Here is a 144,179-nt window from a genome sequence, read left to right on the forward strand (position 1 = left end):
GAATTTTACAATTTTCAATTGTATGCCCTTAAACCAAAGAGTTATATCACAAAAAAATAGTTAATAAATAACATTTCTTACATGTCTACTTTACACCAGCATCATTTTTTAAACATAACTTTTTTTTGTTAAGAAGTTAGAAGGGTTAAAAGTTAATCAGCAATTTCTCAATTTTCCAACAAAATTTACAAAACCAATTTTTGTAGGCATCACATCACATTTGAAGTGACTTTGAGAGGCCTATATGACAGAAAATACCTAAAAGTGACACCATTCAAAAAACTGCACCCCTCAAAGTGCTCAAAACCATATTCAATAAGTTTATTAACCCTTCAGATGCATCACTGAATTATAGCAAACTAGAAGGAAAAAATGAATATTTAACTTTTTCCCACAAAAATGTTTTAGCCCCAAATTTAGCATTTTCTTAATGATAACAGGAGTGCCAGAACATCAGAAGCCCCCATAAGTGACCCTATTTTACACACTACACCTCTATCTAAGGGTGAAATGATCATATTGACACCACAAATGTGTCATAGAATTTTATACCATTGAGCAGTGAAGAAAAAATAATTACATTTTTACCACAAAAAACAAAACAACCGCACGAGAGCCCTGGGAACATGATTACTGGCACCTCTGGAACGCCGCCGGCATGGGGGGTGAGTATAAGCTTTTTTACTTTATCAGGGCCAAGCATGGGGTATGAGAAGGGGTTGTGCAAGTAGTGGAAAACTTCTTTAAATAGTACCTTTCAAGACCACTGACTGTTCCCAATTTTTGTTATAGCAGCACATACAACAATTCCTTTATTCTAATAAGATGTTTCATGTTCCATATTGTTAAAAGAAAAAAAAAGTTTTGGTACCATGTTAGCGAGTTGAAAAAACATTGATTGTTGATTGTGGGAAAAACAAAATAAAATTATAGTTATGATATTTTTTAATGGCTTACAAAAACAAAATAAGTGATGTTACAAAGCAAGCTTTCGATACTTCTTAGGCCTTACTGCCTGCGATCTTTGGGAGGCAGAATGAACAAATCAACAACAGGTCAAGAATTTTTTTTATTTGTTTTTTACAACATTTCTCGTGCAGTATAAGTGATTAGACAACTTTATTCTTCGGGTCAGTGTGATTACAGTGATACCAGATTTATATAGTTATTTTATGTTTGGCTGCTGTCACACATTAAAAGACGATTTCTTTTTGGAAAAGAACCGCTCCTGGCAGTGACAGCAAATGCTCAACTTTCATTTAATCTGAGCTCCCGGTGGCAATCCTGCGGGCACTGCTCCTGAACCCGCATGATCACCATGATGTAAATTTGTCATTTTGTAGGAACACCTTTGTGACCATTACGTCAAATGTCGGGAAGAGGTTAAAGCAGCCTTAAAAATATGTTATATATTATACTAGTGGTCTTTGTAGCCAGTGGGAAAATGCCAAGACTTCTAATTTTATTTAAAATAAAGATTGTGATATGGAAAAAATTGCCAAAATGAGAAGAAAAATACAATTATTGCCAAAACACAATAGCGCAACATCAGCCATGGTGTCGCATGTCAGGTCGGACTTGAAGTGGAATATGTGAGAAATGCACAGATTGATTTAAACTTTGATAAAGGATTATACAATCATTAGGGATTTTCAAAGTAAATACAGCTTCCTCATCTAAGTCTTACTTGAGCCCCATAAAGATTTTCAACACTCGCACAACACAGTGGATTTTCAACATTCGAATTAGCCTTTGACCCCTATGGGACTCAAAATCTTTATTCTGCATCCCAGACAGATTAATTTAAAAAAAAACGAACTTTTCAGTTTGTTTCACACTAACCCCTTAAAAATATGTTAACATATGTGTTACACGCACACCGCTAGGTTCAGATAGGGGCGAGACAGGTTACATGAATTCTTTGGAAACCTGGGGGAACCATTCCTCAGGGCAACCATAGACCATGTGCTGCAGCTTCTCTCAGGCACACAGGGGTATTGATCCTCAGGCACAGACACGTAGGTTGTTTCACTTGCTGACCTGACACACTTGACAAGAGTCCTCATAAACAGTAGAACAGTAGCATTTAAGTCTTATGAGCAACAGGCTCCAGTGACAAACAGTAGAGTTCCCTTAGCAGCAGAGCAGTTCACAGTCTTCCCAGTAGTACAGGACAGCACAGTTCTAATGCAAATGCACATTAATGAACACAGCATTCTTTACAGCACAGTGAGATGGAGGAGGGGAGGAAGGTTTGCTGAGGTTGATGATCCCTGTGACACCTTTTCTTCCAGTCCTTATCTTTCTGCCTGGCAATACTCTGCACTGCTAGTTCAGGAACTCTACCTGACCTATGCTTAGCTTCACTCCTGGCTTGAATCCTTTTTACTTGCAGGGGCGCTTCTGTGAGATACAGAACACACACACAACCTTTCTCTTCGGCACCAGCCAGATAGTAAGCAACTTCCCCACAATCCCCCTGGGGCTCTGCTAAAATACTCCCCTTCTCCTGTGACTATGTTAACCCCTCTAGTTGCTGGATGCTTCTGGAGCACAACACTTCTTTTCTCCTGTTCTTGTGTTACTTCTAATAGTTGCTGAATGCTTTTAACCCCTTTAAAACCTGGGGCATATTAGTACGCCCCAGGCCATCACCCCTGGTTCAGTGAGGGCTCCGGTGCTGAGCCCGCACTGGATCGGGCACATGTCAGCTGATTCTTACTCACGATCCACCTGCTGCTGTTAACCAGTTAAATGCCGCTGTCAATCTCTGACAGCGGCATTTAACATCGCCGCACCGGAAGCGTGGCATTAACCCCGCCCATCGGTGACCCCGTCACATGATCACGGGTCACAGATGCATGAGCATGACAACCCGGGGTCTGCAGCAGACCCCTGTGGTTGTCATGTAAGGATTGGTATGAGCACCACCTAGTGGTCGGCGCTCATTGCAATTGAGCATTTCTGCTACACAGAGGCGATCTGCTCATCGCCTCTATGTAGCAGAGGCAATCAGACTGCTGCTGCTTCTAGTCTCCTATGATGACTATTGAAGCAAGCCAAAAGTGTAAAAGAAATGTTTTTAAAAATATTAAACAAATTTAAAAAATATAAAAGTTTAAATCACCCCCCTTTCGCCCCATTCAAAATAAAATGATAAAAAAAAAACACATACACATATTTTGTATCGCCACGTTCAGAATCGCCTGATCTATCAATATAAAAAAATAATTAATCCGATCGGTAAACGGCGCAACGAGAAAAAAATTCTAAACGCCAGAATTATGTTTTTTTGGTCACTGCAACAGTGCAATAAAATGCAATAACGGGCGATCAAAACATCGTATATACCCCAAAATGGTGTCAATAAAAACGTCAGCTCGACGCACAAAAAATAAGCCCTCACCCGGCCCCAGATCCCGAATAATAGAGACGCTACCTGTCTTGGAAAATGGCGCTATTTTTTTTTTAGCAAACTTTGGATTTTTTTTCACCACTTAGAAAAAAAGAACCTATACATGTTTGGTGTCTAAGAACTTGTAATGACCTGGAGAATAAGAGTGGCAGGTCAATTTTAGCATTCAGTGAACGTGGTAAAAAAAAAAACAACTGTGGTATTGTGCTTTTTTTGCAATTTCACCATATTTGAAATTTTTTTCCCATTTTCCCGTACACGATATGGTAAAACCAGTAATGTCATTCAAAAGTACAACTTGTCCCTCAAAAAATAAGCCCTCATATGGCCATATTGACCAAAAAATAAAAACACTATGGCTCTGGGAACAAGGGGAGCAAAAAATGAAAGCTCAAAAATGGAAAATCCCAAGGTCCTTAAGGGGATAAAGAGATTGAAAGGAGTTTTATACAAACTCCTGGAAGACCTCAGAGTGTTGTTATTCACATCTGTTGAGGATAATTGGAGTAACTGGTGGATTTATTTGCCACAAATCAAAGTTTTTGTAATATTCTAATCGACCAAACATAACCATATGTGACATGCAGAAGTAATGCTGTTCCTTTTATGCAAACATAGCCTTAATAAGCCTGGATGAGTTATCCTGGTTTGGCATGAAAGTCTGCAGTCTCAATCCTCACAAATTATTCACAACTGTTTTGTCACATACCACTATCTGTACAGTATATTCAGTGTTTATGGGATTTTTATCCCTCTTTCTATTGCAAAGATCAGAGTTGTAACATCCTGTTGCTAAAAGGATTTTTTCAAACATTTTTGGAGATGTGTTCAAATCAAATCTCAAATTTTTCAAAATTTGCTGTCTGCCAAATTTTCTAAAATGGAACAATAAATTAATTAAAGTCCAATGTATCATTTTCTGGGCACTGTTGTATGCATTAACCCTATACAGCAGAAAATCGAGTGACTGCATGTTCTTATAATGAATCCATTCGTAATCCAGTTTCCGCCGTGTGGATGTAGGATTCATCAGGTGGCTGCTTTTATAATATGGGACGTGGTCGTGGTACAGTTTATCAATTTATGCATTCTATCTTGCACACTATCACAGAATCTGTAAGAACAATTTCTGTGTCTCCATGTGAAATCAATTCTTTATGGAAGTTCGGTCTTGATCTATAGCCGGTAACGACCCCACCTTTTTTATTAAAATAATAGAAAAACAAGAAAAATGAAAGAGAATTAACACCTTCACACCAGGGCGATTTTCCATTTTTGTTTTTTGTTTTTTGCTCCCTTTCTTTCCAGAGCAATGACTTTTTTTATTTTTCCGTCAATATGGCTGTATAAAGGCTTGATTTTTGCAGGACGAGTTGTACTTTTGCATGACACCATTGATTTTATCATATAGTGTACGGGAAAATGGTAAAAAAAAAATTCCAAGTGCGGTGAAATTGCAAATTGACTATTGTTTTGGGGTTTTTTAATGTATCATGTTCACCAAATGCTAAAACTGACCTGCCAATATGATTTTCCAGGTAAGTATGAGTACGACGATAGCAAACATCTATGGGTTCTTTTTTATTGAAGTGGTGAAAAAAGTCCAAAATTTTGTAAGAAAAACAAAATCGACATTTTCCGTGACCCGTAGCGTCTCCATTATTGAGGATCTGGGGCTGGGTAAGGGCTGATTTTTTTTTTGTTTGCTGAGCTGACATTTTTGTTTATACCATTTTGGTGTAGATATGAAGTTTTGATCACCTGTTATTACATTTTATTGCAATGTTGTGGTGGCCCAAAAAAATGTAGATCTGGCATTTATATTTATTTCTCATTACGCCATTTGCCTATCGGATTACTTATTTTCATATTTTGATAGATCGGACATTTCTGAACATAGCGATATCAAATATGTGCATTTTTCTTTTAATTGTTTTGTTTTGAATGGGGCAAAAGGGGGGCATTGGAACTTATGTTTTATATATATATTTTTAACTTTTTACTGTCTGTGTAGCATAAATCATGATCTCCAATGAAATGGGCCAGCGTTCATAGGAAATTTACAATGACAGTCCCGGGGTCTTCTGCAGACACCTGGCTGTCCATGACAACCCATCGGCACCCGCAATCATGTGACAGGGTCACCGGGCATGTTTTAAATGTCACTTTCAGAGAATGACAGTGATATTTAAGTTAACAGCCACGGGTGGATCTCGAATCCACCCGCGGCTGTTAGATGCGTATGACAGCTGCAGGGAAAGATGCAGGCTCATCGTCGGAGCCTGCATCAATTGGAAGGACACGACCTATTATGTACTTATGCAACATTGGTTGTGAAGGGGTTAAAATGTTTGTAGATTAGCCATTATTTTATCAGTCCTTTTATTGTAAATATAGACCATTCAGGGAGAAATAGGTTAAATGGTTATTCGTGATCTAGACTATAAAATATCACTTTACAATAAAAATTTGGAATGGGTTCCAAAGTGTAATTGAGATGTACTGTACAACCTGATGGGTTGTGACGCAGCTTTACTCTTGATGTACTGCAAAATTGCAAACACGGACAAATTTGGACACATTTTCAGACTTTAAATGGTACTTGACAGTGTTATGTTTGACAAAGGGAAAGGCAACAGTTACAGTGATTTCCACATTGACGTCTTTAACAGCAGATAAAACACATTTAGCATCAAACATACAAGTCTATTTTTAATACGCAAATTTGTCAGCTCAGAGATTAGCCGCCGCAATACAGACATTTTAAAGTTTTATAAAATGTTGTTTTTATTAAGTAAAATGTAATAATACATAATAAATGCAAATCTTATCTGAATGCCAGGATCAGACAAGCATATGAAAATTCGTCTGATTTTCAGCCAGAAAACTCGATTTTCATTGGTGTTGTCATCCATTTGTCCATATTTTATGTTCATGTAAACTCCATGTGGAATCCATGTTTATACATTAACATTTTAAAATGCAGATGATCAAGTACAATGAATGGTTGGTGAATGAGGTTGTTTCATCGGTATTTTGCCCCTGTGCTGCCTCCACCTTTTATCATGGGGTCCTGTTGCATCATGCAGTGCATTAGTATTGTAACCTAATTGGTATATATAGCTGCTTTTTTCTGCTATTTTTTTATTTTATGTCCTTTTTTCAAAGAATTGAACTGAATTCCCAGCTAATTCAAGCATATCTGCCAAATTCAAATTTTGATAGATACACTTATCCTTACTCCTAAGGTGGCGTTCATATAGCGCTTTCTCCTACGGTCAGTAGCCCCGTCGCGGCTTATGTCCAACCCTTTTTCCCCTGCAAAATGGGATTCGAGTGTATGCACCGACATGGGCCATTGACTTTAATTATGTATACGGAATCACTGTGTGCGCTGTCATGCATTATTTTAAGCCGTACATGCCTATTGGAGTTGGACAGCAAGATTTAGTCTTCAACATATTGGTGCCCACCTCCAATATACACGTATAGCCAAAAATTATGCACGACAGTGCACACGGTGACTCCATCTGCATCATTATAGTCAATGGCCCCGTCAGCGCACATATTCTAATCCCCTTTTTTCAGGGGCAGTGGGTCGGCTATAAGCCCTGACCGGGTTACTGAATGTAGGAAAAATCGCTATGTGAACCCAGCCTTATTATTTTCTTTCTTTTCTCACTTCTCCTCTTTCCTCTTTACTTTTATTTATTTTTATTTTCTGTCTCTTTTCTTTCTCTTCCCATTTCATTATTTTCTGTCTTTTTATTGCCCTTATTTTATGTTTTCTTATCTGAGTCCTCTCCCCAGCCCCTTCCTGTTCTTCTCCTTCCTTTTCAATCCTTTCACTCCCTTTCTTCTCTCCTCTTTTATCTTCCATTCTTTATGCAGAAGTGACATCTGTAGCGTATTACAATGTAATTTTTCTGTAAAACCTTTAGTCACCATTATAGCGGTCAGCCTTAAACCCAGCAGAACAGATTTTCATCTAATATATGAATTAAAATAAATAACCTTACTTTACCCAATCACATATTTTCCGTTAATCACATTTTTTTTCCTTTTACCACTTCTGTCAACACAGTCTAACATGGATAAATACAAAACCATGTATTTACAGATAATCACTTCCATTCCTGAAAATTCTCTGCATTTAATAAATTGAAAAGCGGGCTACACTGTGGGGAAAATGAATTTTGTGTGCAGTCCATTTATCTTCCAGCCTTTCATGGCGATTTATGTGTGACTATACGCCCTGTGCAATAGCACTATATATCATAACCAAGCAGCAAGGAAATTAAAAGTAAAAACAACTTAAAGGGGAAATGTTTTATGCAAATCCGTTGCTTACTAATATGTTTCTAAATGTAATTATTGCTACTGTATTTCTGGAGAAACTATTTCCCAAATAATAACTATTTATATGTCCACTTCTATGAATAGTCTTAGAGACACAATAATTCATAATTACTAGTGATGACCGAGCACTAAAATGCTCGGGTACTCGTTGTTCGGGTCGAGCAAATTGGAATACTCGAGTGCTCGGTCCGAGTAACGAGCCCAATGTAAGTCTATGGGAAACTCAAGCATTTTTCTGGCGGCTCCCCCCAGCAGTCTGCCGAGGGCCTAAAAATTGCCCAAATCGATGGGAACAGTACTCAAATGACATGGGAACAGCATGGGGAAGACCCCTGGAAGCATTTCTGACTCCCAGGTCAATGCTGTCAACAATGTTGTCAGAGTATTACACCACTTTTATGGACTCACAATAAAATATACAAAAACGAAACCAAAATGGATTTTCCTGGGAAATATGTTAAGGAAAATCATTTCCAGGGTAATGACTTGTATATAAGGCAAAATAAATATACAAAATCAAAAATACTCCTCCACACCTTGGGCTATGTTCACACGTAGCGTTTTTGATGTGTTTGTGCACTTTTGCATAGCTTTCAACCGTCACAAATGCATTCACCGGGAAATGTCATTTTAACATTTTACAACCATATCTGGCCATGTGGTGTGTGACACCTTATTAGACTCATCCTGTTTCATTTATGATTGGGGGACTCTGAAAGTTACAAAGCCTATTTTAATAGGGCCATCAGGCAGCCCTTACTATTCTTAAAGGGGCAGCAGTCGACCCTCGCTATTGCTAGAGAGACATCAGCCGGCTATGCTTTGTTGTTCCCATTATTAATGAATGTGTCTCCTATAGAGTTATTGCATATGCAGTAACTGCAAGGGCTGCCAAATATTGGGACGCAACCTAATACCCCTTTGAAGAGACGTAGAGGAGGGTCTCAGTAAAAAAAATGTTCCCATTATAAAGGAGCGGGTCTCCTATTATGTCCATGCTGTGACTACAAGGGCTGCCAAAATTTGGGAAAAACCCCACTAACAATTTAAAGACACATACAGCTGGGCCACAGTAATGAGTACGACATGTTCCCATTAGAAAGGAGAGGGCCTTCTTTTCAGTTATAGGGTATGCAGTGAATCAAACGGCTGTCAACATTTAGGAAAAACCCTACTAGCAATTTAAAGATACATAGAGCAGGGCCACAGTAATGATATGTTACCATTAGAAAGGAGTGGGTCTGCTTTTCAGTTATAAGGTATGCAGTGAGTGCAACTGCTGTCAAAATGTAGGAAAAACCCTACTAACAATTTAAAGACACATACAGCTGGGCCACAGTAATGACACGTTCCCATTAGAAAGAAGAGGGTCTCCCATACTGCTGTCCTATGCAGGGACTGCAATGGCTGTCAAAAATTTGGAGTCACTCCAATGCCCCTTGCGAGAGACGTAGAGGTTGTAGGGCCTCCTGAAAACAATGTTCCCATTATTAGGAAGTGGGTCTCCCATGCAGTTTTCCAATGCAGTCAAGCAACGGCTGCCAAAAATTTGGAGCAACTCCAATGCCCCTTGCAAGAGATGTAGAGGTTGGAGGTCATCCTGAAAACAATGTTCCCATTATTAGGAAGTGGGACTCCCATACTGTTTGCCTATGCAGTTAAGCAACGGCTGCCAAAAATTTGGAGGAACTCCAATGCCCCTTGCAATAGACGTAGAAGTTGGAGGGCCTCCTGAAAGCAATGTTCTCATTATTAAGAAGTGGATTTTCCATACTGATTGCCTATGCAGTGAAGCAACGGCTGCCAAAAATGAGGAGGAACTCCAATATCCCTTGCAAGAAACGTAGATATGTTGATATGGTACATATGGTGGTGATATAGTGGTGGAGGATGAGGATGCGGAGAAGGAGGAGAACAAGAGCAAATAGACAAAATCAGGAAGCGTATACCCATGTCTAGGTATAAAGACAGAGGTGCATGGGAATAGAGTTAGACCTCCCAAAAAAAGGACACTGTATTTGAGTTTATGCTGCTCTGCTATCATTCGGTGGTGTTGAGAAGTCAGGCCCAATCAAGCCCTTGTTCATTTTTAGAAGAGTCAGGCTGTCAGCATTTTAACATTTTAACATTTTATTGGTTATAATTCCACCAGCGGCACTAAAAACCCGCTCTGACAAAACGCTAGCGACACGGCAGGCCAGGACCTCCAAGGCATAGAGCCAGTTCATGCCATGTGTCCAGCTTGGATACCCAATAATTATAAGGCACAGAGGAATCATGGAGGACGTTTCTTACGGTCAGCAAGGTACTCCCTCCACATTTTCAGGGCCTGTTAGATGGGAGGGTCTGAGAAAACTGTCCCAGAATTTTGACAGTGTTTCCCTGCCTCTGCTGGATTGCATTTGTGTCTCTTTCGCCTCTACTCCGTGGTAGTCCAACGAACTATGACCTCTGCCGCCAGCGTTTTCAGATTAGAATTTTTTTAATAATTCCGCAACAAGGGCCTTCTCGTACTGCCCCATTTTATTAGGCCTGTCCAGTATGGGAAACAGAGACAGAAAGTACTCCTTGTAGCGTGGGTCTAGAAGTGTCACCAACCAATGACTGTCACTCAAAATTTGGACAATGTGAGGGTCAGGGGAAAGGCAGCGCAACATAAACTCAGCCGTGTGTGTCAGACTGCAAAGAGGCAAGATTTCCGTGTCCCCACCAAGAGGACGACTAACCATACTCTCCTCCTCATTCTCCTCCTCTTCCTCCTCCTCCCTATCCTCAGGCCATCCATGCAGAACAGACGGTATGACAGTTGTGCAGGTATTATCGTCTATAGTCCAGGAAACTAGCTCCTGTTCTACCTCCTCCTCCTCCTCTTCCTCATTGTCACCCAATCCATGTTGGGATGAGATGAGTCTGGTGTTAGAACCCTCCTGTTTGTTTTTTCCATCTTGTGTTTTGCGGTCACGTGACCACCTGCCTTTATATTCCAGCTCCGCCCTTTTGGCTGTGCTGGACTTCAGTGTTGTTTGACTCTTTTGCTAGCCTGGTGCTTCAGTGCCTATCTCTGTCAGTTCGCTTGGTCCTTCTGGGACCTCTAGTACCTTTTTGTCAGTTTGTCTTTTTGTGTTCTGCAACAACTACTCTGTTTAGGAGGTGTCCCATTTTTGTTCCAGTCCTTAGTTCTTTTAGGGACACCTCTCCTTATGCTATAGGTCTTCATTCAGACTAGCCGAGGACTAAGGCGGGTCTGTTCGCTAGGAACAGGCAGCCCACTACATCATAGAGATTCAGCTTAGTCTTTCTGTAGGGATAGCTTTCCCCTTTCATTACTTAGTACATGTTGCAGATCATAACAATAAGTCCAGCCAAAAAAACTAAAAGGAAAGAAATTCAGGGATCAGTATGGTTTCCGTCCAGGATTTGGCTCAACGCGTGCAGGGATTGTCTCTGGAGGTGGCCGAGCTCCAGCAACACGTGCGTAGCTGTTCTGGAGCGCATGTTGTGGAACCCAAGGTAGGACTGCCTGATGTTTTTTATGGTAAACAGCAAGATTTTTTTTCCTTTAAAAATGTTTGTTTGTTATATTTTCGTTTGAGACCAAGGCCCTCTGGGAATGAATCACAGCACATTGGTTTTATTATTTCACTTTTGCGCAATGAACCCCCAGGGTTGGGCCTTTTCTCTCCAATCTAATGATTCATGCTTAAGGTCGGTAGAAGAATTTTTTTCTGCTATGGGGCTATTATATTAAGATCCTGATCGAATCTCATCTGCTGAGGCAGAACTCAGGCGTTTGAATCAGGGGTCAGGTGATGTTGAAAATTATTGCACACACTTCAGAAGATGGTCTTTAGAAGTCAAATGAAATGATGCTGCTCTGAAATGTTTATTTCTTGCTGGTCTGAGTGAAAGGGTTAAGGATTTGCTAATTGCATTCCCCGCACCTGAGACTCTGCAGGATGCCATGCAATTAGCTGTTCGTGTGGACAGGAGGCTGAGGTCCAGGCTGAATGAGGTAAAGACTCCAGTAATTTCAGGTCCTAGTCCCCAGAAAATCTGCTCAGAAGGCGGAAAACCGATGGAGGGTGGGGCGATGTCACTCCATTCTCAGGAAAGAGACTTGAGGTTCGCTGAGGGATTGTGCCTTTATTGTGGTAAAGCTGACCATTTGATTAACTATTGTGAGCTTCGTTTAAGTAAAGAAAAGAAAAAAGAGGTCAGGTACGCCCGTATTGCTTGTTTATGCTCTGTAGGAGTATTTCTTTCTGGGAGTACTGCTTTGCAGGAAGATTTGATTGAATTTCAGGTATTTGTGGATTGTGGTTCAACACTTAATGTGATTGATAAAGGGTTTTTGGAAAAACTTAAATTGAAATCCAAACTTTTGTCATCACCTATTTCTGTGATTGCAATTGATAACACTCCCTTGAAATGTGTTACTCACAAGGTTGCTGCATTTCCCCTCACAATCAATGGAGTTCACCAAGCGCCGCTGCCCACCAATACCATGGTATCCTGCCCCGGACCCCGGCTTTCTGCACCTCCTCGCTTCGGAGGCGATCCCGCTCAAGCCTGGGGCTTCATAAATCAGTGCACCCTGCACTTTGAACTCCTGTCCCACCAGTTTATCGCCGACAGGGCCAAAATAGCCTTCATTATGTCCCATCTCACGGGGGAGGCACTGGCTTGGCTAAATCCTCTATGGGAGAGAGGAGACCCCCTAGTGTCCGACCTGCCAGCCTTTCTCACGGCTTTCCGGAAAGTCTTCGACGAACCCAGACGGAAGACCTCATCCGCATCATCTCTGCTATGCCTCCATCAAGGAAATCTCACCGTGGGCCAATATGCCATACGGTTCCGTACCCTTGCTTCGGAGCTGGCCTGGGATAACGACGCCCTGGTGTCTGTCTTTTGGGAGGGTCTGTCCGGCCGTATTAAAGATGAACTCGCCGGTCGGGACATTCCTACCACTCTCGACGACTTAATAACACTTGCCACCCAGATTGACATCCGGTTCCTGGAGCGCGCCAAAGAAGTCACCTGTGAGAGGAGGTTTCCACGTCTAGCCCCTACCTTCCAGAAATCCGTCACTCCCTCCGTTACTCCCCAGGCACACTCACCTGAGCCTATGCAGGTCGACCAGACCAAGATGGTCAAAACCCGTCAAGAGTTACGTCGAGCCGAGGGGAGCTGCTTCTACTGTGGCAGTAAGGAGCACCGGATCCGTTCCTACCCGGAGAGGTCGGGAAACGCCTGTGTCTAGGATCGCTCAGAGAGGTCGTCCTAGACAAGAGTAAACCCTCTCCATCTCTGTTGCTGTCGGTCTCTATCATCTGCGGGGAGAACCGTTATTTTGAACTAGCCCAACTTGACTCTGGAGCTGCTGGAAATCTCATTTCTCAGTCTCTGGTAGAGAAGTTCCGCATTCCCACCAAACCTCTAGCTGTACCCTTATCTGTCGCTGCCGTGGATGGGGGCCTCTTACCACATCCCATCCAACTCATCACCGAATCCATAACCCTGCAGGTGGGAATGCTGCACTCTGAGAGCATCTTCTTTCATGTTCTGCCTGGACTCTCTCACGCCCTCTTACTAGGCCTACCTTGGCTTCAGAGACATGCACCCGTGCTTGATTGGCAGACCGGAGAAGTCCTTCGCTGGGGACAGGACTACCATAAGACTTGTTTAGTTCCCGTCCATCCTGTCCGTCCTTCTCCTACTCCAGCCAATCTACCTGGTCTTCCGGCTCCTTATTGGTCGTATGCGGACGTCTTTAATAAAAAGGAGGCAGAGACATTACCCCCTCATAGACCATACGACTGCCCAATCGACCTGATGCCCGGCGCTACTCCTCCCCGTGGGCGCATTTACCCTTTGTCCGCTGCTGAGACCCGATCCATGTCAGAATATATTGAGGAGAATCTGGCCCGGGGATTCATCCGGAAATCTACTTCCCCGGGGGGAGCAGGCTTCTTCTTCATCAAAAAGAAGGACGGCTCACTCCGTCCCTGTATAGACTATAGAGGCCTTAACCAGATCACGGTGAAGAATAAATACCCCCTTCCGCTCATTTCGGAATTATTTGACCGTCTGAGGGGGGCTAGAATCTTCACCAAGCTGGACCTCCGTGGGGCGTATAACCTGGTCCGTATCCGTCAGGGGGATGAATGGAAGACGGCATTCAACACCCGGGACGGCCACTATGAATACCTGGTAATGCCCTTCGGTCTCTGTAACGCTCCCGCCGTCTTTCAAGAGTTGGTCAATGACATCTTCAGGGACCTTCTCTACTCCTGCGTAGTGGTGTACCTGGACGACATCTTGGTCTTCTCTCCGGATCTCCCCACACACCGGAGGGATGTTCGTCAGGTTCTGCTCAGGCTCAGGCAGAACCACCTCTACGCTAAATACGAGAAGTGCCTCTTTGAGCAGACCTCGCTTCCGTTTTTGGGCTACATAATTTCTCAGACCGGCCTACGAATGGATCCTGAGAAACTGTCTGCCATCGAGAAGTGGCCTCGACCAGAGGGGTTGAAGGCTATTCAGCAGTTCCTGGGCTTCGCCAACTACTATCGCCTCTTCATAACGCATTTCTCTTCCCGGACTGCCCTAATCTCTGCGCTCTCCCGTAAGGGCACTAATCCCAGAGAATGGCCGCCCGAAGCAGAGGAAGCCTTTCTTTCCTTAAAACAGGCTTTCTCTTCCGCCCCGGTGCTGCATCGCCCGGACGGCAACTAGCAATTCTTCCTGGAAGTTGACGCCTCCTCCTCTGGAGCCGGAGCGGTACTTACCCAAAAATCGTCTTCCGGGAGAATGGTAACTTGCGGCTTCTTCTCCAAACTCTTCCCCTCTTCCGAGCGCAACTATTCTATAGGAGACCGAGAGTTATTGGCCATTAAGCTGGCATTGGAGGAGTGGCGCTACCTGCTCGAGGGGGCTCTTCACCAGGTAATAATTTACACGGACCACAAGAACTTGGCTTACCTCCAGAGTGCCCAGAGACTTAACCCGCGCCAAGCCTGGTGAACCTTGTTTTTTGCTCGCTTTGATTTTGTTCTTCATTTTCGCCCAGCTGACAAAAACATCAAAGCTGACGCCTTATCCCGATCCTTCCTGGTGTCTGATCTTGAGGAGGAACATAAACACATCATCGATCCCGCCAGAGTAATGCAGGTGGCCCCCGTGAGTCTAAATCGTCTCCCTCCCGGTAAGACAATCGTAACGGTACCTGATCGGGAGAAGATCCTACACTGGGGTCACTCGTCTAAGCTAGCTGGCCACGCCGGTCAGAAAAAGACGCTCCAGCTTATCACCCGGCACTACTGGTGGCCTACCCTGCACAAGCAAATAAATAGACTTTGTTTCCGCCTGTGTGTCCTGCGCACGCAACAAGGTTCCGAGACACCTGCCAGCCGGTCGCCTCCTTCCTCTTCCAGTACCTGCTGCCCCCTGGCAGCATATAGCTATGGACTTCATAACAGATCTCCCTGTCTCTGCCGGTTGTACGGTCATTTGGGTGGTCACTGACCGCTTTTCCAAAATGGCTCATTTCATTCCCCTGCGAGGCCTCCAGTCTGCACCCGAGCTGGCTAAAGACTTTATCCACCACATCTTCCGTCTCCATGGCCTGCCCCTCCACATCGTGTCGGATCGTGGGGTTCAGTTCACCTCACGCTTCTGGAGAGCCACATATAAGCTGCTAGACGTCACCCTGGACTTCTCCTCCGCTTACCACCCACAGTCCAATGGTCAAGTGGAGCGGATCAATCAGATCCTGACCAGTTACCTCCGGCACTTCGTTAATGCCCACTATTCGGACTGGGTGGATCTCCTACCATGGGCCGAGTTCTCTTACAATAATCACGAGAGCGAATCTTCCTCCAAATCCCCGTTTTTTGTAATCTTCGGTCAGCATCCTCGGATCCCATTTCCCGTCTCCACCTCGGTGGACAATCCGGCTGCGGAATCTCTCATTAGGGAATTCTCCTCCATTTGGGAGAGTACCCGATCCGCACTCCTTCAGTCGTCCGAGCGGATGAAAAAACACGCTGACAAAAAACGCCTGGATCCTCCACAATTCCGTCCTGGAGATAAAGTCTGGCTCTCGTCCAAGTATGTCCGGCTCAAGATTCCTTCCTACAAGTTAGGACCTCGGTTCATCGGCCCACTGGAAGTTATCAAACAAATCAACCCAGTGGCCTATAAATTGAAACTCCCGGCCAACTTGAGGATCCCTAACTCCTTCCATGTATTTCTCCTCAAACCCGTGGTACTTAACTCTTTTTCCAAGTCTACAGGTACGCCTCCTGCTCCGGTTTCCGCTGAAAACGAGTTTGAGGTAGAGAACATTCTGGCCACCAAAAGGGTAAGAGGAAAAACCTTTTTTCTAGTGGATTGGAAGGGGTTTGGTCCTGAGGAGAGAACTTGGGAGTAGAGATGAGCGTTGTTCTACTCGAACTGTTCGCCAATCTCAAATTCGAGCTGCTTTGGGCGGTGTTCGAGCCGTTCGGCGAACACGAACAATTTGAGAAAAATTCGGCTGTTCGAGGTTATGTTCGATAACTGTTCGTGCACCAAAATCATAACTGGATTTTTTCTCAGTAATGATGAAAATTAATGTTAATACGCAGTTTGAGTGTACAGCGGGGTGGGGGGAGGGGCAGGGGATGGATCTCTGCAGGAACAATGAAGATCTCCATTTTTTTTTCTCTTTCCCGCATTTGCAGTGGGGAGGTGCAATCTGTCAGCCTATCAGCAGCGCACACACGGAGCGAAGTGCTTTTTTTCACACAAGCAAGGGCATGTGTCATTGGCAGTGTATGTCACATGTCCTTGCCCTATAAGACCAAGCCATTTTCCCCGTCGCCACCATTTTCTCACTGCTGCAGCTGCGTGTTAGACGGCACCGCTGTTGCTGTGTGCGCTATACCTTGTTAATTTCAAGCCAATTTTCGCACAAATATACAGATAGCTTGGGAGTAGGGAATAGTTGTGATTGCAGTCCTTTTAAGGACTAGGTTACAGCATTTCCTACGACTTTTATCAGGGAGGTCTGTGCTCTTAAATAGATAGGTTGTGGGAGTAAAGACTAATTGTAATTCGAGTCCTTTTCAGGACTAGGTTACATGAGTTCCTATCAGTTTTTGCCAGGCAGGTCTGTGCCAGTGCTGTGCAAGTTTTTTTCACAGCATTTGGCTGAATCTAGCAAAGCTAATCCTTTTTGGCCTATTGCAGAGTGTGTTAGTCAGTGGAGTAGCCTATCTGTGTTGCAAGATATAACACCTGTGTATAGAATACCAATTTTTTTACTGCACCTAGTGAAGTAAAATCTTTTGGGCATAGCATCATTCTATTAGTCCATCTATACTGACCTCCATCAGGTTGCAAACTGAATATAATTTTTTTCTGCATCTAGCTCTGAAAAAATATTTGGGCTTCTAGCAGTGTGTGGGACTTGGTCTATTAGTCCATCTATACTGACCTCCATCAGGTTGCAAATTAAAAATAATTTTTTTCTTCATTTAGCTCTGAAAAAATATTTGGGCTTCTAGCAGTGTGTGGGACTTGTTCTATTAGTCCTTCTATACTGACCTCCAGCAGGTTGCAAATTGAATATAATTTTTTTCTGCATCTAGCTCTGAAAAAATAGTTGGGCTTCTAGCGGTGTGTGGGACTTGGTCTATTAGTCCATCTATACTGACCTCCATCAGGTTGCAAATTAAAAATAATATTTTTCTGCATCTAGCTCTGAAAAAATATTTGGGCTTCTAGCAGTGTGTGGGACTTGGTCTATTAGTCCATCTATACTGACCTCCATCAGGTTGCAAATTAAAAATAATTTTTTTCTGCATCTAGCTCTGAAAAAATATTTGGGCTTCTAGCAGTGTGTGGGACTTGGTCTATTAGTCCATCTATACTGACCTCCATCAGGTTGCAAATTAAAAATAATTTTTTTCTGCATCTAGCTCTGAAAAAATATTTGGGCTTCTAGCAGTGTGTGGGACTTGGTCTATTAGTCCATCTATACTGACCTCCATCAGGTTGCAAATTAAAAATAATTTTTTTCTTCATTTAGCTCTGAAAAAATATTTGGGCTTCTAGCAGTGTGTGGGACTTGTTCTATTAGTCCTTCTATACTGACCTCCAGCAGGTTGCAAATTGAATATAATTTTTTTCTGCATCTAGCTCTGAAAAAATAGTTTGGCTTCTAGCGGTGTGTGGGACTTGGTCTATTAGTCCATCTATACTGACCACCATCAGGTTGCAAATTAAAAATAATTTTTTTCTGCATCTAGCTCTGAAAAAATATTTGGGCTTCTAGCAGTGTGTGGGACTTGGTCTATTAGTCCATCTATACTGACCTCCATCAGGTTGCAAATTAAAAATAATTTTTTTCTGCATCTAGCTCTGAAAAAATATTTGGGCTTCTAGCGGTGTGTGGGACTTGGTCTATTAGTCCATCTATACTGACCTCCATCAGGTTGCAAATTAAAAATAATTTTTATCTGCATCTACAGTACCTCTGAAAAAATATTTGGGCTTCTAGCAGTGTGTGGGACTATTTGTATTAGTCCATCTATACTGACCTCCATCAGGTTGCAAATTCAAAATAATTTTTTTCTGCATCTAACCCAGCCAATAGTTTTGGCCTAATACCACAGTTTGGCCACTCAGCTCTGCTCGGTTACCATCCATTGTTTTTTTGTGCAAACAACTCCAGAGTTGTGAATTAGTTAACCACCAAAATGAGTGGAAAAAGGCCTGCTGCTGGTGGAAAGGGGAATAGGCGTGTTGGGAAGGGGAAAAAAGGTTGTGTCCGTGGGGTAGGTGTTAAAGCAACAGTAACATCTGCAGAAGAAAGACCATCTTCCAGCCAAACTAAAATGTCTACTTCTTTTAGCGGACAATGTGATAAGATCCCTTTCTTACGGCCACGCCAATCGCTACAAATTCCAGATGAGGCACAAAAACAGCAGGTGCTTCAACGGATATCAAGTGCTCCTTTAAGTGGGCTCTCCTCCACATCAACTTCAGCATCACAAATACTCCAGTCCTCAAAGGTGTCACCCAAATCGCACTTGCTTCCTCACAGCTCCCAAATCTCCAGCTGCCCGTCTGAGTATGAGGTAGAACAGATGGTTGAGTCTGCAGAGCTGTTTACTCATACTATAGCCTGGGAATCAGAGGTCAACTCCAGCGCTTCTGTGAATCCAGACGAGGAAATGATCTGCACTGATGCCCAGAATCTTTATGAGTCGGATCCAGGACCAGACGCAGAAGGTTCTGACCATAATGTAGACCCTCATTCCCAAACTGTAACTCCTGTTGGTGGAGACAATGAGGAAGACGATGATAAGACTCAAATACCTGATTGGAGCGACAACTTTAGTTTTTTTGTCAGGGCAGGAACAGGTTGGCTCTGAGGACGACGGGTGTGATAACGCACAGGGTGATGATGATGAGGTCGGAGATCCCACTTACTGTCAACCCACAGTCAGCCAAGAGATGAGGTCAGCAGAGGAGGTGGAGGAAGATGCTAGTGACGACGAGGTCAGGTTGCGCCTTCCTGGATAGAGACGTAGTACTGGAAGCACGTCAACAACTGCATCCTCAAACACAACTCTGCCTCTCATCACAAGTCGTGGTGGCTCTTCAGGTCGCATGGGTGCTAAGCCTTGCATAGCCTGGGCATTTTTTCAGATCGATAAAGATGACCCAACTCGTGTTATCTGTAACATTTGTCAGCAAAAGCTAAGTAGAGGCCAAAAAATACATAGTTTGAGTACTTCATGCATGAACCGGCACATGGACATGAAGCATAAGTTGCAGTGGGAAGCTCAGTGTGCTACAATGCGGCCTAGCCGGCCGGGCCAACCACCGTCTGCCATATCTTGTGCATCCGCGGCCTCTTCATCCTCTGTGACTGGGGGGACAGCAGTCACACCTGTTTTGGGGCGCAGACCTGCCACCTCTTTACCCGCAACAGCCAGCGTGATTGGCAGGTCATCATTTTCTTTGGAGGTGGTAACACCAGCTGGTGTTGAGCGCTGTCCGACATCGATAGCACCACCTTTGGATCAAGGCAACCTAACATGTCCGCCTGCATCTTCCTCACAGACCGGCAGTTTGCCGGGGACACCCTTATCAACCCCGTCTAAGCACAATAGCCAGCCCTCGGTCCCTCAGATGTGGACAAGTAAAAGACCATTTCCTCCTAGCCATGAGAAAGCTAAGAGGTTGAATTTCACCATCTGCAAGCTCTTGGCTACAGAAATGCTGCCTTTCCGCCTGGTGGACACAGAGGATTTTCGAGACCTTATGTCCGTCGCAGTGCCCCAGTACCAGATGCCCAGTCGGCACTACTTCTCAAAGAAAGGTGTGCCTGCGCTCAACCAGCATGTCGCACACAACATCACCGCTTCTTTGAGAAACTCTGTGTGTGACAGGGTGCATTTCACCACAGACACTTGGACGAGTAGGCATGGACAGGGGCGTTACATGTCGCTGACTGGGCACTGGGTAACTATGGTGACAGCAGGACAAGGGGCTGCTGTCCAAGTCTTGCCGTCCCCACGAGTTGTGCGTCAATCCTCTTTATGTCAAAGTTCCTCCACTGCTTCTGCCTCCTCAACCTCCTCTCGGTCTTCCACCTGCACCCAAAGCCTGTCTGGTCATGCCACAAGCTTTCTAATTGCGCAGAAGGGATCCTGCACACCTCCTTACTATGCTGGCAGAAGGGCTCAACGTCATCAGGCGGTTTTTACATTGAAATGTCTGGGAAATGTGAGTCACACAGCTGAGGAGTTGTGGTCAGCTCTGGAGAACCAATTTCATGAATGGTTGTCTCCACTGGATCTGAAACCAGGGAAGGCCGTGTGCGACAATGCTGCAAACCTTGGTGCGGCCCTTCGCCGGGGCAATGTCACACACGTGCCTTGTATGGCTCACGTGTTGAACCTGGTTGTCCAGCAATTTTTAGCCCACTATCCCAGACTAGATGGCCTTCTGCAGAGGGCACGGTCGCTGTGTGCTCACTTCCGCCGTTCGCATCCCGCAGCTCAGCGACTTACATCTCTACAGAAGTCGTTGGGCCTGCCACTTCACCGGCTAAAATGCGATGTGCCTACCCGGTGGAATTCAACTCTGCACATGTTGCAGCGACTGTGGCAGCACCGACAAGCCCTGGTGCAATACGTTCTGACGTATAGCCTGGGCCAACGAGATTCAGAGGTGGGGCAAATCACGCTGGAGGAGTGGTCTCAGATCAGGGACCTATGCACCCTTCTGCACAGTTTTGAAATGGCGACGAAGATGTTTAGTGCTAACGATGCCATTATCAGCATGACTATTCCGGTGATTTACATGCTGGAGCACATGTTAAACAGAATTCGGAGTCAGGTGGTGGCACAAGAGGAGGTGGAGGAAGTAGAGGAGGAGGAGTTGTATGCGGAAGGGCTAACATCTGCAAGGTCCAGACGGTCGGCAGCACCAAGGCGGCAGGCATGTGAGGGTGGGGGAGATGGTTTTACCAGGGCGCATGGTAGCAGCCAAACTAGTGAGGAAGGTGCAGGAGCCCAGGAAGAAGTGGAGGACGAACTGATGGAAGACTCATCAGATGAGGGAGACCTTGATCACATTTCTGTTGTGCGAGGTTGGGGGGAGAGGACAGAGGAAGGAAGCATGATTGTTACCTCGCCACCAACACAACAGGGACTTGGTGCTCCTGGATGCGCAACACACATGAGTGCCTTCTTGCTGCACTACCTGCAACATGACCCTCGAATTGTGAGAATTAGAAATAATCCTGACTACTGGGTTGCCACACTGTTAGATCCCCGGTACAAAAGTAAATTTGCAGAAATTATTCCTGCCATAGAAAGGGATGCACGCATGCAGGAGTATCAGCAGAGACTGTTGCAGAATCTTACATGTGCTTTTCCACAAAATACCAGTGGTGCACATAGTGAATCTCACAGTTCCAACTTGCCAACCGTGGGACCGTCAAGTGTTCAGCACTCAAACCGTAACAGAACCACAGTATCTGCTGGTAACATCAATTTTGCGGAATCATTTCACCACTTTTTTAGCCCATCCTTTGCAAGGCCACAGGAGACAAGAAGTCTGACACATAGTCAACGCCTAGAGACGATGGTACAGGAGTATCTCCAAGTAAACATTGAAGCCACGACTGTGTCACTGGACCCTTGCTCTTTTTGGGCTTCCAATCTGGATAAATGGCCGGAGCTAGCCACTTACGCCTTGGAGATCTTGTCATGCCCCGCAGCCAGCGTTCTGTCTGAACGTGTGTTCAGCGCTGCTGGTGGTGTGCTGACAGATAAGCGCACGCGGCTCTCCACTGATAATGTAGACAGACTCACGTTCATAAAGATGAACAAATCATGGATCCGAAACGACTTTTCTACCCCTGTGTCATCCTGGGGAGAGTAAAAGCTTGATGATTGGTTAAAATCACCCTACCAACCATTTTAAGCTTTCAAATTACTAATCATGTTTATCTGTATCTTGACTGGAAAATAATTTGGGCTTTGTAGCAGTGTGCAGCACTGATCCTATTAGGCCATCTATACTAAAGCTTCACCAGATTTAAAATTAAAAATAATTTTTAGCTGCATCTAGCCCGGAAAATAATTTTGGGGCTCCGAGATGCGCAAGGCACATAAGTGCCTTCTTGCTGCACTACCTGCAGCATGACCCTCATATTGTCAGAATTCGAAGTAATCATGACTACTGGGTTGCCACACTCTTAGATCCCCCAAACTTTTCGATCAACCTTTTCATTTTAATAAAGACCAAAAAAATGGTCATTTTTGAAATTATAAGCATTAGCAGGTTGTTAGAAACTGAAATCAAACAGTTTTCAACTCAAAACTTTATTCTAGGTGATGTTACATTTTCACATAGGACCCCTTGTTCGAAAGGAGCTTCTGAACTCTCTCGTCCATTGAATTTGTCAGGTTTTGGATGGTTTTTGCTTCAATTGTTTTGCATGAGGACAGAATACCCTCCCAGAGCTGTTGCTTAGATGTGAACTGCCTCCCGCCATCATAGACACTCCTTTTAATGATGCTCCAAAGGTTCTGAATGGGGTAGAGGTCAGGGGAGCATGGGGGTCACACCATAAGTTTGTCCCCTTTTATGCCCATATCAGCCAGAGATGCAGGTGTTTTATGTGCAGCATGAGATGGTGCATTATCATGCAGAAAAATGATCTTGCTGTGAAATACACGGTTCTTCTTCTTGAACCATGGCAGGAAGTGCTGTTTGAGAAAATCCACATACATTATGGAGTTCATCTTTAGCGCCTTCAGGGATCCTAAAGGGGCCGACAATCTCTCTCCCCATGATTCCAGCCCAAAACATTACTCCACCTCCTCCTTGTTGACGCTGTAGCCGTGTTTGCGTGGGGTGTCCATCAACCAGCCATCCTCCACTCCATCCATCTGGACCATCGAGCGCTGCACGGCACTCATCCGTGAACAAAACAGTTTTGAAATCAGTCTTCATGTAATGTTTGGCCCACTGGAGCTGTTTCTGCTTGTGTGAAGTGGATAGAGGAGGTCGACAGGATGGCGCATGCACAGCTGCAAACCTCTGAAGGACCCTGCATCTTGTTGTTCGGGGGACGTTGGAGGCACAAGCAGCTTCAAAAACTTGTCTGCTGCTATGACAAGGCTTTTTTGCCGCTGCTCTTTCAACCTGACGTAATTGCCTGTAGGAAAGAGTCCTCAATTTGCCCTTATCAGCACGCACACGTGTGTACTGTGAATCAGCTACATACTTCTTGATTGCCTTGACACTTCATCCTGATCATCGCACAATGTTGATTGTAGTCATGCCTTGACCTAAACACTCCACAATTTGTTGCTTCTCAGCAGCCGACACATCCTTTTTCTTTCCCATTTTGGCAGAAAATGTAGGCTGCTTAATAATGTGAGAGAGCCTTCTTAAGTAGTCTTGCCTTTCATTGGACACACCTGCCAAACTAATTAGCACAGGTGTCTGCAATTGCTTACAGTGATATAAAGAGCCCTGACACACATCACCATCAATGAGTTTAACTGACAAACAAACAAATTCTTCCCTTATCACTCCTAAACACTTTTTGTATAATAATTTGGAACGCAGTGTACATGTGCTTTTCCACAAAACACCAGTGGTTCACGTAGTGAATCTTACAGTTCTAACTTGCCAACCGTGGTCTGTATGGAGTTGTTCAATAAAGGGCCCAAAATTAAGATAACATAGATGGGAGAGGTCTCTATGAATAGGAATTCCTAAGTATTTGATACCCTGTGAGGGCCAGGCAAAGGGAAAGTTGGACTGGATGGAATCCTATATGGATTTGGGGAGGGAGACATCGAGGGCCTCAGACTTCGCTGCATTGATTTTAAAATTTTACCATGTAACAAAGTGATCTATTTCAGCCATAACAGCATGGATGGATGTATTTGATTGGGTGATATATACTAGGACATCATCAGCAAATAGAGAGCACTTGTACTCGGTGCCTCCCACCTCAATCCACCTAATATTGGGGTTATGGCGAATTGATGAGAGCAGGTGCTCCATCACTAGGATGTATAAGAGAGGGGACAGAGGACATCACTGCCTTGTCCCATTGGTGATTGTGAAAGGTGATGAAAATGTTCTGACGCACCCCCTGGGCCTTGGGACACCCGGAGCCGGACCCTTTTTGGTGGATGCTGGTGGTTGTAGTCTTCGTGGCGGCGACCCAGTTCCGTGGCTCAGGGCGGTCAAACCAGTGGCGGAACTATTTATGTGGTTTTCATGTTTAAATGTCCGACTATGCCACCCGTGGATTGCGGTCAGAGTGAACCGCCGCTACAGGGCAGACCACTGAGGCTGGTGTTGTGGGTGCAGCAGAGCGTAGCATAACTCCCCACGGGAGGAGTATAGCCTCAGGGCAGTGTATGCGGAGGATGGGGGTGATGGTGCAGGGCAGCAGCAGTAACGACACGGAGTCAGTGATGCAGTTCAGGGCCTTTACTCACAGTTCTTATTATCCAGACCACGTCTGCAGGTAACGGCTGCCCACGTCGTACTGTGCTCACCAGGTGAGGGGCTCAGACAACTCCCAGATAACTTTGGAGCACTTCACAGGACCCCCTTTGTGTGTCCTTTGTCTGGCCTTTCTTACCAACACTTCTGTCCGGCTGCCTCGGGCCTCCTCTTGGTAAACTTGGCGCCAGTTTCCCTGACCCTATGTGGTGCCTTCCTAGCGGGTGTAGCGAGGGGCTGCGCCACATAAAATGTCAGAGCCTCCGGTTTCTAGCTGAGGGTCGTTTCCTGCCTCCACTAGTTCGGGGACCGGTCTCCCCCTTTGGCCTGACCCCTCCACGCAGGTGGATTCGGGCGTGCGGTGGCGACTCGCCCATCCGCACCCCTGGGATCCCTTCATTCCTCGTTCCTGGAGCCTTCTCCGCTCCTCTTCCTTCCTTTTCCCTCTTCCAGGCCTGGGCCTCTGTTACTAGGCCCGCCTCCGGAGCAGAGCTCATGCAGAGCCCCTGCTCCCTGCCACTTCTGCTCAGACTTCTCTGCACTGAACTAAGATGGTGCCCACCTTTTATACTCCCTTCTCAATGCACCCAGGAACTGCTTCCTCCCTGCTCCTGCACTACAGGGTTCCCCTTCCTCACTGTTCCCTCCCCCCACTCCAGCCAGGGACAGGGACTGTCGTGCCCATCTCAGGGGCATATTGGTCGCCCTGCCCCACGGCAATGTGGTGTAATGCATGCAGGTGTCGGGTCTTGATCCACACTCCATCCTTACCTGAGAGTGAGATATCACACCTCTGGGTGAGGTGCAATACGTCTGTAGCAACCGAGCCCTCAGGGTGCTAGTGTTCCATTTATCTTCAGCCTAGGTGACGTATTGCGATACAGGGCCTTGATTTTGGCTATAAAAGGGTCCCCTAGACCCCTACCCCAAGCTTTTTAAGAGAATCATATATGGCGTGCCAGGAGACTCTATGGAATGCTTTCTCAGCATCCAACGAGAGTATTTAATTACAAATTTTTAACTGCATCTAGCCCAGGAAATACTTTGTGCCTAGTAGCAGTGTCTGCTAGTGAGCGGATTATCCCGGCTGTTAAGCAAGCTGCACCACCTGTAGTTTAGACACTTAATTTTTTCAAAGGAAATGCTTCGGGACCATGGGATACTTAGTGAAGAGCATCAGGAGGCACCCCAAGGCATAGGGGCTGGGACTGGCAGTAGGATGCCTTGCGGTGGACAGCCGAGTTTGATCCTTATAAAAGCTTTTTAACTGCAGCAGCTTTAGTGGACGCTACTGGAGCTGGAATTACCGCGGCTGCTGGCATGAGACTTGCCCTCCAATAGATCCTTGTAAATGGATTTAAAGTGTATTCATTCAAATTAGAGAGACAATTTAAATTAAAAAGCTTAGAGCTGCCTCCACCACAGGGGGGCTCGCTCGACCCACCAGCGGACAGGCACCAGTATTGGGAGAGGGGGGCTGGCCGTCAGGGTTCACCGCGGCTCTGGCACAAACCCGGCGACACGGAGGTGGCACGGGCAGGAGCGGACTGGCTGTGTCGGCTTCTCACTTTTTGGATTTTAGAAGGGCATGACATGCCTATATCTGTGTCTCCCCCTCCTTTTACTCCTCCACCTCTTTTATTTTCGCATGACTATATGTACTTGTCACTTTTCTATGCGTTAGTTATGTCTTCTGAGCAGTTTGTCAGCTTTTGGACACCTTTGAAGGTGTTTTCTATGTGTTTCTATGTGTTTTTGTTTGCCTGCCATTGGTTTTAACGGTGTTCGAAGGTGTTCGACGAACAGTTCGATGAACAGTTCGGCGAACACACGGGTGTTCGACGAACCGAACCGAACTCGAACACTACGGGGGTGGCTCAACACTACTTGGGAGCCCCGGGAGAACATCCATGCCCCTCTCATCCTTGATAAATTTCTGTCTGGCCTAAAAAAGGGGGGGCCTAAAGGGGGGGGTACTGTAGTGTCGGCGTCCCTGCCTCCTGCTAGGCAGGGACGCTGTTCCCCTCACCTCTCCGCTCCGTGCACGGCGTCCTCCTCCCGCTCTGCTGGCAGCGCGCGCTGCTTCCCGGCCACTGTGCTTAGGGCGTGTGCGCGCTCCCCCTCTCTCAAAGGGGCCGCGCGCGCCGTCCTAAGGAGTCCCCGGCCAATGGCCGGAGGACCCCACCATATATAAGGCACCTCCTCCAAAATGGAGGTGCCCGAGCAATGTTGTTGCAAAGCCTTCACTCTGCTTCAGCCCTCAGGTCCCGTTACCAGTTACCTGCCAGTCACCTGCCAGATTCCTGCTTGTTACCTGCCAGTCTCCTGCCAGATTCCTGCCTGTTTCCTGCCAGTCACCTGCCAGATTCCTGCTTGACCACCTGCCTGTTCAGAGACTCTTGCCCGCTCACCTGGGAGCGCTCACCTGCTACCTGCCTGCTAGCCTACCTGGAGGCTCTGCCGTCACTTGCCGTGACCACCTGCCCGTCCAGAGACCATTGCCCGCTCACCTGGGAGCGCTCACCTGCTACCTGCCTGCTAGCCTACCTGGAGGCTCTGCCGTCACTTGCCGTGACCACCTGCCCGTCCAGAGACTCTTGCCCGCTCACCTGGGAGCGTTCACCGGCTACCTGTCTGCTAGTCTACCCAGAGACTGTCCCTGTCACTTGCCGTGACTACCTGCCCTTCTACCCAGAGACTGTCCCTATCACTTGCCGTGACTACCTGCCCGTCTTCCCTGGGAGCCACCCGCTTCCTTACAAGGACCGCCCCCTTGTATAGTTGCTCAGAGGTTCCGCCTCCCAGACCCGTTACAACAGGTTGGGAGTCCATTTGTCATTTTCGTCTGGGTATCATCCTGAGTCTAATGGACAGACTGAAAGAAAGAACCAGGATGTAGAACAGTTTTTGCATTGTTTTGTGACGGACAATCAAGAGGTGTGGTCTGAGTTTCTGCCTCTCGCGGAATTTGCAATTAACAATCATACATCCTCCTCTGCTGGGTGTTCTCCTTTGTTTTGTTGTACTGGGAGACATCCCTCTTTTGGTTCGTTCTCCAAATTGGGGTCGGCGGTGCCAGAAGAGGAGAATTTTTCCGGTGATTTGGAGAGAGTTTGGACTAATGTACGTTGCAACCTTCAAGAGGCTAACAAGAAGTCCAAGAAGTATTTCGACATGAAACGTAAGGAGGTTTTGTTTTCTGTGGGTGACATGGTTTGGTTGTCCTCAAAGAACTTGCGGTTGAGGATTCCCTCTAAAAAACTGGGTCCTAAGTTTGTGGGTCCATTTAAAATGCTTCAGGTTGTTAACCCGTCTGCTGTTAGGTTGGATGTCCCTACTTCCTGGAAGATTAATCCTGTGTTTCATGTTTCCTTGTTGAAAAAGGCTGATGTATCAGATAGGGATGTCACTGTCACAGTTCCTCCTGTGGTGGAAGACGGCGAATTTGAAATTTCTCGTATCTTGAATTCTAGATGGCATAGAGGGAGATTACAGTATCTTGTCTCCTGGAAGAGTTTTGGTCCTGAAGATAACTCCTGGGTAAGGGCGGATAATGTCTCTGCTCCTAGGCTTGTTAGAGCTTTCCACAGAAGGTTTCCGGATAGGCCTGGGCCTGGAGGATCTGGAGGATCCTCATAAAAGAGAGGGTAATTTTAGAACCCTCCAGTTTGTTTTTTCCATCTTGTGTTTTGCGGTCACGTGACCACCTGCCTTTATATTCCAGCTCCACCCTTTTGGCTGTGCTGGACTTCAGTGTTGTTTGACTGTTTTGCTAGCCTGGTGCTTCGGTGCCTATCTCTGTCAGTTCGCTTGGTCCTTCTGGGACCTCTAGTACCTTTTTGTCAGTTTGTCTTTTTGTGTTCTGCAACAACTTCTCTGTTTAGGAGGTGTCCCATTTTTGTTCCAGTCCTTAGTTCTTTTAGGGACCCCTCCCCTTATGCTATAGATCTTCGTTCAGACTAGCTGAGGACTAAGGTGGGTCTGTTCGCTAGGGATTCAGCTTAGTCTTTCCGTAGGGATAGCTTTCCCCTTTCTTTCCTTAGTACATGTTGCAGATCATAACATCTGGGCTGTGTGTAATCTTCCTGTATGGTTCCTTGCACCATCTCATCGTGCTCCGCCTGCAATGCATCCTCTTTGATTGTGAGCAAAGAGCTTTTCAGAAGACAGAGAAGCGGGATGGTGACGCTAATTATGGCGTCATCAATGCTCACCATCTTGGTGGAGTTCTCAAAGTTTTGGAGGATGGTAGATATGTCTGACATGCATGTCCACTCCTGAGGGTTTATGTTTGAAGTCTGACCTGAATACCGATGGCCTTGTTGATGCTGGTAGTCAACAACTGCCCTCTTCTGCTCACAAATCCTTCCCAACATCTGCAATGTATAGTTCCAACATGTAGGGACATCGCAGATCAATTGGTGAGCTGGAAGCTGAAAACGCTGCTGAAGCATGGCAAGGGCGGCGTAAGCTGTAGCTGACTTTCTAAAATGGGCACACAGGCGGTATACTTTGACAAGCAGATCCGACAGATCCAGGTAGGTTTTGAGAAACCGCTGAACCACGAGGTTAAGCACATGGGCCATGGTAAACAAAAGCAGTTGGAGCGCCAATGGTGAAGAGCCTGAGGTTTGGGGGGGAAATGAAGGGGGAGGATGTTGTAACCACTCACCTGGTCCTGTTGTGCAAAGGAGCCCCGCACAACAAGGGAAAACACTTCCAGGTGGGAGTCTGTAAGATGACCGCAGCTTAGCAGGAACTGCTGTAGGGTGATTCTGTCTGCTTCAGCGGTCACATGACCGGGACCGTGTGACCGAAGTGGGCATTCCACAATGACATCACGGCAGGTCCTGTAGTAGGCTAGTTGTAAACAGAGCAGCTTCCACCGCTCTCCACAGGGGAGATTAGCAATCAAGAAAGAAGGTATTGTGCGGTGTTAGTGAAGCGCTAAAACAACTAGACAGGGGATTAGGTTATAACACACAAACCTTTTATTGTTTAGTACGCTCTCTAACGCCACGACGCATTTCAATAGCAGAAGCTATCTACCTCAGGAAGATAGCTTCTGCTATCGAAACGCGTCGTGGCGTTAGAGAGTGTACTAAACAATAAAAGGTTTGTGTGTTATAACCTAATCCCCTGTCTAGTTGTTCTAGCGCTTCACTAACACCGCACAATTCCTTCTTTCTTAAAGCACATGGGTCAGGCATAGTATGTGTGTGAGCTCGCCTCATCTGAGAGCCGACACCAGTTTCCGGCCATTGTCAAGCGCAACCATGCATGGCTATAGGGTCAGCGGTGTCAGCCACAGATCTACCTGCTCTTTCAGAGCTATCCACAACTCTTCAGCGTTGTGCGGTTTGTCACATAAGCATATTAGATTCAGCACAGCCTGTTGCCGCTTGGCCGAGGCAGTGCTGCAGTGCTTCCAGCTTGCGACTGATGTGGTCATTTCAGCTATGGAGGCTAAAGAGGAACTGTAGAATGTGGGGGCAATACTGACTGACCTAGGGCCCGCAATCCCCAGCGTCGGGAAGTCGTGTTCCGTCCCAATGTCTTACTCGGTCCCGGCTTCCACTATATTAAACCATTGTCCTGTCAGCGAGATGTACCGTGCCTGCCCACAAGCACTTATCCACGCATCCATAATTAGGTGGATTTTCCCAGTAACTGCATTGTTGAGGACACATCTAATGTTCTGGAACACGTGCTCATGTAATGCTGGGGCAGCACACCGGGGGAAATAGTGGCAGCTGGGGACCAAGTACCGAGGGACGGCTGTCGCCATCAGGTTGTGGAAAACTTCTGTCTCCACTAGCCGAAAACGGCAACATTTCAAGCGCAAGCATTTGAGAAATGTGTGAATTTAGTAGTGTGGCCTGTGGGGCGTTGGCTGCGTATTTGCGCTTGAGTTCCAAGGACTGCAGTAGAGACAAATGAATGCTGCTCTGGCACAAGGCCGTGGACGTGCTTGCTGATAATGCTAGTTGAGAGTGTTCAATGACAGGTGCAAGGTGGGAGGCATCTCGGCATGCGCCACGGACAGGTGATTGGCGTGCATGCACAACAGCAGAACAAGCAGTGGTGTCACCAGCAGACACTGTTGCTGAATCCTTTGGTTTGGCCCACTTAGCCGGGTGCTTTGCTGCCATGTGCCTGATCCTGCTGGTGGTGGTCAGACTGCTAGTTTTGCTACCCATGCTGATGCTGGCCTGGCAGAGAGCAAATGGCCTTTTTGGGGTTATCTGGAGAGTCATTAAAAAACAACTAGATTCAGGAATACCTAACAGTTGTACTGCCAACTTTCATCGTGTTGGTGTTATGAGGAACGCTTTCCCACCTTGAGTCTGCAGCCATCACACTGCTTCTTCCTGCCTGTTGTGGTGGTATGTCTCCCTCCTCCTGTGTGCTGCTGTCCTTGCTCTGTATGTCCCCCTGCCAGGTTGGATCAGTTACTATATCATCCACCACTTTGGCACCCTAGTCCTCCTCCTGACATTCTGGCAATTGTGTCTCATCATCATTATCATCCACCTCTTGCGACAGTAATTGCACTTTCCAACAGTTGCCTTCAAGTGACCGTGGCTGCTTCAATATTAGGGTATCGCTACATGCATTATCCTCTTGACTCGCTTGAAGCTGGCCCAGCGAGAGGCCCTAATCTACAAATGGAAAAGTGAACAGCTCTTCTGAGTGTCCAAGTGTGGGATCAGTTGTCTTCGGGCACTCGGCATGGTGGGAGGAAAGAGGATCCAGGTGAGGAATATGCGGTCCAGACTCATGGTTACTGAGACTTGACCGTGTGAAAGACAGGTTGGTGGTGGTGGTGGCAAAGTGATAGCATTATCTGCTATCAACCAACACGTTTTGACACTACTCTGTGTTCAATAGTGGTGTTCTGCGGTCCCTTAGTAATTGGGACAGGAAGGTCGATCGACAAGATGTGGGTGCTTGTTGTGGCACAATTTCAGCTTGCCCACGGCCACGTCCTCAGCCTCTGCATGCACCATCACCATCACGTCCACTTTCCCATCCCTTGCCACCATCTTGCCCATTTTTAATGGAGGACAATATTTTCCACGTTCAAGAGAAATGGCTGATTTTGGAAAGCAGTTATTTGTGATAGTCTGACAGAGAACCACAATTTTAAATAGCAGGCCTGTAATTTACTAATATTATTCTTCACAGACACCTAGTGTGAATAGCTTGACCGACACACTGCAATGGAATGAAAATGGAAGAAATGGCTGATTTTGGAACAGTCTTATAAGTGTTATGTCAGACAGAGAACCACGGTTTTAAATAGCAGGCCTGTAATTTACTAATACTATCCTTTGCTGACACCTAGTGTGAATAACTTGACCGACACACTGCTACGGAATGGAAATGGAACAAATGTCTAATTTTGGAACAGTCTTATCGGTGATATGTCTGACAGAGAACCGCGGTTTTTAATACCAGGCCTGTAATTTACTAATACTATTCTTCACAGACACCTAGTGTGAATAGCTTGACCGACACACTGCAATAGAATGGAAATGGAAGAAAAAATTTGCCCTGGCCCCTGATATCTGGGGCTATGTCTACAAATATCTGTAATTATTACAGCAGCAGTAGACAGGACGCTCAATGGACCCTCTTACGCTATATGCACTGCAGTCTGCCACTTACACTGCCTGCCTAGCACTGATTATATACAGCTGGATTAGTCCTCAGAAGGACTGTTAGTTCAGATGGATATACATATACAGTTCAGACCAAAAGTTTGGACACACCTTCTCATTTAAAGATTTTTCTGTATTTTCATGACTATGAAAATTGTACATTCACATTGAAGGCATCAAAACTATGAATTGACACATGTGGAATTATATACTTAACACAAAAGTGTGAAACAACTGAAAATATGTCTTATATTCTAGGCTCTTCAAAGTAGCCACCTTTTGCTTTGATGACTGCTTTGCACACTCTTGGCATTCTCTTGATGAGCTTCAAGAAGTAGTCACCGGAAATGGTTTTCACTTCACAGGTGTGCCATGTCAGGTTTAATAAGTGGGATTTCGTGCCTTATAAATGGGGTTGGAACCATCAGTTATGTTGTGCAGAAGTCAGGTGGATACACAGCTGATAGTCCTACTGAATAGACTGTTAGAATTTGTATTATGGCAAGAAAAAGCAGCTAAGTAAAAAAAAAACGAGTGGCGATCATTACTTTAAGAAATGAAGGTCAGTCAGTCCGAAAAATTGGGCAAACTTTGAATGTGTCCCCAAGTGCAGTTGCAAAAACCATCAAGTGCTACAAAGAAACTGGCTCACATGAGGACCGCCCCAGGAAAGGAAGACCAAGAGTCACCTCTGCTTCTGTGGATAAGTTAATCCAAGTCACCAGCCTCAGAAATCACAGGTTAACAGCAGCTCAGATTAGAGACCAGGTCAATGCCACACAGAGTTCTAGCAGCAGACACATCTCTACAACAACTTTTAAGAGGAGACTTTGTGCAGCAGGCCTACATGGTGAAATAGCTGCTAGGAAACCACTGCTAAGGACAAGCAACAAGCAGAAGAGACTTGTTTGGGCTAAAGAACACAAGGAATGGACATTAGACCAGTAGAAATCTGTGCTTTGGTCTGATGAGTCCAAATTTGGGATCTTTGGTTCCAACCACGTGTCTTTGTGCGACGCAGAAAAGGTGAACGGATGGACTCTATATGCCTGGTTCCCACCGTGAAGCATGGAGGAGGAGGTGTGATGGTGTGGTGGTGCTTTGCTGGTGACACTGTTGGGGATTTGTTCAAAATTGAAGGCATACTGAACCAGCATGGCTACCACAGCATCTTGCAGCGGCATGCTATTCCATCCGGTTTAAGTTTAGTTGGAAAATCATTTATTTTTCAACAGGACAATGACCCCAAGCACACCTCCAAATTATGCATGAACTATTTAGGGAAGAAGCCGGCAGCTGGCATTCTATCTGTAATGGAGTGGCCAGCGCAGTCACCAGATCTCAACTCCATTGAGCTGTTGTGGGAGCAGCTTGACCGTATGGTACGCAAAAAGTGCCCAGAGTGTGCAAAGTAGTCATCAAAGCAAAAGGTGGCTACTTTGAAGAACCTAAAATATAAGACATATTTTCAGTTGTTTCACACTTTTTTGTTAAGTATACAATTCCACATGTGTTAATTCATAGTTTTGATAGTTTTGATGCCTTCAGTGTGAATGTTCAATTTTCACAGTCATGAAAATACAGAAAAATCTTTAAATGAGAAGGTGTGTCCAAACTTTTGGTCTGTACTGTATGTATACATATATATATATATATATATACATATATATATATATATATATATATATATATACATATATATATATATATATATATATTTAGTATATACAGATGTAGCAAAACTAACTTGATGACTACGATGTTTTTCAGCAATAGCATAGTATGCTTTTGCTATTTCCATAGGCAGACACTCATTTATCACAACTATAATACAGCAACTGATAATTAGGCAGCTTCTACATCTGTATCATGATATCACTGTGTATTGAATTTCTGTACTGTAACATCACTTTGTTTATTATCCCTGTATTGTGACATCACCGTGTTGATTATACTTATACTTCATTAAGTTTGCTCTCCCTGTCCTGTGACATCACTGTGTGTATTATCCCTGTCCTGTGACATCACTGTGTTTGTTATCCCTGTCCTGTGACATCACTGGGTTTGTTATCCCTGTCCTGTGACATCACTGTGATTATTATCCCTGTCCTGTGACATCACTGTGTTTATTATCCCTGTCCTGTGACATCACTGTGTTTGTTATCCCTGTCCTGTGACATCACTGTGATTATTATCCCTTTCCGGTGGTGACATCACTGTGTTTGTTATCCCTGTCCTGTGACATCACTGAGTTTGTTATCCCTGTCCTGTGACATCACTGTGTTTGTTATCCCTGTCCTGTGACATCACTGTGTTTATTATCCCTGTTCTGTGAACATGTAGCAGGGAATAACTTGATGGCTGCTGTACATCGCATGCTGCTCCTTCAACTTCATTTTTCACTAGAGATCTTTAATGCAAGCACTGCCTAATTATTGGCCAAGTGCTCTCAATCACAACCTATCTGGATAAGGGTAAACGAGTGTCAACCAACAGCCTGTTTAATAACACACTACAGAAACAGACTTTTTAGGCTACTTAAATAATGGTCCAAAAATTATACTTATTTGGAGGCAGATGCCTGCCTTGCTGGTGTTTATACACAGGCGGTGCAAATAGAAGTTGAGTCTTTTTGATAAGGGGTAATACTAGGTAGGTTTATGTCCCAAAAACAATCACCTGCACCAGGCTGCTGTATTCAAATGGGTGTATATGGGTGTATTACAACAAGGAAGTGTATAAAAAATTAAATTACAAAATTATTTTATTTTACAACATGTACATATTGTGAGGTAGACAATTTAAATTTCTGGAATGTGGAATTTTTTCTTCTTTTTTAAAAATTCATATATAAAATATCTATGGCTACACCACAATCAAATTTAGTCTTTTTTGTAATGAGTTATGTGTTCTGACCTCCTATCACTAAGCTGCAAAATTGTAAAAGGGCCAATCATTATTTTTATAGTCCCCACTGATTGGTTTTGCTAGACCATGTGATGTAAGTGCTGAAAGGCATTATGGGAAAGCATGCGTGACCACATCTATTCTCATTATCTCACTTCTTGGCTTCTGCAATCTTCGGCACTGTGAAATGTTGGCGGGCAATTATTTTTGCGATGAAATTGTAAATTATTAGATTTTTCATGGAGCTGCGGAATTCCACTGGAAGTCAATTCACAGCAAGTTGATCTGTACAGATCATTATACTGTGACATTAGTTTATTATGCCGTCTAGGGGATATCATGAGTGCACAATCTATGTTATGTAACACAATGGTTTTCATGATTTCAAGTTTTTGGTTTGCAGTTGCATAAGAACATTAGTGTCTGAGATTCCTTTGCTATAATGCATATTTTATATGGACAAAAGTATTGGTCCCCACGTCTTAATCAATGTATTCAAATTTTTCATTCACTTCCATTGCCGTAGTTGTATAAAATCCAGCTTCTCGCCATGCAGCCTGCTTTTACTAACATTTGAGAAAGAATGGCTCGTTCTAAATAGTTTATTACTAGCAAAGTGGTCCTGTAATAGGAAGTCTCCTGTGTAGCAAGGCAAATTAAAATTTCTTCTTGCTAAATATTCCAAAAATTAACTTGGTGACTTGTTTTCTAGAAAAATGAGTTTAAGAACCACAGAAACTCAGCAATGGAGTGGAGACCTTATAACAGAGGCACATAATGCACAAAAGTCTCCAATACTCTGTAACTACAAAGCTCAAAACCTACCATTAACATAAGCACAAAAACTGCACTGAGAGCTTCATGAAATGGGTTACCACGTCAAGCAGCTACAAGCAAGCCTTACATCACCAAGCACATTGTCAAACATCAGATGGAGTGGTGTAAGGCCTCCGAACTCTGGAGCAGTAGAAAAGTCTTTTGTATATTTACAACTCTGATGGGTCAATCTGTGTTTGGTGACTCAAAAGTGAACATTACATATTTTTCTGCATTGTGCCAATGGTAACATTCAGTGGAAGAAGGGTAATGCTACAGTGGTGGCCAAAAGTATTGGCACCGCTGCAATTCTGTCAGACAATGCTCAGTTTCTTCCTGAAAATGATTGCAATCACAAATTCTTTGATATTATTATCTTCATTTAATTTGTCTTCAATGAAAAAACACAAAAAGAATTGTCCTAAAGCCAAATTGGATACAATTCCACACCAAACCTAAAAAAGGGGGTGGACAAAAATATTGCCTTGTTTGAAAAATCATGTGATGCTAATTCGTGTAATTAACAGCACCTGTAACTTACCTGTGGCACCTAACAGGTGTTGGCAATAACTAAATCACACTTGCAGCCAGTTAACATGGATTAAAGTTGACTCAACCTCTGTCCTGTGTCCTTGTGTGTACCACATTGAGCATGGAGAAAAGAAAGAAGACCAAAGAACTGTCTGAGGACTTGAGAAACCAAATTGTGAGGAAGCATGAGCAATCTCAAGGCTACAAGTCCATCTCCAAAGACCTGACTGTTCCTGTGTCTTCCGTGCGCAGTGTCATCAAGAAGTTTAAAGCCCATGGCACTGTGGCTAACCTCCCTACATGTGGACGGAAAATAAAAATTGACGAGAGATTTCAACGCAAGATTGTGCGGATGGTGGATAAAGAACCTCGACTAACATCCAAACAAGTTCAAGCTGCCCTGCAGTCCAAGGGTACATCAGTGTCAACCCGTACTATCCATCGGCGTCTGAATGAAAAGGGACTGTATGGTAGGATACCCAGGAAGACCCCACTTCTTACCCCGAGACATAAAAAAGCCAGGCTGGAGTTTGCCAAAACTTACCTGAGAAAGCCTAAAACGTTTTGGAAGAATGTTCTCTGGTCAGATGAGACAAAAGTAGAGCTTTTTGGCAAAAAGCATCAACATAGAGTGTACAGGAAAAAAAAAGAGGCATTCAAAGAAAAGAACACGGTCCCTACAGTCAAACATGGCAGAGGTTCCCTGATGTTTTGGGGTTGCTTTGCTGCCTCTGGCACTGGACTGCTTGACCGTGTGCATGGCATTATGAAGTCTGAAGACTACCAACAAATTTTTCAGCATAATGTAGGGCCCAGTGTGAGAAAGCTGGGTCTCCCTCAGAGGTCATGGGTCTTCCAGCAGGACAATGACCCAAAACACACTTCCAAAAGCACTATAAAATGGTTTGAGAGAAAGCACTGGAGACTTCTAAGGTGGCCAGCAATGAGTCCAGACCTGAATCCCATAGAACACCTGTGGAGAGATCTCAAAATGGCAGTTTGGAGAAGGCACCCTTCAAATATCAGGGACCTGGAGCAGTTTGCCAAAGAAGAATGGTCTACAATTCCAGCAGAGCATTGTAAGAAACTCATTGATGGTTACCGGAAGCGGTTGTTCGCAGTTATTTTGGCTAAAGGTTGTGCAACCAAGTATTAGGCTGAGGGTGCCAATACTTTTTGTCTGGCCCATTTTTGGAGTTTTGTGTGAAATGATCAATTATTTGATTTTTGCTTCATTCTCTTTTGTGTTTTTTCCTTGCAAGAAAATTAAATGAAGATAATAATACCAAAGAATTTGTGATTGCAAACATTTTCAGGAAGAAACTGAGTATTATCAGACAGAATTGCAGGGGTGCCAATACTTTTGGCCACCACTGTATGTTTTTTGTTCAAGAGTTGGCCCAGTCCCCTTACTGTCAATGAAGGGAAATCTTAAATAGTATCTTTCAGGACCGCTGACTGTTCCCAATTGTTGCTATAGCAGCACATACATCAATTCCTTTATTCTAATAGGATGCTTCATGTTTCACATTGTTAAAAGAAAAAAAAAGTTTTGGCACCGTGTTAGCCAGTTGAAAAATGATTGATGGTTCTCATTTAGAGAAACAAAATAATAATCTTGTAGTTTTGATACCTGTTAATGGCTAACAAAAATAAAATAAGTGATGTTACAAAGCAAGCTTTCCAGACTACTTGGGTCTCTTCATTAGGCATGGTTCAACAAAGTATACGAAGAAACACGAATATATATACACAAAGAGAAGAGACATGACATAATAAATGGATCTTTAAAAAAAAACTAAGAAACTGAGCTCAGAAAATGAATCCTTCATTTGCTTAGATAAGTAGTGTGAAAGTTTTATTGTCCCAGACCTGATGCCCTCACTGTCTCTGGAGCAGATTCCTCAGGTTTTGTAAGGGGTAACGTTTCTCCTTGTTGAGAGCGACTTACCGGCTCTGGCATGCCAAAGTAAGGAGGCTTATTCGCCCTGCAATGCTCCTCTGCGAAATTTAATATGCAAATTGCCTCTTCAGAGAGGAAGAGGACTTGAACTCTTTATCCTAAGTTATATTGCAAGACTTGTTAAAGGGTCGATTGTGACTTGTAGGACTGCTGCTTCCAACAGATGGCGCTATACAGTTTCGAAGAGGCAATTTCTATATCAGATTTTGTAGTAAGCCATAAATTCTTGTGATAGATTTAGTCCTGTGTGGGGGGTATCAAAGACTGTCATAAACATTTGTTCAGAGACTCTTCGGTGTTTTTGTGATGTGAAGTTGCCTTTTAAAATAACAACGTTCATATTGTTTATGTTGTATTAATGTTATGTTGTGTTACGTTGTGTGGGGAAGGCTTTTTTCTGTTCCTGTATTACTGTACACAAAGTGAGGACCACAAAGCAATGATTGGGTGAACCTTCTGTGAAAGAATTTGGCTGGCCACAAAGACCCCTTACCTCAGCCCTATCCAACACATTTAGAACAATCTTCTGGATGAATGGGTAAACATTCCCACAGTCATACTCCACACTCTTGTAGAAAGTCTTCCCAGAACAGAAGATATTATAGATATTAAGTGGAGGCACTGAATGCAAAAGAGAATCAGCAACACCTGCCACTGAGGCTAACACTGGAGCCTGTCCCTACTTGCAACAGAGAATAGTAGGGGACTATATTTTTTATGTGACAAAAACAAAAGGGGTCAAATATTATGGTAGATTTATTATTATTTCAGTCATCTCTCGAAAGTTAGACCAGTTTTCCACCAACCATCATTGTTCCCATAACAAGTACTCTGTTCCTTTAAAATAGAAGGTATTGGCGGAGCCTGAAAGTTACAAATATCTGAACTAGGAAATGGAAATAACACTTGTTCTTGTTGTGAAGTTCCATTATTGAACTAAAAATCAATAAGCAATGTGATCAATATTAACACATCTGTCTTCTTTTGTAGGTTTTCTTCGTATCCCTCTAATGCTATGCTGTAAACGATCCTGTACTTAGTTGAACTAGATCAATGTAACAAATGTTAATCCATATGTCTACTCTATGAGAGCTAAATAATTAGCTTCTAAATTTCATATGGTGAGAAGATTTTCCTACTGTGTTAATTTCCCAAAACTATCAAGTATCAAGTATTAAGTATCAAATTCAAATTCACCAGCTTATATGAATTCTCCATAAGAATTCAGCTGACAGTGAATAAATTTGCCACAAATCGCATTACTGAAAATACTCTAATTGCCTGTAAAATATATATATAACATTCTACTTGTGCATTAAACCTGTTTTTGGAAACCTTTGTTGAGCTGATTGGTATATATGTAGCTTACCACGGGCCTAGGTGGTCTGGAGTTGGGACCCGGTCCTATTTGTCTACCCTTTTATATGCATCACTTCAACTTTGATATACAGTAAGGTTTTTAATATAGGCAGTATAGGTACCGTCCCAATTTAGGGTCACCTTGCCGCTGGTGGGACGGCTTGTATACTTTTTTTGATCAAAAATAGTTCACTAAGTACCCTATATTTATTATGCAATTTTGCTTTACATTTATATATAATTATGGTAGGGTATGAGATATATTTTTGTCTTGCTTCTTTTTTGCTAGTGTGAACATGCCTCTGTTTCTTGTATGTCTGCCATCTTAGACCTCAGTTCACATTGTCTGTTTTTTTGACTTGTTTGCATTCTGTGCAATTTAAGGGTGTGGCATGCCCTTTGTTGAGCTGATTGGTATATATGTAGCTTACCACGGGCCTAGGTGGTCTGGAGTTGGGACCCGGTCCTATTTGTCTACCCTTTTATATGCATCACTTCAACTTTGATATACAGTAAGGTTTTTAATATAGGCAGTATAGGTACCGTCCCAATTTAGGGTCACCTTGCCGCTGGTGGGACGGCTTGTATACTTTTTTTGATCAAAAATAGTTCACTAAGTACCCTATATTTATTATGCAATTTTGCTTTACATTTATATATAATTATGGTAGGGTATGAGATATATTTTTGTCTTGCTTCTTTTTTGCTAGTGTGAACATGCCTCTGTTTCTTGTATGTCTGCCATCTTAGACCTCAGTTCACATTGTCTGGTTTTTTGACTTGTTTGCATTCTGTGCAATTTAAGGGTGTGGCATGCCCTTTGTTGAGCTGATTGGTATATATGTAGCTTACCACGGGCCTAGGTGGTCTGGAGTTGGGACCCGGTCCTATTTGTCTACCCTTTTATATGCATCACTTCAACTTTGATATACAGTAAGGTTTTTAATATAGGCAGTATAGGTACCGTCCCAATTTAGGGTCAACTTGCCGCTGGTAGGACGGCTTGTATACTTTTTTTGATCAAAAATAGTTCACTAAGTACCCTATATTTATTATGCAATTTTGCTTTACATTTATATATAATTATGGTAGTGTATGAGATATATTTTTGTCTTGCTTCTTTTTTGCTAGTGTGAACATGCCTCTGTTTCTTGTATGTCTGCCATCTTAGACCTCAGTTCACATTGTCTGTTTTTTTGACTTGTTTGCATTCTGTGCAATTTAAGGGTGTGGCATGCCCTTTGTTGAGCTGATTGGTATATATGTAGCTTACCACGGGCCTAGGTGGTCTGGAGTTGGGACCCGGTCCTATTTGTCTACCCTTTTATATGCATCACTTCAACTTTGATATACAGTAAGGTTTTTAATAAAGGCAGTATAGGTACCGTCCCAATTTAGGGTCACCTTGCCGCTGGTGGGACGGCTTGTATACTTTTTTTGATCAAAAATAGTTCACTAAGTACCCTATATTTATTATGCAATTTTGCTTTACATTTATATATAATTATGGTAGGGTATGAGATATATTTTTGTCTTGCTTCTTTTTTGCTAGTGTGAACATGCCTCTGTTTCTTGTATGTCTGCCATCTTAGACCTCAGTTCACATTGTCTGGTTTTTTGACTTGTTTGCATTCTGTGCAATTTAAGGGTGTGGCATGCCCTTTGTTGAGCTGATTGGTATATATGTAGCTTACCACGGGCCTAGGTGGTCTGGAGTTGGGACCCGGTCCTATTTGTCTACCCTTTTATATGCATCACTTCAACTTTGATATACAGTAAGGTTTTTAATATAGGCAGTATAGGTACCGTCCCAATTTAGGGTCACCTTGCCGCTGGTGGGACGGCTTGTATACTTTTTTTGATCAAAAATAGTTCACTAAGTACCCTATATTTATTATGCAATTTTGCTTTACATTTATATATAATTATGGTAGTGTATGAGATATATTTTTGTCTTGCTTCTTTTTTGCTAGTGTGAACATGCCTCTGTTTCTTGTATGTCTGCCATCTTAGACCTCAGTTCACATTGTCTGGTTTTTTGACTTGTTTGCATTCTGTGCAATTTAAGGGTGTGGCATGCCCTTTGTTGAGCTGATTGGTATATATGTAGCTTACCACGGGCCTAGGTGGTCTGGAGTTGGGACCCGGTCCTATTTGTCTACCCTTTTATATGCATCACTTCAACTTTGATATACAGTAAGGTTTTTAATATAGGCAGTATAGGTACCGTCCCAATTTAGGGTCACCTTGCCGCTGGTGGGACGGCTTGTATACTTTTTTTGATCAAAAATAGTTCACTAAGTACCCTAGATTTATTATGCAATTTTGCTTTACATTTATATATAATTATGGTAGTGTATGAGATATATTTTTGTCTTGCTTCTTTTTTGCTAGTGTGAACATGCCTCTGTTTCTTGTATGTCTGCCATCTTAGACCTCAGTTCACATTGTCTGGTTTTTTGACTTGTTTGCATTCTGTGCAATTTAAGGGTGTGGCATGCCCTTTGTTGAGCTGATTGGTATATATGTAGCTTACCACGGGCCTAGGTGGTCTGGAGTTGGGACCCGGTCCTATTTGTCTACCCTTTTATATGCATCACTTCAACTTTGATATACAGTAAGGTTTTTAATATAGGCAGTATAGGTACCGTCCCAATTTAGGGTCACCTTGCCGCTGGTGGGACGGCTTGTATACTTTTTTTGATCAAAAATAGTTCACTAAGTACCCTATATTTATTATGCAATTTTGCTTTACATTTATATATAATTATGGTAGGGTATGAGATATATTTTTGTCTTGCTTCTTTTTTTGATAGTGTGAACATGCCTCTGTTTCTTGTATGTCTGCCATCTTAGACCTCAGTTCACATTGTCTGGTTTTTTGACTTGTTTGCATTCTGTGCAATTTAAGGGTGTGGCATGCCCTTTGTTGAGCTGATTGGTATATATGTAGCTTACCACGGGCCTAGGTGGTCTGGAGTTGGGACCCGGTCATATTTGTCTACCCTTTTATATGCATCACTTCAACTTTGATATACAGTAAGGTTTTTAATATAGGCAGTATAGGTACCGTCCCAATTTAGGGTCACCTTGCCGCTGGTGGGACGGCTTGTATACTTTTTTTGATCAAAAATAGTTCACTAAGTACCCTATATTTAATATGCAATTTTGCTTTACATTTATATATAATTATGGTAGGGTATGAGATATATTTTTGTCTTGCTTCTTTTTTGCTAGTGTGAACATGCCTCTGTTTCTTGTATGTCTGCCATCTTAGACCTCAGTTCACATTGTCTGGTTTTTTGACTTGTTTGCATTCTGTGCAATTTAAGGGTGTGGCATGCGCTTTGTTGAGCTGATTGGTATATATGTAGCTTACCACGGGCCTAGGTGGTCTGGAGTTGGGACCCGGTCCTATTTGTCTACCCTTTTATATGCATCACTTCAACTTTGATATACAGTAAGGTTTTTAATATAGGCAGTATAGGTACCGTCCCAATTTAGGGTCACCTTGCCGCTGGTGGGACGGCTTGTATACTTTTTTTGATCAAAAATAGTTCACTAAGTACCCTATATTTAATATGCAATTTTGCTTTACATTTATATATAATTATGGTAGGGTATGAGATATATTTTTGTCTTGCTTCTTTTTTGCTAGTGTGAACATGCCTCTGTTTCTTGTATGTCTGCCATCTTAGACCTCAGTTCACATTGTCTGGTTTTTTGACTTGTTTGCATTCTGTGCAATTTAAGGGTGTGGCATGCCCTTTGTTGAGCTGATTGGTATATATGTAGCTTACCACGGGCCTAGGTGGTCTGGAGTTGGGACCCGGTCCTATTTGTCTACCCTTTTATATGCATCACTTCAACTTTGATATACAGTAAGGTTTTTAATATAGGCAGTATAGGTACCGTCCCAATTTAGGGTCACCTTGCCGCTGGTGGGACGGCTTGTATACTTTTTTTGATCAAAAATAGTTCACTAAGTACCCTATATTTATTATGTAATTTTGCTTTACATTTATATATAATTATGGTAGGGTATGAGATATATTTTTGTCTTGCTTCTTTTTTGCTAGTGTGAACATGCCTCTGTTTCTTGTATGTCTGCCATCTTAGACCTCAGTTCACATTGTCTGGTTTTTTGACTTGTTTGCATTCTGTGCAATTTAAGGGTGTGGCATGCCCTTTGTTGAGCTGATTGGTATATATGTAGCTTACCACGGGCCTAGGTGGTCTGGAGTTGGGACCCGGTCCTATTTGTCTACCCTTTTATATGCATCACTTCAACTTTGATATACAGTAAGGTTTTTAATATAGGCAGTATAGGTACCGTCCCAATTTAGGGTCACCTTGCCGCTGGTGGGACGGCTTGTATACTTTTTTTGATCAAAAATAGTTCACTAAGTACCCTATATTTATTATGTAATTTTGCTTTACATTTATATATAATTATGGTAGGGTATGAGATATATTTTTGTCTTGCTTCTTTTTTGCTAGTGTGAACATGCCTCTGTTTCTTGTATGTCTGCCATCTTAGACCTCAGTTCACATTGTCTGGTTTTTTGACTTGTTTGCATTCTGTGCAATTTAAGGGTGTGGCATGCCCTTTGTTGAGCTGATTGGTATATATGTAGCTTACCACGGGCCTAGGTGGTCTGGAGTTGGGACCCGGTCCTATTTGTCTACCCTTTTATATGCATCACTTCAACTTTGATATACAGTAAGGTTTTTAATATAGGCAGTATAGGTACCGTCCCAATTTAGGGTCACCTTGCCGCTGGTGGGACGGCTTGTATACTTTTTTTGATCAAAAATAGTTCACTAAGTACCCTATATTTATTATGCAATTTTGCTTTACATTTATATATAATTATGGTAGGGTATGAGATATATTTTTGTCTTGCTTCTTTTTTGCTGTTTTTGGATATGTAGCGCAACCACTGCCTTACTGATATCCAAGTGACCTCAACCTATGACTACGTGGAAACTGATAGTAACAAATGGTAATTAGGAGTCTATTTAGCTACGCACTGCAGTTTCAAACTTTGCAAACTAGTTAAATTGTGGAAATGCTCCAAAAATTATCACGTTTTTGGGGCAGATGCCTGACTTGCTGGTGTTTAGAAACAAATGATGCAAATAGAAGTAGCCATGGCTTTTTCACACCAGAAGTGCAAAAGTTATTCCTGTTTGGGAAGTATCAATATTTTTGTTCTTTCCTAAATAAAGTAGAAATAGCTTTTTCCTAAGCCATCTAATAATTCCCTTTATTTAGGGAGACAAAACAGGTGTATTATTTTGAACATGAAGACTTAATAGTTTCTTCTAGGAATGAAAAAGTCTTCATTTTTTGGCATCCAGAACTGGTTTGCAATTCAAAAAATGCTTGCAAAAGCTTTTTATCAAGCCATCCAAAAAATGATCCCTTATTTTAGGGAGCAAGAGAAAATAATCGGTTTTCAATGTGGAGAAACAATGGGTGTTGTCTCTAAGCCTTTACAAAAATTAGCCCTGTTTTATTAGCTGTTTCATGTTTGTGTACTCTTAGAGTACGTTTCTTGTGAGCAGTTTAATCTATCACTATGAAACTCAGTGAGAAAGCAGCCAGGAGATGTGTGGCTTTGCAGTGGCATTGGCAGCGGCAAAAGCTACATGGTAGAGAGTCAGGATGTGGCAGGCAATAAGAAATTTGACACTGTAGTTCCAGGATGGCAGCCCTGGCAGCAGCAGTAGAATCAGAGAATGTTAGAGTTGGAAGGGACCTCGAGGGTCATCGTGTCCCCTGCTCAATGCAGGATTTACTAAACCATCTCTGGCAAATGTCTGTCCAGCCTCTGTTTGAAGACTTCCATTGAAGGAATACTCACTACCTCTGAAGGCAGCCTGTTCCACTCATCGATCATGTTTTTTTTCTAATATCTGATCTTTATCTTCTCCCTTTCAGTTTTATTCCATTGCTTCTCGTGTTTCCATGTGCAAATGAGAATAAAGATGATCCCTTTATACTGTGAAATCCCTTCAGATATTTGTAAACAGCTATTAAATCTCCTAGCCTTTATTTTGCAAGCTAAACATTCCCAGATCCTTTAACCATTCTTCTTAGGACATAGTTTGCAGTTTGCTCACCATCCTTGTAGCTCTTCTCTGAACTTTGTCCAGTTATGGGCAACACATTTTAAAAAAGACATATAAAAATTGGAGAGAGTATTCCAGATGAGGTCTGACCAAGGAGGAGTAGAGGGGGTAGAACCTATCACTCTAAAATAAAATGTGCTGCCAGGAGATTTGTGGCTGGCATGACTCTGCTGTGGTATTAGCAGAGGCTGCATAGTAGAGAATTAAGATGGGGCAAGGAAGGATATGTCTGGTTGTGTTTAGCCAGCTACAGCAGCCCTAGCAGCAGCAGTACTACAGTATAGATGACATGATGAAAAAGGAGTAGATGCCTGGCTGATCACAGGCCATCAGCACTGGTGGCAGTAGAATGGTGAAGAAGAGAAACAATGGACAGCCAGGGAAGTAGATTGTATGGCTGATTTAATTATTGGCATCAGCTGTAGGTGAATGAAAGTTGGCACTGATCCATGCCTGATTCAGTTTGACAAATGTTAGGTTTTCCAAGCTTGTAATGGAAAACCTGGTCTGCCTTGGCATCACAACTTGTGACTCACAAGGCCACTGCCCATGCTGAATGCCCTCTTTGACATTACAATGAAGGCTGGACATAACAATATACCTATGGTAAACTGGGCAAGTTCTTGAAAAAAGTCAAATCTGTTGACCCAGAAGTCCATGGGATTGGAGGTCAGGGTATCTGCTGAAGAATGGACACAGTACAGAAATAACTAAACCTGCCTGTTCATACAGTGTAACTTTGTTTGCTGTTATGCATCATTTTGTTGCACTAGCTGATAAATCTTCTGGTCTATCGTGTCATATATGTTGTAATTGGTGTTGCTGTTGCATTGGTTATTTGTAAAATTGTTCATTTTACTAAAGAAAATTTCATCTATGTAAGCAAAATAATTTGGTTTGATAATTTTAAACAGCGTAGCTTTTTTTGACATATATTCCCATTCTGACATGCCTTATGCAGGGACTATACACATACGTGGAAGTGTAGACACTGCAAACGCTTCACATATTAAAGAGCACAATTTTTCCTGCTAATACACCCATTTCCTCAGTCCCAAAATTTCCTAACAATTTTGGAAAAACTTAATATTTTTTTAAAGAAAATTTCATATAGGAATCCAAAGAATTTTGGTTTGATAATTTTAAACAATTTTGCCTTTTGTCAAAAACCCGATCAGTGTGCTACCAGGAAAATTCAACACAGATGCTGTCACAATTAAATTGAATTTCACCCAAAATTAGAAAAAGGTGAGTGTGATACTTGTAACAAGATAAATTTTGTTATTGAAATAATTTAGCATTTTGTTCCCAAACTTTGAAAGGATGGCTATTTAGTACAATAAATAATGGTAAATAGGTATCTTCCATTGAGTCTAACTGCACACAAATCTTTTGCAAAATTGCTGTAAAATCCATTTGGTCTGGAATCAATTGTGATGAACTTAGAAATGTGGGAGTACAATTTCCATGTTTCTAGGATGCACAATTGGAGAACTGACAATGAAATGGAGGTAGAGGAAGTGTATGGAAAGGGATTAGATGAGAATAATAATGAGGCTAATAACAATAATTAGAAATTACTTGCATGTGCAATTAACAGAAAGATAATCATGAGGAAAGGAAGGAGAACAGCATGAGCTTTGCTAATTTTGTTGGTGGCCTTTCCCACATGAGCATGTGATGCTGTTGATGTGTTGATGGAGAATTGTAGTTTGGTTTTGTGTGCCAGGATGTACCCGGCTTATTTTCCGGCAGCACACCTTGCACACTGTAATAGATTGGTCTTCCGGCAACAAGGAAAATAATTTCCACACATGAGACCTGGCTCAGAGAGCTACTATGATTACCAGTAGTGATGAGCGAATGTGCTTGCAACTGCTCGTTACTCGCCCTAGCATCTCACTACCAGAGGGTCCCCTCCCTGCATGTTTGGCGCTCTTTAGAGAGCCAATGAACATGCAGGGATTGCCTGTCACACACTGTAACGCCGTAGAAATGATGGTTTTGGCATTACTGTGATTGGCTGGCCGCACAGCATCATCAGGTGTATATAAGACCGGGCGCCGCCATGCTCATCACAGTCTACCCCGGAATTAGCCAGAGTAGGGAGAGGTGCTGCTGCGTCAGGGAGAGATTTGCTTGTTTAGAGTTAGTATAGGTATTCCACAACATATATCTATAATATCCATCTGAACTAACAGTCCTTCTGAGGACTAATCCAGCTGCATGTAATCAGTGGTGATAGCAGGAATTAGGCAGGCAGGCAGTGTATGTGGCAGACTGCAGTGCATATAGCAAGAGGGTCCATTGAACGTCCTGTTAGTATAGGTATTCCACAACATATATATATATATATATCAGAACTAGGCAGGCACGGAGTGTATGTGGCAGACTGCAGTGTTAATTGCAGCACAAGAGGCTCCATTCCAGTTCTCTCTGCTGTTGCTGTTACAGATATTTCAACCAATAGCCCCAGGTATCAGGGGCCAAGAATAAATATTTTTTTGATCCTAATCCTGATTATTTGGCTAAAAAGCAATCCAGAGAACACTGTTTTTCTGCTCCATTTGATTGTTGCCACAGCAGAATACAGCCAGATTCTTTCCATATTACACCGATAAAAATCCAGAAATTTGTAGTGAACGTGGAAAATATTGGCCTCAATTTAAATTTTGTTGTAGTGTGTCAGTGAAGTTATTGACACCCGGTCCCTGTGAAAAATAGTAACCTACAGGCCAGCTATTTAAAAGTGTGATTTTCCGTCACACGTATCAGATATAAGTTCGCTCCAAAATTCAGCCATTTTTGGCCTCCATTTAAATTTTGTTGCAGTGTGTCAGTAAAGTGATTGACACCAGGTCGCTGTGAAAAAATAGTAACCTACAGGCCAGTTATTTAAAACTGTGGTTTTCCGTCACACGTATAACATATAAGTTCGCTCCAAATTAAGCCATTTTTGGCCTCTATTTAAATATTGTTGCAGTGTGTCACTGAATTTATTGACACCAGGTCGCTGTGAAAAATAGTATCCTGCAGGCCAGCTATTTAAAACTGTGGTTTTCTCTCACACGTATCACATATCAATGTGTTTCAAATCCAGCCGTTTGTAGTGAACCTGGAAAAAATTGTCCTCCATTTAAAATGGGCAAGGCGCGTGGCAAGGAACAGGGAAGTGGATGTGATGGTGATGAGGTGCATGCAGAGGACGAGGCCGAGGCCGTGGGCAAGCTGAAATTGTGCCACAACAAACATCCACATCTTATCGCTCGACCTTCCTGTCCCAATTAATAGGGGACTGCAGAACACCACTATTGAACACAGAGCAGTGTGAAAAGGTTATTGGTTGGATGGCAGATAATGCTTCCAGTCATTTAGCCACCACCACCACCACCACCCTGTCTTCCACACGGTCAAGTCTCAGTAGCCATGAGTCTGGACTGCATATTCCTCACCCTGAACCTCCTTCCTCCCACCATGCCGAGTGCTCTCACACTTGGACACTCCGAAGAGCTGTTCACTTTTCTATTTATAGATTTGGGCCTCTTGCCTGATCCACTTGAAGCGGGGCAAGAGAAGATCACATGTAGCGATGCCCAAATATGTGAGCAGCCACGGTCACATGAAGGCAAAGGTGAGAAACTGTCACAAAAGGTGGATGATGATGAGACATAATTGCTAGAAAGGACGATGAAGTCACTGACTCAGCCTGGCAAGGTGACATGCAGAGCAAGGACAGCAGCACACAGGGGGAGGGAGGCATAGCACCACAACAGGCAAGAACAAGCGGTGTGGTGGCCTCAGACAGAAGGCGGGCAACCGTTCCCTATAACATCAACACGACGGAAGTTGCGAGTACAACTGTTAGGTCTTCCCGAGTCTGTTTGTTTTTTAAAGACTTTGCCGATAACCCCAAAAAGGCCATTTGCACCACCTGCCAGGCCAGCATTAGCAGGGGTAGCAAAACTAGCAGTCTGACCACCACCAGCATGATCAATCACATGGCAGCAAAGCATCCAACTAAGTGGGCCTAACCCGAGGGTCCAGCAACAGTGTCTGCGGATGACACCGCTGCTTGATTCGCTGTTGTGCATGCACGCCAATCCCCCGCCCTCCACCTGTCGTTGAACACTCTCAATTAGTACCATCAGCAAGCACGTCCATGTCTTTTTTTTCAGCGCAGTGTTCTGTTGTCTCTTCCCCAGTCCTTGGAACGCAAGCACAAATATTCAGCTAACGCCCCACAGGCCACACTACTAAATTCACACATTTCGCGAATGCTTGCACTCAAAATGTTGTCTTTTAGGCTTGTGGAGACAGAAGCTTTCCGCAACCTGATGCAAGCGGCCATCCCTCAGTACTCGGTCCCCAGCCGCCACTATTTCTCCCGGTGTGCCATCCCCACATTACACAAGCACGTGTCCCACAACATTAGCCATGCCTTCAACAACGCAGATACTGGGAAAGTCCACCTAACCACGGACATGTGGACAAATGCCTGTGGGCAGGGACGGTACATCTCGCTGATGGCATACTGGGTTAACATAGTGGAAGCCGGGACCCAGTCGGACCTTGGGATGGAACACGTCCTCCCGACGCCGAGGATTGCGGTCCCTGGGTCAATCATGGTTGCCCCACATTCTACAGCTCCTGCACCTCCTCCTCATCTTCAGCATCCATCTCTGAAATTACCACATCAGTCAAAAGCTGGAAGCACTGCAGCACTGCCTCGGCCAAGCGGCAACAGGCTGTGCTGAAGATGAAGCTAAAACCTCAGGAGTGGACATGGATGTCAGACATCTGTACCATCCTCCAAAACTTTGAGGTCTCCACCAAGATGGTGAGCGGCGATGACACCATAATTAGTCTCACCATCCCGCTTCTCTGTCGTCTGAAAAGCTCTCTGCTCTCAATTAAAGAGGATGCATTGCAGGCGGAGCACGATGAGATGGAGCAAGGATCCATACAGGGTGATTACACACAGCCCAGCCTCATCAAATCCCAACGTGGAATGGGTGACAAGTCAGTCAGCCTGTCAGCATTTTCAGTTGACAAGCGGATGCACCTATTGGTTATAATTCCACCAGCAGCACTATAAACCCGCTCTCACAAAAAGCTAGCGGCAGGGCAGGCCAGGACCTCCAAAGAGTAGAGAGACAGTTCATGCCATGTGTCCAGCTTGGATACCCAACAATTATAAGGCTCAGAGGAATCACAGAGGACATTGGTACAGTCGGCAAGATACTCCCTCACCATCTTCCGAAACTTTGCACTCCTTGTGAGAGTACACCACACCTCAGGACCTGTGCGATGGGAGACTCTGAGAAAACTGTCCCAGAACTTTCACAGTGTTCCCCTGCCTCTACTGGATTGCATTTGTGTCTCTCTCGCCTGTACTCCTTGGTTGTCTAACGAACTGTGACCTCTACCGCCAGCGTTTTCAGATGGGAATTTTTTAAATAATTCCGCAACAAGGGCCTTCTCGTACTGCACCATTATATTAGGCCTGTCCTGCAAGGAATAAGAGACAGAAAGTTCTCCCTGTAGCTTGGGTCTAGAAGCGTCACCAACCAATAATGACTGTCGCTCAAAATTTGGACAACGCGAGGGTCATGGGAAAGGCAGCATAACATAAACTCAGCCACGTATGCCAGACTGCAAAGAGTCAAGACTTCCGTGTCCTCACCTATAGGACGACTGACCATGCTCTCCTCCTCATCCTCCTCCTCTTCCTCCTCCTCCCTTTCCTCAGGCCATCCACGCTGAACAGACTGTATGACAGTTGTGCAGGTAGTACCGTCTATAGCACAGGAAACTAGCTCCTGTTCTTCCTCCTCATCTTCCTTTTCCTCATTGTCACCCAATCCACGTTGGGATGAGATGAGGCTGGGCTGTGTATAATCACCCTGTATGGTTCCTTACTCCATCTCATCGTGCTCCTCCTGCAATGCATCCTTTTTCATTGTGAGCAGAAAGCGTTTCAGAAGACAGAGAAGCGGGATGTTGATGGTAATTATGGCGTCATCGCCGCTCACCATCTTGGTGGAGTCTTCAAAGTTTTGGAGGATGGTACAAATGTCTGACATCCATGTCCTCGCCTCGGGTTTTATGTGTGGAGTCTGACCTGAATACCGATGGCCTTGTTGATGCTGGTAGTCAACAACTGCCCTCTTCTGCTCACAAACCCTTCCCAATATCTGCAATGTAAAATTCCAACGCATTAGGACATTGCAGATCAGTAAGTGAGCTAGAAGCTGCAAATGCTGCTGAAGCACAGCAAGGGCGGCGAAGCAGTAGGTGACTTTTTAAAATGGGCACACAGGCAGGCGGCGTACTTTGACAAGCAGATCCAGGTAGGTTTTCAGAAACCGCTGAACCACGAGATTAAGCACATGGGCCAGACAAGGTACGTGTGTGAGCTCGCCTCGCCTCAGAGCCGCCAGCAGAATCTGGCAATTGTCACACAATGGCAGGCTGTAGAGTCAGCGGTGTCAGCCACAAATCTGCCTGCTCTTTCAGAGCTATCCACAGCTTTTCAGCATTGTGTGGTTTTTCACCTAAGCATATTAGCATCAGCACAGCCTGTTGCCGCTTGGCCAAGGCAGTGCTGCAGTGCTTCCAGCTTGCCACTGATGTGGTCACTTTGGAGATGGATGCTGAAGAGGAGGAGGTGCAGGAGCTGCAGAATGGCTGATTTTCCCAGGGCCCCCAATCCTCGGCGTCGGGAGGACGCTATATTAACCCACGGTGCCATCAGCGAGATGTACTGTCCCTGCTCACAAGCACTTGTCCACGTGTCTGTGGTTAGGTGGACTTTCCCAGTAACTGCTTTGTTGAGAGCATGGTTAATGTTGTGGGACACGTGCTTGTGTAATGCGGGGATGGCACACCGGGAGAAATAGTGGCGGCTGGGGACCGAGTACCGAGGGACGGCTGCCACCATCAGTATGCGGAAAGCTTCCATCTCCACGAGCCTAAAAGGCAACATTTTGAGCGCAGGCATTCGCGAAATGTGTGAATTTAGTAGTGCGTATTTGCGCTTGCGTTCCAAGCACTGGGGTAGGGACGTGGACATGATTGCTGATGGTGCTAGTTGAGAGTGTTTAACGACAGGTGCAGGGTGGGAGGCATCTTGGCATGCGCCATGGACAGGGGATTGGCGTGCACGCACCACAGTGAATCAAGCAGTGGTGTGACCCGCAGACACTGTTTCTAGACCCTGGGGTTTGGCCCAATTAGTCGGGTGCTTTGCTGCCATGTGCCTGATCATGCTGGTGGTGGTCAGGCTGCTTGTTTTGCTACCCCTGCTGATACTGGCCTGGCAGATGGTGCAAATGGCCTTTTTGGTGTTATCTGCAGAGTCTTTAAAAAATAACAAGATTTAGGAAGACATAACAGTTGTACTGGCAACTTCATTTGTGTTGGCGTTACGAGGAATGCTTTCCCACCTTGAGTCTGCGGCCACGACACTGCTTCTTCCTGCCTGTTGTGATGCTACACCTCCCTCCCCCTGTGTGCTGCTGTCCTCGCTCTGTGTGTCCCTTTGCCAGGTTGGGTCAGTTACTAAATCATCTACCATCTCGTCTTCCACTTCCGTACCCTGGTCCTCCTCCTGACTTTCTAGCCCTTGTGTCTCATTATCATCATCCACCTCTTGCGACAGTAATTGCACTTTACCACCGTCACCTTCGCGTGACCGTGGCTGCACCAATATTTGGGCATCGCTATATGCCTTCTCCTCTTGACTCGCTTGAAGCTGGCCAGGCGAGAGGCCCGAATCTACAAATGGAAACCTGAACAGCTCTTCTGAGTGTCCAAGTGTGGGATCAGTTGTCTCTGGGCACTCAGCATGGTGGCAGGAAGGAAGATCCGGGTGAGGAATATGTGGTCCAGACTCATGGCTACTGAGACTTGACCGTGTGGAAGACGGGGTGGAGGTGGTGGTGGCCAAGTGAATGAAAGCTTTATCTTCTATCTAACCAATAACCTTTTCACACTGCTCTGTATTCAATAGTGGTGTTCTGCGGTCCCCTAGTAATTGAGACAGGAAGGTCGAGCGAGAAGATGTGGATGTTTGTTGTGGCACAATTTCAGCTTGCCCATGGCCTCGGCCTCGTCCTCTGCATGCACCATCATCACCATCACATCCACTTCCCCGTCCCTTGTCACGCGCCTTGCCCATTTTAAATGGAGGACAATTTTTTCCAGGTTCACTACAAACGGCTGGATTTGAAAAGCATTGATATGTGATTCGTGTGAGAGAAAACCACAGTTTTAAATAGCTGGCCTGTAGGATACTATTTTTCACAGCGACCTGGTGTCAATAACTTCACTGACATATTGCAACAAAATTTAAATGGAGGCCAGAAATGGCTGAATTTGGAGCGAACTTATATGTTATACGTGTGATGGAAAACCACAGTTTTAAATAGCTGGCCTGTAGGTTACTATTTTTTCACAGCGAGAAGATGTGGGTGTTTGTTGAGGCACAATTTTACCTTGCCCACGGCCACGTCCTCGGTCTCTGTATGCACCATCACCATCACGTCCACTTCCCCCTACCTTGCCACACACCTTGCCCATTTTAAATGGAGGACAATATTTTCCACGTTCACGAGAAATGGCTGATTTTGGAACTCAGTTATATGTGATATGTCTGACATAGAACCACGATTTTAAATAGCAGGCCTGTAATTTACTAATATTATTCTACACGGAGACCTAGTGTGAATAGCGTCACTGACTCACTGTAACGGAATGAAAATGGAAGAAATGTATGATTTTTTAAGTCTTTTCAGTGATTTGTCTGACAGAGAACCACGGCTTTAAATTGTAGGCCTGTAATTTACTAATAATATTCTACACAGAGACCTAGTGTGAATAGCTTCACTGACACAATGCAGCAGAATGGAAAAGGAGGCAAATATTTTCCTTCTTCAGTTCAAATTTCTGGATTTTTATCGCTGTAATATGAAACAGATCTGGCTTTATTTTGCAGAGAGCAGAAAAATGGTGTTCTTTGGATTGCTTTTTAAGCAAATAACCAGGATTAAGATAAAAAAATTGCCCTGGCCCATGATATCTGGGGCTGTCTAGAAATATCTGTAATTATTACAACATCAGCAGACAGGACATTCAATGGACCCACTTTTGCTTCATTATACACTGCTGTCTGCCACATACACTGCCTGCCTGCCTAGGTCTGATATATACTGTATATATATATATCTATATCTATAATATAATCGGCCAAGCGTCCCTCTGTCTGAAGCCTCTATAGACTGCGCATGCGCGACGCGCAGTCTGGCTCCAGACAGAAGAACGCATGGAGCCGTTACAGGTAAGAGGAGTGCATGGCGCCGGAGATCGCGGTATGCGTAGACACTGAACGCATACCGCGATCTCCGGCGCCATACTTACATACTTACCTGAACGGGAGGAGCATTGCCACGGCGCCTCTCTTCTGGCCGGAGACCGGGGGCAGAGTGAAGGTGTCGGAATCGGCGAATGCGCATAGTTCTATCCGGCACCATTTTACTGAACACACATTTACAGTGTGTCTTCAGCAAAATGGCGCCGGACAGCGTGGTGCTCTGGCGACACACTCCTCCCCAGCCTCCGGCAGAACAGGACACAGCAGCGCTAGAGCACAGGGAAGAAAGGTGAGTATAAGTGTTTATTTTATTTATATGTGTGCAGCGTGAAAGGGATGAGGGGGCCACACATACCAGGATTGGGGGATGAGGGGGCCACATATTCCAGGATTGGGGGATGAGGGGTACCATACATACCAGGATTGAGGGATGAGGGGTCCACACATACCAGGATTGGGGTGTAAGGGGGCCACACACATACCAGGATTGGGGTATGAGGGGTGCCACACATACCAGGATTGGGGGTGAGGGGACAATGCATACCAGGATTGGGGGATGAGGGGACCATGCATACCAGGATTGGGGGATGAGGGGTACCATACATAACAGGATTGAAGGGTGAGGGGACCATGCATACCAGGATTGGGGATGAGGGACCATGCATACCAGGATCGGGGGTGAGGGGACCATGCATACCAGGATTGAGGGATGAGGGGGCCACGTATACCAGGATTGGGGAATGAGGGGTACCATGCTTACCAGGATTGGGGGATGATGGGTACCATACATACCAGGATTGGGGGTTGAGGGTGCCATGCATACCAGGATTGAGGATGAGGGGACCATGCATATCAGGATTGGGGATGAGGGGACCATGCATACCAGAATTTGGGGATGAGGGGTACCACCCATACCAGGATTGGGGGATAAGGGGTACCAGGCATACCAGGATTGGGCGATGAGGGGTACTAGGCATACCAGGATTGGGGGATGAGGGGTACTATGCATACCAGGATTGGGGGATGAGGAGTGCCATGCATACCAGGATAGGGATGAGGGGGTCATACATACCAGGATTGGTGGTGAGAAAGCCATGCATACCAGGATAAGGGATTGGGTACCATACATACCAGGATTAGGGGATGGGGGGTGCCATGCATACCAAGTTTGGGGGATGAGGGGTGCCTACATACCAGGATTGGGATGAGGGATGCCATGTATATCAAATTTGGGATGAGGGGTGCCATGCATACCAGGATGAGAGATGGGGTGCTATGCATGCCAGGATTGGGATGAGGGGTGCCATGTATATCAGATTTGAAATGAGGGGTGCCATGCATACCAGGATTGGGGATGGGGGGTGCCATGCATACCAGGATTTGGGGAAGAGGGGTGCCATACATACCAGGATTGAGGGGTGAGGGGTACCATCCATACCAGGGGTGAGGGGTACCATGCATACCAGGATTGAGGGATGAGGGGTACCATGCATACCAGGATTGGGGGATGAGGGGTACCATGTATACCAGGATAGGGATGAGGGGTACCATGCATACCAGGATTGAGGGTGAGGGGTGCCATGCATAACAGAATTGGGGATGGGGGGTGCCATGCATACCAGGATTGGGGGAAGAGGTGTGTCCTACCTACCAGGATTGAGGGGTGAGGGGTACCATCCATACCAGGGGTGAGGGGTACCATGCATACCAGGATTGGGGGATGAGGGGTACCATGCATACCAGGATAGGGATCTGGGGTGGCCATGCATACCAAGATTTGGATGAGGGGCCATGCATACCAGGATGGGGATGAGGGGTACCATGTATACCAGGATGGGGATGAGGGGTACCATGAATACCAGAATTGAGAGTGAGGGGTGCCATGCGTACCAGGATTGGGGGTGAGGGGTGCCATGCATACCAGGATTGAGGGTGAGGGGTGCAATGCATACTATGATTTGAGGTCAGGGGTGCCATACATACCAGGATAGGGATGAGGCGTGCCGTGCATACCAGGATAGGGATGAGGGCAGCACATAACAGGATGGGGGAACAGGATTGGGGAGCACAAATACCAGGATGGGGACAGCACAAATACCAGGATGGGGGCAGCACATACCAGCATGGGAGACCATATACCAATAAAAATACTCGCCACCCGGGCATAGAACGGGCTCAATAGCTAGTATATATATATTTATATATATATATATATATATATATATATATATATATATATATATATATATATATATATATATATATATATATATATATATGATTTGGAATACTTAGACTAACAGGACGTTCAGTGGACCCTCTTGTGCTGTATTATACACTGCAGCTGCCACATACACTGGCTGCCTGCCTAGCACTGATTATATGCAGCTGGATTAGTCCTCCGAAGGGCTGTTGGTTCAGATGGATATAGATATATGTTGTGGAATACCTATACTAACTATGAAGAAGCAAATCTCTCCCTGACGCAGCAGCAACTCTCCCTACTCTGCCTGATTCCAGGGTAGACTGTGACGAGCATGACGGCGCCCAGTCTTATATACATCTGATGACGCTGTGGGACCAGCCAATCACTGTAATGTCCACAACCAACATGGCTACGGCATTACAGTGCGTGGCAGGCAATCCCTGTATGTTGATTGGCTCTCTAAAGAGCGCCAAACATGCAGGAAGGAGACCCGAGTTCCCGCCCCAGCAACCTGGAAATAATCCTCGAGCGCCAAGCTTGTTGAGCACAGTGATGTTTGGGTGAGTACCGAGCAGTGGCAAGCACGTTCACTCATCACTAGTTAGGAGTAGTGATGAGCGAGTATGTTCTGTTAAACCTTTCGGTGAGCATGCTCTGGTGTTTTGCGAGTATCTTCAGCATGCTCCGGTGTTATGTTTTAGTCAATCTGTGTGCATTATTTGCGACTGTTTGACAGCTTTAATACATGTGAGGAATGCCTAAGAAACAGGCATTCCTCACATGTATTAAAGCTGTCAAACAGTCACAAATCATGCACACAGATTGACTAAAACATAACACCCAAGCACGCTGAAGATTCTCGGGAAAACACCCGAGCATGCTCGTAAATCTCAAGTAAGGAGCATGATTGCTCATCACTAGTTAGGAGACTATGAGGCAGAACAGAAACAGATGTCATTGACAGAATGGAAATTATGCTCTGTGCAACATTAAGTGTTATAAAATCAGAGGAGGTGGACTGAGCAGTACGCTGACTTCATCTGATGGTGTTATTGTCAGGGACTACATCATCCTGCTGTATTTGAGATGAGTGGTGTGAAAGATATTCCATTACGAGCTCCATTTCCTCCTCACTCATATGCTTGCTAGAGGCAAATGAGGCCAAGTGTGACCTGTGCTTGATACTACTTCTAATGGGATGGTTGCCACCAGTGCCATTGTTGTAGCTGCTGCTAGAAACTCCTACATTATTTTTAATGACATGATTTATTTTGTATTACACTACCATATCAATTGCCCAATCTACCTTTTGATTTAACATACATTTTTGACAAACGTATAATGTTTAACACATGCCTAAAACTTTGTGTGACAAAACAGCTTCTAATCTTAATCAGCCAGACATCTAGATTTGTTAAGCCAAGAAAAATACACTATTGTGTTTGTGTTGATTTATTAATGTATGTGTGTTTCTTTGACTGGTCAAGGACAGTGATTCAGGGTGAAACAATGATGTTTGTTACTTGTATATTGTACTAAAGCCAGCTAGATGTTGATTTACAAGAGCTCCCTGCTATACCAACTATGTAAATTGATCAAATGCTCAAATATTGAGACCTGATAATGCCCTCCCTAATCCTTAACCTGTGGATGTGTGCTTGAAAAAACAATTGTGAACTATTTAAGGAACAAGGCCTCTGTAGCAAGCAGACTTTATAAGGAGAATCAGAGAATTAAAGATCAGTCAGACTCTTCAGGACATCAGCTTGGTAGTATGGCTCGATCCAGAGAGACACTACAGGATGAGAGCCTAAGGGAACACCGCGCTGGCTGGAAAGATACAAAACAGCTCCATTGACCATTGCTGAACTCTCAGAGACGATGTGAAGAATCCAGGTTGGGACAATCAGGTCACCTGGCCACATATCTCATGACTCTAATCCTAGCAGGCCAGCATAACACTGTAATTTTGCACCATCTCGTGTATTTGCTGGGACTGTTATATATGTTATTGAATGTTGGTGATTCAATAAAATATTGCCACACTGTTTTACCCTCTATGTGTTGTTTGAGTAGTATTATGCCCATGGAAGACCCCATGTCTTCACACTTTGCTATCTTGAAAAATATAAAATCAACCAGAAATGCTAAGCAGGGTTCACATAACAGGAAAAAAGATTTATCAACAACAGCCTACCCCAAATATTGGAGTGATGTGTATGTGCTTTGCACTTTACAATTTAAACAGGTGTGGCAAAAACAGACTTGCACAGTTAAATGTCTCGATTTACTGTAATAATGTATTAGAAAATTTTTGGTTAAAACATAGTAATTACATGGCCAAAAAGGAGCATATGCAATTAAATGCTAAGAGCAAGAATCACTATTAGTAACTACATTAGTAAAACTTAGTACACTACAATCAAATTAGACCTTTTAATGTCCCTAGCTGGAATGAGCTGTGCTCTCTGACCTCCTATTCCTACATAATACAAGCATAAAATAGAGGTCTTTAACTACCCTTCAGCTTTTAAACTGGCTATGATAGCCCCTCTGATTGGCAACACTAGACCACGTGATGTGATAGCAACAGGGCATTATAGGAAGGCCCACCTGTCTGAGCCTGATGCCACAAGCCCACTTTCTGAGTCTTTAGGATTGTATTAAATGACCACAGGCATTGTTTTTTGGCTAATCCTTGCAAATTAAATCACAGAGTGTTCAAGTTGAATTTCCTAAAATTCGCAGATCACCATGAAATCAATCCACCAATCTGCAGATCCCACCTTATGAATTACAGCAAATAACAGCTATAAAGAAGTTCTTCTTCATCAGTAAACTTGGCGCTAATATAAATGACATGATCACCTAATAATTTGAATGGGTGCCCAAAATACCTTTATTCAACTGCAGAATGTAAGTTCCTGCATCCACCAATTTCCATACAGACTCAGGATGGTCATAATAAGAATGGATTGACAAATTTGAACAACCCTTTTATATAAGTTTGCTTATTTTGTCTACAAATTATTAATCATGATATGTCATCTGCATTTAAAAATACTAATTTAGACATCAGTGACCCCAATTCATAGAGCAATTTTTGCCAGACTTCTGGCAAAAAATTGCTTGAAATGTTGCTACATTTTTTGCATAGTTCGTAATTGCACAAACAAGTATGCATCATTGTTGTGCTTACGCCACTCCTAACCAGGTCTATCAACTTTTTGAAAAGTGCACTTAGCTTAGTCAAGAGTGCGGCCAACAAATTCATTGGTAATAAATTTACTCCAGTTGCTGATTAGACTACATATCTTGCAATGGTGCATGATAGTTGAAGGGATACATCAAATTTATTAAGAGAAGAAAGCCTATTAATAAATTTGGTGCATGTTACTCTAACACGCTTCTCATCCAGCCCTCTATGTCATTTTGTATTGGCCCAATGTATTTCGTATTGACCTTTCTTATAGACCCAATGGATAAATGCCTGTCCTGGTCATGTCATGAACCACAAACTGTGTGATCATCAAATGACTGGATTTTCTGAAAGATAACAGTGAAGGCATCTACTAACCCCTTAATGAGTGCTCACATGCATTTCTGCAATGGCCAATAAGGGGACTTCTTCAGAAGCGCAGTCTATTTATGGCAGCACTCCAAAAGAAGACCTGGAAAGTGAGTCAATGTACCTTTTAGATGCTGCAGTCTGTACTAACTGTGACATCTAAGGTGTTTGACAGTAATATTGGAGATTCAATACTTTACTATGGCAGTTGTAGCCCTAACCCCTACTCAAACAAAGTCTTCAATAATTTATATACACTTCAAAGCATTATGAAATAAATACAAAAAAATAAAAAAAAATGTGAGATTTCTGTTTTTTTTCTCTTCTTTCCCATAAAAAAAGTAAAAATATCATCAACCATTTAAATGTACTGCAAAATAGTGTAATTGAAAAATACAATACATCCTGCAGAATACAACCCGATGTACAGTTATATCGATGATAAAATAAAAAAAACTATGACAAGAGAGGAGCGAACCTTTGAAGGTTCGATTCTTTTCAGATTGGCGAACTTCCCGATGTTCGCCGAACAATTCGTCGAACAGTTTGTCGAACATATCCAAATCCCATTGCATTCAATGGGAGGCAAAAACAAATGTATACACAACACCTTCAAAGGGGGCTAAAAACTGCCAAAACAGCTGAAATCAGGGGCAGACACGAGGAAAAGTGTCATCAATTGACCCACAGTACAAATTTGACAATGGCACAACAGCAGTCAGCCATGGGTCATGCATGAGGTATCAGGGTTTTGGCCAGCATTTACAGCTTTGAATTTAACTTCAAATTAAGACGAGGTGGGTGAGGGATCAGTGTAGGCCTGCAGTGCTGGGAGCCCTGATACCGCATGCAATAGCTCAAGCTGCTTTTCTGCTCAGCAACACTCAGGTAGCACAAACATCAGTTTCATAGAGTACTATTGGTACAAAAATTTAAGGATAGTAACACAGGTAGGTGACTGAAAGTAAGTGGAGGCCTGCCGGTCTGGGAGCCCTACTGCTACAGGCATCACACATGAAGGAGACCCAACCACGAGTCTCAACATTTCAAAAAATTAGGGGCTGATACCGCCGAAATGGCATCAATTTCACTAGAGTAAAAATAGTATAATGGGGCACTCACACCCCTTCCACTACAGCCAACCCAGTAGATGGAGACCCAATCAGGATTCTCCACATTTAAAAAAATTAGGAGCAGACAACAGCAAAGTGGCATCAATTTCACTAGAGTAAAAATAGTATAATGGGAACCAACACCTCTTCCACTACAGCCAACCCAGCGGATGGAGACCTAATCAAGAATCTCCACATTTCAAAAAATTATTGTTAACATCAGCAGCAACAGCAGCAGCAGGCGCAGAAACCACGACAAAGATATGACAGGCTGCAATAATGCGAGATCAATGCAGCACACTAAAAACTACACCATCGTCTAGTCTGCACAGTCTGCAATTGTGGTGCAAAAGTCCTTGGAGATCTATGATTTGTTCATCTTTATAAAAGTTAGATGGTCTACACTTTCAGGGGACAGCCGGCTGCACTTTTACATCAGGACACCACCAGCAGCGCTGAAGACACGTGCTGAGAGAACCCTGGCTGCCGGGCATGATAAAACCTTCAAAGCGTGACAGTTGAGGTCAGGCCACTCTTCCATTTTTAAGACCAAAATGTAAACGGCTCCCAACCCTCCCTGATGGTATTGATATTGAGCTCAATATACTCCTGCACCAGCCTCTCCAGTTGTTCTGGAGAGTGGAGCTGGTTTAAAAAAATGTGTGAAAGAACTCATAGAAATTTCTTCTGCCACTTACACTGCTGCTGCTTATACTGTTTTTGCACTGAAAAATTGACGTTCCTAAGGTTATAAATCTAGAGCTGTGATGCACACTGTGTGCTTCACTGATGTCTTGGGGAAAAACCCTCTTAAGGTTGTCTAAAAGCGTGTTTCGATACTCCAGCATTCGCAGGTCCCTTTCCAGGGCAGGAAGCATCTGGCAAAATTTACTCTTATAACGTGGATCTAATAGAGTGGAAACCCAGTAGCCAGCACCATTTTGAATCCTAACTATATGGGGATCATGTTGCAGAAAGCGCAGCAAGAAGGTGCTCAGGTGTCTGGCTCTTCCATGCATTCTAAGCCCAAGGTGTGTTGGTGAGTGGGTAACACTTAGGCTCATCTCCTCCATCCCCTCCCGCCAACCATGAACAACAGAGAGGGGATCATTACCTTCTTCATCTCCTGACTGTTGCTCACCCATCACCTCTTCCTCCTCATCCTCCTCCATTTGTTCCTTGGCTCCTGCACCTTCACTAACAGTTTGTCTGGTAACACCAGTCCCCCTTGTTCGCTGTAATATACCCTGACTTGGCACCCCCTTGTGTGATGACAGTGTGGAACTCAGTGACTTTGTTATCCCTTCCGCACCATCCTCTGCTACCTCCTCTTCCTCTCGGACCACCATTTCCTCATGCAGACTATTCAAACTGTACTCCAGCATGTAGATGACTTGAATAGTGATGCTGATGACGTCATCGTTAGCGCTAACCATCTTAGTAGCCATTTAAAAACTGTGCAGAAGGGTGCAGAGGTCTTTAATCTGTACCCACTCCGCAAACATGATTTGCACCACGTCCATAGTGCATTGGCCCAGGCTATACGACATGAGATACTGCGTCAGGGTTCGTCGCTGCTGCCACAATCGCTGCAACTTGTGCAGAGTGTAAGTCCACCGTGGCGGCAAATCCCATATACACTGGTTAACTGGTATTGACAAAGACCTCTGTATCGCTGCAAGTTGATGACCTGTGGAGTGAGAATGGAGGAAGTGAGCACACAGCAACTGTGTTTTCTGCAGCAGCACATCCAGATATTGGCGGAGAAATTGCTGTATCACCAGATTGAGAATGTGAGCCATGCAAGGCACGTGTGAAGTTGCCCCAGCATATGGGCACCACCAGGTTCGCACTATTATCGCACACGGCCTTCCCTGGCTGCAGGTTCAGTGGCGACAGGTATTGCTCAAGCTCAGCCTGGATAGCTGTCCACAACTCTTGACCTGTGTGACTGCAATTTCTAAGACATATAAATTTTAAGACTGCCTGATTGCGGTGAGCCCTGGCTTGGCAGTACGGAGGTGGTGGGCATTCACTCTGCACTGTTGGAACGAGTGTCTCATTAAGGCAGAGGTTGAGGGCACAGGTGGAGGCCCTACAGGAGGTGGAGGAGGCAAAAGCAGTGGAGTAAGTGTTAGATACAGAAGTTTGTCCCACAAGACTTGGGGATTCCAAGACTTAGAGGGGCAGGAAGAGATGTTACAGTGGTTTGAAAAAGATGTGATTTGCATGGTGATGCAAAAACAGCAGGCATGTCCACTTCCATTACAGCTGACGGGCTCTCACTCAGCCTGACTGGAGCGGGTAAACAAGTGGAGGCTCTGTGGCCGGAGACCTGTGTGACAACAGTTGGCACAGTGATGGAGGAAGAAGAAGCAGAAGATGCGGTTGATGGGACGGCCGATAATTGGTGAGGCCCGCTGGTCTACATTTTATCGCAGTGAAATTGTCAGATTAACAAAGTTGGAAGATAACGTGAGTTGAGTCATGCTTTGCGGTCTCAAAAAAGGCCCAGGCTAGGCAACCCTTGCCGCCTCTGTGAGTTGCAGACCCGCAACCGTTGCTGGTCTCTGCCACGGTTGTGGCTAAGTATGCAGTGCTCACCGCGATTGCATCACTCCGTGTCTGCACCTTAGAATGCAATGTAACCTCCTCGTCATTCTGCTTGGACCCTACTTTGTCCTGCCCCGGATCCAACATAAAAAAATTGTGGGCATCGGTGTTGATGCTTTCCGCCTCTTGAGTCTGTGAATCTTTGGAGCAGACCTCTGATGCCAATGGCATATAATGTGCGAACAGCTCTGCAGACTTGCCCATCTGTGGTTCCTTACAGTCAGTTGGACAGTTGTGACACGGGGGAAACAAGGGTAATTGGGGTGCCAGCTCTGCAGACTGTACTTTGTGTGATGAGGTGGAGGAAGAGGAGGAGAGGCCACTTGATGCAGTGCTTGCCATCCACTGGAGCACATGTTCTTTCTGGTCCTCATATACAAGGCGTACCGCTGTGTGTCTGCCAAAGAAAGAGAGTGGAGTAGCCTGTCCAGTAACAGAAGTTGTCAGTTATCTTTGGATAGGATGTAACGGTCTTTGGTTCAATAGAGCTTTCACTAACATTACCATCTACCCCACGTACACCTTGAACACCAAGCCTATTTCCCCTTCCACCACGACCTCTCTTTTTCCCACTCATGTTGGTCAGATAGTGTGGTTGGAGCATGATATTAGGAACAAAAAATTCGATTTTTTACTGTGGAGCCCTGGATACAGTAGAATATATGAGCCAAAAAATTACGAGCTGAGATGTAGCCTGCTGTATGTATCAAGTTAGTAACAAAAGAAATTTTATTTTTTACTGTGGACGAGGCCTGTATACAGCAGGATATATGTGCCAAAAAATTACAAGCTTAAATGTGACATGCTGTATGTATCATGGTAGTAACAGAATAAATTAGATTTTTACTGTGGATGAGGCTTGGATACAGTAGAATATATGCGCCAAAAAATTACAAGCTCAGATGTGGCCTGCTGTATATAGCACAGTAGGAACAGAAAAAAATACAGTTTCAAAAGTGTACTCCTGCATGGAGCACAATATCAGCAGTGCACAACAGAGTTCTATGCTGAAATGTGGCCTGCTGTCTCTGTCTGGACCACACTAATAGCAAAAACGATTGATCTGCGGGAAGGTCGATTTCACAGCCACACAGGATGCTATCTATCTAAACTATCTGACTTAGAAGCAACCGCCTAGCTATTTATCTCAATCTCTCAGTATCCAGGAGCAGCGGCAGGAGCAGCCTCTCTGCGCTGTTGCACTGACAAAATGGCACTAAAACAACATGTTCTCTCTTTATATGGAGAGGGACATGTGACTTCAGCAGCTAATGACACAAGCCCTTGTGTCTGTATGTTTTGGATGGTTCCTGTGCCCTGATAGGCAGAATGTGCACACATTATGTTAAGAAAAAAATAAAATAAGATTAACAGTACGCCACTTCTCTGACCTTTCCCCACCCCCTCTCCTCATCAAACACGTCCCCCCCACTCATCATACAGCACCACTACCTTAGCCATAGTCCTAAAAAATACACTAGTGGAAAAGTGATCATTTACCACACTTTTGCCGAATTGGGACGACTCAGTAAAAATGCTCAGGTGTCCGATCATGAATCTGAATGTGCCGAATTTGACAAAAACTAATGCTTTCTGAACATGTTCGCACATCTCTAATTATGACCCATGAAATACGACAATCACATTTTTTCTTATTTGCTGACATTTAAAATAACAATGCTAAATTGTACTTGCCCTTCCCTAGTATCAGAGTTGGCTCTGGCCTCTGTTGTGGCTGCATCGGTGACATCACAACAATAGCAACAGTGGCTTTATTATTCTAAATTTTACCAAATGTTTGGGGGTCACTTTTTTAAAAGTATAGAGCCCCTATAAAGTCTAAATATGTGCTGTGTTAAAGGCTAACATAAGAATAGCAGAAATCTGAAAACTGAAGAATTAATATAGAACAATTACATGCACTTTCTTCCTACAATCAATGTACATTTTTTGCTTAAACCATAATTCCTTAAAAATTTCGAGAGGTGGGGTGATGGTGTAACAAAAAAAACAAATGCGCTTTTCAAACAATCTGAAAATGTATCAGCTGAAATCACCATCACAATGGCTGGATACTTCAGAAGGAACTTTAATATATCATTATTTCTTACCCACAATTTAGCTCAAAAGTTAATAACAATAATTTGCAACTTGCTGGAATATTCTTTGTATTATAGACATATTTTCTTTTTGAATCACCACTATGATTATTCAGGTGAAGTCAGGAAGGAAGAAATTGTATCAGTTTGTATTTTTTATCCATTAGATTTTTTTCTTTTTATAGAAAGATAAGTGGTGGAGACTAAGTCATGTAAATATGTCCATGACAGTTGTACAAAAGTTCTAAATTGCAGGCACTTTATTGGAAATATGTATATATATTCAGTGACCGTTTTATTATCTATGCCTGTAAACCTGATCATTAATGCGCATTTCTAATATTGAATCATTGACTCCAAGAATAAAAGCATGCAGACAAGACTTGTGACTCTGAATGGAGAAGAGCAGTTTTGGATTTCTCTCTTGCTAGTTTAAACCAGAAAAGGAAAGCTTTAGTAGACACAGATAGGGATGAGTGAACTCGAACTAAAGTTTGTTGTTCATACCGGATAGGTGTCCAGTGCCAAACTCCAAACACTGACTTTTGCCCTGAAGTCCATTTTTCTTTTTGTGTTCGGTGCCGAATAAAGTTTGTTGAATGGCAGTAGCGCAGCCAATCAACAAGCTTTTAGGTCGTGGGAACTTCCACAGACATCAGAGCCATGCTAAGTATTGGCATGGATGTGAATGGCCGACACCACCCGTGACCCAGCCTGTATAACGGCCGGATCACAGGTTGCGCCGCAACTGTACTCTGATTAGCATTGCGACTGTGTAAAAGAAATTTAAAAAAAACTATGTGGGGTCCCCCCAATTTTAATAATCAGCCAAGGGAAAGCAGACAGATGTGAGCTGGTCTTATTATGCTGGGAGGGGTCAATACCTATGGACCTTCCCAGCCTATTAATATCAGCTCCCAGCTATTTGCTTTGCCTTTGCTGGTTATTAAAATTGGGGGGACCCTAAAAAAATTACCTGAGGTCCTCTCCTATTTTTAATAACCAGCTAAGGCAAAGCAGACAGCTGGGGGCTGATAATAATAGGCTGGGAAGGTCCATGGATATTGGCCCCTTCCCAGCATAATAAGACCAGCTCAAAGATGTCTTCTGGTTATTAAAAATAGGGGTAACCCCTTGTCATTTTTTCATTTATTTAATGAACAAGTACAGAAAAATATACACACAAGGCACTCCTCTACTTGGACCTTTGTCTCCCAGTTCAATATTTTTTTTTATACCATTGTGTTAAATAATTTCCCTATCCACATTTGTTTGCAGGGCAATTGTCCTTTTGCAGACCCATAGCAGTTACTAAGATCATTTTACAGACATTTTACAGCACCAAAGTTTGGAACCACATTGGCTTCTATGGACTTCAGGGTCAAGTTTGGGTCAAGTTCTTACACCTGAACCAAACTTTGGACTAAAGTTCGGATGAACTCGACAAACCTGCACACCAACGGGTCCGCTCATCCTTAAACATAGACTCACCAAAGTTCCAAGCCGAAGAGTAGTATAGTATTTCTTCCATACGTTAAAGAAGCACTCCCATCAAAGTTTTCATTCTCTTAATATACTGCAATCATCATATTATATATATTATAATTGCTCATTTTGCCTTTCTACCCAGATAATTCTTCTATTTTCTCTTCTCTATATAGAAACAGGAAGTCTCTTTTCACTCAAAAAATCATTCCTCTCTTCAACTCCTGACCCAGCTGATCTTTCCTCCCCTACCAAGGACTTTTACAGTGACTCATGACTCATGCAGGAAAACATGACCTCCTATTTGTACATAGAGCTTACAAGGATTCAGATAGTCAGTTTTTAATCATGTAATGTTATAGACTTAATGGAAAACAGAAGAATTAACTGTATAGAAAGGAAAATGAGCAATTGTAACTACACAGTGCTATATAATATGATGACTACAATATACACTGCTCAAAAAAATAAAGGGAACACTCAAATAACACATCCTAGATCTGAATGAATGAAATATTCTCATTGAATACTTTGTTCTGTACAAAGTTGAATGTGCTGACAACAAAATCACACAAAAATCATCAATGGAAATCAAATTTATTAACCAATGGAGGCCTGGATTTGGAGTCACCCCCAAAATTAAAGTGGAAAAACACACCACAGGCTGATCCAACTTTGATGTAATGTCCTTAAAACAAGTCAAAATGAGGCTCAGTATTGTGTGTGGCCTCCACGTGCCTGTATGACCTCCCTACAATGCCTGGGCATGCTCCTGATGAGGTTGCGGATGGTCTCCTGTGGGATCTCCTCCCAGTCCTGGACTAAAGCATCAGCCAATTCCTGGACAGTCTGTGGTGCAACGTGACATTGGTGGATGGAGCGAGACATGATGTCCCAGATGTGCTCATTCAGATTCAGGTCTGAGGAACGGGCGGGCCAGTCCATAGCTTCAATGCCTTCATCTTGCAGGAACTGCTGACACACTCCAGCCACATGCGGTCTGGCATTGTCCTGCAATTGAAGGAACCCAGGGCCAATCTCACCAGCAAATAGTTTCACAAGGGGTCTGAGAATCTCATCTCGGTACCTAATGGCAGTCAGGCGACCTCTGGCGAGCACATGGAGGGCTGTGCGGCCCTCCAAAGAAATGCCACCCCACACCATTACTGACCCACTGCCAAACCAGTCATGCTGAAGGATCTTGCTGGCAGCAGATCACTCTCCACGGCGTCTCCAGACTCTGTCACGTCTGTCACATGTGCTCAGTGTGAACCTGCTTTTATCTGTGAAGAGCACAGGGCGCTAGTGGCGACTTTGCCACTCCTGGTGTTCTGTGGCAAATGACAAGCGTTCTGTACGGTGTTGGGCTGTGAGCACAACCCCCATCTGTGGACATCGGGCCCTCGTATTACCCTCATGGAGTCGGTTTCTAACCGTTTGTGCAGACACATGCACATTTGTTGCCTGCTGGAGGTCATTTTGCAGGGTTCTGGCAGTGCTCCTCCTGTTCCTCCTTGCACAAAGGCAGAGGTAGCGGTCCTAATGCTGGGTTGTTGCCCTCCTACAGCCCCCTCCACATCTCCTGGTGTATTGGCCTGTCTCCTGGTAGCGCCTCCAGCCTCTGGACACTACGCTGACAGACACAGCAAACCTTCTTGCCATAGCTCGCATTGATGTGCCATCCTGGATGAGCTGCACTACCTGAGCAACTTATGTGGGTTGTAGAGTCCGTCTCATGCTACTATGAGTGTGAAAGCACAACCAACATTCAAAAGTGACCAAAGAATCAGCCAGAAAGCATTGGTACTGAGATGTGGTCTGTGGTCCCCACCACTCCTTTATTGAGGGTGTCTTGATAATTGCCAATTATTTCCATCTATTGTCTATTCCATTTGCACAACAGCATGTGAATTTGATTGTCAATCAGTGTTGCTTCCTAAGTGGACAGTTTGATTTCACAGAAGTTTGATTTACTTTGAGTTATATTCTGTTGTTTAAGTGTTCCCTTTATTTTTTTGAGCAGTGTATTAAGAGGATAAAAACTTTGATGGGAGTGCTTCTTTAAGAAAGTCATTGTCAGAAACTACATAGAATCATGCACCTATCCTGCCCAGGGTCAACAGTTGAATTGGTGCTTGTTAAAGACCTTTACCAGGTCAAAACATTATATTATGTATTTATTATCATTATTTATTATTATAGCACCATTTATTCCATAGCACTTTATATATGAAAAAGGGTATACATAATAAAAATAAATGTATAATAATCATGAACAATATAAGTCACCGGCTGGTACAGGTGGAGCGAGGGCCCTGCCCGCGAGGGCTCATAGCTGTTGATTTGTCTGTGATGGTACTTTAGACCATGTGGGATTCTTTGGTCTGCCGACTAAGCTGCCTTCCTCTGTGAGTGCTCCTGACCACTCTATTTGCACAATCTAATAAATCAGAGCCCTCTGATGTGCTCAATGACTATCACTATTACCTCATTCTGCAGTCTGCTGTAAAAGCCAAATGGGACAAAATGTATAATGACAGCCTATTGCAAAACTGACCTTTTTCCCCAAAGGTGTCCATGTCCTTTACAACACAGACACTGTTGGTTTAACCCATTAATGATCGCCATATATTTTTATGGTGGCAGTTAAGGGTACTTATTTTTCAGCGCCGCTCTTTCACGGCACTGAGGAATAAGTGAATAGCGCCGCCTGGCAGCGGCAATTCCCATGGGTGTCAGCGGTCTGATTATCCCCTTAAATACCGCTGACAGCGCTATTTAAGTGGTTACAAGGGAGTCGCAAAACCCCCTTAGTAACCATCGGATCCCCGCGATAAGAATTGCCTGGTACCTTGAGATCATGGTTATTTATTCTGTTTGGTGAATGGCGTAAAAAAAAAAAACGCCGTAAAAAATTAAATAAAAAACACTCCAAAAATGACGCTTTTTCATTATACTGACTCACAAAAAAGTGAATAAAAAGCGATCAAAAACTGACTCACAAAAAAGTGAATAAAAAGCGAACAAAAAGTTGTATTTAAAAAAATTTATGAATAAAAACACCTTTAACATCTAGATTTGTCTTAAATGACGCATGACACATGTTTGGTGTATTCCCCCAGAATAGCTGCTTATTGTGGCCAATATCCCCACATGCTGCTCGGCACTGCATTATATGTGGGGACGCTTGACGGAACTAACTCCTGTTCCCATGCTGATGGAAGTGTTGCTTCCATCACAGACAGTGCAGACCATTGATATCCGCGCATGCGCTCAGTTTGCATTGACCAGCGCTAGTAATATATGTCACTCAAAGTAAGCATCACCAAGCTAAGATTTGCTTACCTTGAACACATTGTACGGAGAGAGCAATCACTGGAGAAGGACATCATGGTTGGAGGAATAGAAGGAACAAGGCACAGAGGTAGACCAGCAACCCGGTGGCTTGATACTATCAAGATAATGGCAGAGAAGTCCATGGTGAACCTTTCTATGTTTGCACAAGATCAATGTTCCTACAGATCGTTCATCCATCAAATCGCCATGGCCTGAGATAGAGCCGAAGGCCATTAAAAAAAATAAATGTTGTTTTTGGTCTGATCCATAGCTAAACAGTAAAACATTGCCAATACAACACCAACACAATATTGTGCCCATTTATTTGACTTTTAGTCATACTGACTGCACTTTTAAGTGCATTGGTTCTACAGAATGTACGAGATTCAGTTAATCCAGTAGGCACCATACCTTCAATATACTTCCACTAACCCTCCTGCAAGAAAGCCTAAAATCTTGCACAGTAGTAATTCTAAAAATATTTTACCATTCTTCCAATTATAAAATCGAAAGAATTTTCTGAGAGTCCTTTAATTTTCCACTAGAAATTTGCACAAAGCTAAAAAAAATGGCTGGGAAGGAGTTATAATATATAATAGTAGTAAATTATACTCACTTGTGCTATGCCCACCAATCACCTGTCCTACTGCAAAGGCATTCTGCCTGATCCTCTGCATGATTTAGATCAGTCTTCTCCTTGGTCTTTTCTTTTGGTCATTGATGTGCCTTGCACCTCACATGATCACGTGAGGCATAGTTTATGGAGGAAGACCAAAGAGGAGACTGAAAAAGAGAAGACCAAAAAAATGATCAATCTGGGGACTGGGTGGGGAGCTGCAGTGCAGGATATGTGAGTAGGAGCTTAGGACAGGTGAGTATAATCGTTTATTATTTTTTAACTTCTTCCTCGCCCTCGATGTATTGTGTTTTAGTGGGTTTGAGGAGAACTCACAGCATAATAAACATTTTTTTTCAGAACAGATTAGCTTCAGACCTGGATTTTATCTGGATTGAATCTGACTGCAGATTCCAGTGAATCTGCCGAAAACAAATTTCAGACTTTCTCATTTCTACTTATAGCTACTTTTAAAAATAAGGATACAGATCTTCATGTATATCAAACTAAGTGCAGGATCAGAGAAGGAACGGTTTTAGCAATAGGACAGTTGGAATATAGAACTTATCAAGGGATGGAATATATTAGCCAGGAAAAAATCTGTCTGTTCTTGAAGATGATGTGTTGGAAGCAGTAAAAATGGACAAGAGTAAGAATCGAAATGACCTTGATTTGTAGAGGAGTCAGTGCATCTCCCGAAAAGCAAATGTATACTGAAAGCAGCCGTACTACCTAGTTAAAATAGCCCAAGAAAGAACAACCAGTGAACAAATGATAGGGTCATGGGCAACAAAAGCTCATTGATGCACACAGGGCAGAAAACCTAACTTGTCTTGTCCGATCCTAGAAAAAAGTTACTGTAACACAGATTGCTGAAAGACAACATTGGCTATGCTAAAATAAAGATGCCCTAATGTTTTGCTGAGAATACTTGGGTCTTTGCATTCATGTGATATAACTAAAAAGGATATTAACTGGCTAAGTGATATATAGAATTTTCTCTACTAATGCGCTAATCTCAAAAATACGATTACAGAAAAACTCTAGGAATCAAATGTGCTGATAGTAGACAGACTGTCCAGAAATTAGAAAAATAGCTAAAAAGGCAATTTTATTTCATATTTTTATATATAATAAAATTAATATATTTATATTAATGTGCACTTGCTGTACCACTAAGCTCCTTCTATAAGCATGGATTTACTGGCCAATAGGTATGTGATATTTCCACATATAAATTGAATGTAAATATAATCTATCATTATATCAAAAAACTGATCCATTAACAATCATATAATTCAGTCATCCTTCATACCCATATTATATAAATCCATATTTCTAGGTTTTGGTGTATCCAGAGTTGATTCAAGTCATTTGTGACGTTAGTCACTACGGATGGATAACCTGTGAGGTTAGGTAGTCAAAAGGTCTGAGGTCAAAAGACGAGAATATTCAGGAAACAGTCCAAGGTCAATATTCCAAGAAGGTAGCCGATCACGACAAAAAGGCTAGGCAAACGTATGGGCAAGACAAATCCTAGGTTGAGCAGCAAAGATCAGAATACCAGACAAGCACAGAGCAATCACACAACTCATGAGCAAAGTTACAATTGGCAGCAATCAAAAGTAGAGAGCTGGTTAAATAACCAGGTAATTACTCTGGACAAGAGAGACACGGATGAAGCCCTGGCACACCCTGGTCCTGATTGGATGGTTAAACTGTCACTCCAAACACTGACAGCTCTGCACACCACAACATCTGATTGGATGTCTGAGCTGTCCATCACCATACTGACAACTCAGCACACCCCATTTCTAGATTGGATGGCAGAACTGTCATTTACTGCATCCAGACACTTAGATAGGAGGAATTATGACAGCACCCCCTCTTCTAAGGGGGCCTCCAAACTCCGAGGTTTCTCAGGAAACCTAGAATGGAAGGTCCTAATCAGATGATCAGCCTTCATGGAACCAATGATCTCTCTTGAGGTCTGCATCCCCTCCAATGAACAAGATACTGGAGGGAATTTTTGGTCCCTCTGAGAATCCACAAACCTCTAACCCTCCATCAATGGAAACTGGAGAAAAATTCACCAAAATGGGGATGAAAACCATAATTACAAAATAAAGGCGAGATTCTAGTGGACCCAACTGTTAAAGTCGAATTCAGCCAGAGGTAAAAATGAGGACCGACCAGTGCTTAGCCGCAACGAAACACCTTAAAATTTGTTTCAACGATTGGTTGGTCCTTTCTGTCTGCCTGTTGGTTTAAGGGTAGAATGCAGATAAAAATGACACATGAATCCTCAATTTTGTACAAAAAGCTCTCCAGAATTTGGACACATTGCACCCACCTATCAGATACAATGTTCAGAGGGATTTCATGCAATCTAACCACATGATTGATAAATAGCCTGTAAAGTGTTTCAGCATTTGGTAACCCTGATAATGGAACAAAATGAGCCTGTTTACCGAATCAGTCAACTAACGGTTTTCCCTCCAGACTGAAGCAAATCCATATTGAAATCCATGGACAAATGAGTGCATGGTCTTTCTGGAATTGGCAATGAAGCCAATTTCCCTGCTGGCCGGTTATGACAGATATTAGCACATGTGCAAACTTCACAAGCAGATACAAAATCCTTAATATCAATAATCATAGAAGACCACCAAAAAAGTCTAGCAATAGCTTTCTGTGTAGCTGTGACCCCAGAATGACCACTCAATACAGAATTATGAAACTCCTGCAAAAGACGTATTCTTAAATACACAGGTACAAATAATTTGAACTGTGGAGTAGAAGATGGGCCAACGACTGGACTCTACGAATCTCCCCTTCCAACTCCGAGGATATGATAGAAATTGCAATACACTAAGAAAGAATGGAGGATGGAGGTTCTGGAGGAGAAACTGAATCAAGGCTGCGTGATAAGGCATCAGCCCTCACAATCTTGCACCCCGGCCTGAATGTGATAGATAAATTGAGTTTGGAAAAAAATAAGGACCATCTGGTCTGTCTAGAAGTTAGCTGTTTAGCTGATTCAACATAAGCTACATTTTTATGAACTGTCACCACAGTGCCCTGATGAATAGCTCCCTCCAAATAAATGTCTCCATTCTTCAAAAGCTAACTTGACAGTGCGCAGCTTGCAATTCCCAACATCATAATTTCTCTCAGCAGATGAAAATTTCCTAGAGAAAAATGCACATGGCCGCAAGTTGGTCAGAGTTTTGGAACCTTGAGATATTACAGCCCCTATCTCGACCTTCGAAGCATCCACCTCCACAATGAACAGTTTCTGAAGATCTGGTTATATTAAAACTGGAGCACACATGAAACACTTTTTCAATTTATTGAAGGCTCCAATTGCATCTGACAACCAAACCTCAAGATCCAACCCTTTACATGTGAGATCAGTATGAGGTTTAATGATCTGCAAAAAAACCCTTATAAACATTCTGTAGTAATTGGTGAATCCTAGAAAATGTTGCGATGCTTTAAGGTCACGAGATTGAACCCAATCAACTATGGCCTGCACCTTCCCAGGATACATCTTAAACCCTTCAAACCGATACAATCAACCCCAGCCACGATATTTCTTGAACAGAAAAGTACATTTCTCCAATTTAGCAAGCAAAGAATTTTCCCTAAGCGTTTGTAAAACAAAACAGTCATGTTCATAGTGCGAATCCAAATCAGGGGAAAAAATAAGAATGTCATCCAGATAGACCACCATAAACCTTCCAATACATTTAGAAAATATATCATTCAATCATAACGTTTTAAAAAACTTCTGGCACATTGATTAACCCAAAAGGCATGACAAGATTTTCAAATAGACATTCAGTAGTTAAAAACACAGTTTTCCACTCATTACCCTTTCGGATCCATATCAAATTATAAGCCCCTCTAAGATTTAGTTTAGAAAACCATTTTGCCTCAGTAATCAGATTATATAGGTCAGGGATGAGTGGAAGCGGGTAAGTATTTTAAACCGGAATTTTGTTTAACTCACCGAAATCGGGGCAAGGACGGCGACCCCCATCTTTCTTTTTAACAAAGGAAAACCCAGAAGCTACAGGTGAGGAGGAAGGGCAGATATGACCCGTACGTAAACTTTTGTTCACATATTCTTTCATGGCAGTACGTACGTTCAGGACCCGATAAACTATAAACTAGCGAATTGCAAAAAATTCCCTTAATTATTTGGATCAGTATACATATACGTACATTTTTTTTTCTAGGAATCATTGCCTAGCATGTTAGACCTTCGATGTCAACTAACAATCTCAACAAGGAGAAACAGTACACCATAGAGCAGGATTAGACTGCATGCAGAACAAGGACTGATTTGTAGATTGTAGCTATGAATGCACAATGGTCTGATTAGGAGCTGTTGGGCCATTCTTAGTACATCTATAATTGCAAGAATTATCCTGCATTTTCTATATATAAAGAACAGGTAACATTGATAGAAGATTCCATTTGCTAAGTGCCTGAGGATAAACATCTATTTCCTTAGCAGAAGCGGCAGCTATGACCTGCTCTTCAGCATGGTTATCCTTTGATAAGTAATGCTCTAACACAGACAACACTAAATAGATAATTGCCTTGTACCGCATTTATTTCTAACATAGCTCTTCTTGGTTCCTAACCCCCTAAAGGCATTTCTTTTTATTTCTTCCTTGCTAAAAACAAATCATCATATATGATTGTGTGCACATTCTCTATCTACCTGAACAACTGCTTGCCCAACTTATATTAAGCAGGGAAAACAACCTTCGGGCTACATAATGGCTGTTGCACTCTCTACATATATGTAGTTCTCTTCTGTATCTATCACCATCTATGATTAGAGGCCTTCACTTAAATATTGGAGTTGCCCATAAATATGTTTTCCAGGAGATGCATGTAATTGTATGCTTCATGCTGTAAACAGATTAGAACATAACTATTTCCAACAAGATGAAGACGGTAAAAATGATTAGAATAAACCTTCCACCTCTATCTTCATCCTTCTTTTTTTCCCTTCATTCTTTGCTTCTTTTCTTCATTCTACTTCTATTTTGTTTTTTTAATTTTTTCTTAAATTGTCCCCCCCCCCCATTTTTTTCCCTCCCTCTTTAATGCCTCTTTCTTCTTTTCTATTCTCGCATTATCTAATTTTGTTTTAGGCAAAGCATCATTCATGCTAAAGGAATTACTGATGTTTACTACAGACAGAGGGGTGAAGGATACACTTTACTAAAGGACAATCTCACTAAAAGTCATTGGATAAAGCATGTTCCATACCCAATGTAGCAGCTAAGATATATTTTACAGGGAAAATATAAAACTTATATAAGAATATGATATATAATAGAACATTAATATGAATTGTATTAGAGCACACAGTCAGCAGCCTCAATCTTTTACATGGTTATGGACCTTGTGATGTTGTGACCGCCAGTCTTCTTAGCCAGTTTGCATTATTTATAATCATTATCAATTTGCACTATCCCAGATTACCAAGCCTAGAAAACCAGGGTGAATGGCACTACAAACCTATAGATTAGCAACATTGAGGTTGGACCACATACAACACATGAAAGTAAATCCTTCACTTCTAAATTAATTATTGTATATGCAAATTAAGGCTACGTTAGTTCATTAACATGTCCATTTCCTGTAGGACCTTTTCTACAACACAGGGAAAATTGAATGCAAATTTAACATAAAATAATAAATGCTGATATTAAGTTCTTAAGATATTAGAAATCTGGATAATACCAGAGAGAGCACATTCAAGGGCAAAATTTCATGTTAGTCATCTGATTACAAGACCTTTGCCTAACGTTGCTTTTACTTATGAACTCAAGTTCTCAATTAATTTCCTGAGGCTGACTGCTGACTTTTATGGACGTCTTTCTAAATTTCTACAACATTATTTAGAAGATTTCTTCTTAGAAGCTGAAAGGTAAATATATATATATATATATATATATATATATATATATATATACTGTATATATATATATATATATATATATATATATATATATATATATACTGTATATATATATATGTATATATATATGTTATTGTAGACAAGCGGCTGGCAGAATCCGGGATAGGAGGCGCAGAGATGGTTAATAAGACCCTATTGATATTGAACCTGGTTTGTAAGTAATGATTAGACTAGATGGACAGAACTAGTCATTCCCAAACACCAATCCAGAAGGTGCAGCTGGTTTAAAAGGGCAGCTGAACCTGTTCATTCCTTGTCTACGAGTAGAGGCACAAACACCTCTGGTATTTGGGTCTGTGTATGCAAGGTGGAGAAACTGTAAAAGTTGCCTAGACTCTGCAAGAGGCCGAGTGCTGGACTTTGAATATTGAGCAGCTGAACAGTTCTTTTTCTCATACTGCTGTATGGCTGTATGGACTGTTTGTTTTGTTATTACTTTTTGCTGAAAGTTTATGAAGTTAATAAACCTTCCTGTTTGGACAAGAACCTGTGTGCCTGTGTAAACGCTACCAACTACCACTTAAACCCCAAAATATACACATATTTATAATATTATAAGGTATAAGGTTAATGGAACACCTGTAGCTGGAACTCTGGCTCATAGCCAATATCGTGTAAGCGTCTTATGATGGCTTGTGTGGACCCTGTTCGATGCCTTAGGAATGGTATGTGACATTTAATTTCACCTGCAGTTATGAATGTATTACTAAGACACCATTCTTCCAATCTGATGAGACCATACGGGCAACGCCGTAAAGGGTCCTTCATGATAGAATGCCTACTCCTGGGATTCTGGTGCGGGGTGACATAAAGTACGGTAGTTGCACAATTCTAGTCTTCATTCTAGGTTTACTTACAGCTCAGCATTCCATTGATTATGGAACCAACGGTACAGCCATTTTGGCCATTAGTTGAATGATGCAACTCTGCTTTCACTTACTTTACACCCCACATTTGTGAGATCCCAGTTACAATGGTTAAATATTGTACTTGATTTTTGGTCTCAAACAAGCTCTTAAATGCTGTGATTGAGGGGTTCTGATTAAGCCATACTAACCCAGTTGTTGGATGTTTCATTGTTTGTTCTGAGACTGGGAAGATCAAGAGAATGTCATAAAATTTCCTAGAAGGAGGGAAAAGGGGTTGAAAAAATGAAAAACATATACTCGCCTCTCCTGTCCTGGCACTGCAGCTCCCTGCCCAGTTATCCATTTGCCTCCAGTCTTCTATTTCATCTTCATTCTACAGCTTTTCACAGTGTCCCTGGCACTGACTAGGCCTCGTTTAATACATAGACGATGCGTCAGCACACTGTGACTAAAGAATTCATGAACTCCAATATTGCTATAAACATTAAAAGCGTAAGGTACTTAGTTAGCCTTTTTTGATCAAAGAGCGTAAAAGTTATCCAATCACATCTAGGTGTACCTAAATATGCATGGTCAATAATCACTATATGTCATACTTTTCCATGTGCCAAACCAGGTTTCATCTGAATGGGAAGTGAAAGAACATTATGCGTATCTCGCAAATCAACCCTTGAATTGTAAAGAAGGGTGGATAAGGGTGCTGAGCCCTGGAGGGGGCCACCCTCGATATGTACTACAAAAAAAGAAAAAAATAGGGCCCGCACACCTTTAGCATCAAATATGTATATGTTGACTGTAGCACCCCGAGGGCTCGGCTGCTACAGGAGTATTGCACCTCGAACCAGAGGTGTGGTATTCCACTCCCGGGTAAGGATGGAGTGTGGAACAGGGCTCAGTTAGCTACATACACCACACACACCCCATTTCCGGGGGACAGATCAACGGTACTCCCACCAGATAGATGTGCAGGTACGACAGCGTCTGTCCCTGGCTGGAGTGGGGAGGGGGGAGGAATATCCCAGTGGTGTAGGAGCAGAGAGGGGAGGGACTCTGGGTATAGGTAGGAGCCCATTGGGTGCTGGTCACCTGGGCTCGGGTGTCAGAAGGGAGGTATATAAGGTGGGCACCATCTTAGATCGGTGTGCAGTCCGGTTAGTTCAATTCAGAGAGGAGCTCAGCCAGAGAGGGCTGACAGGGAGCTGTGGCTCAGTCCGGGCCCAGTTCCAGAGGCAGGCCTGAAGTGGAGGCCTGAGGCAGAGAGAGAGAGAAAAGGAAGAAGAAGAAGGAACCGAAACACAAGGAAAGGCCCAGAGACGCAAGCAAAGAGGGAACCCTAAGATCCCACGAGATAACGGGTGAAGGGTTGGCAGAGCAGGGTACCGGATCCCAAACTGGTGGAGGCCAATTATCCTTAGCCAGGAACCGGAGGTCGTGGTCAAGTCTTGGCGCGACCCCTCACCATATCCACCAGGAAGGCACGCCATATAGGGTCAGGGAAACCGGAGAGAGGTTTGACCAACAGAAGGCCCGAGGAAGCTGGACAAAGGTGGGTCCCTGGTGGGGACGGCCAGTAGAGAGGAAGAGAAGGGAGCCCTGGACCACGCTCTGAAATTGCCTGGGAGTTGGCCGAGTCCCGCACCTGGAGGGCGCAGCACGGCTCGGGTGGTCACTCTCGGCCGGGGGTGATCTGAACCAAAATCGTGAGTAAAGATTTGGAAACTGCAACACACGTCTCTGGGGTTCCTTGTCGCACCAGCACCATCAGTACTGGGACACTCGCACCATCACTCCCATCATTATCCACACTAGCTGCCCTGAAGCAATACTCCTCCCGTGGGGAGTCATCCCATACTAAGCTGCATGAACAACATCAGCCTCAGCGGTCTGCAGTGCAGCGGCGGTCCCCACTGACCGCAATCCACGGGTGGCGTAGTCGAACACTATAACAACTTATACTAAATTCCGCCACTTAGTTTGACACCCTGGGCACGGACCGCGTCACCGCCACGAGGACTACTAACCCGATCGGATCCGGCTCCGGGTATTCCCCGCGTGCGCAACGTTCCCCGAACATGGCCCAGGGGGTGCGTCATTGACAACATGTCATGAGAGTCCTAGTGAGCGGTGAAGTTGCCAAAAAGTGAAGAAGCCTAAAGTCAGAAGGGAAGAACGGAGTTGGAGAGAACAAGAGAGACAGCAGAGGACCAGACTGCAGCACCAGGACAGGTAAAGGACAAGGTGAGTATATATATATATTTTTTTAGCCCTTATATTTTTTCTGCAATCTGGGTTTTTGAAATACCTCAGAGAATAATAAATAGCTTTTACCAGCAATCTGATTTGCATCAAATTAATTTGACTCCAATAACATTGACCCTGCCAAATTCAAGAGGATCTGGAGACTTCAATTTAGTCAGATTCGCTCATCTTTATTATTTCCTTTTGTTTTAGCTGTCATTTAATGTATCTCAATATCTTCAATCCTTTTTAGACACACACAGTTTTGGGAGATGGTGGGTTGTCTCAGGTGCTGTCTTTCCTTCCAAGTAAACATGTTTGAATCTTTTGAAATTCAATTTTGCCAAGTTTGATTAATTTTTTTAAATGTATTTGCAATGAAGCCAGTCACAGTTAAATTTCTGGATTTTGTTACATTTTATATTGTATTATTAAAAAACAATTATTCCCTTCTTCACAAAAAAAGATTGCACAAGAAATGGAAAAACTCAATGCAGCTGCTCCTAACTAGCAAGTCTTACTGACATTGATTTCAATTTTTTTCTGTGGCTTGCTGCAGCTTTCTAGAGCATTAAAAATGGAAAAAAGTGTACTTGTAATTCAAATGCAGCAGGACAAGTGACAAATGCCAGGTACTCCATATCACTGATACTGTAAATCAAACTGAGTCTGGCACTGCTGCTGGCACCTCTTCTATATCTCATTTTATCCTATCAATTAAATCTTTGTATTTTTCAAAGATCAGTACACTCATCTTTTTCAGTGTTGTACAACATATTACTGTCTGAGGTATTTGACCAATGTTTTAGGCTCCTCTCCCTATTTATATTGTTGAACTTTAAGTTCTGACATACTTTCACTATCCTAAAATCACTTTAACATGGCTGCTGCATTCCCTGCACAGACTTTCATACAAGCTATGATAGTCCCTCCTAATTGGCTGTGCTAATATCATTATGGAGAAGCCTATGCTTTCTCGCCAAAGATCATGTGGGTTTTCTGTGGCTGATACAATTTTCTTCAATGTGTAAAATGTAGAGATGGGGGAGCACTAAAATGCTCGGGTGCTCGTTGCTTGGGTCCAGCACATTGGAATACTCGGGTGCTTGACCCGAGCAACGAGCCCAATGTAAGTTTATGGGAAACTCAAGCATTTTTCAGGCGGCTACCCAAAGACGGTCTGCAGAGGAAACAGAGCTCAAATGGCATGGGAACAGCATGGGGAAGACCCCTGGAAGCATTTCTGACTCCCAGGTCACTGCTGTCAACAATGTTGTCAAAGGTATTATGCCACTTTTAAAAACTCACAATAAAACACAATAAAACAAAACCAAAATGGATTTTCCTGGGAAATATGTTAAGGAACATCCTTTCCTGGGTAATGACTTATATATAAGGCAAAAAAAATAACCAAAAACAAAAATATTCCTCCACACCTTGGGCTATGTTCACATGTAGCGTTTTTGATGCGTTTTTGCACTTTTGCATTGCTTTCAACCATGACAAATGCATTCACCGGGAAATGTCATTTTAACATTTTACAACCTTATTTGGCCATGTGGTGTGTGAGACATGATCAGACACATCCTGTTTCATGTATGAAGGAGGGACTCTGAAAGTCACAAAGCCTATTTTTATAGGACCAACAGGCGGCCTTTACTATTCTTAAGGGCCAGCAGTTGGCCCTCACTATTCTTAGAGAGCCATCAGCCGGCTATGCTTTGTTGTTCCCATTACTAAAGAGTGGGTCTCCTATGCTGTTATTGTGTATGCAGTGAGTGGCAAGGCTACCCTTTGAAAATTTGGACACACCCCAATACCCCTTTGAAAATTTGGACACGCCCCAATACACCTTTGAAGATACTTAGAGGAGGGCCTCCTGAAAACAATGTTCCCATTATAAGGAAGTGGGTCTCCCATAGTGTTGGCCTATGCAGTGAATGCAAGGGCTGCCAAAAATTGGGAGGCACTCCAATGCCCGTTGGAAGAGACGTGGAAATCAGAGGACTGCTTGAAAACAATGTTCCCATTATTAGGAAGTGGGTCTCCCATAGTGTTTGCCTATGCAGTGAATGCAAGTGCTGACAAAAATTGGAAGGCACTCCAGTGCCCCTTGTAAGAGACGTGGAAGAGGGCCTCATAAAAAAATGTTCCCATTAGAATTGAGCGGGTCTCCTATACTTTTAATGCCCAAGCACTAAGTCTATGGGCTGACAAACATTTAGCCCTGGGGGGTATACATGTACATACTGTATAAAAAAAATTGTTTTACGGGCATCATAAACACCCTTTAAAAAAATTATATGGGTGTTGCATCACGGACCACGGTCACCCTGGTGATGTGGTGGTGGAGGATGAGGATGAGGACAAGGAGGAGGACAAGAGCAAATAGCCAAAATCAGGAAGCGTATACCCAAGTGTGGGTGTAAAAAGGTGCATGGGAATACACCTCCCAAAAAAAGACTCTGGATTAGAGTTTATGTTAAGCTGCTATCATTCCGTGGTGTTGAGAAGTTTGGCCCAATCCAGCCCTTGTTCATTTTTATAAGAGTCAGCCTTTCAGCATTTTCAGTTGACAGGAGGATGCGCTTATCAGTTATAATTCCACCAGCGGCACTAAAGCCCCGCTCTGATAAAACGCTTGCGGTAGGACAGGCCAGGTCCTCCAAGGTTTAGAGAGCCAGTTCATTCCACATATCCAGTTTGGATACCCAATAATTATAAGGCAGAGAGGAATCACGGAGGATTTTAGTACGGTCGGCAAGGTACTCCTTCAGTATCTTCCCAAACTTTTCACTCCCTGTGAGAGTACCCCAAGCCTCAGGGCCTGTGCGATGGGAGGGGCTGAAAAATTCTCCCAGAACGTAGACAGTGTTCCACTGACAGTTTGAACTGAATAACGATGGCCTTGTTGATGCTGGTACCCAACAACTGCCCTCTTATGCCCATAAATCAATCCTTTCCAACATTTGCAGTGTAGGATTTCAACACGTGGGGACATCACACACAAGTCTGTGAGCCGGAAGCTGCAAACGCTGCAGAAACATGGCAAGGGCAGCAGAAGCTGTAGGCAACTTTCTAAAATGGGCACACAGGTGGCGTACTTTAACAAGCAGATCCGGCAGCTCCGGATAGGATTTGAGAAACCGCTGAACCACGAGGTTAAGCACACGGGCCTCACCTCAGAGCCTCCTCCATGTTCCGGCCATTGTCAAACACAACCATGCCTGGCTGTAGGTTCAGCGGTGTGAGCCACAGATCTGCTTGCTCATTCAGAGCTGTCCACAACTCTTCAGCATTGTGTGGCTTGTCACCTAAGCATATTAGCTTCAGCATATCCTGTTGCCACTTGGCTGAGGTAGTGCTGCAGTGCTTCCAGCTTGTGACTGATGTGGTCATTTCAGAGATGGAGGCTGAAGAAGAGGAGGAGCTGAGGAGGATGATGTGCAGGAGTTGTAGACTGTGGGGGGAGCTCTGATTTACCTAGGGCCTGAAATCCTTGGCTTCGGGAGGACGTGTTCCGTCCCAAGGTCAGACTGGGTCCCGGCTTCCACTGTGTTAACGCAGTGTGCAAGATGTACCATCCCTGCCAACAAGCAGTTGTCCATGTGTCCGTGGTTAGGTTGACTTTCCCGGTAACTGTGTTGTTGAGGGCACGGCTAATGTTTTGGGACATGTGCTTGTGTAAAGCGGGAACGGCACACCGGGAGAAATGGTGGCGGCTGGGGACCGAGTACCGAGGAACGGCCACCGCCATCAAGTTGCGGAATGCTTCCGTCTCCACGAGCCTAAAAGGTAACTTTTCGAGTGCAAGCAGTAGCGAAATGTGGGAATTTAGTATTGTGGCCTGTGAGGCGTTGGCTGCGTATTTGCATTTGCGTTCTAAGGACTGGGATATGGACAACTGAACGCTGCGCTGGGACAAGGATGTGGACTTGCTTCCTGATGCTTCTAGTTGATAGCGTGCAACGACAGGTGCAGGGCAGGAGGCATCTTCGCATGCACCATGGATAGGGGATTGGCTTGCATGCACAACAGCGGAAGAAGCAGTGATGCCACCCACAGACACTTTTCCTGGACCCTGGGGTTCGGCCCACAAAGTCGGGTGCTTTGCTGCCATGTGCCTGATAATGCTGGTGGTGGTCAGGCTGGTTGTTTTGCCACCCCTGCTGATGCTGGCCTGGCAGGTGGTGCAAATGGCCTTTTTGGGGTTTTTGACAGAGTCTTTAAAAAATAACCAGACTCGGGAAGACCTAACAGTTGTACTGGCAACTTCGTTCGTGTTGGTGTTACAGGGAACGGTTGCCTGCCTTCTGTCTCCAGCCACCACACTGCTTCATCCTGCCTGTTGGGGTGCTCTGCCTCCCTCCCCCTGTGTTCTGCTGTCCTCGCTCTGCATGTCCTCCTGCCAGGTTGGGTCAGTTGCTATATCATCCACCACCTCGTCTTCCACTTCCACACCCTGGTCCTCCTCCTGACTTTCTGGCAATAGTGTCTCATCATCATCCACCTCTTGTGACACTTTCCCACCGTCGCCTTCATGTGACCGTGGCTGTTCAAATATTTGGGCATCGCTACATGCAATCTCCTCTTGCCCTACTTCAAGTGGACGGGCGAGAGGTCCGAATCTAAAAATGGAAAAGTGAACAGCTCTTCGGAGTGTCCAAGTGTGGGATCAGTTGTCTCTGGGCACTCGGCATGGTGAGAGGAAGGAGGTTCAGGGTGAGGAATATGCGGTCCAGACTCACGGCTACTGAGACTTGACTGTGTGGAAGGCAGGGTGGTGGTGGTGGTGGCTAAGTGACTGGAAGCATTATCTGCTATTCAACCAGTAACCTTTTCACACTGATCTGTGTTCAATAATGGTGTTCTGCGGTCCCCTATTAATTGGGATAGGAAGAGCTAGCGATGAGATATGGGTGTTTGTTGTGGCACAATTTCAGCTTACCCACGGCCTCGGCCTCTGCATGCACCATCACTATCACCATCACATCCAGTTCCCCGTCCCCTGCCACATTCCTTGCCCATTTTAAATGGAGGACAATATGTCCCACGCTCACTACAAATGGCTGAATTTGGAGCGAAATTATATGTGATCCGTGTGACGGACAAACCACATTTTTAAATAGCTGGCCTGTAGGTAACTATTTTGAACAGCAAACCGGTGTCAAAAACTTCGCTGACACACTGAAACAAATTTTTAATGGAGGCCAGAAATGACAGTATTTTATGAAAACGTATATGTGATCCGTGTGACGGAGAAAACACAGTTTTAAATAACTCGCCTGTAGGTAACTATTTTGAACAGCAAACTAGTGTCAATAGCTTCACTGAAACAAATTTTTAATGGCGGCCAGATATGGCAGTATTTTCTGAAAACATATATGTGATCCGTGTGACGGAGAAAACACAGTTTTAAATACCTGGCCTGTAGGTAACTATTTTGAACAGCAAACTGGTGTCAATAGCTTCACTAACACACTGAAATAAAATTTCAATGGAGGCCAGAAATGGGAGTATTTTCAGCGCAATTATATGTGATCCATGTGACAGACAAACCACAGTTTTAAATAGCTGGATTTTTAGTGCTGTAATATGAAAAGGACCTGGCTGTATTCTGCAGTGCCTGCAAACAAATGGCGCAGAAAAACGGTGTTCTCTGGATTGCTTTTTAAGCAAATAATGAGGTTTAAGATCCAAAAAGAGTTATTCCTGGTTATTCTAGCAGCAGCAGACAAAACTGGAATGGAGGCTCTTGTGCTATATGCACTGAAGTCTGCTATATACACTGCCTACCTTCCTGCCTATATACACTGTCTGCCTGATATCTCTGCAGATGGATTAGTCCTCAGAAGGACTGTTTGTTGAGATGGATATGTGTCTCCAATATAGTTTGGCATACCTACACTGACTAGAAACAAGCAAACCTCTCCTAGCTCAGCAGCACCTCTCTCTACACTGTCTGATTCCGAAATGACTGTGAGTAGCATGGAGGCGCCAGGTCTGATATAGTGATGCTGTGCGGCCAGCCAATCACTGTAATGCCACAACCAACATGGCTGCAGCATTACAGTGAGTGGCAGACAATCCCTGCATGTTCATTGGCTCTGTAAAGAGCGCCAAACATGCAGGGAGGGGACCCGAGCTGCTGCCGCCGAGCAACCCCGGAAATACTCGGCGAGCGCCGAGCATCTCGAGCAGTGAGATGCTAGTAAAATGGTATCAGGAATTTTTTGGTGATTTGCACAAATCAAAATGCAAATCGCTGGAATTTGCTGGGATCTGAAAATTTCTTAAAATCCATCTCGAACTTGATTTGCATCAAATCAATTCGCTCATCTCTACTTCCAACTAAACTGAACTCTATTAAAAATGTACTTAAAAATGTATTAAATCAGATGTTTTAGATGTATAGATGTATAAATGTTTTTTTCAGGATCAATTCAAAATAGTATATTATTAACATTTGCCTAGGGGAAAATTCATCTGTGGAATACAGTATTTCACCCTGTGTGCATTCTCATTGGGATTCAGGAGAGAGAATACAATAGGTTTAGTACTTATGAAAGCATGGCAAGAAAAGATGCCATTTGAAAATGGAGATGGAATATGCACCATATGGAAGGTTCCTAGTAGAATTAGAGTCAGGATGGAGAACCTGTGCCCAGAAATCCAGACGGCAATGAAGCTAGCCAGGGCAGAACGGCCAAGTATTCACTGCCCATATCATTTAGCAGCTTAATAGGAACTGAGTATTTGATTGATATGTTTAATGCTATGCTTAGCACAGTTTAGGTATCATAAACCTTTTGACAATGCATTGAGGACCATTATAAAAATCCAGTAAAAATATAGTGATCACAGTAATATAATCTTAGATCTATTTTGTTCTAGAATTTAGCCTGCATTGTAAAAAAACAATGGCCTGGTCTGCCAACATTGCACAGTCGCACACCAAGAAACCTAATGTTTGACTACAGTGTTAGGTGCTGCCAAGTTAGTACAAGACAGTAAAGGATCAGAATCAGGGATCATACTGTTTATTAGGTAAATCTCACATAAAACTAAATGAGATGTTGAATGCACAGGATAAGTTGAAATATCATGGAAAACAGAACAGTGATTGAAGTAGGAAGCATGCCTCGTTGGTGTGGTTCCCACTAATTTGGACAGTAATTAGCGAGTGACAGCAATGGCACAGAGAAATAATTTTTGGGTCACTGCTTAGGCTTGGACTAAAATAGAGCAATGTGATCCAGAGATTAAGGCACGTGCCAATTCTGCTACTGTAACTGGGCAAGAATACTGTTTTGCACAAAAGGCAAATGCAAATGTTTTTTTTAAGGACTAAAGCGGTTTGTTTTTAATCTACAGTACTGTGCTAAAGTTTTTTGCAGGTCATAGAAAAGTGCTCCAAAAAGAATGCTTTCTAAAATGGAAGTGATTATATTTTATTTTATTAATTAACAGAAAGCAAAGTGAATTAACAAAAGAAGAATCTAAATAAATTACATTTTGTGTCACCGCCCTCTACCTTCAAAAACAGCATTAAATCTTCTAGACACACTTGCGCGCAGTTTTTAAAGGAAATCGGCAATGAGGTTGTTCCAAACACCTAGGAGAACAAACTACAGATCTTCTGAATGTAGGCTTGAGCAAATCCTTCTATATCTTCATGTAATCCCACACAGATTTAATGTTGCGATCAGTATTTTGAGGGGCCATGTCATCATTTACAGGACTCTGTGTTATTCTTCATACTGAAGATAGTTCTTAATGACACTGGCTGTATGCTTGGGTTTGTTGTTCTGCTACAGGATCAATTTTGAGCTATTCAGACGCTGGTGGTATTGCATGATTGATAAGTATGTGACTGTATTTCTCAGCATTGAGAACACCATTAACCCTAATTAAATACCTAACTCAATGTTCCTCGACCACACTACACTGTTGCCTACAGTGACATTTTCTGATTTCTAATTGAAGTAAGAATGATGTGTCTTTCATCTTCTGCACTGTTTCCTTGACTAACAACTGCATCTACAGTCCTCAACACTGCCAAATTCTTGGTACTTTTTCAAAAGATCTCGAATAACACCTCTTGAAACTCCAGTCTGCTTTGAAGTATTTGCCCAGGAGAGCTTTTGCTAATGCACTATAACTACCTTGTGTCTTGTTGCTGTGCCTGGGTATTGTCAGTATAGTGTATGACATGTGACATGCAACTATCCTTCACAACCTTATTTTTATAGCAGAATTTGTCCGTTCCTCACGTAGTTTGCACAACAGATTCTAAGTATGAAAGTGATGAATATTATCACCAGTTTGGTCTAATTGGTTACTCACACACCTAAATACAATCCTACAATTGCCTGAGTTTGTGCAATTGTACTTAGAAAAATTGATGCGGTTTTAAAGGTAAAGAGTGGTGTGACGACACCATGTTTATTCTTAATTATGCCAGACATATTATTCAGAAGTAGTGTTGAGCCACCCCCGTAGTGTTCGAGTTCGGTTCGGTTCGTCGAACACCCGTGTGTTCGCCGAACTGTTCGTCGAACTGTTCGTCGAACACCTTCGAACACCGTTAAAACCAATGGCAGGCAAACAAAAACACATAGAAACACATAGAAAACACCTTCAAAGGTGTCCAAAAGCTGACAAACTGCTCAGAAGACATAACTAACATATGGAAAAGTGACAAGTACATATAGTCATGCGAAAATAAAAGAGGTGGAGGAGTAAAAGGAGGGGGAGACACAGATATAGGCATGTCATGCCCTTCTAAAATCCAAAAAGTGAGAAGCCGACACGGCCAGTCCGCTCCTGCCCGTGCCACCTCCGTGTCGCCGGGTTTGTGCCAGAGCCGCGGTGAACCCTGACGGCCAGCCCCCCTCTCCCAATACTGGTGCCTGTCCGCTGGTGGGTCGAGCGAGCCCCCCTGTGGTGGAGGCAGCTCTAAGCTTTTTAATTTAAATTGTCTCTCTAATTTGAATGAATACACTTTAAATCCATTTACAAGGATCTATTGGAGGGCAAGTCTCATGCCAGCAGCCGCGTAATTCCAGCTCCAGTAGCGTCCACTAAAGCTGCTGCAGTTAAAAAGCTTTTATAAGGATCGAGCTCGGCTGTCCACCGCAAGGCATCCTACTGCCAGTCCCAGCCCATATGCCTTGGGGTGCCTCCTGATGCTCTTCACTAAGTATCCCATGGTCCCGAAGCATTTCCTTTGAAAAAATTAAGTGTCTAAACTACAGGTGGTGCAGCTTGCTTAACAGCCGGGATAATCCGCTGACTAGCAGACACTGCTACTAGGCACAAAGTATTTCCTGGGCTAGATGCAGTTAAAAATTTGTAATTAGATACTCTCGTTGGATGCTGAGAAAGCATTCCATAGAGTCTCCTGGCACGCCATATATGATTCTCTTAAAAAGCTTGGGGTAGGGGTCTAGGGGACCCTTTTATAGCCAAAATCACGGCCCTGTATCGCAATACGTCACCTAGGCTGAAGATAAATGGAACTGTAGCACCCTGAGGGCTCGGTTGCTACAGACGTATTGCACCTCACCCAGAGGTGTGATATCTCACTCTCACGTAAGGATGGAGTGTGGATCAGGACACGACACCTGCATGCATTACACCACATTGCCGTGGGGCAGGGCGACCAATATGCCCCTGAGATGGGCACGACAGTCCCTGTCCCTGGCTGGAGTGGGGGGAGGGAACACTGAGGAAGGGGAACCCTGTAGTGCAGGAGCAGGGAGGAAGCAGTTCCTGGGTGCATTGAGAAGGGAGTATAAAAGGTGGGCACCATCTTAGTTCAGTGCAGAGAAGTCTGAGCAGAAGTGGCAGGGAGCAGGGGCTCTGCATGAGCTCTGCTCCGGAGGTGGGCCTAGTAACAGAGGCCCAGGCCTGGAAGAGGGAGAAGGAAGGAAGAGGAGCGGAGAAGGCTCCAGGAACGAGGAATGAAGGGATCCCAGGGGTGCGGACGGGCGAGTCGCCACCGCACGCCCGAATCCACCTGCGTGGAGGGGTCAGGCCAAAGGGGGAGACCGTCCCCGAACTAGTGGAGGCAGGAAACGACCCTCAGCTAGAAACCGGAGGCTCTGACATTTTATGTGGCGCAGCCCCTCGCTACACCCGCTAGGAAGGCACCACATAGGGTCAGGGAAACTGGCGCCAAGTTTACCAAGAGGAGGCCCGAGGCAGCCGGACAGAAGTGTTGGTAAGAATGGCCAGACAAAGGACACACAAAGGGGGTCCTGTGAAGTGCTCCAAAGTTATCTGGGAGTTGTCTGAGCCCCTCACCTGGTGAGCACAGTACGACGTGGGCAGCCGTTACCTGCAGACGTGGTCTGGATAATAAGAACTGTGAGTAAAGGCCCTGAACTGCATCACTGACTCCGTGTCGTTACTGCTGCTGCCCTGCACCATCACCCCCATCCTCCGCATACACTGCCCTGAGGCTATACTCCTCCCGTGGGGAGTTATGCTACGCTCTGCTGCACCCACAACACCAGCCTCAGTGGTCTGCCCCGTAGCGGCGGTTCACTCTGACCGCAATCCACGGGTGGCGTAGTCGGACATTTAAACATGAAAACCACATAAATAGTTCCGCCACTGGTTTGACCGCCCTGAGCCACGGAACTGGGTCGCCGCCACGAAGACTACAACCACCAGCATCCACCAAAAAGGGTCCGGCTCCGGGTGTCCCAAGGCCCAGGGGGTGCGTCAGAACATTTTCATCACCTTTCACAATCACCAATGGGACAAGGCAGTGATGTCCTCTGTCCCCTCTCTTATACATCCTAGTGACGGAGCACCTGCTCTCATCAATTCGCCATAACCCCAATATTAGGTGGATTGAGGTGGGAGGCACCGAGTACAAGTGCTCTCTATTTGCTGATGATGTCCTAGTATATATCACTCAATCACATATATCCATCCATGCTGTTATGGCTGAAATAGATCACTTTGTTACATGGTAAAATTTTAAAATCAATGCAGCGAAGTCTGAGGCCCTCGATGTCTCCCTCCCCAAATCCATATAGGATTCCATCCAGTCCAACTTTCCCTTTGCCTGGCCCTCACAGGGTATCAAATACTTAGGAATTCCTATTCATAGAGACCTCTCCCATCTATGTTATCTTAATTTTGGGCCCTTTATTGAACAACTCCATACAGACCACGGTTGGCAAGTTAGAACTGTAAGATTCACTACGTGAACCACTGGTGTTTTGTGGAAAAGCACATGTACACTGCGTTCCAAATTATTATACAAAAAGTGTTTAGGAGTGATAAGGGAAGAATTTGTTTGTTTGTCAGTTAAACTCATTGATGGTGATGTGTGTCAGGGCTCTTTATATCACTGTAAGCAATTGCAGACACCTGTGCTAATTAGTTTGGCAGGTGTGTCCAATGAAAGGCAAGACTACTTAAGAAGGCTCTCTCACATTATTAAGCAGCCTACATTTTCTGCCAAAATGGGAAAGAAAAAGGATGTGTCGGCTGCTGAGAAGCAACAAATTGTGGAGTGTTTAGGTCAAGGCATGACTACAATCAACATTGTGCGATGATCAGGATGAAGTGTCTTGGCAATCAAGAAGTATGTAGCTGATTCACAGTACACACGTGTGCGTGCTGATAAGGGCAAATTGAGGACTCTTTCCTACAGGCAATTACGTCAGGTTGAAAGAGCAGCGGCAAAAAAGCCTTGTCATAGCAGCAGACAAGTTTTTGAAGCTGCTTGTGCCTCCAACGTCCCCCGAACAACAAGATGCAGGGTCCTTCAGAGGTTTGCAGCTGTGCATGCGCCATCCTGTCGACCTCCTCTATCCACTTCACACAAGCAGAAACAGCTCCAGTGGGCCAAACATTACATGAAGACTGATTTCAAAACTGTTTTGTTCACGGATGAGTGCCATGCAGCGCTCGATGGTCCAGATGGATGGAGTGGAGGATGGCTGGTTGATGGACACCCCACGCAAACACGGCTACAGCGCCAACAAGGAGGAGGTGGAGTAATGTTTTGGGCTGGAATCATGGGGAGAGAGATTGTCGGCCCCTTTAGGATCCCTGAAGGCGCTAAAGATGAACTCCATAATGTATGTGGATTTTCTCAAACAGCACTTCCTGCCATGGTTCAAGAAGAAGAACCGTGTATTTCACAGCAAGATCATTTTTCTGCATGATAATGCACCATCTCATGCTGCACATAAAACATCTGCATCTCTGGCTGATATGGGCATAAAAGGGGACAAACTTATGGTGTGACCCCCATGCTCCCCTGACCTCTACCCCATTCAGAACCTTTGGAGCATCATTAAAAGGAGTGTCTATGATGGTGGGAGGCAGTTCACATCTAAGCAACAGCTCTGGGAGGGTATTCTGTCTTCATGCAAAACAATTGAAGCAGAAACCATCCAAAACCTGACAAATTCAATGGACGAGAGAGTTCAGAAGCTCCTTTCAAACAAGGGGTCCTATGTGAAAATGTAACATCACCTAGAATAAAGTTTTGAGTTGAAAACTGTTTGATTTCAGTTTCTAACAACCTGCTAATGCTTATAATTTCAAAAATGACCATTTTTTTGGTCTTTATTAAAATGAAAAGGTTGATCGAAAAGTTTGGGGGATCTAAGAGTGTGGCAACCCAGTAGTCATGATTAGAGATGAGCGTTGTTCTACTCGAACTGTTCGCCAATCTCAAATTCGAGCTGTTTTGGGCGGTGTTCGAGCCGGTCGGCGAACACGAACAATTTGAGAAAAATTCGGCTGTTCGAGGTTATGTTCGATAACTGTTCGTGCACCAAAATCATAACTGGATTTTTTCTCAGTAATGATGAAAATTAATGTTAATACGCAGTTTGAGTGTACAGCGGGGCGGGGGGAGGGGCAGGGGATGGATCTCTGCAGGAACAATGAAGATCTCCATTTTTTTTTCTCTTTCCCGCATTTGCAGTGGGGAGGTACAATCTGTCAGCCTATCAGCAGCGCACACACGGAGCGAAGTGCTTTTTTTCACACAAGCAAGGGCATGTGTGATTGGCAGTGTATGTCACATGTCCTTGCCCTATAAGACCAAGCCATTTTCCCCGTCGCCACCATTATCTCACTGCTGCAGCTGCGTGTTAGACGGCACCGCTGTTGCTGTGTGCGCTATACCTTGTTAATTTCAAGCCAATTTTCGCACAAATATACAGATAGCTTGGGAGTAGGGAATAGTTGTGATTGCAGTCCTTTTAAGGACTAGGTTACAGCATTTCCTACGACTTTTATCAAGCAGGTCTGTGCTCTTAAATAGATAGATTGTGGGAGTAAAGACTAATTGTAATTGGAGTCCTTTTCAGGACTAGGTTACATCAGTTCCTATCAGTTTTTGCCAGGCAGGTCTGTGCCAGTGCTGTGCAAGTTTTTTTCACAGCATTTGGCTGAATCTAGCAAAGCTAATCCTTTTTGGCCTATTGCAGAGTGTGTTAGTCAGTGGAGTAGCCTATCTGTGTTGCAAGATATACCACCTGTGTATAGAATACCAATTTTTTTACTGCACCTAGTGAAGTAAAATCTTTTGGGCATAGCATCATTCTATTAGTCCATCTATACTGACCTCCATCAGGTTGCAAACTGAATATAATTTTTTTCTGCATCTAGCTCTGAAAAAATATTTGGGCTTCTAGCAGTGTGTGGGACTTGGTCTATTAGTCCATCTATACTGACCTCCATCAGGTTGCAAATTAAAAATAATTTTTTTCTTCATTTAGCTCTGAAAAAATATTTGGGCTTCTAGCAGTGTGTGGGACTTGTTCTATTAGTCCTTCTATACTGACCTCCAGCAGGTTGCAAATTGAATATAATTTTTTTCTGCATCTAGCTCTGAAAAAATATTTGGGCTTCTAGCAGTGTGTGGGACTTGGTCTATTAGTCCATCTATACTGACCTCCATCAGGTTGCAAATTAAAAATAATTTTTTTCTTCATTTATCTCTGAAAAAATATTTGGGCTTCTAGCAGCGTGTGGGACTTATTCTATTAGTCCATCTATACTGACCTCCATCAGGTTGCAAATTAAAAATAATTTTTTTCTGCATCTAGCTCTGAAAAAATATTTGGGCTTCTAGCAGTGTGTGGGACTTGGTCTATTAGTCCATCTATACTGACCTCCATCAGGTTGCAAATTGAATAAAAAAATTTTCTGCATCTAGCTCTGAAAAAATATTTGGGCTTCTAGCGGTGTGTGGGACTTGGTCTATTAGTCCATCTATACTGACCTCCATCAGGTTGCAAATTGAATAAAAAAATTTTCTGCATCTACCTCTGAAAAAATATTTGGGCTTCTAGCGGTGTGTGGGACTAGGTCTATTAGTCCATCTATACTGACCTCCATCAGGTTGCAAATTAAAAATAATTTTTTTCTGCATCTAACCCAGCCAATAGTTTTGGCCTAATACCACAGTTTGGCCACTCAGCTCTGCTCGGTTACCATCCATTGTTTTTTTGTGCAAACAACTCCAGAGTTGTGAATTAGTTAACCACCAAAATGAGTGGAAAAAGGCCTGCTGCTGGTGGAAAGGGGAATAGGCGTGTTGGGAAGGGGAAAAAAGGTTGTGTCCGTGGGGTAGGTGCAGAAGAAAGACCATCTTCCAGCCAAACTAAAATGTCTACTTCTTTTAGCGGACAATGTGATAAGATCCCTTTCTTACGGCCACGCCAATCGCTACAAATTCCAGATGAGGCACAAAAACAGCAGGTGCTTCAACGGATATCAAGTGCTCCTTTAAGTGGGCTCTCCTCCACATCAACTTCAACATCACAAATACTCCAGTCCTCAAAGGTGTCACCCAAATCGCACTTGCTTCCTCACAGCTCCCAAATCTCCAGCTGCCCGTCTGAGTATGAGGTAGAACAGATGGTTGAGTCTGCAGAGCTGTTTACTCATACTATAGCCTGGGAATCAGAGGTCGACTCCAGCGCTTCTGTGAATCCAGACGAGGAAATGATCTGCACTGATGCCCAGAATCTTTATGAGTCGGATCCAGGACCAGACGCAGAAGGTTCTGACCATAATGTAGACCCTCATTCCCAAACTGTAACTCCTGTTGGTGGAGACAATGAGGAAGACGATGATAAGACTCAAATACCTGATTGGAGCGACAACTTTAGTTTTTTGTCAGGGCAGGAACAGGTTGGCTCTGAGGACGACGGGTGTGATAACGCACAGGGTGATGATGATGAGGTCGGAGATCCCACTTACTGTCAACCCACAGTCAGCCAAGAGATGAGGTCAGCAGAGGAGGTGGAGGAAGATGCTAGTGACGACGAGGTCAGGTTGCGCCTTCCTGGACAGAGACGTAGTACTGGAAGCACGTCAACAACTGCATCCTCAAACACAACTCTGCCTCTCACCACAAGTCATGGTGGCTCTTCAGGTCGCATGGGTGCTAAGCCTTGCATAGCCTGGGCATTTTTTCAGATCGATAAAGATGACCCAACTCGTGTTATCTGTAGCATTTGTCAGCAAAAGCTAAGTAGAGGCCAAAAAATACATAGTTTGAGTACTTCATGCATGAACCGGCACATGGACATGAAGCATAAGTTGCAGTGGGAAGCTCAGTGTGCTACAATGCGGCCTAGCCGGCCGGGCCAACCACCGTCTGCCATATCTTGTGCATCCGCGGCCTCTTCATCCTCTGTGACTGGGGGGACAGCAGTCACACCTGTTTTGGGGCGCAGACCTGCCACCTCTTTACCCGCAACAGCCAGCGTGATTGGCAGGTCATCATTTTCTTTGGAGGTGGTAACACCAGCTGGTCTTGAGCGCTGTCCGACATCGATAGCACCACCTTTGGATCAAGGCAACCTAACATGTCCGCCTGCATCTTCCTCACAGACCGGCAGTTTGCCGGGGACACCCTTATCAACCCCGTCTAAGCACAATAGCCAGCCCTCGGTCCCTCAGATGTGGACAAGTAAAAGGCCATTTCCTCCTAGCCATGAGAAAGCTAAGAGGTTGAATTTCACCATCTGCAAGCTCTTGGCTACAGAAATGCTGCCTTTCCGCCTGGTGGACACAGAGGATTTTCGAGACCTTATGTCCGTTGCAGTGCCCCAGTACCAGATGCCCAGTCGGCACTACTTCTCAAAGAAAGGTGTGCCTGCGCTCCACCAGCATGTCGCACACAACATCACCGCTTCTTTGAGAAACTCTGTGTGTGACAGGGTGCATTTCACCACAGACACTTGGACGAGTAGGCATGGACAGGGGCGTTACATGTCGCTGACTGGGCACTGGGTAACTATGGTGACAGCAGGACAAGGGGCTGCTGTCCAAGTCTTGCCGTCCCCACGAGTTGTGCGTCAATCCTCTTTATGTCAAAGTTCCTCCACTGCTTCTGCCTCCTCAACCTCCTCTCGGTCTTCCACCTGCACCCAAAGCCTGTCTGGTCATGCCACAAGCTTTCTAACTGCGCAGAAGGGATCCTGCACACCTCCTTACTATGCTGGCAGTAGGGCTCAACGTCATCAGGCGGTTTTTACATTGAAATGTCTGGGAAATGTGAGTCACACAGCTGAGGAGTTGTGGTCAGCTCTGGAGAACCAATTTCATGAATGGTTGTCTCCACTGGACCTGAAACCAGGGAAGGCCGTGTGCGACAATGCTGCAAACCTGGGTGCGGCCATTCGCCGGGGCAATGTCACACACGTGCCTTGTATGGCTCACGTGTTGAACCTGGTTGTCCAGCAATTTTTAGCCCACTATCCCAGACTAGATGGCCTTCTGCAGAGGGCACGGTCGCTGTGTGCTCACTTCCGCCGTTCGCATCCCGCAGCTCAGCGACTTACATCTCTACAGAAGTCGTTGGGCCTGCCACTTCACCGGCTAAAATGCGATGTGCCTACCCGGTGGAATTCAACTCTGCACATGTTGCAGTGACTGTGGCAGCACCGACAAGCCCTGGTGCAATACGTTCTGACGTATAGCCTGGGCCAACGAGATTCAGAGGTGGGGCAAATCACGCTGGAGGAGTGGTCTCAGATCAGGGACCTATGCACCCTTCTGCACAGTTTTGAAATGGCGACGAAGATGTTTAGTGCTGACGATGCCATTATCAGCATGACTATTCCGGTGATTTACATGCTGGAGCACATGTTAAACAGAATTCGGAGTCAGGTGGTGGCACAAGAGGAGGTGGAGGAAGTAGAGGAGGAGGAGTTGTATGCGGAAGGGCTAACATCTGCAAGGTCCAGACGGTCGGCAGCACCAAGGCGGCAGGCATGTGAGGGTGGGGGAGATGATTTTACCAGGGCACATGGTAGCAGCCAAACTAGTGAGGAAGGGGCAGGAGCCCGGGAAGAAGTGGAGGACGAACTGATGGAAGACTCATCAGATGAGGGAGACCTTGATCACATTTCTGTTGTGCGAGGTTGGGGGGAGAGGACAGAGGAAGGAAGCATGATTGTTACCTCGCCACCAACACAACAGGGACTTGGTGCTCCTGGATGCGCAACACACATGAGTGCCTTCTTGCTGCACTACCTGCAACATGACCCTCGAATTGTGAGAATTAGAAATCATCCTGACTACTGGGTTGCCACACTGTTAGATCCCCGGTACAAAAGTAAATTTGCAGAAATTATTCATGCCATAGAAAGGGATGCACGCATGCAGGAGTATCAGCAGAGACTGTTGCAGAATCTTACATGTGCTTTTCCACAAAATACCAGTGGTGCACGTAGTGAATCTCACAGTTCCAACTTGCCAACCGTGGGACCGTCAAGTGTTCAGCACTCAAACCGTAACAGAACCACAGTATCTGCTGGTAACATCAATTTTGCGGAATCATTTCACCACTTTTTTAGCCCATCCTTTGCAAGGCCACAGGAGACAAGAAGTCTGACACATAGTCAACGCCTAGAGACGATGGTACAGGAGTATCTCCAAGTAAACATTGAAGCCACGACTGTGTCACTGGACCCTTGCTCTTTTTGGGCTTCCAATCTGGATAAATGGCCGGAGCTAGCCACTTACGCCTTGGAGATCTTGTCATGCCCCGCAGCCAGCGTTCTGTCTGAACGTGTGTTCAGCGCTGCTGGTGGTGTGCTGACAGATAAGCGCACGCGGCTCTCCACTGATAATGTAGACAGACTCACGTTCATAAAGATGAACAAATCATGGATCCGAAACGACTTTTCTACCCCTGTGTCATCCTGGGGAGAGTAAAAGCTTGATGATTGGTTAAAATCACCCTACCAACCGTTTTAAGCTTTCAAATTACTAATCATGTTTATCTGTATCTTGACTGGAAAATAATTTGGGCTTTGTAGCAGTGTGCAGCACTGATCCTATTAGGCCATCTATAATAAGCTTCACCAGATTTAAAATTAAAAATAATTTTTAGCTGCATCTAGCCCAGAAAATAATTTTGGGGCTCCGAGATGCGCAAGACACATAAGTGCCTTCTTGCTGCACTACCTGCAGCATGACCCTCATATTGTCAAAATTCGAAGTAATCATGACTACTGGGTTGCCACACTCTTAGATCCCCCAAACTTTTCGATCAACCTTTTCATTTTAATAAAGACCAAAAAAATGGTCATTTTTGAAATTATAAGCATTAGCAGGTTGTTAGAAACTGAAATCAAACAGTTTTCAACTCAAAACTTTATTCTAGGTGATGTTACATTTTCACATAGGACCCCTTGTTCGAAATGAGCTTCTGAACTCTCTCGTCCATTGAATTTGTCAGGTTTTGGATGGTTTCTGCTTCAATTGTTTTGCATGAGGACAGAATACCCTCCCAGAGCTGTTGCTTAGATGTGAACTGCCTCCCGCCATCATAGACACTCCTTTTAATGATGCTCCAAAGGTTCTGAATGGGGTAGAGGTCAGGGGAGCATGGGGGTCACACCATAAGTTTGTCCCCTTTTATGCCCATATCAGCCAGAGATGCAGATGTTTTATGTGCAGCATGAGATGGTGGATTATCATGCAGAAAAATGATCTTGCTGTGAAAGACACGGTTCTTCTTCTTGAACCATGGCAGGAAGTGCTGTTTGAGAAAATCCACATACATTATGGAGTTCATCTTTAGCGCCTTCAGGGATCCTAAAGGGGCCGACAATCTCTCTCCCCATGATTCCAGCCCAAAACATTACTCCACCTCCTCCTTGTTGGCGCTGTAGCCGTGTTTGCGTGGGGTGTCCATCAACCAGCCATCCTCCACTCCATTCATCTGGACCATCGAGCGCTGCACGGCACTCATCCGTGAACAAAACAGTTTTGAAATCAGTCTTCATGTAATGTTTGGCCCACTGGAGCCGTTTCTGCTTGTGTGAAGTGGATAGAGGAGGTCAACAGGATGGCGTATGCACAGCTGCAAACCTCTGAAGGACCCTGCATCTTGTTGTTCGGGGGACGTTGGAGGCACAAGCAGCTTCAAAAACTTGTCTGCTGCTATGACAAGGCTTTTTTGCCGCTGCTCTTTCAACCTGACGTAATTGCCTGTAGGAAAGAGTCCTCAATTTGCCCTTATCAGCACGCACACGTGTGTACTGTGAATCAGCTACATACTTCTTGATTGCCAAGACACTTCATCCTGATCATCGCACAATGTTGATTGTAGTCATGCCTTGACCTAAACACTCCACAATTTGTTGCTTCTCAGCAGCCGACACATCCTTTTTCTTTCCCATTTTGGCAGAAAATGTAGGCTGCTTAATAATGTGAGAGAGCCTTCTTAAGTAGTCTTGCCTTTCATTGGACACACCTGCCAAACTAATTAGCACAGGTGTCTGCAATTGCTTACAGTGATATAAAGAGCCCTGACACACATCACCATCAATGAGTTTAACTGACAAACAAACAAATTCTTCCCTTATCACTCCTAAACACTTTTTGCATAATAATTTGGAACGCGGTGTACATGTGCTTTTCCACAAAACACCAGTGGTTCACGTAGTGAATCTTACAGTTCTAACTTGCCAACCGTGGTCTGTATGGAATTGTTCAATAAAGGGCCCAAAATTAAGATAACATAGATGGGAGAGGTCTCTATGAATAGGAATTCCTAAGTATTTGATACCCTGTGAGGGCCAGGCAAAGGGAAAGTTGGACTGGATGGAATCCTATATGGATTTAGGGAGGGAGACATCGAGGGCCTCAGACTTCGCTGCATTGATTTTAAAATTTTACCATGTAACAAAGTGATCTATTTCAGCCATAACAGCAGGGATGGATATATGTGATTGAGTGATATATACTAGGACATCATCAGCAAATAGAGAGCACTTGTACTCGGTGCCTCCCACCTCAATCCACCTAATATTGGGGTTATGGCGAATTGATGAGAGCAGGTGCTCCGTCACTAGGATGTATAAGAGAGGGGACAGAGGACATCCCTGCCTTGTCCCATTGGTGATTGTGAAAGGTGATGAAAATGTTCTGACGCACCCCCTGGGCCTTGGGACACCCGGAGCCGGACCCTTTTTGGTGGATGCTGGTGGTTGTAGTCTTCGTGGCGGCGATCCGGTTCCGTGGCTCAGGGCGGTCAAACCAGTGGCGGAACTATTTATATGGTTTTGATGTTTAAATGTCCGACTACGCCACCCGTGGATTGCGGTCAGAGTGAACCGCCGCTACAGGGCAGACCGCTAAGGCTGGTGTTGTGGGTGCAGCAGAGCGTAGCATAACTCCCCACGGGAGGAGTATAGCCTCAGGGCAGTGTATGCGGAGGATGAGGGTGATGGTGCAGGGCAGCAGCAGTAACGACACGGAGTCAGTGATGCAGTTCAGGGCCTTTACTCACAGTTCTTATTATCCAGACCACGTCTGCAGGTAACGGCTGCCCACGTCGTACTGTGCTCACCAGGTGAGGGGCTCAGACAACTCCCAGATAACTTTGGAGCGCTTCACAGGACCCCCTTTGTGTGTCCTTTGTCTGGCCTTTCTTACCAACACTTCTGTCCGGCTGCCTCGGGCCTCCTCTTGGTAAACTTGGCGCCAGTTTCCCTGACCCTATGTGGTGCCTTCCTAGCGGGTGGAGCAAGGGGCTGCGCCACATAAAATGTCAGAGCCTCCGGTTTCTAGCTGAGGGTCGTTTCCTGCCTCCACTAGTTCGGGGACCGGTCTCCCCCTTTGGCCTGACCCCTCCACGCAGGTGGATTCGGGCGTGCGGTGGCGACTCGCCCGTCCGCACCCCTGGGATCCCTTCATTCCTCGTTCCTGGAGCCTTCTCCGCTCCTCTTCCTTCCTTCTCCCTCTTGCAGGCCTGGGCCTCTGTTACTAGGCCCGCCTCCGGAGCAGAGCTCATGCAGAGCCCCTGCTCCCTGCCACTTCTGCTCAGACTTCTCTGCACTGAACTAAGATGGTGCCCACCTTTTATACTCCCTTCTCAATGCACCCAGGAACTGCTTCCTCCCTGCTCCTGCACTGCAGGGTTCCCCTTCCTCAGTGTTCCCTCCCCCCACTCCAGCCAGGGACAGGGACTGTCGTGCCCATCTCAGGGGCATATTGGTCGCCCTGCCCCACGGCAATGTGGTGTAATGCATGCAGGTGTCGGGTCCTGATCCACACTCCATCCTTATCTGAGAGTGAGATATCACACCTCTGGGTGAGGTGCAATACGTCTGTAGCAACCGAGCCCTCGGTGCTACAGTTCCATTTATCTTCAGCCTAGGTGACGTATTGTGATACAGGGCCGTGATTTTGGCTATAAAAGGGTCCCCTAGACCCCTACCCCAAGCTTTTTATGAGAATCATATATGGCGTGCCAGGAGACTCTATGGAATGCTTTCTCAGCATCCAACGAGAGTATCTACTTACAAATTTTTAACTGCATCTAGCCCAGGAAATACTTTGTGCCTAGTAGCAGTGTCTGCTAGTCAGCGGATTATCCCGGCTGTTAAGCAAGCTACACCACCTGTAGTTTGGACACTTAATTTTTTCAAAGGAAATGCTTCGGGACCACGGGATACTCAGTGAAGAGCATCAGGAGGCACCCCAAGGCATAGGGGCTGGGACTGGCACTAGGATGCCTTGCGGTGGACAGCCGAGCTCGATCCTTATAAAAGCTTTTTAACTGCAGCAGCTTTAGTGGACGCTACTGGAGCTGGAATTACGCGGCTGCTGGCATGAGACTTGCCCTCCAATAGATCCTTGTAAATGGATTTAAAGTGTATTCATTCAAATTAGAGGGACAATTTAAATTAAAAAGCTTAGAGCTGCCTCCACCACAGGGGGGCTCTCTCGACCCACCAGCGGACAGGCACCAGTATTGGGAGAGGGGGGCTGGCCGTCAGGGTTCACCGCGGCTCTGGCACAAACCCGGCGACACGGAGGTGGCACGGGCAGGAGCGGACTGGCCGTCTCGGCTTCTCACTTTTTGGATTTTAGAAGGGCATGACATGCCTATATCTGTGTCTCCCCCTCCTTTTACTCCTCCACCTCTTTTCTTTTCGCATGACTATATGTACTTGTCACTTTTCCATGTGTTAGTTGTGTCTTCTGAGCAGTTTGTCAGCTTTTGGACACCTTTGAAGGTGTTTTCTATGTGTTTCTATGTGTTTTTGTTTGCCTGCCATTGGTTTTAACGGTGTTCGAAGGTGTTCGACGAACAGTTCGACGAACAGTTCGGCGAACACACGGGTGTTCGACGAACCGAACCGAACTCGAACACTACGGGGGTGGCTCAACACTAGTCATGATTACTTCGAATTCTGACAATATGAGGGTCATGCTGCAGGTAGTGCAGCAAGAAGGCACTTATGTGCCTTGCGCATCTCGGAGCCCCAAAATTATTTTCCGGGCTAGATGCAGCTAAAAATTATTTTTAATTTTAAATCTGGTGAAGCTTTAGTATAGATGGCCTAATAGGATCAGTGCTGCACACTGCTACAAAGCCCAAATTATTTTCCAGTCAAGATACAGATAAACATGATTAGTAATTTGAAAGCTTAAAACGGTTGGTAGGGTGATTTTAACCAATCATCAAGCTTTTACTCTCCCCAGGATGACACAGGGGTAGAAAAGTCGTTTCGGATCCATGATTTGTTCATCTTTATGAACGTGAGTCTGTCTACATTATCAGTGGAGAGCCGCGTGCGCTTATCTGTCAGCACACCACCAGCAGCGCTGAACACACGTTCAGACAGAACGCTGGCTGCGGGGCATGACAAGATCTCCAAGGCGTAAGTGGCTAGCTCCGGCCATTTATCCAGATTGGAAGCCCAAAAAGAGCAAGGGTCCAGTGACACAGTCGTGGCTTCAATGTTTACTTGGAGATACTCCTGTAAAATCGTCTCTAGGCGTTGACTATGTGTCAGACTTCTTGTCTCCTGTGGCCTTGCAAAGGATGGGCTAAAAAAGTGGTGAAATGATTCCGCAAAATTGATGTTACCAGCAGATACTGTGGTTCTGTTACGGTTTGAGTGCTGAACACTTGACGGTCCCACGGTTGGCAAGTTGGAACTGTGAGATTCACTACGTGCACCACTGGTATTTTGTGGAAAAGCACATGTAAGATTCTGCAACAGTCTCTGCTGATACTCCTGCATGCGTGCATCCCTTTCTATGGCAGGAATAATTTCTGCAAATTTACTTTTGTACCGGGGATCTAACAGTGTGGCAACCCAGTAGTCAGGATTATTTCTAATTCTCACAATTCGAGGGTCATGTTGCAGGTAGTGCAGCAAGAAGGCACTCATGTGTGTTGCGCATCCAGGAGCACCAAGTCCCTGTTGTGTTGGTGGCGAGGTAACAATCATGCTTCCTTCCTCTGTCCTCTCCCCCCAACCTCGCACAACAGAAATGTGATCAAGGTCTCCCTCATCTGATGAGTCTTCCATCAGTTCGTCCTCCACTTCTTCCTGGGCTCCTGCACCTTCCTCACTAGTTTGGCTGCTACCATGCGCCCTGGTAAAACCATCTCCCCCACCCTCACATGCCTGCCGCCTTGGTGCTGCCGACCGTCTGGACCTTGCAGATGTTAGGCCTTCCGCATACAACTCCTCCTCCTCTACTTCCTCCACCTCCTCTTGTGCCACCACCTGACTCCGAATTCTGTTTAACATGTGCTCCAGCATGTAAATCACCGGAATAGTCATGCTGATAATGGCATCGTCAGCACTAAAAATCTTCGTCGCCATTTCAAAACTTTGCAGAAGGGTGCATAGGTCCCTGATCTGAGACCACTCCTCCAGCGTGATTTGCCCCACCTCTGAATCTCGTTGGCCCAGGCTATACGTCAGAACGTATTGCACCAGGGCTTGTCGGTGCTGCCACAGTCGCTGCAACATGTGCAGAGTTGAATTCCACCGGGTAGGCACATCGCATTTTAGCCGGTGAAGTGGCAGGCCCAACGACTTCTGTAGAGATGTAAGTCGCTGAGCTGCGGGATGCGAACGGCGGAAGTGAGCACACAGCGACCGTGCCCTCTGCAGAAGGCCATCTAGTCTGGGATAGTGGGCTAAAAATTGCTGGACAACCAGGTTCAACACGTGAGCCATACAAGGCACGTGTGTGACATTGCCCCGGCGAAGGGCCGCACCCAGGTTTGCAGCATTGTCGCACACGGCCTTCCCTGGTTTCAGGTCCAGTGGAGACAACCATTCATGAAATTGGTTCTCCAGAGCTGACCACAACTCCTCAGCTGTGTGACTCACATTTCCCAGACATTTCAATGTAATAACGGCCTGATGACGTTGAGCCCTACTGCCAGCATAGTAAGGAGGTGTGCAGGATCCCTTCTGCGCAGTTAGAAAGCTTTTGGCATGACCAGACAGGCTTTCGGTGCAGGTGGAAGACCGAGAGGAGGTTGAGGAGGCAGAAGCAGTGGAGGAACTTTGACATAAAGAGGATTGACGCACAACTCGTGGGGACGGCAAGACTTGGACAGCAGCCCCTTGTCCTGCTGTCACCATAGTTACCCAGTGCCCAGTCAGCGACATGTAACGCCCCTGTCCATGCCTACTCGTCCAAGTGTCTGTGGTGAAATGCACCCTGTCACACACAGAGTTTCTCAAAGAAGCGGTGATGTTGTGTGCGACATGCTGGTGGAGCGCAGGCACACCTTTCTTTGAGAAGTAGTGCCGACTGGGCATCTGGTACTGGGGCACTGCGACGGACATAAGGTCTCGAAAATCCTCTGTGTCCACCAGGCGGAAAGGCAGCATTTCTGTAGCCAAGAGCTTGCAGATGGTGAAATTCAACCTCTTAGCTTTCTCATGGCTAGGAGGAAATGGTCTTTTACTTGTCCACATCTGAGGGACCGAGGGCTGGCTATTGTGCTTAGACGGGGTTGATAAGGGTGTCCCCGGCAAACTGCCGGTCTGTGAGGAAGATGCAGGCGGACATGTTAGGTTGCCTTGATCCAAAGGTGGTGCTATCGATGTCGGACAGCGCTCAACACCAGCTGGTGTTACCACCTCCAAAGAAAATGATGACCTGCCAATCACGCTGGCTGTTGCGGGTAAAGAGGTGGCAGGTCTGCGCCCCAAAACAGGTGTGACTGCTGTCCCCCCAGTCACAGAGGATGAAGAGGCCGCGGATGCACAAGATATGGCAGACGGTGATTGGCCCGGCCGGCTAGGCCGCATTGTAGCACACTGAGCTTCCCACTGCAACTTATGCTTCATGTCCATGTGCCGGTTCATGCATGAAGTACTCAAACTATGTATTTTTTGGCCTCTACTTAGCTTTTGCTGACAAATGTTACAGATAACACGAGTTGGGTCATCTTTATCGATCTGAAAAAATGCCCAGGCTATGCAAGGCTTAGCACCCATGCGACCTGAAGAGCCACCACGACTTGTGGTGAGAGGCAGAGTTGTGTTTGAGGATGCAGTTGTTGACGTGCTTCCAGTACTACGTCTCTGTCCAGGAAGGCGCAACCTGACCTCGTCGTCACTAGCATCTTCCTCCACCTCCTCTGCTGACCTCATCTCTTGGCTGACTGTGGGTTGACAGTAAGTGGGATCTCCGACCTCATCATCATCACCCTGTGCGTTATCACACCCGTCGTCCTCAGAGCCAACCTGTTCCTGCCCTGACAAAAAACTAAAGTTGTCGCTCCAATCAGGTATTTGAGTCTTATCATCGTCTTCCTCATTGTCTCCACCAACAGGAGTTACAGTTTGGGAATGAGGGTCTACATTATGGTCAGAACCTTCTGCGTCTGGTCCTGGATCCGACTCATAAAGATTCTGGGCATCAGTGCAGATCATTTCCTCGTCTGGATTCACAGAAGCGCTGGAGTCGACCTCTGATTCCCAGGCTATAGTATGAGTAAACAGCTCTGCAGACTCAACCATCTGTTCTACCTCATACTCAGACGGGCAGCTGGAGATTTGGGAGCTGTGAGGAAGCAAGTGCGATTTGGGTGACACCTTTGAGGACTGGAGTATTTGTGATGTTGAAGTTGATGTGGAGGAGAGCCCACTTAAAGGAGCACTTGATATCCGTTGAAGCACCTGCTGTTTTTGTGCCTCATCTGGAATTTGTAGCGATTGGCGTGGCCGTAAGAAAGGGATCTTATCACATTGTCCGCTAAAAGAAGTAGACATTTTAGTTTGGCTGGAAGATGGTCTTTCTTCTGCAGATGTTACTGTTGCTTTAACACCTACCCCACGGACACAACCTTTTTTCCCCTTCCCAACATGCCTATTCCCCTTTCCACCAGCAGCAGGCCTATTTCCACTCATTTTGGTGGTTAACTAATTCACAACTCTGGAGTTGTTTGCACAAAAAAACAATGGATGGTAACCGAGCAGAGCTGAGTGGCCAAACTGTGGTATTAGGCCAAAACTATTGGCTGGGTTAGATGCAGAAAAAAATTATTTTGAATTTGCAACCTGATGGAGGTCAGTATAGATGGACTAATACAAATAGTCCCACACACTGCTAGAAGCCCAAATATTTTTTCAGAGGTACTGTAGATGCAGATAAAAATTATTTTTAATTTGCAACCTGATGGAGGTCAGTATAGATGGACTAATAGACCAAGTCCCACACACTGCTAGAAGCCCAAATATTTTTTCAGAGCTAGATGCAGAAAAAAATTATTTTTAATTTGCAACCTGATGGAGGTCAGTATAGATGGACTAATAGACCAAGTCCCACACACCGCTAGAAGCCCAACTATTTTTTCAGAGCTAGATGCAGAAAAAAATTATATTCAATTTGCAACCTGCTGGAGGTCAGTATAGAAGGACTAATAGAACAAGTCCCACACACTGCTAGAAGCCCAAATATTTTTTCAGAGCTAAATGAAGAAAAAAATTATTTTTAATTTGCAACCTGATGGAGGTCAGTATAGATGGACTAATAGACCAAGTCCCACACACTGCTAGAAGCCCAAATATTTTTTCAGAGCTAGATGCAGAAAAAAATTATTTTTAATTTGCAACCTGATGGAGGTCAGTATAGATGGACTAATAGACCAAGTCCCACACACCGCTAGAAGCCCAACTATTTTTTCAGAGCTAGATGCAGAAAAAAATTATATTCAATTTGCAACCTGCTGGAGGTCAGTATAGAAGGACTAATAGAACAAGTCCCACACACTGCTAGAAGCCCAAATATTTTTTCAGAGCTAAATGAAGAAAAAAATTATTTTTAATTTGCAACCTGATGGAGGTCAGTATAGATGGACTAATAGACCAAGTCCCACACACTGCTAGAAGCCCAAATATTTTTTCAGAGCTAGATGCAGAAAAAAATTATATTCAGTTTGCAACCTGATGGAGGTCAGTATAGATGGACTAATAGAATGATGCTATGCCCAAAAGATTTTACTTCACTAGGTGCAGTAAAAAAATTGGTATTCTATACACAGGTGTTATATCTTGCAACACAGATAGGCTACTCCACTGACTAACACACTCTGCAATAGGCCAAAAAGGATTAGCTTTGCTAGATTCAGCCAAATGCTGTGAAAAAAACTTGCACAGCACTGGCACAGACCTGCCTGGCAAACACTGATAGGAACTCATGTAACCTAGTCCTGAAAAGGACTCCAATTACAATTAGTCTTTACTCCCACAACCTATCTATTTAAGAGCACAGACCTCCCTGATAAAAGTCGTAGGAAATGCTGTAACCTAGTCCTTAAAAGGACTGCAATCACAACTATTCCCTACTCCCAAGCTATCTATATATTTGTGCGAAAATTGGCTTGAAATTAACAAGGTATAGCGCACACAGCAACAGCGGTGCCGTCTAACACGCAGCTGCAGCAGTGAGAAAATGGTGGCGACGGGGAAAATGGCTTGGTCTTATAGGGCAAGGACATGTGACATACACTGCCAATGACACATGCCCTTGCTTGTGTGAAAAAAAGCACTTCGCTCCGTGTGTGCGCTGCTGATAGGCTGACAGATTGCACCTCCCCACTGCAAATGCGGGAAAGAGAAAAAAAAATGGAGATCTTCATTGTTCCTGCAGAGATCCATCCCCTGCCCCTCCCCCCACCCCGCTGTACACTCAAACTGCGTATTAACATTAATTTTCATCATTACTGAGAAAAAATCCAGTTATGATTTTGGTGCACGAACAGTTATCGAACATAACCTCGAACAGCCGAATTTTTCTCAAATTGTTCGTGTTCGCCGAACGGCTCGAACACCGCCCAAAACAGCTCGAATTTGAGATTGGCGAACAGTTCGAGTAGAACAACGCTCATCTCTGTTCAGAAGGCCCAGGGACATGAGCTATTGTTCATATGAGCTTGAATGTTGACTCTTGTTGTAGGTTGAATTGATGTTTGTTGATTTGTTGAATGGCTGCTGATTATCTATTGTATCAACCTCTACAGCTTATTGTTCTGCTATCCTTGGGGAACAAAGGCACAAGTTAATTGAACAATTGATATTTGTTAATTTAGTGAAAGCCTGCTGACTACATATTGTATCAGTCCATGCAGCTTGTTGTTCTGAAAACATTAAAGGACAAAATATGCAGGTTAATTGAACACTCAAACAACGAGAGATGATGTCCTCCCATCTCTCTCCCCCCAAACCTGTGGATAATGGCCTGAAAGACAGCTTTGGGTATAAAAGGGACCTGGCTCCTTCTACAGAGACACTCTAGGGGACAGCAGCCAAGGCACCATGGCTACAACTGGAGGAATACAGATTTGACCCACTGACAATCACTGAACCCATGGAGATGTTTGGTGAACCGAGTTTGGAACCATCAGGTCACCTGGCCACATACCTCAATGGACTCTGTCAGCTTTCTAAGCGTGTTGCTACCTCCTCTCTGTGGGTTCCTGCCAAAAGCCAGATGCCATTGGTTGGGGTAGTTGGTCCCGGAAGCCCCAAAGTCCCAGATGTTCTAATTCAGGGTGAGCCAGTGGAAGGGTGAGACTCAGTGCAAATGTCAATCTTCTGTACTTGCTGGGATTGTACTATATGTTATTGCTGGTTGAAGCTGGATACATGTGCCACTGTTATCTGTCATCTGGATGTGAGGAACTACCCATAGAACTGTTGTTGCTGGTTGGAGTTGGATACATGTGCTATGGTCATGGTATCTGTCCTCTAGAGGAGCATGACCTGTGACTACAGACTATACTGGCAGCCAAAAGTTGGGAGAAAGTGGGCTTCATCTGGTATGGGGCAGTGGAATTACCAGCCCTGGGTTGGGATCTTGTGGATTGGAGGGTATAGTATTTGGTCATCTACCCAAAATTGCTGTAAGATCATGGATATATAGAATAAAAAATAGTTGCATCGTTAACCTGCCTAGGTGAGTATTACAACCAACAGCCTCAGATCTTCACAGGTGGTAGCACAAAATATTGGTTTAATTTAGATTTATCTTTTTTGTTCATTCACTTTCTTTTTATTAATTGATAAAAATGAACTATTAGCACTTCAATTTTTTAAAGCTTTCTTATTTTGCAGCATTTTTTTAGTTTTTTCCAAATTTGTCTAAAGCTTTTGCAAAGTAATGAGGTTATAGTTAACATGTAAAAGTTTTTCAAGGGAACTATCAGGTAGTCCCCAAACTACCGTAATTAGATTGCCGGGTAGGAAATTATAAACAACAAGTTTTAACATACCTTCCTGTCCAAAAATCTATTTTCATTTGGTAAGAAAATCAACTTTAAGCATTATTCCCCACTTAATGCCACCGCAAGGAGATTGTATTTTCTCCCCTTGTTCTGCTGAGTTTCCTCCAAAAAACGTAATAATAGGGAACGTAGATTGTGAGACCCATTGAGGACAGTGATGATAATGTGTGTAAAGGGCAAAGGAAATTAATGGTGCCATAAAAGTGAGCAAAAAAATTGAACAACTGTCGATCAAGGGCATGGAGGTGGTATTAGGTGGACAATAGTGTTGTGCGAATGTGCTCGGATAAGCAGTTATCTGAGCACGCTCGAGTCCAAACCGAGTATCTTTGGCGTGCTTGCAAAATAAGTTTGCGTCACCGCGACTGCATGTCTCGTGACTGATAGACAGCCACAACACATGCAGGGATTGCCAGGCGATGCAATCATATTTTGTGAGCAGGCCGAAGATACTCGGTTAGGACTCGAGTGTGCTCGGATAACCCCTTATCTGAGCACTTTTGTGCAACACTAGTGGACAATAATGCCGAAGATCGGTGTACTTCCCAGGAATCAGTAATTTTTCAGAGGTGGAATAATTCACTTTGGTGATGAAGGTATGCTTGAATTTGTCATTGACTACTTTAACCAGCAACGTAATTAATTCGGTGACGACCTAAAGCCCCTGACTACAGATAAGCTAATTTGCCAAAATTTGAATTTAGCAGATTCACTCAAATAGGGCTGAGAAAATTTGATTCACATCAAATTTATTCAATGTAAGTGGAATGTCCCTTATTATGTTTATAGGTTTCTCAATACCCCAGAACATAATGAAGAGAGTTTAAATGAAAAAAAAGATCATATTTCTTTCTGTGCAGACCCCACCCGGTCCTTCAGCTTTCCTCTAGGTGCCTCCTTGGGTCAACACAAATCATTACATCACGAGTGATACATATTTTTTTAACCCTTTTCTGGCCCTTTTATATTCGAGCAAAATGTTGGCTGGCCTCCATTTTGCTGAATTCACCAGAAATTAATCTTAAAAATTTGAAATTCAGATTTGAGTGAATCTGATTTTTTTTTGTAAAATTTGAAGCTAATTCAATTAATCTCAAATTGATTTTCTCATTTCTATAGGTTCCATTTAATTGTGACGGAGAATATAACTGGATCTCTTCTTTCACAGAGTTTGTGTGGTACATATAATGCTTTAGCATCCACTCACATGACCTACATTTATTACAACTTTTCAGCACCATGAATGCAAGTCCTACCATATAGTGGCATTAAGTAGAGGGGGATTTTCTCGAAACAGGCCCCAAATATTCTGTTGTAACTTTCGCTGCGATAAAGCAATCTGAACCAAAAAATACGCTACTTGTATGTGTAATTACTTTCATTACATTTGTTGCTGGAAGTGATCTCCATTTTCTACCAGACACAATTCGAAATGGCACTACATGTTCAAGAACATATCGGCAAGTACTGTATATAAAGAAGAATAGCAGCAATTTCACATTGGATGTTCCTTCAAATCTTCCACAGTACGATGCTTGTTCCGATAGACTTTTCCTTTGAGCAAAGCCTCAAGGAAGAAGTCTTGTAGTTTCAGATCCGCTGTTCTTGGTGGCCAAAGCCTCATTGAAATAACCCTGTTGCTGAAAAAACACTCACGTTTTGCCATGCTCCCTGCTGATGTGTGTGGCATGTTGCTCCATCTTGCTGAAAGTAACCTTATGTCACGGTCATCCAGTTGATTCATGAACTATTCAAAAATGTCCAGGTACATGCCAGTGTTCATGGTGATGCCCAAGAAAATAGGGCCTATCATGCGCAACTGAGACATTGTGCACCATACACTGACTTACTGAATTTTCAGCAACCAATATACAGGTGCTTTGCAAAGTTGATGGGCGCCTACCTCAGTGCTCTGACTTGTTGGAAGCTCCATATAAGCACATTACACCTCATTTTGTATTGATTGCATCTTGCATTTGTAGATTTTGAACCCTCGCGGGCAGGGTCCTCGCTCCTCCTGTACCAGTCACATTTTGTTAAAGATCATTGTAATTGTTTTCGGATGTAGTATACCCCTTTTTCACATGCAAAGCACCATGGAATAAATGGAACTATAATAAATAATAATAATAATAACAATTGCTTCATCCTAGCAAGAGTAATTGCAGAATATTCGGGGCCTATTTTGAGTGACATTCCCCCCCTATATATACATAACATAACATTACATGGCATAACTAAACATAAAATGATATAATGAGGCAAAAGCCACCAGTTACTTCACTTGTGTCCACAGTTTAATAATGAAAGGATGAGTCAAAAATATTTCACACAGCAGTTATATTACAGCTTCTGCTGACCAAACGGTATGTCTGGTGCCGATATTTATAGAAGACTTTGTACACAGCACGAACAAAGTGTTTTGCCATGAAGACTGGTGTATGAATGGATAGCAAAATTCAAGGAAGCTCGCACAAATGTCAGCCAAGAAGGTAGAGTTGAAAGCCCGCCCAAGTCTGTGATTGATGACAACATTGAGTGTACAAATTAACCAATTTTGTTGGATAGATGAGTGATAGGGAATATTGTCCCCTCAAAGAAGATCTACCAAGATGACAATATATGTCTGATAAATAGGTGAAAAAAGCGGTGCATTTGAGGCATGTAGATCAGCCTAAAATATTTTTCAATGAAGGAATACTATAGCTTATTGACAGATGGACAAAGTGTAATGAAAAACAAGGAGATTATATTGAAAAATTATGCATTTGTCTTTTCTAAAAGTTGATTAAAATAAATTCAACAGCCAGAATGTGGATTATTTTTGACTTTAAAAAAGATACAAAAAAGTTATATTTTTGATTTTCCATTGAACATTATACAGGAAAGCTACAGTTCAAGGCTCTGACAGTCCCTATCAAAGTGCTCCCATACAGACAGACCTGTGGTCAGCTGTCTTCCAGGCTTTTATGCCAGTCATCCTCTGCACCCAATTTAATCTGCCACTTTTCATATGTAGTCATTTTAAAATGCATGTAATGGGATAAGCAACATTTTGTTCTGTTAGAGAAAACTTTAACTAAAACAGAACAAATAGCTGCCGGCTGAATTTTTACAGTGCTGTTTAAGGTAATAAGAAACACAACTTGCAGATAGACACGGATCAGATTAATACATGTCAGGAACATAATGAAGTTTCTACCGCTTAAACACAAATTCTGAATATTGAAGTGAAAGGTGCTTGGGGTATTTGACGCTGCTTTTCAGATGTATTTCATGCACCTTGCTTCCCATTAAAATATATTAAGAGCAAATTTCATGTGCTCCTGGCAATCATTTAAGAGCGTGGCTGATACCTGCCTGTGATGTGTCTGGATCTTCCGCTCAGAATTTAATAGGAACATTTAACACTGTGAGCGAGAAGAATTGTTCGTTCTACCATTATCTCCCATCTGCGAGGACTACCGTTAATTTGTTCTGATAGTTAAATACAATTACAATGTAACTAATGACAGATCTTTTCAAATAGTTCATATCATGTTAGAATTACTTGTGTGGTATTTATGATTCGAGCCCTAGCAAGGTTCATATAAAGTGACATGGTTTTAAACATGGAGAGAATTAACTTCCGGGAATTAATCTACTGTGTTTAGCTATAGCTCATTACCGCATTTATTTCGCTAGACAATCAGTGTGAAGGAAAGAAGGCTAATTACCATGAAGTCAATTCTCTTAGAAAGCCTAGAAGGAAAACAGTTCTAAAAGTATCAATACAGATTAATTTCACATAACTGTATGTATTCTTTTACAGGAGGGCACCCTCAAGTGGTTTGGTATTAGAGGTCAGAATAAGCAAGATTGGGTTGTGTGGTAAGTTAAACCACCACTCCAACATTTTTTTTTATTTCACTCTGGAGTGGTGCTTAAAATCCAAGTCGCCTGCCCCCTGCCTGATAGTCAATTTCCAGCATTTTCATCTATCTTAGCCACTGCATTGGTCTGTCTCCTACAGTTTGTGATCTGCTGGTTGCTTTAGAGTTTCATGGAGCGAGCCGGAGGTTACTAATCAATGTAAGTCTATGAAAGCCTTGTTCTGGCCTTGTTCTGGCTCTCATAGACTTGAATTGAGAGCTTGTGACGTAGCTTTTGATTTCTAGACACTCAGAAGCTGCGGTCACGAGATGGCGTCGCAGGACTGAACTGGCGCAGAAAACCGGTGAAGACGCCGAAGGGTGAGGATATGACCAGGGACAGGGGGCTTACATCTAAAGCACCACTCCAGCGGTGAAAAAAAATTCTTGAGTGGTGCTTTAAAAAAAAGTGTTCTCTTGGATGTTATGCAGCACACCTATGTTTTACTAATCCACAGTGTTTCCATTTGAATGGATCAACTGGGGTTTGTAGGCATAAAAAGATTCAATCTGATTTATGTACCAATGCAGTAATTGCCATAGGCTGAAGCAATGACAATTCTTTAATATTATTTGGTGTTAAGGAGTTAAGATAAAATGTGAACTACTTTTACAAATTTGTGACAATTGCAGATATTAAAAAAAATGTGTTCCACTTTACATTCATATCTTGTACAAGCTCTGATTCGGATATCAGAATGCTGCAGGTAAATGGAATTAACGGGTTTAAAGGGCTTCTCTACTCATAAATAATATCAGAATGATGCAGTCCAAAATAATTGTATTTACTTTAAAATATGTGTGTTAGGTTTTGCTTAAAATTTTTTAGCATAACTTTTTATTTCATTTAATGTAGCCCATGAACATTAAAAGTCAACTAGACTGTCAACAAACTTTGCATAAATTGATAATGCAAGGAAATATAAGAAACTTTGTAATATATATTTTCAAAGAGATCTACTTTCTTCCCCACTAATCAGTAACTTCTACTCTCCCTTGCTGTTCTACTTCCCCTTCCTCACTCCAACAAGACTGACTGCCAGCACAGTGAGGTGTCATGTTACACAGCCCATAATAATTTCCAGAAAAGGGAGGGAGGATGAGGAGTGAAGAGCAGAGCTAGGAGATAGGTAGAGGGAGATATTAAAGCTGAGCTTTCTAACAAGTCTTTTACCTCACATCAGCACTTAAATCAAATCCAGACCGCTCAGGACTGTTTTATAATTTACTCCATGCTTCTGCTATCTTTTTGTGCTAAAAAATGAATGAAGAGCAGGAATCACTCTCTTTGTGTTATGCTGAGAGATCACAATATCATAGAGATCACAGAGATCTGCCAGAAATCACAGTAACTAGTCTCCACTCACAGGTTCAGAGACATTTCTTGCATTTTCACCAGATTTATCATCTGCAGGCCAGAAATCATCATCATATAATGGCCAGAAATCAGTTTATTCTGTTTTTCCTCATCTACTTTCACAGGACAGCTTTTTCTGAAAAGTTATTTGAAAGTACAGTTACCCCTTAAGTAGCACTTATATGTATTAAGCTAATCTGATATTCTTTAACCCCTTTACCCCCGAGGGTGGTTTGCACGCTAATTACCAGGCCAATTTTTACAATTCTGATCACTGTCACTTTATGAGGTAATTACTCTGGAACGCTTCAACGGATCCCCCTGATTCTGAGAATGTTTTTTCGTGACATATTGTACTTCATGATAGTGGTAACATTTCTTCGATATCATTTGCATTTAGTTGTGAAAAAAATGAAAATTTGGCGAAAATTTAAAAAATTTTGCAATTTTCAAAATTTGAATTCTTATGCCCTGAAATCAAAGAGATATGTCACACAAAATACTTAATAAATAACATTTACCACATGTGTACTTTATATCAGCACAATTTTGGAACCAAAATTTTTTTTTGTTAGGGTGCTATAAGGGTTAAAAGTTGACCAGCGATTTCTCATTTTTCCAACAAAATTTACAAAACCATTTTTTTAGGGACCACATCACATTTGAAGTCACTATGAGAGGCCTTTATGACAGAAAATACCCAAAAGTGACACCATTCTAAAAACTGCACCCCTCAAGGTGCTCAAAACCACATTCAAGAAGTTTACTAACCCTTCAGGTGCTTCACAAGAATTTTTGGAATGTGGAAGAAAAAAATGAACATTTAACTTTTTTCACAAAAATGTTACTTTAGACCCAATTTTTTTTATTTTCGCAGGGGTAACAAGAAAAAATGGACCCCAAAATTTGTTGTGCAATTTCCCCTGGGCACGCATATACCCCATATTTGGGGAAAAACCACTGTTTGGGCGCACGGCAGGGCTCAGAAGGTAAGGAGCGCCATTTGACTTTTTGATTGTAAAATTTGCTTGAATAATTAGCGGACGCCATGTTGCGTTTGGAGAGCCCCTGATGTGCCTAAACAGTGAAAATCCCCCCACAAGTGACCCCCTTTTGGAAACTAGAGCCACAAGGCACCTATCTAGATGCATAGTGAGAACTTGGAACCCCTAGGTGCTTCATAAATTGATTCGTAAAAATTAAAAAGTATTTTTTTTCCACTTTTTCATTTTTACGAATCAATTTGTGAAGCACCTGGGGGTTCCAAGTGCTCACTATGCATCTAGATAGGTGCCTTGGAGGGTCTAGTTTCCAAAAAGGGGTCAATTGTGGGGGAGCTCCAATGTTTAGGCACACAGGGGCTCTCCATACGCAACATGGTGTCCGCTAACAAATTGAATGGAAAATCAGCTCAAATTGTTAGCGGACACCGTGTTGCGTTTGGAGAGCCCCTGTGTGCCTAAACATTGGAGCTCCCCCACAAGTTACCACATTTTAGAAACAGTGAGCACTAGGAACCCCCAGGTGCTTCACAAATTGATTCATAAAAATGAAAAAGTGGAAAAAAAACACTTTTTCATTTTTACGAATCAATTTGTGAAGCACCTGGGGGTTCCAAGTGCTCACTATGCATCTATATAGGTGCCTGGGGTGGTCTAGTTTCAAAAATGTGGTTACTTATGGGGGAGCTCCAATGTTTAGACACACAGGGGCTCTCCAAAGGCGACATGGTTCCAATTTGTTAGTGGACACCATGTCATGTTTGGAGTGCCCCTGTGTGCCTAAACATTGGAGCTCCCCCTCAAGTGACCCCATTTTGGAAACTAGACCACCCAAGGCACCTATCTATATGCATAGTGAGCACTTGGAACCCCCAGGTGCTTCACAAATTGATCCGTAATAATGAAAATGTGGAAAAAAAAAAACACTTTTTCATGATTACAAATCAATTTATGAAGCACCTGGGGGTTCCAAGTGCTCACTATGCATCTAGATAGGTGCCTTTGGGGGTCTAGTTTCCAAAATAAGGTCAGTTGTGGGGGAGCTCCAATGTTTAGGCACACAGGGGATCTCCAAACGCAACATGGTGTCCGCTAACAAATTGAATGGAAAATCGGCTCAAATTGTTAGTGGAAACCATGTTGCGTTTGGAGAGTCCCTGTGTGCCTAAACATTGGAGCTCCCCCACAAGTTACCACATTTTAGAAACTAGACCACCCATGGAACCTATCTAGATGCACAGTGAGCACTTGGAACCCCCAGATGCTTCACAAAATGATTTGTAAAAATGAAAAAGTGGAAAAAAAAGCACTTTTTCATTTTTATGAATCAATTTGTGAAGCACCTGGGGGTTCCAAGTGCTCACTATGCATCTACATAGGTGCCTTAGGTCGTCTAGTTTCCAAAATGGGGTCACTTGTGGGGGAGCTCCAATGTTTAGGCACACAGGGGTTCTCCATACGCAACATGGTGTCCGCAAACAAATTGAATGTAAAATCGGCACAGGGGCTCTCTAAACGCGACAAGGTTCCAATTTGTTAGTTTACACCATGTCACGTTTGGAGAGCCCCTGTGTGCCTAAACATTGGAGCTCCCCCACAAGTGACCCCATTTTGGAAACTAGACCATCCAAGGCACCTATCTAGATGCATAGTGAGCACTTGGAACCCCCAGGTGCTTCACAAAATGATTCGTAGTATGAAAAAGTGGAAAAAAAAACACTTTTTCATTTTTACGAATCAATTTGTGAAGCACCTGGGGGTTCCAAGTGCTCACTATGCATCTAGATAGGTGCCTTGGGTGGTCTAGTTTCCAAAATGTGGTCACTTGTGGGAGAGCTCCAATGTTTAGGTACACAGGGGCTCTCCAAACGCGACATGGTTTTCATTTGTTAGCGGACACCATGTCGCATTTGGAGAGCCCCTGATGTGCCTAAACAGTGGAGCTCCCCCACAAATGACCCCATTTTGGAAACTATACCCCTCAAGGATTTTATTAAGGGGTATAGTGAACATTTTGAACCCAGAGGCACGACAAAGAATTTGATAACATTAGGTCATCAGATTGAATAAGTTGTCATTACTCTTGAGCGCAAGTGCTCTCTACTTGAGTTTGCATCGGGTACTCAGGTATGCACCATGTATCACGAGTGCCCAAGTGAAATGCTCGAGTCCCCGCCCGCATGTTTCACGGTTAATAGACACCCCAAAAAAAACATGCGGGGATCGCTCGTGCATGGCAGGCAATCCCCGCAAGTTTTTTTTGCCCGCGAAGCATATGGGGCGGAGAATCGAGCACCCGCGATACTCAGTGCATACCCGAGCACCCGATGAAAACTCAAGTAGCGAGCACTTGCGTTCAACACTAGTTGCCATATCATCTTTTTCTTTTTTTTTTTTTTACTTTTGAAATAAAAAACAACCCCAACCATAACATTAGCCCAACCCCAGCCCTAGCGTTTATTTTTTACGCCGTTCCTAGTGCAGTATAAGTGATTAGACGACTTTATACTTCCGGTCGGTGCGAATACAGCGATACCAGAATCATATTGGGCTTTTATGATTGACAGCTGTCACACACTAAAAGACACATATTTTGTAAAATCTAGTTTTTGCATCGCCATATTTGGAGAGCTATAATTTTTCAATATTTTGGCCTACAGAGTCATGTGATGGCTTGTTTTTTGCGGGATGAGTTGACGTTTTTATTGGTGCCATTTTCAGGCACGTGACATTTTTTGATCACTTTCTATTCCAGCTTTTGGGAGGCAGAATAAACAAAAACCAGCAATTCAGGAATTGTGTCTTTTTAAATTTTTTTATTCTACTCCGCGTGTGGTAAAATTGATAAGGTAGCTTTCTTCTTCGGGTCAGTACATTTACAGCGTTACCACATGTATATCGTTTTTCTATGATTTGGCGCTTTTACATAATAAAAGCTATTTTATAGAAAAAATTATTATTTTGCATCGCTTTATTCTGAGAGCTATAACGTTTTGATTTTTCGGATGATGGAGCTGTAAGGCGGCTTGTTTTTTGCAGGACAAGATGACGTTTTCAGCGGTATTATTTTTATTTATAGTCGTCTTTTTGATCGCGTTATTCCATTTTTTGTTTGGCGCTATGATGATAAAACATTGTTTTTTGCTTTGTTTTTTTTTTTTTTTAACCGTGTTCAATGAAGGGGTTAACTAGTGAAACAGTTTTATAGGTCAGGTCATTACGGACGCGGTGATACCAAATATGTGTACTTTTATTGTTTGTTTGTTTTTTTTTCATAGTAATATTTATTGATGGGTACATTATATTTTTATTTTTAGTGGATTATTTTTTTTTTTTTCTTTTACATTTTTACAATTTTTTTTTTTTTTTCTTCACTTTCTGAGAGTTTTTTTACTTTGTCCCACTATGGGACTTTCACTTTTTTTATTCTGATCGCCTGTATAGCATAGGGATGGAGCACCATCCCTGTGCTATGCAGGCAGTCAGCGCTGCACAGTGATAAGATTGTTTGGTCATGCACTGCGCATGACCAAACAATCTTCCTGCTGTCTGGTGACCTGGATGTTGTCATGACGACATCGGGTGGTCATGGCAACACCCGGGAAGCCGCGGCAGACAGCGCTGGAGGCCGGAAGAGGAGGTGAGTATACCGATCACTCCCCCTTAGCCACCGCAATGCTGCGATCGACTTCGAACGCAGCATTGCGGGGGTTAATGTCCCAGGAGTGGTGCGGGACCGCTCCCTGCACATAGTACCTGTAGCGTCGGCGTCCCTGCCTCCTACTAGGCAGGGACGCCGTTCCCCTCACCTTTCCGCTCCGTGCCCGGCGTCTTCCTCCCGCTCTGCTGGCAGCGCGCGCGCGCGCCCTAAGCACAGAGGCCGGGAAGCCTTTCAACTCTGCTTCAGCCCTCAGGTCCCGTTACCAGTTACCTGCCAGTCACCTGCCAGATTCCTGCTTGATACCTGCCTGATATCTGCTTACCTGCTTGCTATCCTGTGGTCCGACAGTCTGCCTACCAGTACCTGCCAGTCTGTCTATGGATCAGTCCACCTGTGGACCAGGAAGTACCTGCCAGATACCTGCCTGCCTGTCCAGAGACTCTTACTCGCTCACCTGGGAGCGCTCACCTGCTACCTGCCTGCTAGCCTACCTGAAGGCTTAGCCGTCACTTGCTGTGACCACCTGCCTGTCCAGAGACTCTTGCCTGCTCACCTGGGAGCACTCACCTGCTACCTGCCTGCTAGCCTACCTGGAGGCTCTGCCGTCAATTGCCGTGACCACCTGCCAGTCCAGAGACTCTTGCCCGCTCACCTGGGAGCGCTCACCTGCTACCTGCCTGCTAGCCTACCTGGAGGCTCTGGCGTCACTTGCCGTGACCACCTGCCTGTCCAGAGACTCTTGCCCGCTCACCTGGGAGCGCTCACCTGCTACATGCCTGCTAGCCTGTCTAGAGACTCTTACCCTGCTGTCACTTGCTGTGACCACCTGCCCGTCTAGAGACTCTTACCCTGCTGTCATTTGCCGTGACCACCTGCCCATCTAGAGACTCTTACCCTGCTGTCACTTGCCGTGACCATCCGCCTGTCAAGAGACTGCCCCCGTCACTTGCCGTGAATTCCTGCCCTTCTACCCAGAGACTGTCTCTGTCACTTGCCGTGACTACCTGCCCGCCTTCCCTGGGAGCCACCCGCTTCCTTACAAAGACTGCCCCTTTGTATAGTTGCTCAGAGGTTCCACCTCCCACCTGTGCTGCATCGTCCGGACTGCAACAAACAATTCTTTCTAGAAGTCGACGCTTCCTCCTCCGGAGCCGGAGCAGTACTTACCCAAAAGTAGTCTTCCGGAAGAATGGTAACTTGCGGCTTCTTCTCCAAACACTTCTCCTCTTCGGAGCACAATTATTCTATAGGAGACCGAGAATTGTTGGCCATTAAGCTGGCACTGGAGGAGTGGCGTTACCTGCTCGAGGGGGCTCTTCACCCGGTAATAATTTACACGGACCACAAGAACTTGGCTTACCTCCAGAGTGCCCAGAGACTTAACCCGCGCCAAGCCCGGTGGTCCTTGTTCTTCGCCCGCTTTAATTTCATTCTTCATTTTCGCCCGGCTGACAAAAACATCAAAGCTGATGCCTTATCCCGATCCTTTATGGTCTCTGATCTTGAGGAGGAGCCTAAACACATCATCGACCCGCCAAAGTAATGCAGGTGGCCCCCGTGACTCTAAATCGTCTTCCACCCGGTAAGACGTTCGTAACTGTTCCTGATCGTGAGAAGGTTCTACACTGGGGACACTCGTCCAAGCTAGCTGGCAACGCTGGTCAGAAAAAGACCCACCAGCTTATTACCCGGCATTACTGGTGGCCTACCCTGCACAAGGACGTAATAGACTTTCTTTCAGCCTGTGTGTCCTGCGCCCGCAACAAGGTTCCGAGACATCTGCCAGCCGGCCGTCTCCTTCCTCTTCCTGTACCTGCTGCTCCGTGGCAGCATATAGCTATGGACTTTATTACGGACCTCCCTGTCTCTGTTGTACGGTCATATGGGTGGTCACTGACCGCTTCTCCAAAATGGCTCACTTTATTCCCCTGCCGGGTCTCCCGTCTGCATCAGAGTTAGCTAAAGACTTTGTCTATCATGTCTTCCGTCTTCATGGTCTTCCTCTCCACATCGTATCCGACCGAGGGGTTCAGTTCACCTCTCGTTTTTGGCGAGCCATGTGTAAACTGCTGGGGGTCACCTTGGACTTTTCTTCTGCTTATCACCCACAGTCCAATGGCAAAGTAGAACGGATCAACCAAATTTTAACCAGTTACCTCCGGCACTTTGTTAATGCTCACCATTCCGACTGGGTGGATCTTTTACCGTGGGCCGGATTTTCTTACAATAATCACGAGAGCGAATCTTCCTCCAAATCCCCGTTTTTTGTAGTCTTCGGTCAGCATCCTCGGATCCCGTTTCCCGTCTCCGCCTCGGTGGACAATCCGGCTGCGGAATCTCTCGTTAACGAATTTTCCTCCATTTGGGAGAGTACCAGATCTGCACTTCTTCAGTCATCTGAGCGGATGAAAAAACAGGCTGACAAGAGACGTCTGGATCCACCACAATTCTGTCCTGGAGATAAGGTCTGGCTCTCATCCAAATATGTCCGGCTCAAGATTCCTTCCTACAAGTTAGGGCCTCGGTTCATCGGCCCACTGGAAGTTATCAAACAAATCAACCCGGTGGCCTATAAATTGAAACTCCCGGCCAATTTGCGGATTCCTAACTCCTTCCATGTATCTCTACACAAACCCGTGATACTTAACTCTTTTTCCAAGTCTACAGGTACGCCTCCTGCTCCGGTTTCCGCTGAAAACGAGTTTGAGGTAGAGAACATTCTGGCCACCAAAAGGGTAAGAGGAAGAACCTTTTTTCTAGTGGATTGGAAGGGGTTTGGTCCTGAGGAGAGAACATGGGAGCCCCGGGAGAACATCCATGCCCCGCTCATCCTTGATAAATTTCTGTCTGGCCTAAAAAAGGGGGGGCCTAAAGGGGGGGGTACTGTAGCGTCGGCGTCCCTGCCTCCTGCTAGGCAGGGACGCCGTTCCCCTCACCTCTCCGCTCCGTGCCCGGCGTCTTCCTCCCGCTCTGCTGGCAGCACGCGCTGCTTCCCGGCCTCTGTGCTTAGGGTGCGCGCGCGCGCGCTCCCCCTCTCTTAAAGGGCCCGCGTGCGCTGTCCTAAGGAGTCTCCGGCCAATGGCCGGAGGACCTCACCATGTATAAGGCACCTCCTCCAAAATGGAGGTGCCCGAGTAATGTTGTTGCAAAGCCTTTCAACTCTGCTTCAGCCCTCAGGTCCCGTTACCAGTTACCTGCCAGTCACCTGCCAGATTCCTGCTTGATACCTGCCTGATATATGCTTACCTGCTTGCTATCCTGTGGTCCGACAGTCTGCCTACCAGCACCTGCCAATCTGTCTATGGATCAGTCCGCCTGCGGACCAGGAAGTACCTGCCAGATACCTGCCTGCCTGTCCAGAGACTCTTACTCGCTCACCAGGGAGCGCTCACCTGCTACCTGCCTGCTAGCCTACCTGGAGGCTCTGCCGTCACTTGCCGTGACCACCTGCCAGTCCAGAGACTCTTGCCCGGTCACCTGGGAGCGCTCACCTGCTACCTGCCTGCTAGCCTACCTGGAGGCTCTGCCATCACTTACCGTGACCACCTGCCTGTCCAGAGACTCTTGCCTGCTCACCTGGGAGCGCTCACCTGCTACCTGCCTGCTAGCCTGTCTAGAGACTCTTACCCTGCTGTCACTTGCCGTGACCACCTGCCCGTCTAGAGACTCTTACCCTGCTGTCATTTGCCATGACCACCTGCCCATCTAGAGACTCTTAGCCTGCTGTCACTTGCCGTGACCACCCGCCTGTCAAGAGACTGCCCCCGTCACTTGCCGTGACTTCCTGCCCTTCTACCCAGTGACTGTCCCTGTCACTTGCCGTGACTACCTGCCCGCCTTCCCTGGGAGCCACCCGCTTCCTTACAAAGACTGCCCCTTTGTATAGTTGCTCAGAGGTTCCACCTCCCAGACCCGTTACAGTACCGGGTGTCAGCTGTGACAATCAGCTGACACCTGTCAGCGATCGCGCCCGCAAAGCCTGTGTGCGCGCGCGATCGCGATGACGTACTAATACGGGTCAGGCTCTTAAAGCCCAGGGCACAGACGCGTATTAGTACGTCATGGGCTTTAAAGGGGTTAAGGACAGGCAATATGGTCAGAAGAGAGCCAAGGTTCCCTTAATGGAGGTGGGCCTCCAGGATGTAAAGATTACCTGTGATGCAATTAAAGCGCAATCTCAATATTTCCCTTTGAATGTTGCGTTATTATTTATCATGGCATTTAAAGGTTTAACAGTACAGATGATCGAAAAGTTTAAAATTCAAATTAAAAAAAGGACCATGGGTGAGTCACAGCACCCCTGGACCCCTGATGATGTTCTGTTTAAGAATACTCAGTGCATGCCGGGAGACTTAAACTGTCCTTGGAAGTGAAAAAAACAAATGAAGTTAAAGTACAGAGGAAATATTAGGGAATTTTTAATTGATATACACTACAAAAGTATTGTTTAAAAATAAATAGTTATATATTAAGAAAAGGTTTGCTGTTAGGTTTCAGACAACCTCTTTAAGGTGCTGTGCTGTTATTACTGTATATCCCAGACCAATGAATTCACAGTCACGTAAATATCTAGGTTCAGCATTTCCCTGTCTCATTAAATCTTTGGTTATTATTCACACACTGACTATCATTCCAATTTACAATGGAATTCCAGTGCATTAGTACAACACAATCCAATTTTTGCCCTTTTTTTTTGTCTCTATCTGGAATGAGCTGTGCGCTCTGACCTCCTACCCCTAAACAAAATAAGAAAAAAAAACATATAAAATGGTACTGCTTAGCTGGCCCTTGTATTTTCTACTGGCTGTGATAGTCCCCATCTGATTGGCTGTGCTAGACCATTTGATATTATATCTGCAGGGCATTATGGTGAAGCCTACTTGACCACGCCTGATGTAATTAACCCGCTCTGTGATTTTTCAGCAGTGTGTGAAATGGGTATTTTTTTGGGCAAGTCCATGCAAATTAAATCACGAAGTGTTCCAATTCACGGGAACTAGAGAAAAAAAATTGAGTAATGGTTAATTTGATCATCTGTATTTAATAACAAGAATTAAAGATTTCTCTGATCTCTGTCATTTTTGCGGAGCTGTCAGTGTGTAGTACTGCTGGTGCCCCCAATCCTGATGGCACAGGCACAGTAACAGTGTTTGCGCAATTAACTGCCTGTCGCTTATGGAAAGCTTACTCATCTTTAACTCTGAATTTATTAAGGGAGGCATGTCCATTCACTACATACCTTCCATCTGCTATGTAAACTATTTACATCTTTCATAATGAATACAAAAATATGTATTTAATGATCATTTCTGATCTGTGAAATGTTTCCCTGATGTTAAAATGAGCTATTTTTTCCTGTCAGTACTTTCTACACTTCCAAGAGGAATCAAAAACACATCAGAAATAAATTGCATAAGTAATCAGAATCATATCATTAAATAGCAGAAAGCTATGTGAGTAGCACAGAGGTTTAAGCTCAGACAGACTTTATTAATGTGATCTTCTCTTATGGATCTATAACATGTAAGAAGCTAATTCTAACTAAATTCCCCTTTATGATGTCACAAGGACGATATTGGAGTATAGTTCAATATTTTATCAAATAAAATTGGAAAGAAACTTTATAAATGAATGGCAAAATGTGAAATAACCTGATATGAGTGAATCTTTGAAATTCTAATTTGCCAGATTCTCCATATTTTGCCAGGAAATAGATTTAACACAAATCAAAAGAAATAGAAAGCCTCCAATTGCCCTGAACAAATGTGTATGACACAGTAACTCTCTTGCCTTCTCTCTACTTAGCAAGTAAATCTGTTTTATTCTCTTTTCCTCGCTCTCTAATTTTGTTCACAGTTATGCTGGCACACACTACCTGTTCAATGTGATCATTTTTTTAAAGGATATCTCTCCCTATCTCTATGGTTATGCTTTGATCTCTGTGATGTCCTCTCACATATTCACCATAAAATTGAGCTGAATTTCCTGCTTTTGCTTTTATACAGGCTGATATTTCCTCCTGATTGGTTGTGCTATATCATATGATATCATATGATGTGATAATTGCAAGTTATTATGATGGAAGACAACCAGAATATGCCTTGGATTAAATTGTTTGATTTACAAAAAATATATACTCACTGTGACAAGTTTTAGGAAGAAGGACTTCCTTTCCACATCAGCGGATCAGGTTCAAAGTTGGGTGCAACCAGCTTTATTATCTTCAACTCAGTAACGTATGTCATAGTGCAAAAAAAAACTTTTTCAGAGAGGTTTATACTTTATTTAAAGCTCACCTGTCATTTTACTCAAAATTAGAGTAAAAGTATGCTTTTCCTCCACTATCTGAGCAAATTAAGTCTACTTTTTGAGCAAATGCTTGTCTAGTATGTCTAGTAACTTTCCACATTCCATTTCACTGTAAATTGCAATGAGTTATTTTTCAGTAGGCAGTTTTTCTTCCTCATCTTTCTGTTAGTACTTTGCTGGCTGGATTTATCTTTTCTTATTTCCCAGCATACACTTTCCTGCTATTGTTAAAGGATGGCCATGGCCTTAACTGAAAGCCCACCTCAGTGATTTGCCTTTACACAGTTAGACAGGCAGGAGAACATGAGCAGAGTGACAAAGACTCTGAGTCTCTGCTGATGGATTTTAGCAGGGGTGGACTTTATGAGCTGTGCCCTCTTTAGTGTATACCAAGTATACACTGCCCTCATTCATATAAGAAACCAAGCGATAAGAACAGTTCAACATTGCTTTATTTACAGTCATTCAATTTGGAAACACTTGTAGTTTTAACATTGCACAACAGCAGATCTTTTCCAAATACACTGTGTGCAGAATTATTAGGCAAGTTGTATTTTAGAGGATTATTTTTATTATTGATCAACAACTAAGTTCTCAATCAACCCAAAAGACTCATAAATATCCAAGCTTAATATTTTTGGAAGTTGGAGTGGTTTTTTTTTTAGATTTGGCTATCTTAGGAGGATATCTGTTTGTGCAGGTAACTATTACGGTGCAGAATTATTAGGCAACTTAATAAAAACCAAATATAATCCCATCTCACTTGTTTATTTCCACCATTTAAACCAATAGCAGCGCACAAAATTTAGAAATAAACATTTCTGACATGCAAAAACAAAAAACAAAAAAATTAGTCATCAGTATAGCCACCTTTCTTTATGATGACACTCAACAGTCTTCCATCCATAGATTCTGTCAGTTGCTTGATCTGTTTTCGATCAACATTTCGTGCAGCAGCCACCACAGCCTCCCAGACACTGTTACGAGAGGTGTACTGTATTCCCTCCCTGTAGATCTCACATTTTATGATGGACCACAGGTTCTCTATGGGGTTCAGATCAGGTGAACAAGGGGGGCATATCATTATTTTTTCATCTTTTAGACCTTTACTGGCCAGCCACGCTGCTGAGTAGTTGGATGCATGTGATGAAGCATTGTCCTGCATGAAAATCATGTTTTTCTTGAACGATACCGACTTCTTCCTGTACCACTGCTTGAAGAAGTTGTCTTCCAGAAACTGGCAGTAGGTCTGGGAGTTGGGCTTCACTCCATCCTCAACCCGAAAAGGTCCCACAAGTTCATCTTTGATGATACCAGCCCATACTAGTACCCCACCTCCACCTTGCTGGCGTCTGAGTCGGAGTGGAGCTCTCTGCCCTTTATTGATCCAGCCTCTGGCCCATCCATCTGGCCCATCAAGAGTCACTCTCATTTCATCAGTCCATAAAACCTTTGAAAAATCAGTCTTAAGATATTTCTTGGCCCATTCTTGACGTTTTATTTTATGTTTCTTGTTCAATGGTGGTCGTTTTTTAGCCTTCCTTACCTTGGCCATGTCCCTGAGTATCGCACACCTTGTGCTTTTTATACTCCAGTAACGTTGTAGCTCTGATATATGGCAAAACTGGTGGCGAATGGCATCTTGGCAGCTTCACGCTTGATTTTCCTCAATTCATGGGCAGTTATTTTGCTCCTTTTTTGGCCAACACGCTTCTTGCAACTCTGTTGGCTATTTGCCATGAAACGCTTGATTGCTCGGTAATCACACTTCAAAAGTTTGGAAATTTCAAAACTGCTGCATCCCTCTGCAAGACATCTCACAATTTTGGACTTTTCAGAGCCTGTCAAATCTCTCTTCTGACCCATTTTGCCAAAGGAAAGGAAGTTGCCTAATAATTAAGCACATCTTGTGCAGGAACCAACGAGAGGGAAGGCCGTGTTGGACTTAATATTGACTAATGGGCCTGATAGAATAACTGAGGTACAGATAGGGGGGCACCTAGGTAATAGCGACCATAATATTATCAATTTCAAAATGCCCTTCAGTAGGGTTATCAATAAGGGAACAACTAAAACATTAAACTTTAGGAGGGCGAAGTTTGATCAGCTGAAAGAAAACCTTCAACTTATAGACTGGGACAAAGTTCTTAATCAAGGAAATACGAATAGTAAATGGGAAACCTTCAAAAGAATTCTGAATACTCAGTGCGAGAGGTATATACCGTATGGGAATAAAAGGGCCAGAAATAAGAGGAAACCAATATGATTGAACAAGAACGTAAAAGGGGCGTTAAATAGCAAAAAAGAGGCATTCAAGAGATTAAAACAGGAAAACAGCAAGGAGGCACTAATGTGTTACAAGGAAAAAACGAGAACCTGCAAAAAACAAATAAAAATAGCAAAGGAGGAAACAGAGAGACGTATTGCTAGGGAAAGTAGATCAAATCCAAAACTGTTCTTTACGTATATAAATAGTAAAAGGATTAAATCAAATAATATTGGACCGATAAAAAGTGATGAAGGCAAAATCATAGAGAAAGATGAGGATAAAGCTAATCTATTAAATAAATGTTTTTCGTCAACTTTCACAAAGGAAAAAGAACTAACAGGCGAAATGAGAAGTGACAAGCTTAATCCTCCACTAAGTATGACAAATCTAACCCAAGCTGGGGTACAGAAACGCCTCAGTAACATTAAAATAAACAAATCACCAGGACCTGATGGCATACACCCACGGGTACTAAGGGGTACAGGTCTTGAGCAGCAGCAAGAGTCTGGAGGATCGGAATACGGAGAGGATCGGGCGACGCAAGGAATCAACAGGACTCGGGACGTACAGTTGGCGGGGACACTGCACCTGCGCAGCTCGGTGAATATGTGTCTATGTATGGTTTGTCGCCCGCGTAGTCATTAGCTGATGGGGCAGGGGATAGGCAGTTGGCAGGGCCCAGCGGGGTAAATGTTAGGGGGAGGCGTGGGTCGGATGTTGTGGGGCTCAGGGATATTTTGGCAAGCATTTTGCAATTTCTGGCGAGAATAGATGGGGGTGGAGCCAGCCAGGCAAGGTTATCTCCGTGGGGGCTTGGTTACCTAGTCAACCTGTAGTGTTGCAGGTGGGGAGTGAATCGGCAAGGTCGGAGGTGGGTGGAGAGGGGGCAACTTCAGGTGTATCGGTGTCCATGCAGACAGAAAAAGATAAAGCAGATGCCGTAAAATTGGATGATAGGGCCAAAGGGGAGGTATATGTGTGCTTTAAGGGGCCATTGGGGGCACACTTGAAGTAAAAGGTTAAAGAAAAAATCTGGAGGGATGATCATATTGAAATTTTTTCCCTTCTTCCGTTGGAAAAGTTTAATCTGGATAAGGGAAAAAAGAACGACAGTAGAAAAGAGGAGGAAGAGAAGAATAGGTGGAAGTTGATTCCTCAGACATTTGTCAATTGGTTGCAAGCTTTTGAAATAATGGCTAGCGTCATTGGAGAAAAAGCTCCGGATAATTGCTCGGGTTTATTTTGCTACCTAGATGCCATTGGGGAGGCTCATCGTACTTATGGGGGCCAGACATGGTTACAATACGATGAGCAATTTCGGCAGAGGAAGGCAGTCCGCCCGGAGATTAGATGAGATCAAAGGGGCATAGGGTTGTTGTTGAAGGTTATGGCTCTGGCGAGGTATGGGCAGTCCTTTCACGGGAGCGGCAGTAGTGGGAACCAATCAGCAGGACACGGTGGAAGTAGCCAAGGGGCACAAAACTATAGGAAGGAAATGGGAACTTGTTGGCAATTTAATGACGGGCAATGTAAGTACGGGAACTCTTGCAAATTTAAACACGTGTGCTCCCATTGTAACGGAAGTTCACATGGAGCATCTAAATGCTTTAAGAAGGGAGAGGGAAAGCTGCCAGTGGGTACCGGTCAAGGGGGTGACTCCGGAGAGGCTTCACGAGATGGCCCCCTTTCTAAGTAGGTATCCTGATCAGTTGAAGGCTAAGGTCATTTCAGATGTTTTTTTGGAGGGTTTTAGAATTCCTCCTCCTGATCACGAGGTCCCCTTTTCTGTTAGGAGTTTGACGTCGGCTTCCCTTCATCTGGAGGTGGTTAGTGTGAAGCTGTCAAAAGAGGTTGAATTGGGTAGAATGGCTGGACCGTTTCAGGAATTACCTAGTAGTAAGGTGATTATTTCACCGTTGGGGGTTGTGCCCAAGAAAGAGCTGAATAAGTTTTGTTTGATTCAGCATTTGTCCAACCCTAATTGGCTTTCCGTGAATGATGGCATTGCGCAAGAATTGTGTTTGGTTGAGTATACATCATTCGATGCGGCGGTGCAATGGGTACGGAGATACGGGCAAGGATCGTTGCTAGCTAAGACTGATATCGAGTCGGCTTTTAGGTTGCTGCCAGTTCACCCGGATAGCATCCCGTTGTTAGGTTGTTTTTGGAAAGGGAAATACTATGTGGATAGGTGTTTGCCAATGGGTTGCGCAATTTCGTGATCCTTATTTGAAACGTTTAGTACCTTTTTGGAATGGGTGATGAGAGACTTGGCATCAGTTCAGTCGGTCATTCATTATTTGGATGACTTTTTGTTTATAGGTCCTCCACAATCGTTGTTGTGTAGGAATTTGTTAGGTACTATGGTGAGGGTAGCGGAGCATTTTAGCATACCATTGGCGGAAGAAAAAACAGAAGGACCTTGCACCATTTTAAGTCTTTTGGGCATATTAATCAATTTGGAGAGGATAGAGTGTCGGTTGCCTGATGATAAATTGAGTCTGCTCAAGCTAGAAGTGGATAGAGCCAGGAGGTTGCATAAGGTGACGCTGTAGGAGTTACAATCACTGTTAGGTCGTTTGAATTTTGCATGGAGGATTTTGCCAATGGGCAGAATATTTTGTTGCAGGTTGTAAGGGGCGACAGCAAGAGTGCGTGCGCCGCATCATTTCATTAGTTTAAATAAGGACCAAAAGGAGGATTTGAAGGTTTGGAAGTTGTTTTTGGAAAATTATAACGGCAGGTCATTAATTCAGCACGAGTTTTTGAGCAGTTTTGATTGTGAGATTTTTACAGATGCTGCGGGAGGTGCTGGTTATGGGGCCTACTGGAAGGGGCGTTGGAGTGTTGGAGTATGGCCGAGTCTGTGGCAGGAGAGGGGTCTTACGAGGAACCTGGCGTTTTTGGAATTGTTTCCTATCGTAGTTGCAGTTTCAATTTTGGGGGGAGTGTTTTGCGAACAGGAGAATACGGTTTCATTGCGATAATATGGGAGTGGTGTCTGTAATCAACAGCTTGTCGGCTTCATCTCCGCCTGTGATTAGGCTGCTGAGGGAACTAGTTCTCTGTTGTCTTAATTTGAATGCTTGGATTACAGCAGTCCACGTTCCAGGTGTGCAAAATTCCATCGCAAATGCCTTGTCTCGTTTCCAGTGGGATCGTTTCCAGGCGCTAGCACCAGAGGCGGAGGACGTGGGAAAGGAATGCCCTTCGCATCTGTGGCAGCTGGTTATGGAGGAGCGGGACGGTTAATTCAGGAATCCATTACAAGGCAGACCTGGTCATCATACGAGGCATCGTGGCGAGTATGGCAAAGTTGGTTACTGCAGTAGGGCTTGGTGGAGAATGACGGCGATAGAGAGATGGCGGTGTTGTTTCTTGTGGGAAGGGCAGCAGAGATTGGGTGGTCTGTTTCAAAAGTGGGCAAATTCGTTGCAGGTCTAGCATTTGGTTTTAAATTGCAAGGAAAAAAAAATGTTACGAAGTCCTTTCTAGTGAAGCAATCACTTAGGGGCTTTAGGAGAGGGGGTAAGGTTTTAGATAAAAGAAGACCGGTGTCTTTTAGCATCTTGGAAAGGTTTGGTTTAGTGTTGGATAAGATATGTTGTTCAGTTTTTGAAGCTACACTGTTTATGTTGGCTTTTTCATTGGCGTTTTTTGGTGCGCTGAGATTAGGCGAGTTGGTGGCACCGAGCAGGAATAGGATTGGGGGTTTGTTTGCAGAGGATGTTAGCTGTTGGGCTAGGGGCATTGAATTTTGGATCAGGCGTGGGAAGACAGATCAATTGGATAGAGGCAAGCGGGTAGTATTGAGTGAGGTAAATGGAGCTTTCATGGGCCCAAGGAAATGTTTAATGGCGTACTGGCAGGTTTGGCTTGGGCGGGCGGGCCCCTTATTATGCCATGAAAATGGGGAGTTTTTGTCACATTTTCAATTCATAGCGGTATTTAAGAAAGGAGTTCGGGAGTTGGGCCTTCGCTCGGAGGTGTACGGCTCACATTCTTTCAGGATTGGCGCGGCATCGGAAGCGGATGGTTTGGGTTTGGGCAAGGACGTCATACAACGCATCGGGAAGTGGAGTTCTGATCGTTATTTGTCCTATGTACGGCATTAGGTATGGGGCTTATGTTTTTTATCTTGATAAGTGTTGAATTCTTTGTGGTTGTGTGTTGCAGGTGGCGTACCATTGTTAGCATGGATTCTGGGACACTCTTTCATCCACTGGGGGGCGCTGCGGGCAGACGTGAGGCCAGACGGTAGGCAATTAGGTTTTAATAGAGAGCAAGTGGTGGTCCGGTGGCTGGACTTTAGAGGGATGGTGTGGAGAAGAGTGCTTCCTGAATTTCATAAGGCAGCCCATTTGGACCGTATGCTGGATATTTTGGTGGTACATGCAGGTGGGAATGATTTGGGGGCCTGCCCGGTTAGGGAATTGATTAGGGACATTCGTTTTGAATTTTTAAGGTTATGGACATCCTTTCCTGAGGTGTTGACGGTTTGGTCTGACATTGTGCCAAGGAAAAAATGGAGGGAGGCTAGATCTTTGAAGGGGATTAATAGGGCACGAGTGAAGTTGAACTGAGCCATATCAGCTTTTCTGTCCAGGAACGGGGTAGTGAGCGTTCGACATTTTGAACTCGAGGCGGGGGTTGGAAATTTTTGGGAAAAGGATGGCGTGCACTTGAATGACATTGGTATCGATTTGTGGGCATTGGCTATACAGGAGAGGATTGAGATGGCTTTGGCGGTGTTGGGGCACTCACGAGCCTGAGGTGGTCAGGGCTGTTCATTTGTGGTGGGGGGTGGGGTTCTTGGAGTTGATACAGAAGTGTCAGTGGAAAGAATTTGGTAAAATTACAGGCAATTTGTTAATTGGAGCGGGGTGATCTGGCATTTGGTTTTGGGCTCTGGACGGGGTTTTACTCTGGGAGCTTTTGGTGCCCTTGAGCTGGTGATGGATGGCTGAGAGTAATATGGCGGTTCGAGTTTTGGTTTAATTTATGCCAGATCTAATTATTTAACTCCAAGAACGCTCCCTTCTTATTCATTTTATAACACTGTTAATATGTTAATGTTGTTTGTTAATAAAATGGCCACTGTGGCCAAATTTATCCAAAAGTAATACAGGTGCAGTGTTTTTATTTGGTGGAAAAAAGTGAGTGCTGGAAGATGGGCGGGGCATTGTAAAGGGTGGAACCCGGGTTGGTTGTACACGGTCATGAAGGGGTCTGGAGGCAAGTGCAGCTAGAAGGAAGTCCCACATGACCGGGATTGACCAGGAGGGTGCAATTTTTAAAACAAAGGGATGAGGATTGGGTATAAGCGTGGAGGGGCGGGCATTTAAAGGGGAAGGGGGGAGTATATTAAGGAAAGTGTGGGAAAATAGTCAGTCCAGAAGGGAAGTCATAAGAGAAAGTACCCAGCCCTTTTTCTGGTTGATATCTTATTGAGTATAATTGTGAAGGAGTGGGTGTATTGCTAGAGGAGATAAAGCAGTAAAATAGACATATGTCTATTTTTTTATGCAAAAAAAAAAGAGAAAGGGGGTTTGTCGCAGTGGCTTGGTGGGGGGTGGGGTTCTTGGAGTTGACACAGAAGTGTCGGTGGAAAGAATTTGGCAAAATTACAGGCAGTTTGTTAATTGGAGCGGGGTGATCGGGCATTTGGTTTTCGGCTCTGGATGGGGTTTTACTCTGGGAGCCTTTGGTGCCCTTGAGCTGGTGATGGATGGCTGAGGGTAATATGGCGGTTCAAGTTTTGGTTTAATTTATGCCAGATCTAATTTTTTAACTCCAAGGACCCTCCCTTCTTATTTATTTTATAACACTGTTAATATGTTAATGTTGTTTGTTAATAAAATGGCCACTGTGGCCAAATTTATCCAAAAGTAATAAAGGTGCAGTGTTTTTATTTGGTGGAAAAAAGTGAGTGCTGGAAGATGGAAGGGGCATTGTAAAGGGTGGAACCCGGGTTGGCCATACACGGTCATGTGTCTCAGCGCTCTTTGGATCGCTGAAATTTATCTCAATCACCTGTGATAGTTAGTTTGCCAGGTGAGCCCAATTAACCCCATAACGCTCAATGACGGACACTGCACGGCATTTGCCCGTGTAAGTTAATGCTCCTTGCCGTGCAGTGTCCATCATAGCTTGGAACTGGCACAGGGTGTAAACAAAAAAAATGTAAAAAAAAAAATTACACTAATAAATACAGATTTATAGGTAAAAAAAAAAAAATAAACAAAAGAGTACACATATTTGGTATTGCCACGTCCGGAACGACCCGATCTATAAACGTGTTACATTAGTTAACCCTTTCAGTGAACAGCGTAAAAAAAAAGAAAAAACATTAGAAACTATGACTTTTCATAATATCGCTGGAAAAAAGTAGAATAAAACACGATCAAAAAGACGGATGTAAATAAAAATGGTACCGCTGAAAACGTCATCTTGTCCTGCAAAAATCAAGCTGCCATACAGCTCCATCATCCTAAAAATTAAAAAGTTACAGCGCTCAGAATAAAGCGATGCAACGATAATTATTTTTTCTATAAAAGTTTTATTATGTAAAAGCGCAAAAACATAAAAAAATTACATAAATGTGGTACTGCTGTAAACGTACTGACCCGAAAAATAAAGCTGTCTTATCAATTTTACCACACAAGTAACAACAAAAAAATCCTGACTTGTTTTTTGTTCATTCTGCCTCCCAAAAATCTAAATAGAAGGCGATCAAAAAATGTAATTTGCCCAAAAGTGGTACCAATAAAAACGTCAACTCATCCCACAAAAAACAAGCATGACTCTGTCGGACTAAATATGGAAAAATTATAGCTCTCTAAATATGGAGATGCAAACATTATTTTTTGCAAAAAAGCGTTTTTTAGTGAGTGACAGCTGTCAATCATAAAAACCCGATATGAATCTGGCATCGCTGTAAACGCACCGACCCGAAGAATAAAGTCGTCTAATCACTTTTATACTACACGAGGAACGACGTAAAAAATATATAAAACCAATTCTTCACCTGCTGCTGATTTGTGTATTCTGCCTCCCAAGGATCGCAGTAAGGCTCGGCGCACATTTATCCTGTGCTCTGCGCTGAGCCCTTACACCGGGTTTCCATGTAAATCTCTGAAATACGTGATTCAGATGGAAACCCCTGACGGAAGATTCCCTGTAATGAGACAGATGGAGGCACTGTGGACGGCGTCTGACCTATGATTCGGCGGTGTCCATCATTTTAGGCGTAAATAAAAGCGCGGTCAGCCACAGTTTTGTGCACATCTGAAAAGAAGGATAACGCTGAACAGAGTAACTCTGCTGCCTCATCTTATTATAGTGAATGGATCCCTCCAGGGTTTCATCTGAATCAAGTCATTTGGAGATTTAGATGGAAGCCGCAAAGTAAGTGCTCAGCGTAGAGCGCCGTATAATGCACCCAAACAGTGTTTTTCTGCCACATATAGGGTATCGGCATGCTCAGGAGAAATTGCACAACAACTTTTGGGGTCCACTTTCTCCTGTTACCCTTGTGAAAATAAAAAAATTGGGGCTAAAAAGAAATTTTTGTGATTTTTTTTTCACATCTTTATGTTATAAACTTCTGTGAAGCACCTGGGGGTTCAAAGTGCTCATCACACATCTAGGTAAGTTCATTGAGGGGTCTAGTTTCCAAAATGGGGTCACTTGTGAGGGGTTTCTGCTGTTTAGGGATATCAGGGGCTCTCCAAACACAACATGGCATTTGCTGATTTCCAGAAAATTTTGAATTCAAAAAGTCAAATGGCGCTCCTTCACTTATGAACCCTGCCATGCGCCCAAACAGTAGTTTTCCACCACATATTTGGTATCAGCATGTTCAGGAGAAATTGCACAATACATTTTGGGGTTCATTTTATCTGTTTGGTCTAAATTTAATATTTTGTGAAAAAAAGTTAAATGTTAATTTTTTTCTTCCTCATAGCTTCAGTTCCTGTGAAGCACCTGAAGGGTTAATAAACTTCTTGAATGTGGTTTTGAGCACCTTGAGGTGTGCAGTTTTTAGAGTGGTCTCACTTTTGAGTATTTTCTGTCATATAGACACATCAAAGTGACTTCAAATGTGATGTGGTCCCTAAAAAAATGGTTTTGTAAATTTTGTTGGAAAAATGAGAAATCGCTGGTCAACTTTTAACCCTTATATCTCCCTAGCAAAAAAAAAATTTGGTTCCAAAATTGTGCTGATGTAAAGTAGACATGTGGGAAATGTTATTTATTAACTATTTTGTGTGATATATCTCTCTGATTTCAGGGCATAACAATTCAAAGTTTGAAAATTGCAAAATTTAAAATTTTTTCGATAAATTTCTGTTTATTTTACAAACAAATGCAAGTCATATTAAATAAATTTTACCACAATCATGAAGTGCAATATGTCACGAAAAAACATTCTCAGAATCAGGGGGATCCGTTGAAGCGTTCCAGATGTATTACCACACAAAGTGACAGTGGTCAGAATTGAAAACATTGGCCCGGTCATTAATGTACAAAGTGGCTCGGTCCTTAAGGGGTTAAAGGAAAGCTACTTAAGAAGGATGTTCCATATTATTAAGCAGCCACATGTTTCAAACAATGTGGGAAAGAAAAAAGATCTCTCTGCTGCTGAAAAGCGACAAATGGTGCAATGCCATGGACAAGATATGAAAACATTAGATGTTTCACGAAAACGTATGCATGATCAACGTATTGTGAAGAAATTTGTTGCTGATACAGAGCATAGATGGGCAGTAGTTTTTGACTGATCACTTTCTTTCGTTATATAAAAAGAAGAACCGTGCCATCCTTAGCAAAATCATTTTCAATGCACTAACTCATACTGCAAAGAATACCTTTGAGACATTGGTTGCTACACTCGTATGGGCATAAAAGAAGATAAACCATTCGGTGACCATCATTCTCCCCTGACCTCAACCCTTTTGAGAAACTATGGAGTTTCCTCAAGTAAAAGATCTATAAGGGTGGAAGGGAGTTTACATCAAATCAGCAGCTCTGAGAGGCTATTCCGACATATTGCAAAGATATTCAAGCAGAAACTATGCAAAAACTTGCAAGTTAAATTGATGCAAGAATTGTGAAGGTGATATCAAAGAAGGGTTTGTATGTTAACATGTAACTTGACTTGTTATGACTTTTGATTTCAGTAAATGTGATCTCATAATGCAGCAAGTTCAACAAATGACCATTTTCAGCTACTAACAATCTATAAAATGTTTGTTTACTGTGTTCTGCATAATAATTTGGAACAGTGTATTTTAATTTTTTGGGGTTTTGAAAAATTATTGTTATCATTGGGAGGTTTGTCCAGCACAATCTGATTTATTCTCTAATGGTTGATGATTTGAACACTATACTGACTCATTTGCATCGACCATTTAGGAAAATCAGAGACAAATAGCATTTGCAATGTAATTTGGAACGTGGTGTACAGACCCTGTCACACTTTTAGGACCACTTTCTTGTTTCTCTTCAGGAGGCTCACTCTCATACTGGTATTTGGAAATGCTCCCCTCAGTCGGCTTCTGCACACAATGCTGTCGCATTCATAGTGCCCATTTATATGATTTGATTGTCTTCTTCTGAATGTGCACTCCAGGCCCTCTTCTGCTCAGTGTCACTTTCACAACCACATAGTACCCTAGGCTCTTCTGATGCAGCTACATGTTCCTCTGTTGCTTACTGGCTGCACTCACTTGGTGTTGGCTATGGAAGTTACTTTTGGGTAGTCTGTACTTGCACTCTCATTCTGCTCTGCTTACTCAGAATCTTCTCAAGCCTGCTCACCCAGACAGCTACTTCAGGCAGCATGCATTCACCTTTCTTCCATGGCTCCTTTATCCTCTCAGGTGAAGAGAAGACTTCAATCCATATAGACTTCATTCATCAAAACCGGGGCTGGTTAGAAAATTTCAGTCTGGTGGACAAGCATATGTGGCGCCACTGAGGGTTCAGTCGCCACAGGGGTACTGCACCTCAGAATTAGGTGTGGTATCTCCTCTCCAAGGTAAGGATGGAGCACCACACAGGACCCCAACCACACACTCAACTCTACACCACTCCAGTTCTGTAGGGGGTCTAAAAAGCACCATAGTGCTGCCCCAGTGCTGAATGGAGGAGTTGGGGGGAACCAAAGTTAGGGGGAACCAAGTAGTGGGTGAGGGTGAGGGAGCACTTTACCTTAGCACTTAATAGAATCAAATATAACTGGAGGCCATTTTAATAACCGGGTCTTTAGGCGTGGGTCTTTGGGACGGCAGGTCAGCACAAGGCTGCTGTCGCCTCAGGGTCCACGGTTCCCGGTCTCAGGGCTCGAGACGGGGGGACTGGGGCAGAGTTAAAACTGGCTCTGTCCCTGGTCAGAGTCCAACCAAGAAGGCCCAGGAGGGGAGCAGAGGAGTTAGGCTCCACAGGCGAAAGGATCTCAGGGGGTGCGGACTGAGCGGAGTCGCCACCTGCATACTTTATTCTGGCCCTGCCAGAGAGACTCTGCCGCAAGATGGGGTACCGGTCCCCGATTATCTGACTTTGCACTTCACGTCTCTGTCGGAAAAGTCCGGAGGCTTATATGGATCCCAGGGGGATACGGATGGAGTGGAGTCGCCACCTGTATGCCCTAATCTGAGTTTACCCAGAGGGACCCGGCCTTACACCACGTTCTCACCACCAGTCACCAAGGAGGGTACCCAGTCGGTCCGGGAGCTACACGCTACCCATCAAGGACATCGCAGTACCCGTACGGGACACAGTGGGGGACACAAGGTGGGAGAAGTTCACAAGGAGAGGAATACTTATGAGCGGGGGTCCTGTCAAGCGCTCCTGAACTACCTGGAGAGTGCTGAACCCCACCCTGGCTGCCGCAGCTTGCCATGTGACAGCAGAGAGAAGCTCTGAGCTGAGAAAGCACTACCGTGAATAAAGACTTGGATGACTTCAAATACTGCCTCTGTCTGTTCTTTCCTCTGCGGCACTGCGCCCGCCAGCGCTCTATTCTGCATCCCTTTTCCTACGCTGCCCTGAGGCCCCGCTCCACCTGTGGGGAGCCGCACCAACTAAGCTGCCTGAACACCGGCCTCAGAGGACTGCCGCAGCGCTGGTGATCCTCACCAGACACCACGGGTGGTGTCACGAACAATTTCCCCTTTACTATACACCTTTTCCCCGTTCCTTGCTTTTAAGAGTGACCCCAGGGTACGGGCCCGGGAGCCGACCACCGCGACATCCCTCCCCCAAAACCAACAGCAAGGCCCGGGCTCCGTGTCGTCCCCATCCCCTGGGCGCGTCACATACAATAAATGGCCCAAGAGTGGAAGAACTTTAAATGGTTGATATTGACTTTTAGAATTGTTACAGCTAATAGTTGGCGGTAATGTTCTAGTCCTCTTCCTCTCTAAAGAGAATACTTCAATACACGTCTATGAAGGGTGTTCAATAAGTTATCTACCCCAGCATGTTCTGTCAGTGTTAGAGAGCTGTACTGGACATGCAGCAGACCCAGAATATGTTCAAAGAGCCAAAAAACAAAACATTCCCAAGTCTATGCCACACACTAGTGATACATCATTATAATGTTACATTGGAGACTAGCAGGAATCGAAACAAACTGTGGAGTCAGTTTTATACAAAGGTAATAAATTTTATTCAGGATAATATCAATATATAACATGAAAACAGATCATCTAAAAGATTTGGAATAGAGAAAGATACTGCTGTGGCACTATAGAGAAAGGGATAGAATGTCTATCACACTAAGAGAATCATAGAGACACATTGGGTCCCATTCAGTGAGAACGAGGCATCATGATGATTTAAGGTAAGCCACTGACTGTACTGAGTTATTAGATGGCAGCTGGATTTAATACCAGCAATTAGTCAAAAACATTGTGTACAGCCATGTTCGACTTCTGTGTGTTTGAATGACAGACTTAAAAGGGGTGCAAAGTATGGGGGTTACCTTGTGCCATGTTCTCAAATGAAGCGGAGCGTCTATGGGACCCGTGCAGTGGCCTCGACGTGCTTTTCACCTTCTGGCTTCATCAGAAACAGTATATGTTCAGTCTGGTGAAAGCACTGGAAGTGACAAGATGGCAAGTGCAGTACAATGTGGCTCTACAAAGAAAGTGAGGGATTTGGAGCTTTGTTCCATGATTCCATACAAAGGAAGAAAAGAAGCCTAAAGAAATCCATGAAAGGATGATTGCTGTATATGGTGATGATGCACCTTCCTACTACCAAGTAACGTTTTGAGCCAAACAGTTTAAATGGGTGAGGGAATCAATTGAAAATGACCCATTTTCAGGGCGACGTGTCGAAGTACCATATCTTCGGAGAAAATGTGCCGTAAAAAGGAGAACATGATTTTGGAAGATTGTCGGGTCAAAGTCAGTGTTCTAGCTCATGAATTAGGCATTTTTAGTTCAGTTTGTTGGTTTCTGGTATCTTTCATGATATTTTGAGGATGTCAAAGGTCAATTCCCGATGGGTGCCGCGAATGTTGATGCAATCTTATATCACTGAAATATATTTTGCCATTTACTGCTAATGCATAATAAATAACAATCTCTGGTCCCTATCAATGAGCACGCAGTTACTAACAGCTCAATCATGTATTTTGGATTGCACATTCGTGTGCTATCCCAACATGAAAATAGCTTTATCTGCCATCTTCTGAAAACCGTGTTACCTATGCTGCCTTTATACAGCAACTAGAGGTAAATTGGTTAAAAACAGGCCTCCACTCTTGGATCAATATTGTGTGCTTATCGTCCCCCCCACCACCAGATTAAAATGTTCCAACCAGCCCCTGCTTGGATGAATGTAGTCTATATGTATTGAAGTCTTTTCTTCTATGTCCATTCCAACAAAATACACCACATCACACTGTGCGGCGTAAATATTCAATTTCCGTAGCTGCACTGTATAATTAAATTCCAATTGCAGGACTTTATGGGAAACGGTAGAGAAGGTGTTAAAGTGTTGCTTAAAATTTTAGAATGATTAAGCGTGGCTTTTACTTTCTCATTTAATTAAAACCTTCATGCATCCTGCAATTCAAGTGTAAACCTTGCTTCAAGACGCTGTGGTAAGTTGTTTGCAGCAGTCGTATGATGAAGGTACGGCATAAACAACCTTATTAAGGATCTCAAGATAGATGTTAATTGTCGGCCCATGTTATCATTGCGTTCGGTTGCCTAGCAACAAATTCAGGCTCTCGAAATTCTCTCTGTATAAAGTCCCAAACTATCTTAAAAAAAAGTGCACGAAAGTACCGTAATTGGCTACGGGTCAAAATGTAGAGAGATTAACAATCGCGCCACTAATTTTAATTCTGATGATTTCGACTTCTTTTGAGCATATCTTTTAAATAAACCGGTGATACAGTAACTAATTGTTAACATTTACTTTAGCCCATGAAATGAAAAGGTTCCGCTAAAGTTCGCTTCAAATCTCGAAAATTCAGACTTGCATCTGGACAAATGAAGCATTCAGCCTCCTATTAGCTATGCATAAATTCAATAAATATTTATAAGCATTTTTCCCTTAAAATAAAAAAATAATAAAATACCTGTAAATATAAAACCTCCTGTGTAAAGTCTATTAATATTCTATTCAGCTGTTCTTAGTAAAAGAGATGCTGGATTTCTAAAGAAGCACCAATTATTAATATATAATGAAAAATTGTAAATAGAATAATTCCAAATTAATAAGCATTAAATAAATTAGCACCAAAAGTAATATATTAAAATGATGATGATGATGATGATGATGATAATAAAATACAATATTACACTTCGGCCACGTTCACCTGTTCCGTATTTGGTCAGTTTTTTACCTCAGTATTTGTAAGTCAAAACCAGGAGAGTG

Source organism: Phyllobates terribilis, unplaced genomic scaffold (genome assembly GCF_046119375.1).
Source record: "Phyllobates terribilis strain yellow unplaced genomic scaffold, ASM4611937v1 Scaffold_11__3_contigs__length_659146591, whole genome shotgun sequence".
Classification (NCBI taxonomy): Eukaryota; Metazoa; Chordata; class Amphibia; order Anura; family Dendrobatidae; genus Phyllobates; species Phyllobates terribilis.